Raw genomic sequence first — 121,896 nt, forward strand, 5'->3', positions numbered from 1 at the left:
TTTGAGATATTTTCCTTAATTTCGCGCCATCGTGCCAAAGATATCCCCTGCGTCCTTTGCTGTTTACCTCGGCTTCATGGCTCCTCAGCCTCCTCTTTTGGCTCAGCTCTTTAATATGGAGAGCATTGGCTTCCCCCGGCCCAAACAATGGCTCCTCTGTTCCCCTGGTCTGGTTGCCTGCTGAAAGAGACACCCATTAGAGAAGCGTCTATCTCTCGGGTGAGGCCCAAGGGTCACGCACAAGTACGGCTCTTGTTTATGTCTGCAAAGCCAATCAAAACATGGCGGCCTACAAGGTTAACTCCTACTTGCCTGGCTGGCTCTCCAGCAGACCGAAGAGGAGGCTCTGCTTGAGCTGAAATCACAAAGTGCAACACATTTAACCACAGCTTCTGTTGTGTTCTGTCACTGACTGAATGAAGTAGCTGTGTGAGAGAGAATAAACAGCAAATACGTTCTGACAGGCTCCTCTTCACCTGCTGCGCACCACCACCCACACACTCCGCTACCCAGCAGAGGGGACGTTTTCAAGTGTCTCCTCATTCCAGCAAACACAGGGTGAGCTCACAGGTGATCATTTGGTAATAAATGATCACCTGTGAGCTCACACTCACATTACAAGAACCCTTATCATTTATGTGTGTTCAGAAAAGGAACCTTTAACCAGTCTGAAATGGCATTAATGAGTCTGTGACTTTCTTTAAGTTGCTGGCGGCGATAGAGGATTATAACAGAAGAAGCTGCAGTTGGGGAGCTTGTTTTTTGACACATCTAAGTCTGTAACTTTATATGCATAAGGCGTTCATGTTCATCAAGACACATCCAAATGCATCCCTCCTGGAGGCATGCTCTGGAAGTGCATGTTTTATATGCAAGCTTTGTCTTTTCCTTCCCTTGTGCCTATTTAGTCTCTGTGTTCATTCCCTCTGTGCCAGTTCGTCATATGTCATCCCTAAAACCTTTTCTGGTGAGTTGATCGTTGGACTTTTCTTTCAACCTTTTTGATACATGGACACTTACAGAGGAAAGCTCTGTTCCCCCTTTTTATCTTTTAAAAAAAATAGGGTCTGCAATAGGGTCCACTTCCTTGCGTTTTTTACACATCAATACATTACCTTGATGTTATCGCTCATTCCACCTATACCTTTTAACATTACTATTGGCATTGTAGCTGTAAATCTGTTTTATAGCTGCGTGTTGGTGTGGGTGTAAGGTGTGGGTTCAAAGGATATTGTATCGAAAGTGTAAGGTTGCAGCTTTTCAAGTCTGACAGCTCCAGTGCAAGACTTTTTTCGTGCCCGAGTGTAAATGCTTCAACTTCATGTGAAATGAAAAACTTTGGCCGTCATGGTAGTTTACCGTGCTTCTGGGAAATGTTCTAAATCTGTAAGTAGATGAGTCGACAACCTTTGACACCAAACCAAACTCCTTATAGTCTCAGTCAAGTAACATCACTGCCTCAGTCATAGATGTGTTTGAACATTTTCCATTCTTCTTTCCGCAGTCTCTGCAAACATCTGGTGCTCAGGCAGGCAGTTGTCATGGGAATAAGAAGCTAAGCCAACATCATCACATTTCGCTGTACATGGGGAGAAAAAGGCTGTCGAGGTTCAGCTGGGCAGGGTGCAGCAACCATCCCAGCCTACCCCCCCCCCCCCCCCCCCCCCCCCCCCCCCTCTGTCTGCTATGACTGAATACAGCTGACCTCCTCTGGCAAAGACCCCAACCTTAACCCCCCCCCATCTCCTCCAGGCTGCTCCACTCTGCATGGCCACCATATCACAGCTGGGAAGGAGAGGGTGCAGAAATCAATCTGTTAACACTTAGCTGATAGAAAACAACAACAATTTTCTCACTCCCCGATTCTCACTTCTCATTTAATCTGCTGTGCTCCACCAGCTCTTTTCTTTACTTTCTCTATGAAGGAGAGGTTGGGCAATCACTATAAGCACTGAGTTCTCTTTGTTTACCAAGAGCAACCCAGCAGAGCGAAGTGCTTTGTTGAGCAGCAGTCACTCCCCGGCCTCCTCACAGCTGTGACACACACACACACACACACACACACACACACACACACAAACATGCGCAAAGAACTGAAATCTCTGACTCACACACTAGCAGTATCCTGTGGTCAAGGGGGAGGGATTCAAATCCTAGCGGTGCAGCACATGAACCTGCTGAACTTGTCCTCTCCGTCTCCTGCTGGCTATTGTTCAGCCCCCATCGACTTTTTCTAACCTGATCTCTTTTCAAAATCTTCACTTACCCGTCCATTTGGACCCAATTAAAACATGCACCCTGTTAGCATGAAACACCGAGTGCAGCTGTCTCCCACCATGTGTGAAGATCCATGCACTTGGCATGTAGTGGAAGGAGACACAAGCCCAATTATGATGGGGGGGGGTGTCACTCAAAAGACAGTACATAAACAAACAGGGTCATTGGTGGGAGCTAATTGGCAGGAAAAAAGGCTCATAAAATTGAGCAGACACTGTGATTTCCCGGGGACACACGAGGAGCCCACTGTTGGTGCGGGGTAATGAGAGAAGAGTTTGCCTCCTGCCCAGTTTCCAGACGCACTGTCTTCCCAGGCACGCACAAAGCTCTGAATAAAGCCTCCGAGCTACAGGACCATGTCTAGTTCAGTTGGTGAATATGTCTTTTCTTTTTGTTACCTTACAGGTTGGAATGGCGCCAGAGACGTCAGGCAGGCAAGCACGCCTTGTTAGCACGTCTCACCTTGATAACAGCAGTGCGAGGAGAAGGATGGTGCCGGTTGAAGAAAAACAAACCGGCGCACCGGGGGTGGGGCTCTGGGATGATTGTGAGTGTGAGTGTGTGGAGGCTTTCAGTGCGTGGCGCTACTCCAAACAGCAACAACTGCAAAAACATTGGGTTGAGTGTTAAACTCGGAGCAGTTTTCTGAGCTCATGTTTCACAACAGAGCAAGGCACTCCCTCCATCTCTCCCTTCTTTCTTTACTCTCAGAGTTCATTTCCCTTCCCCCACTTTTATGCTTCTCCTTCACTTTTTCTCTTGCTTATTGGCCCTGTTTTTCTGCCCTCCCTTAGTATCTGTATTTCTATCACACACGCACACACACACACTCACAAAACTTTTCAACCCCCCTCTTCCTCCTTTCCCCTCTTAACATACGTGCTCTCCACTCCTCACCCGCCTCCCCTCCCCCCCTTCCCCTGCTGGCTGTTGTTGCTGACTGACAGTGCTGATTTACTCCAGGTTTGGCAGCCTGCCAGCTCATCTCAAACAATCGCATGAGCTACGGGGCCGCCTGGCCGGCTGAGCCAAGTTTGGATGGCAATAAACAAAGTCGTAGATTGGCTCCTAACCTCTCCTGAAATCTCTGAGATCACAACTTAACTTTAAGAGCATTATTCCGTACGTTTTATCGTTTGTGAGTCCCTGGGAGACCCGTCACAGGGATTAAATATGGCTCCACATTATTTATCCAAATAGCCGACCAAACGTCTTTTTTCTTTCCTAACTTTCCCGTCTATTCCTATCTCCTCTTTAGAGATGAAAGTCCAGACATTGACCGAGCATTTCTGCCGTCTCAGCACCATCCATCCCCAGCCAACTGTCCCTATCACTGCATGCTGATTGGCTCACACAAATGCCCAGAGGACTATGGGTAAACTCTTGAACTCGTACTTCTCAAAAGGAGAGAACCACCTGGGACTGAAGCTCAGAGAACCAAACACACTCCGGTAGTCTGGTTTCTGGCTGCTCATCATTAACCTGTGGTCACCTCTGTCCCAGCATGGGAGGACATGAAAACCCTGTTTAAGACAAACAAAACAACAGATACACACAATCTCACTAATAACTTTGGGGAAATGGGACAGTGGGTATTTTGTGCACTGCTTATTAGTACATCAGAAATGCAGCTGTAATTATATTCCTGTTTTTGAAAACTTTTTGTTTGTGCTGTTTTTGGCACAATGGCTCCATAAAAAAAAAATTAAAAAAACGTAGATTCTGACAGGCGGTCCCAGTAGAGCGGCATCAGGGGAGTGCGGTAAAACAAAAACAAGACAAACCATTCCAATGAACAGATTTACTCATAAATAATTCTCTTCCAAGCAGCTGAATGAATTACAAATGCAGACAGAGATGAGGGTGGGCTGAAGAACAAACAATCGGTATAATGTGCAGTAGTGTGCAACATTTGTCTTTGACAGGTCCAGCTCCACAGTTAGTCTGATTTTAACTGCAGATTGACGATAAAAATAGCTCTGCACTTTTTTATTCTGAATGCTGTTTGTTGAAGAATAGTTCACCTACAAATACTAGTATTGCCTCCGGGGATGACCTTCATTCCATGGTATTTCACTTGGTGCTCCATGCCGAGCTGTGAGGCGCTGCATGCTAACTGTATGCGATGTTGTTGACTTGAGCCTGTGATGATGATGTCCACTCTCGTTTGAGGTAATTGGACTTTCCAGCAGTGACCTTCTTGTTTAGAGGAAATCGTTTTTTTGGTCTGACGCTACTTTCACACAGATTCAGGCAGACAGTAGATAGAAAACCCCATGCCATTTCAGTTAAGCAGGACTGTCATATCACATAGCCGGCTAAAAATACCAGCAAAGGTAATGGTAAACAGCATTGCCCTTCAAAGTTAAAATACGTCAACTTACTCTCATCTACAAGAGAATGTGTTGATTGCTCTCTCAGTTACATCAAACAAGGAGAAAACTCAGGCAACTTGGACAATAAGAATGTCCAAGCACATTTTTCAGTAGCTTGGTGTTGGTGTAGATATTTTCTGAATCAAATAGCTTTTCAGATAGAAATAGCTCATCTCTTTTATTGATTGAGTAGTAAGCTAGCAACCACAACAGTTACATTTTCTTGCACGAAATAGAAAAAGAACATTTTCAGTAGAGCCGACGATTCTGTTGGTCTGATGTAAAACCGCTAAGAATCAGTCATGATGTACCCAGATGAGTGGAGTTAAGCTACAAAGAGTCTGCAACATCGCTGTAATGAAACTCCACTTTAATAAGCTATGTCATTTTACAATTAATCTGTAACAGCACTGGTGTCCCAGTGTGTGACTTGACATTGTGTTTCGGCATTGTGGATGAACAAATAAGACGTTACATCACTCACACACTGAGTTGTGGTCACACACACGGTGATGTTTCGACTTGACTTGCAGTGTCTTTGCCCTTGTTATGCTTATTTTATCAGCTCCATTGCCGGCTCAACAGTGGAAAAACTTCACTCCACCATTACGCCTCAGTGTCATTAAGATTTCAGACTAGGGGTAACAGGGGGCATAAATATCCTGCCTTGAAATAGCAATGTAAAAGGGGTTAGTGTAGTGAAGCTTCATTTAATTTACAGTAACAAGGTGTTGTCTCTCTGCCGTGTACGTCCTGCTTGTTTCAGTGCAGGAACAATGTTAATTTACTCCTCCAGCCCAATATCACACAGCAGCAGTTGCTGTAACATCCACGGATGATGATGTGAAACTCCGTCGACACGCATGTGAAAGTGTCGCCCTGGTGTACTTTTGCGGCATGTACAAAGAGGAACTCTGCACGTAGACACCAGGCAGACAAAACGAGCAGCTCTGCAGACTCGTGAGGGATGGTTTCATGTGACTGTGGCTGTGCGCTGTGTTGTGGTGTAGTGAGATGTGGTAAGAGTCGAGCCCTGCCCACCAGAAATCTGCGACGCCGGAGAGAGACGGTGGTGAGCCTCGTGGTCGCAGTAGACGGGGTTGAGGCTGCTGAAATTCACCACACGGGGCAAAAGGCAGGCAGGGGCCCTCAACTGTAGCCTGACCACTGTAAAAGCCACCAGCTCAGTATGTTATTACATCTCATTGAGCATTATAACGTGGCTGATCATCGGGGTTTTGACATGCATGGAGCTGCCTGCTTGTCACAATTGCAGTGTAGAGATGTCTGCAAACAGTAAGTCTCCTCCTCTCCTGCAAATGTTTATATAGACTGAGGTTGTTTTGCTGATGAGAACGCCTCCTGATACTGTTTTCAACGTTTCCTGGGGAAAACAGCGACAAGCATGATCTGTCTCAAAGAAGATAACGTACATGTAAATAACTCCCCATCTACAGCGTCAGTGATAACAAGACTATTGTTTTGGCACACCCTGACCTATGACAGTTGTCTGCATTGGACAAGATCACAGCCTGTCTGATTAACCCACAGACTTTGGCTCATACTTGACAACAGGGAGAGTTTTCTATCATCATCCCCTGTCGTTATCTTACCTCCTGCATGTCCCCTAATGGGTTTACACTGAGAAATCAACCAGATTAACGGCATTAGGCTTAATAAATCCAGTCATGGGCGTGATAAAGACCAGGCTAGGGAATCTGAGCTGTAGCCAATCCTTCCCTGCTGCGCTCTAACATGGGAGCAGCGCTTTAATCTGGATACCAGCAGGGGAATTTCACGCTGGGAAGAAATTACATCGAGTGCTTCACTTCACTGGTGTAGGCGAAAAACAGATTCAATACTGGTGAATAATAATGTGAGATATTAGAGGCACTGAAATGAAAGGCAAAGACGTCAGGCTAGAAATTCAGTAATCTACCTGCAACTGGTTTCGGAATAAAAGAACACGACCAAATAATACAGTATCAATGCTAAATCATGTGTAGCAACAGCAACTGTGTATGACAATACGTTGACACATTCAGTCTAATTTAGGCTGGTTACATGACTCACATATGTCTCTTAATTTTAGCAAATGATTTAATGGGTATGTAGCTATGGCAACTTCTGGTACAACTATGAAAATATAAAGCAACAGTTAATCACAAGGCCTGACAGTAGTAATGTCTCTAAATGTTAGTAATGTCTTGACATTTAAGCAATGAACTTGGTTATTAAAGATAGTCAGTAGCTTTTCCCTAAAAATTAAAACAGACTCATAAAAAAGTAATCACATCTTATGAGCCTCCATACATGTGTGGTGGTGACTGTGTCTGCAAACACCCTGTCCTCCTCTGCCTTATTTTGATGTTTTGGTTGACTCTGGAAGTTACTGGGTGGAGAGCTGCTGTGTTCCCCCAGCCAATTACACCGAACTGGTGAGTTTAGGAGTGGATGCAATTCACCAATTGGACTTGATTCATTGCGGTAGTAGTGGCTAAGAGGAGAAAATAAAATCATAGTGAGGCTAAATGACGAGCAAATAAAGCTTGCATCAAAACAAGGGTGAACCTTGGGTGGGCTTTCACTGGTGGACGTAGAGTTGGCCTGTTTTAATTGGACAAGCAGTTGCCAAACACTGGCCGTTATATTGTGATAGCTTGTTAAAACGGTACCTTATAGAATAGATAGAAGCAGTAAATGGCCTAAGTCCTGTAGGCTATGAGCCCAGGACGAGGCGCCCAGTTTGAATGTTTTGTTCACAAGCTGCAAAGAACATTGCTCTACCTTTAAGTAGCGTTCATCAGGCTGAAAATTTGGAGCCATAGTAGGTCTCATTCACACTGGTTATGTAATTTAATGATCAATTTTCTATTATCTCAGCAATTTATTTGACAAGTATGTAGCTACAGCAACTTTAAACAACAATGTTGAGCCTCAGCTGGTCTAATTTAGGCTGGTTACCATAGGCACTGACCAATACTACAGTGTCATTGCCAAATTATTTCTTAATATTTTGCATTGGGATTGATAATAAGAATGAATTTATGGCAAGTTTCTGTCCAAAAATGGGAGTGTGGTTCTAAGTTACTCTTATTGTCTCAACATGTTTCGCAATTCATTTGATTAAGTTGATTGAATGCGTTGATTTTTCCACCGATGACAATGTGGAGTGCAGTTATTCTTATTCAAGCTGAATACCTTAATCAGTGATTTCATATTACAGTAATGTACAGTAACATCACTAAATTGTAAAAATTTGGGCAATGATTTTGGTAGGTGTGCAACTAAGTCAACTTTTTGTCCCACTTCATTTAGGCTGGGTTGCCTCTTTCAATGACCTTAGATTACAGTATTAGTGCCGAGTTGTCTCAAATATTTGCAATGAATTAACAAAGTATGAAGCTACTGTTTATCTGACTGTGACAATTGGCAGCCACAGACAGTCTGATTTATTGACAGGTTGCCTTCTTCAACAGTGCCACACTGTACCATTTAGCGGGTCGGTCTGAGACGACTCATTCAAACCCATCGTTCCCTAGAAAAACAGATTTCTTGTAAAGGCCGTTCCACCTCAGTAAATAGAGGGCACCCAGGGATGAATGGCGACTGCTCTCATGGGCCCCCACACAATACTGACTCCTACAATGCCTTTAGCTGGCACACAGATTTCAGTAATTAGACTGTGACTGTTGCTGGCAGGGGGCCAGGGTCAGAGCCACAGGAAGGGGGGGGGGGGGTACACGCATATACACACACACATGCACTCACTCAATCGCACACACGCACTGACTGCCCAAAGCTGCCCTGCCATGTTTGGCCTCATAAGCTACAACCCCTCCTCACTCTGTTCTCTTGTGTCGTGTTTTTATGGGTCTGAGTCAGGGTCCGGGGGTTTGTTGGGTTTGTTTACCGCTGGGTACTTTGGGTTTTTTTTAGAGGGGGGAGGGGTAATTACAATGGTGGGGAAAACAAACAGAGGATGGAGCGATATGAGACTTGGCTTGTGGTCACATGGGAGCTATTTATTCATTACTGGTCCAATGAGAACCTTTGTTTTCTTTGCTGTAGGATGTTTAGATGAGGAGGTGCAGACAACAAATATATGTGGATCGGTAAATCTGCTGATTCATAAGAAGGCAATGGAAAAAGTGGAAGTCTTCTTTTCTCATGATGCACTTAAAGTGAAGTATTGTTTCATTTTTGGATTCTTATCTCAACTTCTAAAAACAGATCAGCATGCACTGTACAGGAGTCTGTGGAGTTTGCTGCACTGCCTCTCCTCTGCATTTTGCTCTTTCTCTCTTTCTTTCAGATTACCCCCATGAACTCAGGCTGAACTGCCTGGCTCTGCAGAGGTTTTATGATCTAAGTATCATGGTCAGTCAACCCAAACCAGCGCTGGTTGGCAGAGTGGCGTCGAGTGGTAAGCAACACAAGACAAACTATCCTGATACGATCTCGAACTCTTGAACCTATCGCAAAGGCACAGCTAGAGAGCAGGCAATCAGTCTCACTTCATCTCTTTAAAACTCCAGGAACCTGTATGTCCATGTTGTTACAGTGATGTTTCAATGCAAACACATCGCTTCTCGTGATGGTTGTTTTTATGAGTTGTAGCGGTGAGAGTCTGGACATCGTCTTACCCGGTCCAGCCTGGTGTATCTCAGAGTTTTCCCCGGGGGGAAGTGCAGCGCGGATGGGGGGGGGGGGGGGAGGGGGAGGGGGAGGGAAGTTGGCAATCCCCCTCTCTCACGCACCCTCTGGATTAGAACATTGGAAATCACAAGTAGAGAGCCGGACAAAAATACCCTCAGTGACTACAACCCCCTCCTCCACCCTGTTTGACCCGGGGTCATCGGCTCGGCAGTGACCCCTGCTAACCCGCAGCTCCGCTCGCAGGGATCGACTTGTGGTGTCAGTGGAGTTGTTTACATATGGAGATGGTGCAGAAGAAAATGAAGAAGGAAAACACAGCAATTAATCAGAAAGGGAAATTAACTTAATAGGGAACACTGCAGGCATTGCAGTGCAATTTCAACTGGACAGTGTGCAGCGATTCATCTTTTGACAAACAACTCATGGCTTTCTTTTACAAATACGTCATACAATAAACAGGCATGGAAGTCAGATTTTGTCAAGCATTAATCACAGGTTTGCTTTCCAACAGTAACCTAATCTGACAATCCATTAAAAATTCAGCTTTTAATTTGTTTTCTGCAATGTCTTGTGTCCCTTGCTTATCAAATATCAATCTAGTAAAAGGGAATTTTCTGTATTTTTCTGAACCCCCTAATGCTTTTCCCTTTCAGATTATTTAACTTGCTTATTTGCAGCACAAGCCAAGTTAGTATTTGATGCACAAGCCCTCATGTAGCTCATGTTTGCCAGTGGCTGTATTAATTCAGTGTAATGCTGCAGCATTAGAATAATGAACGCTTCAGCAGCTGGGCCTCCCTTTTTCTCTGACTCTCTCTTTCTGTTTTTGTCCTCTCAACAGCTTCTCTCACGTGGTTCTCACACCCCAATACCTCACGCTTTCAATCACGCCCATGAGGTTTGCGTATGTCACAATGGCTTGCACCAATTCCCCAGAGTCTCCCTCTAGTCATTCTCATGTTGCTGCATGGAACAAGGAGGGTTTGTGTTTGAATTTAACGTGCTAATTAGCAAAGAGAATGCGCATTACTGTTTATTTTTGTTTATGTTGTACATGTGACCTTGTACAGTAGATGTTTATAATCAAGCATTTACACTTGAATTTGCTCTAATCTGTCTTAACTTTTCATGTGTGGTTCATGAACACACTGGTTTGTTTACATGTGACACATGGTTGGCTTTATCCACAGCAGTAAGCCTGTTTATTAAGAGTGCATGACTGCTTGGCAAAGTGTTGATGCCTGAGGACTGAACTCCTAAGAATTATCAATAAAGGGTTAATAACTTGACCTTTAGGGACTCTGGGTAAATCATGCTTGGAAACCCTCCACTCAGAGAGTGTCACTCATCTGCAGCTCAGATTTGCCCCCCTTCCCTTATTAACTTTCAGTCAACCTCCAGCTAACATCTATCCGACACCCCATCCCCCGAGTCATCCTCTTTATCAGCTGTAGAGCCACAAACACCCTCATACTGGTCGGTCCATAAATCGGCCTCAATCCCTCGATGCCCAAAGGCCTGTGAGGATGTGTCAACCAGAGTTCAGTCGCATACTTAAGCTGTGATGGTTTACTTATCAAAACATGAGGGCGGTGCAGTATTGGTACTTTCCAGTATGTTTGTCACCTGGAAGGATTGACAAAGCTCTGTGATTATGGATCTCCTTTTCAAATCAAAATACCGTACAGAGCTGATCTGTTAGCGCAGCATACAAGTCAGTCATAAAAAGTAGCATCATGAATCTCTAACAATTATTAAGTACATTTGCAACTCCGAGCCAAAGGGAAAGCAATAATTGCTATTTTGACCACCTCTTGAGGCCTTGAATTGGCATTTTGAGTAGAATTGATTTAAATCAAACTAGAAATAAAGACTTCATTCAAAATATTTTTTGGACCACAACATATATGTCAACCTCTAGATTTTTTGATTGATTGATTGAATTTATTTTCGTGTCATGCACACAGTGCCCAACCCTCATGGGCTTATAAGACACCAGAGAATTCAGTTGCAGTGGTTTACATTAACATATCATAGCATTACAAAGTTGCCAGCTCCTGTCACAGTTCAGTCTTAAACAACGTGTTCTGTCTTTTTTTCCCAGGATTTACAAACAAAATCTGCTATAACAAAGGTTCCTTTTGTAAAACACAACTCAAGTTTTTCACAATCGTCTAGCCAAAAGAAATCAACATAAATGGAAAACATTCTTTTAAAAAGAACATCCCTGATGTCAGCACACATCGGCAGTAAAACAAAAAGTGAATCTCGTTTTCAGTTTCTCCTAACTCACACAACAAACAAACTCGGTCTTCCTCTGGAGTGGCATTAAACCTGTCGGTCTCTACAGCTAAAGGCAATGTTCCTGGACGTAGCTGAGCGCAGAGGGATCTTTGTCTTTTGGTCAAATTAAACTTAGCATAGGCTTCTACACTGTAGCAATCCTTTATGAGACGATACATTCTTAGTTATGGTTTGCACCATATATCTACAGACCATTTCTCTTTGTACATTAGAAACATATTATTCTTTATGTCCTGAATATCACAAGTTAACTTATTTAGAAAAATTAAGCCTCTAGATACTGTTTAGAATTGAAGAGCAACAAGATCATTTTTTATCTATTTTATCTCATGATCACCACGGGTAACAACTTACCAATTCAACCAGGAATTTAGACTTTGCAACTGCGGAGTTAGGAGTGTTTTCCTGCCAGCCCCTATAGCGTATCCTCCGCGTGACGTCAGAATGAGCTGATGTGTGGACGCAGCAGGTGATACTAAGGAAAAACAGTGAAACCTGTCTGTATGGGCATAAAAGGAAATAGTTTCATGTTACAAATTGCAGGTGGGCTGGCATGTCACACATTTGGTGCAACATGCACAAGGACTCAAGGGTACCCAAACAAGACTTTCCTGAGCCTGTGAAATTGTGATGACACTGATATCCAGGATGATATACAGTCCGGAAAATGCATGTCGCTTTTGTTAAAATTACTGCAGCTTAGCCTGAAAGCATTGCAAAAACATTAGTAGAAAGTGGAACATACTACGTATCGATTCCAAAATCATTAACTAATGATGAGCATGGGGGGGGGGGGGGGGGGGGGAATCTGCTTCGTGTTTGTTTTCTCTTTGAGTCAATCACTGTCAACTTGAGCGGTGGATTAGGATAAGTGATGCTGTTGGTTTGGATTGCTAAGTATCCTGATTATCTCAAGCTGGCCTGATGCTCTTCTGATTGCACAAATAAAAGATAAGCAGATTAGATTGACTTGTGATGACAGCTCTGTACTTGAATTGACAGGCTTTTGATGGCCATTTCCAACTAAACGCCATCCACTGACCTTTCACCTAAAACCTTTTCTTCTTCATATTTAATCAGAGTTACTGCAAAATGCATTATGTTTGTTTCTCCTCCCCCCCCCCTCTCTGCCTTGCTCTTTCTTTCATTGTTATCCTTTGGTGAGTCCGACCCTGATCAACAGAGTTAAACTAAACAAGCTGATGTCTTCCTGGCTCGCTTTTACTGGATATAGAGGACGCCAGCAGAGGCTCCGGTCTGAGGTAATCGCACCACCGAGGTAATTGCACTCTGTAAAACACTAACTGGATGTTTATGTCCAGGCCCAGAGGGAAGTCATTAATGCCATCTTAATTAAAGGTAATAAAACCCTTTTTTGCCTTATGGGATGGAGTGACCTTGACTTGATCTCTTGCATGCTTTTTGGTTCATTTTAGAGACTTGTGTATTGGCCAAACATGTTAAACACAGGATTAAGTTTCACCCTCACTTTTGAATATTGAGCCTTCACTAAGACAAAAGGAGATTGGTTCTGTCAGCTCTGTGTGTTTCTGAAAGCTAAATAAGCTCATTCTGGCATAATTGTGCAATTTTTGTGTATTTATTTATGTTGGTTAATCTTTTATAAACTACTTTTACACACTCAAAAAGTGTGACACACTCTCTTGTCTTGACATTTTCATTTTAACATCTCTAAACTGCAAAGTGTTGAACAATGAATTATTCATCAACAGGTCCCCCGCTTCACAATTATTGGATAAATAACTCCAGGCAAAATGATTGTGGGAAATGATTAAGCTGGATGGCTATTTCAAATGAGTTGCTTCAGCAACAGAGGCAACAAAAACAGGCTGTCAGGGTTAGACCAACACAGTCATACAGTGACTGTAGCTCCGGTGGCTTGGAAAGAATAACACTGTGCCGGAGAAAGAGAGAGAGAGAGAAAAGGAGCATACACTGATATGAGTAATGGCAAACAGCTGCTCAGCCAGGACACTAAAAATACACACACACAGCACACACATGTGGGACAGGTGTGCATATATGTGTGTATTAGTCTGTAGAAAACTGTGCTGCAAGCTTCATTTCATAGAGGAAAAGATCACATTAAACAGAGGAGGAAATGCACTCATTAGCACCATGAAGTATGCATGAAAGATTGTGTAAAACATCATAAGGCTTCTAAGTGGAAGTTAAATAAGCGAGAACCTGTAATAATGACAAACGTATCAAAGTAGAAGTTCTTATTATAGAGAAAAGAGTTGAATCAGAATTTCACATTAATATTTATAATTCTATATCAGGCAGACATTCTATTAATTTGAACTACTTAGAAAACTTGCAGTTGCCAAACAATCTCCATTCAACCTTACATGTTTTGGAGTCTTTGCTATTGCACCAGATTCTGCATGTTTAGTAGGTGTGGGACCAGATTCTGCTATCTGACATGTTCTGCGTTTGATTTGTAGTCCCAGCAGTGTCATCCACTAGTATTTTAAATGGACTTGATTGAGCTTGAAGAGTCTCCTGTCTTCTCATTTTTAGACTCCTGAAGCACTTTTTATATGGTTCACCCATTCACACCACATTCATACACTTATGGCAGAGGTAAGTGTCCATCAGTATTAACTGATCCAACGCAGCAGGATCTTGCCCAAGGAAACTTTGAAATGTGACTGAAGGAGTTCGAACCCCTGACCTACCTGACTCTACCCATGAGCCACAGCCACCCCTGCATTTTAGCTCGAATTTACCCTACACAGGAAAACAGTCCAATAGAGAGCAAAGGGGGCAGGACGCAATACGCTGTATTGGAATCCAGGAACCCATCAGCTGTCATTTAATGTCTATTAAGCTTCAATGACTCTCTTTGCACAAATATCTGCTTTGAAGTGCAGCTAATAATCTCCTTTTAGATGATGTGTCTCAACAACAAATACATCATTGCTAATCAAGTTACTCATTTGACAATGGTAAACGGTAAATGGACCAGAGCTTGTATAGCGCTTTTCTAGTCTTCTGACTACTCAAAGCACTTTTACACCGCATGTCACACCCACCAATTCACACACTGATGGCAGAGGCTGCTATGTAAAGTGTCCATCAGAATTAGCTAGTCCCATTCATACACATGCATACGCCGCTGACAAAGCAGCGAGAGCAATTAGGGGTTTAGTGTCTTGCCCAAGGACCCGGCGGACATGTTGCTGCAGGAGCTGGGGATCGAACCCCCAACCTTCCGGTTGAGAGACCGATATGTTGCCGCCAACGGCAAAGTGAAGTCTTGGCTGGAACTCCTTTATCCCAAACCACACCGAAAACCCTTAAAAAAGGTAGTCCCAGAGGCATCAACCGATCAACCGATAGCCAATGGGCTCGGAATCTGTTGCAGCCTGGATAAACAGCAGTTGAAAAAACAATTCCGACTTGAGGTCAAGTTGCTCACTTTTTTTTCTCCAATATTTCAGAGAAGTATTAAAAGTGCTCACACGGTACATTCTTTGTTCCACAACAGTTGACTGAGTTTTATAAACTGAGGAAGACCTTGGTGAAAAGCTCCCCAACCAAAAAGTAAGTGAAGCTTGAAGGGACATAATTAAGACAATTGCTTTCTGTACAAGCTTAGATTAAAAGACACATGTTATTCCCTCATCATAAGGAAATTGTATAGCTACAGTATCTTGGGCATTTTTTGTGTGTATAGGTCCGTTTATCTTTTATTTGTTCCCCTACTCAAGAACACTTATGCTCAAATGTTCACGGATGACACGATCTATATTCCCTCCAAAAGTTTTACACTGTTCAACTCCTCTACAGGTGGCATTAATGCTCTATGAAGTATAGCTATTTGCCGCCATACATTGGTGTAAACATAGCAGACCTCTACAAGAACCAGCTCTGCCTGTTTAACAAGGAAGGAAATGCATTCAATAAGTTTGTTTAGCTTCAAGGACACACTACAATCCGTTGTGGTAAGGAACACTGAATGTAAGAAAACAACATTTAGTCTGCAAATCAGTCATAATGAGAGTGTTCATATTAAATGCAGAGGACAAAAGATACAGTATTCCCTTACAAAGTATAATATGGCAGAAAATGGAAATACAAGTACCTGAAAATGTTCTTATCTACAGCACTTGAGTTAATGCACCTATAGATACTCACTGCTGCTATTGTATTCCACAGCAGCACTTTATAGCCCAAAGACAATCACTTATAAACTATTAAAATCTCGCTGTCTGCAGTTTCATCTCTCTTTCTCTCTCTCTCGCTCTCTCTGCGGGAACCCGGTGGAAAGGTCCACAGTTCCAGTAACAGGATCTGGAGAGGTACGGGTCTGGACCCCAGGCAGCAAAAACAATCATCTGGCTCCTATTGGGAGTTAGGAGCCGGCCCTCCGCCAATAATAACAACTCTCTCATCAAGTGAGGAGAGAGCAAGAGCAGCAGAGAGCAGCGAGGGGGAGTAAAAGTGTTTATCTCTGCTGTGTTGTGTAGGTGGATATGGGCTTCTTTTTCTGCCAAGGCTTCACTTGTGGGATAGAATGTCAGAAGGACTCATCTGTGACCCAGTCAGACGGGTGACCTTTTGTTCTGTCATATGCACAAACACACACAGACAAACTGTGGAACAGTAAAAAAAAAAAAAAAAAAGCAACAGGAGGTACCTCTCACGACCCCTGCCACCATCGTCCACCACAAAAACACGCACACAACAGAAGTCATGCAAAAACAACAAGTCTTATCAAGGTCACAACTACTTCCCCTCAGAAACTTTAAGTATGCCCCCTCACTCACCATCATGAAGGCCATCTGTCTGTTTGGAAAATAGATGATAAAGCCAACACATGAAGCAGGCTGTACCAAGCCAGGGCTACACACACTTATTCTGCTCCATGGCTGCAGTGGGCTTAAAAAAGATTCCTCTTTTGTTGTTATCAAATCTAAACTTTTAGAAATTCACAAGTGGAAAAAACAAAAAAATAAACACAGATGTAAGCACGTAAAGAAATTTAGCCATATCCTGTTATAGTCTGCATCTCCTTCCCTAAATATAGTTTGTGTGTATGTGTGTTTGAGTCTTTGTGTGTTGGATTTGGGTCTAACTAAAGGGATTAGGGAGGCCTGTCTTAAATATTGTGTTTCCCCCTGAGGCCTTCTGGTGAGGACAGACCCCTGCTGGAGACTGACGCTCTGTCTGCATGAATCACAGTGTGGGCGTGTGTGTGTGTGTGTGTGTGTGTGTGTGTGTGTGTGTGTGTGTGTGTGTGTGTGTGTGTGTGTGTGTATGTGTGTGTATGATCTTGTGTGTTTATATATATCTGACTTTGTTTGTGCCTGCTTGCATGCTTTGCTGTCCATCTTATCCCGATTCCCCAGATTTTTCCACTCTCTCTCACATCATTATTTTCTGCCTGACAGCCATCCTCTCTGCCCAGAACATCAGCCAATGCTCCTGTTTGAAAAGACTTAGTGAGTGTCTACTACGCTGATGATATCTGGTCTTCAGTTCTGATAGGCTGAGTCACAGTGTTAACTGCTGTAAAACGCCCGACTAATACACCTGTGACCACAAAACAGCCACCCACTGTGGTGCTGATGTGTCTGTAAGGATCCAGTGTTCAGCTACTGTTCACTCTTAAACCAAAATTAAGATTATTTTACCTTAGTAGTTAGAAAAAGAGACAGCCTACTGGTTATTAAAATGACTTAAAAACCTGGAAATTAGTCAAGTGAACATACTGTGTTTTTAAATAGCTGCTGATGGGGTTAAAGTTGGAAAAATTGAATTTCAGCAGCACTTTCACATGTTGTTGAGTCCACTATCATGATGATAAAATTACATTTGTCACTCAATTAGTAGAACAACTAAGTGTACTAATGAAAGTATTGGACTTAAATTACCTGTGAGAAACTTTTGTTTGTGTAGATTTTGGCGTCCTCTTGGACAAAGCGATATATCTTATATCTTTGTTGATTTTGTAATTTTTACATGTAAGTAATATTTTCTGAAAAGGAGGATATGCTTTATCAAAACAGATAAAGAGGCCACACCCACACCAACAAGCTCTTTGATAGCAGGTGCAGTCAACATTTTAAACTCATCAAGGTCACTATAATAGACAGTAAAATATATTAATTTAAAAAAGGGTATTTTAAAGTTGTATAATTGTTCATACTATGTTACGATTTGTCACTGGTTAAATCAAATAAACGTACATGTCTCAATACAACACAGAAATCTAACAAAGAGCTGATTATATGATATGACAGGTCTAGATTACTTCAATGATCTAATCATGGGGGTTTTCTGTGCTGAGACTATCTTTATGGGAACTGCTTGATATCCAAATCTGTGCACAAACAGGAAAACAGTTTTTATTTTATTTTAAACAGGGCACTTTTATTGTCTATGTGTGCATGTGCCCATGTGTAAAAAACAATGTAATGAACTAATATGTTATAGCACAACAGTAACAGGGGACAATTCTGCACTTTCATCAAAATGACATTTCCAATGTACAACTTTGACAAATAATAGATTGTTTTTACAAAGTGTTGTACTTTTACATGAGTAATAGATCTCAATACTTTCTTCAACACTGTCACTCATTGAGCATAAAGACAACTCACCATAATAACTTCTAGAAACACTCTCTCTCCTGTCAACATGATAATTAACAGTAGACTGAATTGCAGTGGATTTTTAAATAAACATGAACCATGGATTTGACTCCACTTTGTGTCGCCTAATGGCACTTAGTAGTCTTGAATCATTGTAAAATACAACCTCTAATGGCTTTCTGCTGAAGAGTGGTTGAGAAATCCCGACAATGCTGGTGTTGACTCTATTATTATAGTGAGAGAAAGGCTGTGATGTTGGCCACTTGTGTGGATGTCAGGGTTTAAAAGTTCAGCTGTCAGATGGATAGCTGTTGAGCAGGGTGGTGCTGTGAAAAAAAACCTCTGTGGCCGAGTAACCTCCTGTTTGTGTGTGTACGTGCCAACATGTGCATGTCCTTTTTGCAGAGGCAAAAAAGTGCAACCCAGTTAACTTCACATCCTCAAGCAGCAGAAACTTAGATAGACTCTTATCTCCTGTTTGCATCTGCAGGGTTTGTGTAAGGGGGCTAAAGTCTGTGGTTAGTCCCGCCTTTCATCACATCGCAGTGTTTTTGCTGCACCGATCCACAGACCTGATGTTGACTTACAAGCTACAGTCTAGATGGCGAAGATAACTCTCTTATCATCACACTTCACTCTGCAGATGTTGTCTAATTAGTACAATTTACCATAATTCATGCTGAGTCATACAGTATTTTAAACTCTCTGCTTTACGACACACTCACTAATTAGTATGATCACCCAAATGTATTGCATTTGTAATTTTAAGGCATCATGAAATACAAGCTTTTGTCTTTTCACAGTAAATCAAGCAAAGTGTTGCAGGTTGTTTTTTTCTCTCCTTCATCCTCTGGACCTGCACAGTCTGCCTGGTCTATTTTCATTTTGCAGCGGTAGAGTGGCAGCCTCGACCCCACCTGACCCCCCCAGCTCAGCTTCTGCTGATGTCAGCGTCGTGCAGCAGATTGGAGCATGTAGTTTTCAAACAAAAGCCCCAATCCCTCCCCCCCCCCCCTCCCCTCCCCTGAGGGGCGCTCATTCACTCTGCTCCCTTAAAGGGGCCGTGCACTGATTCAACTAGTGTTTGCTCTCTTTTTTCTCTCTCAGACAATGCCACTGCTTCCCATCTCCACATCACATGGTTTTTGTCCTGAGCACTAACATCAAATAGTCATGGTGATAGTCACTTCTTGTTGCATGAGCCAGAATGATCTGGAGACAAAATACAACACAAGTGTCTGCAGGATATCCTGCCGTGCCCTTGCATGTCTGAATGAGCTCTCTGTGGAGGAGAAACAGACTGCATTATGAAACCTGCTCATAACTTGTCCTCTTTTCACCGTTGGTTCTCTCTCTCGCGGTTGGTCTCTCGCCCATCTGAGATATAACAATATACTCATGCACATCCATCAGGTTTATGGGCCTTTTCTTGATGCAACAGAGCAAGACTTGAGAAAACATTTGCTTGCATTTTTCTTGGTCAGGAGAGACACTCGTTTTTGTGCGCCTGAACATTTGTGGGTTTTGCCTGCTGCACTGTGGTCAGCCTAATTGTTGGAACAAATAAAACAGACGCACACGTGGTGATTCATAACAGATATCAACATGTCAGATTTTTGCAAAAAGAAAGTTGCATGGGAGAAGACAAGATCAGCCCAATAAACACTCACACAGACCCACACTGAAGTCATAGTGCTGGCATGTCCCCTGCACCTGACCCAACTTTATTGCCCCTGTGTGCCCCCTTTGGATGAGTGTGTGTGTGTGTGTGTGTGTGTGTGTGTGTGTGTGTTTGTGTGTGTGTGTGTGTGTGTGTGTGTGTGTGTGTGTGTGTGTGTGTGTGTGTGTGTGTGTGTGTGTGTGTGTGTGTGTGTGTGTGGAGGTTTTGTGTGAACAGCTGGGATGAAGACTGCAGGCTCCACAGCGCGGTCATCTAATATCTCCTGGCTGGCCCTGAGGTCCACAGTCCTGGGGAAACACCATCCATAAAGAGGCTCTTATCTGGACTTGGGGGCCCCTTTTACATCTTGCTGCTAATAAAACACCACAGAGACTCTTTGGCTGTATTCTAAATCCCAGCCATATTTTAGATAACAACCCTGGATCAAAAGAGTGAATCATGGAGGGGTTTCACATCTTAATCTCTCTGTTATTTGTTCGGTTCAACTCTCATTCATCCAAATTAAATTACATGTGATGAATCAGGTTTTAAACACATCTATGCTTCTCAAGAAACAAGGCCTCGATTCTAGCTTATAACCTTGACAGCATCACGGTTATTTTTTTCAACTGCAGAGTGAAGCACATCAAGCACATTAACCTCCACTAACATGCTGACCTTTGAAAATGCAATCTTACTATGACACAGATCTCTGCCAACCACATGGAAAGTCATTATCAAACACTGGCGCCACTGTCTGTGCAGCCACACAACACTGCTGACCGTCCCATCATGAGATTCCCATTAGGTTTTAATTAGAACTCCGGCTCAGTGCAGATGTATCTTAAAATAAGAGGAAAGCAGCACCACTGACAGAAGTTTAAAGGGACTCATTAAAGCTCATTTTTATACTATTTATATCGAGTCAATGCAATTGCATTCAGCATTCCGTCACTACATGGTACTTTAAAGTGTATCTGGAAGGGTACGCCTCTCCTGCAGTGTTCCCACGCGCACAGGATTAAAAATAACAACTATGCGTGAACACATTGGATTTGATGATCTAGACTCATTTTTGGCATTTCACGCACTGATCCTTTAACCTGATAGTTTCTTTCATTGCTGTGAACAGATAAACTATTTGCCTCTTCCTAGCTTGCTGTTTACGCTTGTCACCATTTGTCCCATCATTTTGGAGGGAACGCTGGAGGGTGCTCTGTAGTGATATTACACCACTTTGCAGTTTAACTTATGCTTAAGTGGTTTAGCTTGTCTTAAAATCGGTTTGTTTTGCTGTCACTGCACTCACTTTGTGTCATTTTTGACAATAAGACAAAAAAACATGTGGGCTTTTTGCCTTTAGTGAGAGGACAGCTGAAGAGAGACAGTACATGTGGGGAGGAGAGAGTGGGGTAGACAAGCATCAAAGGACTGAGGTCTGGAGTCGAACCTGAGGCCGGTGCTTTGAAGACTGTAGCGTCTTTATAGGGCCCATGTCATGAGAGTAAAATATACAGATACTATGAACTGCAGACAGATAAAAGAAGTAAGAAGAATAGCTGATGAGCGCCACATTTAGCAAACTGGACCACATATTTGAAATAATAAGATATACTTTATCAATCCGCAAGGGGAAATTAAATTTTACACTCTGTTGTTGAACATGCTACACACACATGCACCAACAGACATGGAGAGGTGTCAGAGTGACGGGGGCTGCCTATGGCGAGCGCTCCTGGGTTGGGGGTGGTGGGGTGTTCAGTGCTTTGCTCAAGTTGTGAGGAAGTGAACTGACACCTCGCCAGCTACCAAGCCAATATGTCCGCACCGGGACTTGATCCGACCACCCTCTGGTTACCAATCCAAGTCCCTACAGACTGAGCTACTGCTGCCCCAACTATAAGAGTTTCAGATAAAAATGAAAATGAGGGTAAATACTTTATTTATATATATTCTGGTAATACTGCATATCTGCCTGATGTTTTCATACACTGATTTTCATTTAAGTTTTGCCAAATAAACATAATTCTTGCTGTGTAAGTAGTGTGTTTGGACTGTTTCTGCTGCCTCCAAGCGTCCAAAGAAACTCTGTTATTGTGTGTTAAAAAAGAGGGATATCCAGATATGTTCTTACGTCAATGAAGTAAATGCTTTTTTGACTTCTGAGTTCCTCCACTGGAGGGTTTGGACCTGACCTCTGTATCAGTACAGATAAAGTAAGGGGGTAGAGACTTGACCTTGTGGTCTCAGACTTGTTTTTCTAGTCTCCAGGCCACTTCTTTGCCTCATATACAATACATAAGTCTTCATCTGTCTTGTCTGCCTTTCTTCCTCCTGGCATCTTTCCAGTGCCTCCAGCCATGTGAACAGTCACAGAAGATGACTCTGTCATCCAGACAAATCTCGGCAGAGGATGGCCGATTGTGCTGGATCCGAATGAGCTGCTTATAAAAGAGTTGTTTCCTTCTCACATTTCTTACAACTGCACCGTGTCCTATAATATTTTCACCACATAATATGAAGGAAATTTTAATGGATGCTCAGAAAGTTTCTGCTCAAAACTTCCCAAAACAGTTTCTTTTGTTGAACTGATAAAAGGGCAGTTCTGTTATGAAGGGTCTGTGCTCCAGGCACAAACCAGAGAAACATTACCCAACAATGTCCAAAAACACTAATGTTTCGTTGTGGGGCAAAGGAGCATTAAATGTCTTTCAAACCTGGATTGAGAAACTGTCTAACTCTAAACTATAATGGACATTTTGGTAATCTTTGCTTTTGTAATGCAAAAGTGGGTGACTTTATTGTTGTGTTAAGACATAGATGACAGAAAAATCTTGCAGCTGTGATGTTTAATTTCATCATGCTGCTCTTGAACAGCCTGTCACCGTCTGAACACAATTGACATCATAAGTCTCTAATATTGAGAGTCATTACACAAGGGGATATTAAATGGTCGAAGTGCTTACCACAAATTGACTCAGCACACAGAACACATACACTCACAAAAAGACACACACAAATATATACACACATATCTGTAATTAAATCTCCCAGCCCAGTACAGTGAACAGCCATACAGTGTTGTACATGTCCTGTCATGTTTCCTGACCTCAGCAGAGAGGGAGGCAGCTTAAGGCATGAATCCACACTTTGATAAGTTGTGTCTCTATCATGCTGCATCTGCTACAAACGGCTGCTCCAGGCAATAATGAGTGTGAGGGGAGAAATATAATAAAATCCCTCATTTCAACTACCTCTAATGAAAGGTACAAACACACACTTGTCTTGCAGAGTTATGTTTGACTGCAGTACAGCAGTTTGAAATAAGTTTGTGTGTTGGACTTTGTGTTGCCCTCTCCTGCAGCTCTAACACAATGTGCAACATAAAAGCGAGCCACTTCAGAGAGACTGTTGAGCTTTCAACTTCAACAAGCGCCTCCTGAGACCCCCACTCGCTGTCAGAGCGCCGCTCAGAACAAAGAACACCATCCACACGGCAGCCGCTGGAAAAGTCGGCTTGTACAGTATATGTGTGTGTGTGTTTTTTTTGTGTGTGTGTGTGTGTGTGTGTGTGTGTGTGTGTGTGTGTGTGTGTGTGTGTTGGATAGTTGGGAGGGCTTTCTGCATTCATGCATGGAGAGATTTCGTTTCATAAGGTTGCTGTTTATCCTTGTTTGGCTTACTTGACTGACATTGATTTGGGTCGCTGTGTTTGTGAAAGAATGCCATCACAGACAGCATGTCAGTCAAATAAATTGTATCAAACATGAGGCTTTTTTTTCACTTGGAATAGACTAGGTGTCTGTGGGTTTGCAACGATGCATAATTTTACAGAATAAATATAAACAAGCCTACTAATTTGAGTGTCCATCAGACACTTTCAATCTGAACTATTGAGAGCAAACATCATGAAAGACAAAAGAAAAAAATGAGCGAGTTTTGTGTGCAGGATGTGAAGACTAAAGTGCCCTTTTATTTGATTCCACATCAAACATTTTGCTCACTCTTTCATACGTTTACACTATGGACAGTAAGAAGACTAACAATGACTGTGGCAAATCTTGAAAGCAAAAATGCCTCAGATGACTACAAGCACACCTAACTAAACGCTGATCCATATTTGTCCCTTCTTTTATGTTGTCCTTGGCTTGGGCACTAACACGTCTTCAAAGGGAGAAGATGACCTCCCTCCATCTAACACACCCACCTACCCATACACCCAGACACACTCTACACCCCTAGCCAACACACTTTGGTTTTTTAAATCTCCTTGAAGATGGACACATCAAAGACGTGAATTGGCAGGAGTGACCTGGTCTGACCACTATGACTGGGAACTTTAAACAAGCAGCACTGCGAGGTATGACTCTGCAGGTCACCTGTCTTACCACAGCCTCAGGGAGAGAGAGAGAGAGAGAGAGAGAGGGGTGGGGGGGGGAGTAGGAGGGCAGAAAGTGGGGCTTTTTTTTCTACCTCTCAAACACCTGCAGTGCTGCAATTTCCTTCACACTCCTCAGGTTCCTGTTCTCTTGTCTCTTTTCGACATGTAGCCTTCTTCTCACCCCCCCCCCCCCCCCCCCATCCTTCTCCCCTTGCCTCATCTGGGCAGCATTAGGAGGGCGGCTGACACGCACAGCTCTGATTTGCGAGGAGCAATGAGGAGACTTGTTAAGTGTGCCAGTGGAAAATTCTACCCTCAACCTAAAACAGCAAGCCCCGAAGCCAGGCCACAACAATACTGCCACCTGGCTCAGCTGGGTTTGGAATCGAGGGGGGGGGGGGGGGGGGGGGGTCCCACAAGAATGATAAGAAAAGTCATACAGAAAGAGATGAAAACAGGAGTCTATTCCTTCAACACACAGTGCAGTGAGCTGACAGGAGGTGGGTCCTGACTTGTCACTCAGGTTGATGCATTAATCTGTTGACAAGCTCAGCTGCTCCCACAGCTCAAGCCTTCCCAGAGAGCCTCCGTTCAGAGCAAATTGGCCGTCCGCTCCACTCAGGAGCTGCCTGACTCAGATCTATGGGCTTAGCTGTTACCTGAGGCGAGTCAAGGCCAAGAGGCTGCCTCCCTCCTTGCCTGCTTTCCTAAATTATAGCTTGCCTGAATCACAAGCCCTCAGGCCATGTGTGTAGAAATGCAGCAGCCTATTCTTTGCTTTGCACATAAACACGAGGTATCGACACAGAGATTTGGTCCACTTATCTTTAAAACTGAGCGTTCAAGTCCAGTAGCTCCAGTAGCCTGAAACATCTTCCTCCCAGAAAGAGCTGCGCTGTAATTATCCTGTGAAATGGCTGCTATCTCTAAATGCCCTTATTCCTTTAGGAAGAAGCCTGAGGCATTCCCACAAGCTACACACTATACTTACAGTACGACTACAACAATGTGACAGTTAGGCAGTATATAGCCGATAATAATCATATACAGTCGAGTAAGTCACCAGTTGTACAATTTAACTCTAGAGAAGAAAAAAGTATACTTGTCTTGCTTTTATTTTTATAATGCCTTCTAGTTTTATATTTTAATAAACAAAGGCTTTTATTTTGAAGGAACTCAGATAAGAAAAGGCTTCCAGCGACCACTAAAGTAACACGAGTGAGGAAAACACGGCCGAAAGAAAGGTAAACAAGTTCAATGTTTCATGTTTCAGTATCCGCCGAAGCTTAGTTTCTTTAGTATACTGTAATATTTAAGTATGGTTTGTTTTTGACTTAGTTTTGAACTAAAATAACTCCCGCTACTTTGCAGCGTTAAGATAGTTTTACTCCAACTAAAATGTTTTGCTATTTTTCTGTGTTCAGTAATCAGCTCTTAAATTGGTTTTGGGATTTTCAATCATTCTTGAAGTTGTCAGTTTAAGTTTTACAATCTTTCCGTGAGATATGTTTCTTCTCAAACTTGATCGTCACTCTTTTGTTAACATTTGAGCATCAATTGGTGCAAAGACATTACATAGGGCGCAAAAGACACCATTTGTTTGACTTAATTCTGGGGAAAGAACTCTCATGTCAACAAATACATTTATGTAAATTTGATTTCTGCTCTTAATATTTTTATAATTTTACATCCATCACAGATTATAATCTAATGTAGGCTACAACCTTTAGTGCAAAAAAAAAAGAGTCAAGAACAGGTTAGATGAATTAGTCATACACGTAATTGATTGTAACCCAGTAAATGTTTTTATTAGTGTTAGTGCCCCACACCTCTTTTTTTTGAATTCCCATAGTAAACATTAACGGAATTTAACTGGAATCAAATCTAAACATCATTCCAAAGAAGGACAAAATGATCTGTTATGTTGACGTTTGTATATATTAGGTGAATTATTTCAGAATGTAAACCAATGCAAACAGGTCCCTGACTCTAAGATATACATTTGTTTTAAAGCTAGAAATCATCCCCCCCCTCCCCCCCCCCCCAAAAAAATTGGATGTATCATAAAATAAGAAACTGCCGTTAAGATGATGAAGGGAATTAAACTGCATCGTTTATCACACCTCAGCACATCCACCTGTCGCATACACTTTGTTCAGAAACTCTTTGAAAGGCCTCACTGCCGACCTCTTCTTTACAAGGCTCTCAGTGTGATTTGTAAATTTAAGCATGGAGGTTCACTGAAGTGTTTCCATTTTTCTAATTTCATCCTTGTCTTGCGACCACCGTACATTTAATGTCCATGTATTCAGATAATGTGATGAGTTCAGAAGGAGACTGTGGTTAGAGAGAGATGTCACAGACAGAGACTGAATGAGTGTGTGTACAGTCACTACTTCTCGAGTGGTCTTTGATGTCGGTCGAGTAGTGCCCACATGTCCAGCCCTTCTCTGCCAGGAAATTACAACTCCGTCCCCCTGGAGCCCCGCTGACTGCAGGGAGAATCGCTGTCTGTTTGATGTTGTAAAGAGGGATCTCCAAAGCAATTTAGCCTTTCATCTCTTTTCTTGTCTTTTGTCTGTGATTCACCCAGGCTCTGGGAAAGTTAACAACATTTTCACAAGTCAAAAGTCAAATTTAGCTGCTACAGTTTCAGAGACAAAGAGATAAATACAACAATAAAAAGAAGGATATGGAGTATGCTTATCATTGTCACTGTAATCATCATCTGCTGGCATATATACGGTTCCTCAGAGTATAGCCACATGTTCTCACCTTTGCAGCCCAATGTTCTGACATTTGTCTAATTATTTTATCACAATTTCGTAATTTTCCATTTTATTCTCATCAAGTTAATGTTTTTACTATCAGAAGTTTTGATGTTAATCATTTTTAATATTAAAGGTGCGCTACGGAGTTTTGGTAGAGAAATGTGAAAGTTGGAGAAATGAACAGATTCTGTGGTATATGTTTATAACTCCATACACAAACTGTCCTCAGAGGAAAATTTGGTCCCTGTATCACTGTTTGAAGATAAAATGATACACGAGAAGTTATGTTGGTGGGCCCGCAACAGTGAAACCGTAACTCTCCTGGTAGCTTCTTAGCTCCAAACTGTCTCAGAGGCACCCAGTTCTTCCTTTGAATTTAGTCAGAAAATATAGCATAGAATTGTTTCACTTCTCCAACTTTCAAATTCCACTACCAAATCTCCATAGTGCACCTTTAACAATATATCAAAGACTTATGTCATGTGAAAGCGGCTGCTATAGTGACAGTGCGTTTCTCCAGCAGTTTAGCATCTGTTAGAAAGTTTTTTTGGTTTAGTGTACCACAATGTCATTTATTAATATTATCTTTATAGTCTTTTGTCTTTAATCATTCTAATTATTTTGGATGTGAACCCAAGAACAACTTGGCTCCAACTGCTTTTAATGAACAACTTGTTGTTACTGCTAATATCAAACATGTGATGTCGTTCAAGCCCCATAAAAGCTTCTAAGTTGAATTAGTTACTGTTATTGAGATCTATCATGTTCTGTATGTATATGGCTGACACTGTAACTTATGGCTGTAAGTGTTCTGCTGTCAAAATTATTAACTGACCGTGTTGACCTTGAGGTAGCCAATAACTTCAAAATGCAACACTCCCTTTTTTCTCCTTCACCCTTCTGACAAGTGCAGCTCTCTTTCCCTCACGATCCAACATCTGTCTTCTCTCCATTGTGGAGGGGGCTTGGCACAGCTTCGCTCTGGATCGGGTTTAGTTTCAGATTTTATACCCAAACCAAAAAAAGAAACTGGCTTCTCAGGATTCATAAGCCTTCGTTGATGGGTTCATGCAGGCACAAACAGCTGTTTTCTGTTGCCCTCCACTTGCTCTGAGTTTTATTAATGAGCTCTTGGTTCACCCTGACGATGATAAAGTTACAGTCCTGCGTTGGACCGAGCAAGAGCACGAAGACCCAGCTGAGGGGGGGTGTTTGCCTTCACACTGAGTCAGATTAATGTTCAACAGGCTGTTGTTTGGCTGAAGGAAAGATTGCTTTTCACCACATCTCTCTGCCAACTGGTGTTCACTACACAACATTGACCAAAGTCAATGTTGGTGACAAAACCAACATTGACTTTATTAAACTTCTTTTCTGGTTAGGTTTTTCCCCCTCTAATGTGACTGGTTGACATCCTTTTAACCAGCTATGAAAATAAATAACCACAGCAGAACATTTTCAAACTATTTTGAAAAAAGGAGACCTTTCATGACCACAATCTCACCACCACTGTTGGCAATGCTTTATTCTGAGAGGCAGGTTTTTCTTCCAGCAGATTGAAGAGAGAGCCAGCCTGGCTGTGGTTGACCCTGGTCAGCATTACACCTCTTTGACACTGGTTAAATACCCTCTTTGTAATTCTACAACCCATAAACGGAAGATATCATGCTAGTAGCAGTGATGGAGAACTGCCTTTGACTTTGAATGCACCCAAAAGTGCAAAGCATGCTGAACCGTAATGTGCACAGTGACAACAAACAATGTCATTAGTAGGTCAGAGAGAGAGCTGGTGAACGATGATCAGACCGACAATACTTGACACCACGCAGGTAACTCGTCATTACCTCAGCCAAATAACACCAGGTCATCTATAAGTGAGTTGTACTTCTCCTAATTGTATACGATCGGACCGTGCAGTCAGGGGATGTGTTTTGAGTTAGCGTCAACCTGAAACATATGGAGAACTATGATTTCTTGGCAGGCTTATGTGACCTCTTCCTGTGGTTCTTTTGTTCTGCGAGGGGCCGGGAGGTATCATGGGATTGCTTATCACTCTGACACAGGATGCCAGCGGGGGTCACGGAGCAAGAAGGGAAGTGACAGTGTGGCACTTGCTTGTTTTCATAGGGAATGAGGTGATATTGTGACACACGGCCATGCACCTCTACCAAAACAGGAACAGTAATGACGTCCCCAAACATTGTCAACTGCAATAAGTGTAGAAGTCTATTAGTGCTGAATTCGGCTGCTTTTTGTCAAGATACTTTTCATTTTGTAACTGCAGGGGCACAGCCTATAGAAAAAGAGAGGTGAGTTGTGTGGAGATATAGTATCACGCTACCCCATACTGTTTAGGGTGTGTGTGTGTGTTCGGTGAGGGGATGTGGTTATAAGGTCAGGCTCAGACTGGGGGGGTGATAATCTCGCTCTGTCACAGGTGCATTTCCCTTGGGTACTGTGGTTTTAAACAAGAGTCACACAGCTGTGTGTGTTTGTGTTCAGTCTGTAACTAAAGAGACGACAGCTGACGACGTTTCAGAAATAATACTGACCAAACAGATTTTTAAATGATGCGTTGAAATGCAGGTCGGACTTTTGTGTAGAAGTGTTTCAGTTAATGTTACAGGTTTCATGTGGTTTTGATGATTTGCTGAAGTTTGCTGTAACATCAGCTTGCTGGAGTGTTGTGCAAGAGTGAAAATAGCTGTAAATGCAGATTATACTTGACTGAGAAACTGCACTTGTCTGTGTCAGTGTTGATAGAGGCACTTTGATCCATAAGCAACAGTTTGCACCGATAGAAACAAGTTCCCAAAAAGTTCATGAAAAGTCCTGTAACAAACTAAAGTTAAAGTAACAAACTAATGCAAGCAATATTAACCTAACATTTTAATAGTAAATGTATGATTATAGGAAATATTTCCAATATTGTGACTGTTGTGTTTTTGTCTATTAAAGTATTTAATGCTTCAGCTGTTTAAAGCAACACAAGTTTTGACTATTTCAGTCATTTTCTCTAATGGGCCCCGAAACAAGGCCTCCAAATAAATCTGGGAGGTCATGAGATGATTAAAGGCAGGGTTGGTCATTTTCTCCAGATACTCTTTTTAAGATTTTGGTTGAAATTGTCTGTAAGTCCTGACAGACATTAATAATTCATTTGCTCTGAAAAAGGAACAAAGAAAATCCATCATCTGTAGCAGTTGTTAGCATTAAGAAACTTTGACCAATCTCTGCCACGAGGTACCAATCTGATGAACCAATCATGCACGAGCCCACACTCAGAGCATGAGCTGAGGGTGCAGACGGAGCACTGAGGGAATGCTACTTTGAAATTAATGCTAGTTTTCGAAAATTACCAACCCTGCCTTTAATGAAGCAGGAACAAAGTAAAAAATAAATAGCAAATCACCTTTTTTCCTTTTAGGCCTTTGATTTTTTTGTCATCAACACTCCAAGATAGTTAGAGGGAAATTTTCTATTTGGTGGAACTGTAAACAGCTCACATGCTTCTGAAATGAGACCAGGGTTGTTAGCTAGATGTTGCTTTTTATAAGGATTCACAATTCAAAAATAGTTAGTTTTACAGTGCATGATGTTTCTGTTGGCTTCAACACTGACCTCCAGTAAGCACTAAGGGGGCTTGCAGCCGAGAGACAGCACCTCCAACTCTGAGTAAAAAATGTGAATCGCTCACTCTGGGATGGGAGCAATCCAATGCCTCAAACATGGAGTAATGTATCTCAGGGTCTAGTTCAAAAGGGAAGGTGAAAAGGACAGCAAACCAACAGGCAGATTGGTTGCTGGCCCTGGTCGACGGTACTGAAAGCAAAGTAGGGAACTGTTGTGGTGAGGAGGGAGCTAAAGCAGAAGTTGAAACTTTCATATTGCCCCTTAATCTATGTTCCAACTCTTTCCTATGATTACAAAAGTTAACACGGAGATGAAAAATAAGCTTGTCAGTATCAGTCCTAATGGATTTTCTCTGTTTGTTTGCTGGACAAACGACCACAGAGATCTGAAGGGAGCTCAGTGTAAAATCGCTGCTTCTTTCCACCAAATCGGCCACAATGCGGTCGTCCAGATGTCTGACCAGTAGGGATGTAACGATTCACTCAACTCGTGATACGATTCTCACGATTTATTTTACAAAATGAGACTGTAGACAAATTAGGACTGAAAAAGATTCCTTTAGGGGCAGCAAACCCACCTGTCAGTGTGGTTTGACCTTTTCATGACTCAGTGATTGGAGCTTCTCATTGTGGTGTTGATTAAATGCTGCATCATGTTGGTTGTGCTATTTGTGTAGCAATATTTTGCAAACAGTTTTTGTCTCGTCTGTTATCTTCTCACCTCTTTCATTTTCTGTATTGGGGAAGCCAAAATGCTTCAAAACCTCCGATTTGAAAGGCGATGGTGCGTCATCAATTTCAAAATCTTGCTCTGCAGCTGCCAACCGCCTCTGCTCTACAGCTGCTGACACTCACAATATTATTGAGTACCAATGTGAATCTTGACACCTTTGTATCGATTTATCACAATTTTTCTTTACATCCCTACTGACCAGGATGCCTCATGGGCATCGTCTTAGATTCCCCAGGTACATCTTACTGGTAAAAGAGACTCGATACATGCTGGAGGAATTGCATTACTCGTCTAGCTTTTGAACACTTCAGGATATCCCAGAAAAAAATAGAAAAAAAGGCAAGGGACAGGGTAGCCCAGCATAGCTTGCTCAGTCTGCTTACACCACGACCCTACACTATAAAGTGGAAGAAAACGAATTGATAGCTGCATTGTTGAATACATTTTTCAGTACAATATTAAATGAAGTAGAGTAGACGTATATATAGTTCAACTTTTTAAATACCTAAATAGTTCCTCGAAGAAGTAGTTCAAGTTACTTCCTGAACTCATCTAGTGAAACACTGGCATATCAATAATGTGTGCAAGCAGCACCGACATAAAAGATCTTAAAAATATTCCAAAACACTTTGCTATCCATGATGAAGGTTGCTACTGTACATCTTCAGGTTTTAATTCATGCACTAAGTAAGAAGGTTAAAGTCGTAAATGTCAAGCCAGACAAAAAATGCAAATGAACTAAAGTGTCAAAAGTCTATCAGCTCATAAATCATGACTGAACATGTTTGTCTTGTGACTGGTTTCCCTTGAAAGGAGAATGAAGGTTGGAGCTGAAATATCCCCACCCCCGTGATCTCTTAACCCCTGATCCCTGGGTCCTGTTCAGACCTCAGATTCGGGGGTCAGAGGTTTGACCTCACTTGCTTTAGCTCAGCGGGCTAATGGCCTGCCACTGTCACTGCCTGCCACAGTCTGACAGCTCTATGAGGCCTCGTCACACTGGGCAAACTGGAGAGCTGGTGTGCAGAGGGGGTTCATCTGTGTGCTTAAGATCTCTGTGCATTAGAGTGACACAACACTGATTTCTGTTAGGCTTGAAACACATGAACACAGAAGCTGTAGTTAGAGACGTGAACACAGAGGAATTGTGTGTTTATAGTCAGTGGAAACATGTAGAAGCATGTCAACCACAGAATATTAAAACAAGAGTGACTCTGGTAGTTTCACAAATGGCAGTGCAGAAAGAGAAATGTGTGTCTGTGTTAGGAGGTCCTGTGATGCCTAACAATGGGTCCTCTTCATCTGGTCATGTGGTGTGTGTGTGTATGCACGTGTGATTCTGTATGCAACTGTTTGAAAGTCTTCTGTGTGCGTAAGCGTGTGTCCTTGCAGTGCAGCTTGGTCACATGAAAATAGTGCTAATGAGGGACTACTGTTCACAGCTGGCACAAGAAGATAGATTTTTACTAACCCCCCCCCCCCCCCCCCCCCACACACACACACACACACACACACACACACACACACACACACACACTATTAGGGGTGGGCAAAAAAATGTATTTATGTAAAAATCGAGATTCTCATCTTCTGAAATTTTAAATAGATTAATCACTTACAAAAATATATTTTTTTTGGCCAATCAGTCACTCCCTGCTAAGTGCTAAGGCTAACTCTTTAACTCAGTAAATCATCTCAGTGAATCATGAATCATGAATCCTGAATCGTTTTGAATCTATCAAAATCGAATCGAAGATGTCCAGCCCTACACACTACAGCTTACAAGTTATTTAAAAGTTGTAGGGTTTTTACAATCTTCATACTTCTGTGCGAAGAAGTACATCTGTAAGTGAAGTCTAACGGACACCTTGAATTCTCATCTGTCATGTGATCTGATAACAAGTGGATAGCCCTAATGCTAGGTGTGAACGTACCCCAATGCGTCCTGTGGATAGATTGAGATCGGACAGCTCAGGCCACATGTAGAGGTGGTCTGGCAAGTATTTGTCCACATTGGTTAGACTTTAAAAAATTAAGCCTATATGCGGAAGTGCAAAATCCTGCAGTTTGTGTGTCTGCTTGAGACTGGCTGCAGAAGCACAGGAAATCCCATACACACCTAATTTAAAAAAGACGGCTTTTACAACAGAGGTCGCGTTAACTGAATATTCTCTGTCTATGTCGACATTTTTGAAACAATGATGGAAAAATCTGAAGGCTGTCCGTCATTTTGACAGACTAGAATCACCGGGTGTCCAGCACTCCTTTCTAATTCTCACACAGCACTGTCACTAACCACATGTAAAGCACCTGCAGTAGACCTCCCAGTCCAGTGGGTGGCAAGTGTGCATAATTAGTTAGTTATTGTTTTGTTCTGTAGGCTATCTGACCTGATACGCGGACGCGGACTCGACTGCACGTCCCTTTATTTATTTTTCCTGAGTCCGCCTGTTTGTAAACAAAGCACGCTTCATAATAACATGAAGCCATGCATGTGTTGTATTACAACGTTATGTACAAGAAGTAACCGTGCTCAGGCCCGGTTATTCCTGGAGCAGTGTGATTATAGACCAGCCGGGGAATGGGGAGGGGGGGCAATTGTGCTTAAAGGGATACTTCACCCATTTGCATTAAGCTTTGTATCATTAGAAACCTGGTAGTATTTTTGAATGGTCGCGCATCCCGCCCTCATTTTCCCCTGAGATGGGAAATCTTTGTATTTCTAAGTCTGAAAAGGAGCTTCCAGTGACGCAAAATGACGATTTTTGCGTCACTGGAAGCAGGGTGAAACTACAACGCTAGTTCCTCGTATTTTCTACCACTGAAGCTACAGACCAATCACAGATCAGTGGGTGGAAACTCACTCCCAGAATTGAAACTTAACGTCCGCCATATTGCTTGGAAGCTATGCTAACAGGCTCTATGGAGAAAGCTGATAGGTGTCGCCTGTGGACAAGTAGTGCCTCTGTAGTATCTTCAAACATATCATGAATCTTTGCATTGGAAAATGCATTTAAATAAAGACTTATGGCAGTATACTGTTAATCAAATCTGTTTTACCTGTGGCAGCGTTTACAGGCATTAAAAAAAGATACATAAATAGTCAGTCTTTTCATTGATGGTGACTTTTGCTCATTAAGAGGCATCAGCATTAATTTCAGTCTGTTCATAGCCAGCTAAAAAATACTCGCAGGAGCTAAACTAAAGTTAATTGCCTGGCGTCAAATGTTAGCAACTAGCTATTAGCTGGATTATTATTGCTATTATTTGTTTATTTTTTTTTTACGGATTTGAGACCAGTTGAGTTATATAGAGTCAAATGTTATATCATATATCAGTTAACCTACACTACAACCTAAATAATGTTAGATACAAGTAAATGTTGCTCCTTACAATTTAGTTTTGTTAAATGTTAGGCAGATCTATCTACTTCACAAGGGAGACTACTTGAGGATATAGACCGCTAGCAAAGCTCTTCTACGGCAGCTGGGAAAGCACTACTCCTAGCATGCTAATCCACGGGTCCTTTCACTAAAGTCTGACTGCTATTAGCAATAAGAAACAGGTTATCTGTGTTAAAAACCACACTGGCTGTGGATGGGACACTGGTCACTTTTCTGAAGTAAATGTTTACAGTGAACTGCCTAATATGGCATTATGATACTTTGAAGAATTATATTTTTTATGTACATTAACACACATTTAACTGTGTTTTGTCTAATGCTATTTACTTGTGCTCTAATGAAGGCTGCAGAAGCCAAAAATACTTAATACAGGAACAATAAAAAAAAGCAGAAGAAATAAATTGTGGGTTAGTTTACAGTCCGTGCATGCCCAAAGTACCAGAACCAGTCCTTCGCACTATGCTCTCAACTGTTCCATGTTAATCACTGTCCCATTAGGAGGCTATTGGCCATAGGGGGTTATTTAAAAAACCTTAATCCCTTCTCTCTGCAGGGGCCTTTTGCTGGCCTCTGCCTAGTATCCAGGTGATACATTATATGAGGGCAGTTGATGCTGATTGCTGTGTAAGTGTGTATGTGTCTGGCTCACACAGTTTCTCATTGGAAAGTGGCCAGCTGACAGCGTTTGGCAGCGCCTGTTGAGTCTTTGTGTAAAAACTTTCCTCAGCCAGAGAACCCAACATACTGTGTAATTGTTATTGATGTTGACAATTGAACTACAATGGGGTGTTATTGCGGTAGGAATAAGATAGATCTCCATGTTTGAGTCCTTTCAAAAAAACAAAGCATTTAGAGTTTTGTTCTCTCTGTTTGTTCTTCTGGTGCCTAATTAGAGGGAAGGATTAAAGCAGGCAGCATGATTCAAGAGCAGCCGTCTCATCCCCACTTCTTTTGATGGAGGAGATCCGCTGCTTCACTTATTCTTGTTGCAAACAAAATTGCTCCCTGGTCACATGATGGGGGATAATCCTCCACTCATGGTCATGGATGGTTGTTTGAAGCTCACACATTTTGAAGCACTGATCACAAAAAAACACACCAGCTAACAAAACACTTTCCCTCATTTAATTCATCTCATGAACACATTCTCCGCCTGATGCAACTTCAATCTTTTTTTTTCCACAATCTTTTGAGTTAGTTTTATCAAAGTGAATATTTATAAATCCATGGCTTTTAAACCAGAGTGGAGAGGGGAAAATGCAAATATATAACAAAGTCACACAAAAAAAGAGAACTGATTATGCCTTTTGAATATCTCTGTGACCTAATAGTTAAAAACTATCCAGAAGAACAACATCAACTGACCTGTTATGCAGATGACACTCAGCTCTATCTCCCTAAAATCAAACAATAGGTCAGACCTCTACTCATTTAAATACTGCCTCGGGGATATAAGACGCTGGATGGCTCAACAACAACAAGCTCCTCTCTTCCTACTATCCTACCTTCTCTAAGACCTTAGGTCAACAGTTCACTGACCTACTGCCCCATGGTTAGCATCTTTAAATGATATGTGACTGCCTTTCCATTTGACTAGTCAGCCTGTAACCATACCAAATCAAAACTTTTACACCCGTGCAGTGCTTTATAAAGAAAACCTATTCATGCTAGAAATGTGCTTTGTCCTATTTTAGCTTCTCTTCATTGACTTTCAGTATGTGTTGTGGTTGTTTTAAAAATTGCACTGTTAGTTTAAACCCCTGGAAGGCCAGCTTCTCTCCTATACAATCGATTAGAGCCCATTCGATTGTTGGTCATTGGCCTCCTAGAAGTTCCTTGGTACAGTGTCAAACTTTTAAACACTTTTTTAGAGTCAAGGCTCTTGGATTACTGATTCGCCTTGTAGAGTTCAACCCATTTGCGACTCTTTCAAAACTCTCCTCAAAACAAGCTTTTCTATGTCAGTGTCGAGGTCCTCCTTTCCCGAACTGGCTGCTTGTTTGGACTGTTTGAGTTTTATATGGTACTTGTTTGTCTATCTTCCTGTTTTTATTAGTTCGTATGATTCCTCAGGTTCTAAAGTTTTTTTAGTGTCTTTCAGCACTTGGGTGAGCTACTGCTATTTGTATGTGTTTTATAAATACCTTTGATAGATTGATTGGTTCTTCTGTATCTTTTAACGCTATATTTCTGCTGGACTTATGCAACATCAGTTCTTGCAGGGAAACAGATGCAGTTTGTCGATAGTCCTCTGCTCAGTAGGCTACTAAAGGAAAGATAAGAGACTGATCACTCTTGGCAGCACGTCTACTAATGAAAACCATACACACAAGCCCCCCAGCCAGGGGGAAGATGTGCAGTGGAAACAGTCGATGGTCCTGAGGCCACGAGTGATACATTACTGCCTAACCTTGTGGGACTGCTTGGCTGTCAGTGGAATCAGAAGAGAGCAATCAATGCCACATGCTGTAAGAAGCAACTGCATGCAGAGCAGGAATCCATCACATCTCCATTGAAAGACAGCCTTTAAGTTATGTTTCTGTAAAGAAATCTCTTTATGTAAGGGTTACTGCGTGTGAATTTACACATGTGCACCGAAACAGAACTACAAAACAAGCAGAGAAAAAAAAGGAGTGAGCAAGGACAGGCTATCAAAACCATGTGTCTGGGGCAGTGCCATGCACCAGTGGGTGCCAGGAAGGAGAGATGGCAGGGTGATTTTGCAAGCCTGCATATTTTGGCACAGAGTTTTGATCATGGAGAGAAGTGACAAAGAATCTTGGTTGGAAAAGAAGAGATGCATGGGGAGAGGACAGCCTGGCAAGCTTCAGTCATGGGGATATGGAAATAAAGTTTTACATCCCCAGCTGTTTTATAGTGCCATTTATTGGCAAGCAGGTGCAAGGCTACTCAAATCTCCCTTTACTTGTAAAAGTACATCAGAATGAATTGCAGTTATAGTCTGTGTGACAACAAATAAGGAGATGAAGCAGGGCAGAAGCAAGATGAGAAGCAAGGAGCGACCATTAGAGGCTAGTGGCTGGTTTTATAAGAGTTGAAACGGCATGTTAAAAAAAAAGGTCATGCTCAACTAAAAGTTTGTCTCTACTTCTCAGATGTTTGTTTCTAAATGTTCTCCCTCAATTTCATACACAAATGCACGTCCCTGCTCACAAATCAATGAGGCACAGACAGAAAGGTGACTCCTACTCATGCAAAGAGCCGTGATTGTGTGAGCGGATCGGGCGTCCTGCCAAAGGGAGGGTGAGTTAAAAAAAAAAGTTTAGGTGGGGGAAGGGCCCACAGGTGCTGGCTCTAAAGCCTGGGGGAGGAGTGGAAGGAGTAAAAAGAACAGGGAGAGAAGCAAGTGGATGCATAAGGAAAGAGGAGAGGAACCTTTTATTCTGCTATGATATCCAAGCACTGATATAGGATTATCCAGTGCACCATAAATGTTTTCTGTGAGTTATACCAGGAGAAAAGCTGGATGTTATGTATGCACGACAGCAATTGTAGTTGAGACAGTCAGCAGCTTTACGGCAGTTAAAGGCCCTGCCACACCAAGCAGACGGCGCCTCACGTTGCCTTTGTCTTTGCCAAAAAGTTGCAATGGAACACGCCGCAAAGACTACAGCCGACGGCCAACTACCGTGTACATTCTGCGCATGCGTGAGAGGAAATAACTCTCCATGCCAGCAGGCAGCGGTAGCTCGTTGTTATGATACAAGAACAACATTTTCACACCGCTGTCGCTCACCACTTGTAATATAGGTACTACTAAAAGAGAATGATGTTTGATAAAAAGTAAAAAATAGTTATTTTATTTTTATTTTATTTATTTGGGTATTTTTTGCCTTTATTGGAGAGATAGGACAGCGGCTAGAGTTGTAAATCAGGGGGAAAGAGAGTGGGGATTCTAACCCAGGCCGCCCGCTTGGAGGACTTACAGCCTCCATATATGGGGCGCACGATCTCCTTGGTGTAAAAGGGCCTTAACGTGTTTGTAATGTTCTTGTAGATAGAGCGCTGTTCTCTTATGTGTGACGCTGAATAAAGCGAGATATTCTGAGACATCGAGTCCTGTGAGTCTGTGGACATAACACTGGAGTTACTTTTAAAGAATGGAAAATGTATTTATAACACAGTGTGTGTATATTCTTTTTGAATCAACAACTGACTTTCTCCTTTAACTGGTTTCTCTCTCACGTATTCAAATACACACTATTGCACACGCATTAAATGAGCTCCTTTCAAAAAGAAAGAGGAAAAAAAAACATGCTGCTAGATTGTATTTGCTCAGCAGAATTTAATATGAGCAAGCTGGAGGTGCTTTTCTTCTGAGGCCAATTCCCTGGAGACACATCCATCTCTGGGAGATGGTGGGGAGGACAAAGGAGGACTGCCCTCAAGGCTCAGCCCAGGCGTACTTAAACACACACACATATACACACAGAACATGTTCCCGCATGGAGATATCAACAGTTGCAAGCGCACACTCATGCACTTTACTCACACAAGTGTAGTGCTCAGACAGAGACCGCCTTGTCTGACATCAACTACAGACTTTGTCAAACAGAAGAAGGAGGAGGGAGAGGAGAAAAGGGACGCTGAGAGGTATACACATACTATAAAGTAAATGGATGGATAAAGGAGAGGGCATTTAATAGAAAGAGACATGCTGGATGAAGGGACCTTTATGCCAGGGAAGATTACTGTGGTGCTGGTGAGGCAGCGCAGAAGAAGAAAACAGAGAGAAAATGTTGTGGTTAGCATTAATGCCCCCTGACAGCCCCGTGAGAGTGAGGAAACAACATGTTTTTATGTAAAGTTGTGGCTGGCCTGTCAGATGGCTTGTTCTACATTTTTGACCCAGCACTTTATTTACTTGCTATCAATCACCTCAGGTGTCTGTGTGACAGCTGTCAGCTCAGCTAACGTTGCATATTCTTAGAAAGAAGAAGCCACACTGATGACATTTGTTGAGGGGGATTTAATGCAAGGTATAACTTATTGTTAAAGAAGTTGATGTCATCTGTTGCCAGGGTAACACCTAAAAGCAGCTCAGATAAAAAAGTAAACAACCGTAAAAAAAATCCAAATGAATACTCCTTTAAATGTACCTCAGCAGATCAAAACCAACTGCAACCTATTATACAGATGTGATATGTAGTTTAGGGAATTGGGTAATTGTGTTTTGGTTAGTTGTTATAAAAAGTCACATAATCACTGTAGTGCAAGCCCTTTGGAGAATTAGAGCCCTGGAACAGCCTCTAGCCTCGCTTAGTTCATTTCCTGTTCCTGCATGGCCGAGGTAATGAGGGATAATAAGCTGCACGCCACACTACCCTTGATTGTGTGGCCGCACAATCTCACTAATACGGCAATCAAAGGTGAGGTAAAGAGACGGGGGCAAAGACAGAGAACTGTCACAGTAGATCCTCCTCTTATGCAGCAGATGTGACAATCTGTTCCTGCAGAGAAAACTGGGAAGCCTGTGACGAAAACATCAAGAACACTAAATGCAGAATGAGAGCGCTCATCTTCTTGTCTGAAGTGATGGATGGAGTGAACGACTTCACTGGTGCGATGTAGTGTGGCGGTCAGATATAAAAGTGACAGTCCCCCGAGGATTATCAGCAAGACGGCAACTGCTCAGGGTGGAATCTTAAAAAGGATAATATTTTTGACCGAGGGCTTCAAGATACTGTCGGATCATTGACCATAGTCAAATAGTGGCCATTTTCCACATGACAACTTCAAAATCAGGATGAGAAGCTGTTAAAATGTCAAACGTCTGTGTTCCAGGTTGTAAGTCACGTTGATGTAGGGAATATTACAAATTATTATTTCACCACTTTTAAATTTAACCCCAATCATATTTAGGCATACATTTTCCATACATGTAAATTAAACATCATATCAAATACGACAACAGCTAGTGATAGCATTCGATCACTTTCACATTCGATTGAATTGTTTCAGTTAGTAAGGAAGAGGCTGGAAGCTAACTGTATCATGTTGTTTAATGAAACAGAAGGTGTTAAAGGAGCAATATGTAACTCTGACACATAGAGTTTAAAATTGGTTCTCCAGCTTGACTAAAACTGACATAGTTTATAACCTTTCTTTAGCATGATGTCCCTTCACATTTGCAATAATATAATGTTAGCTGTAAAATTAACTAGCTAGCCATTAACCATTTGCTAACTATTTGAGAAGCAATGAAATTATAACAATTGTAAGATAACCTACATATAAATATCTTTTACATTGGAATACGATATGATATTTGAGCTTCTTACCCTCAGAATAAAGTCATAGGATAATGGCTGCCAGGCATATATGAACATTTAGATGTGTTATGATGAGAGATGAGTAGGAGTACAAACTGTTAGTCACCAAATCTGGTGTCCCATAAAGTTACACTCCCTCATTTTCCGAAATTACAACAAGCTGTGACATGTAAAATACCGCTGAGGCTGTTAAGTAAAACACACTCCAACCAGGCGTGATTACACAGAAAGCAGTAAAATGGGAGATGTGAGAGATTCATATTAAAGTCCTGCAGCTTGAACCCAAACTTAAACATGATTGCTACCGCAGCTCCACGCACACACACGCACACACACACACACACACACACACACACACACACACACACACACACACACACACACACACACACACACAACAGCTCTCCTTAAAATCATAAACAGATTCTCAGTTATTCCACAACACTGGTGCAGCCTGGGTCACATTTACCCCAGCCTGGTTGCAGATATCCATGACCAACCTTATTACACACTTACCCAATTACCCTGCTGAGTCTGGGTACACACACTCACACACACATATATATATATACACGGACATGCACACAAGGTTAGCAGGAGGCTAGGGGTCGAGAAGTGCACAGTGAGTGTGAGTTGATATTGACAAAGTTCATTGAGTTGTGTCCAGGCCTGGCCTCTTCCCAGCTGGCTTTGTGCCTCGATACAGGTGCCACACTAGATCACCAACCAAACCTCCACAACCCCCCCCGCCACCCTTCCATCCCATGCGTATCGCTCTCCAGCTAGCATGAGCCTCCTCAACAGGTGCAGTAGGTTAGGCTGCAGGCCCTGACATGCGAGGAAACAGACTGTTATTGTGGGCCTTCCTTCCATCATCTCCTCTTTTTTTTTTCCTCCTCCACCTCTTCTCTTCCTAACAGCCCTGGGGAGCAATGGAGAGGTCCGACTTGAACGTGTAACCCGAGTGCAACTCTTCTGTATTGTGCAAGGATGTTGAAAAGAGGAGGGTAAAATTGGAGGATATGTTGCACACGCAGGGGATTGGACAGCTTGGCAGGGAGTGTGTGTGTAGACGTGTGTGTGTGTGTGTGTGAGTTTAGTGTATTTTGGAAGCAGTGGATACACAATAGGACCGTGAAATGATAGATTCCTTACCCTATGGCAATAACGCAGTCACTTGCAGGATTAGACACAGGGCTTTCACTTGCTGACAGTTTAATGGTACTGTCAGTGTCTACAGAAAGTCACAATATAAAAAGTAATTAAAGTGATTTTTAAATTCTGCATATGCACGTTCACAAGGTTCAAGTTCTCGTGCACGTTTGTTAAAAAACAAAAACTAAACGACTGTCATGCACACTGACTTCTTTCTCTGTTATGTATTTGCAGAGGAAAACTTTGCAGCCTATACTGCATTTCATTATGAGAAATCCAGATGTGCTTTTTGGCTCCTGGTGAATGTCTTCAGCTGTGTATGACACTGTTATTGGCCTCACTGTGCCGAGTGCAGACAGAGAAGCGACGCCTCAGGGCAAGACTTTCTGCTCTCTCTCCTTCACTTCTCTCCCTCTCTCTCGCTCTCTGCCATCTTTCCTTTTTTTTTTTCTGATCCTCCTTTCCTTTGTTTCCTTCGTCAACCAACCTCCACTTACTCACACTTTAGCCTGTCACATCTCTCATCTTTTTCACTTTTTATTGTCCGATCCTTCTTTTCACCTATCTTCCTCTCTCTCTCTCTCTCTCTCTCTCTCTCTCTCTCTCTCTCTCTCTCACTCTCTCTCTCTCTCTCTCCCTGTCTCTCGCTCTCTTTGCTCTGTCTTTCGTGCTCTCTCTTCCACACTTATCACATCATCTGCTCGGAGGGAAGAGGGTGGTCTGACCAGTGACAGGTAGTCAGAGGGCATGTGGGAGTTGGCTCCAGAAAGTCTGCCCCTATACCAACTTTGACACTAGCTCTCTCTCTTATTGCTCTCACACACGCACAAACGCACGCACACGCACACGCACTCTTTGATTTGAGTCATCAGCAGCCTGCATGGTGGACAAGTCATATCTGATGTCAGAAATGAGTCAAAAGGTTCTTGAAGTTACTAAGTTGTTATCCGTTGAGCCACACTCTACATGTGGTGAGTTATTGCGCTGCAAACAAAGGAAACACCTCAAGGACACAACACTGACATTTGCAGTACATTTTTTCTCGGTGCTGCACAGAATAAAAAGAAGCAGGGGTATAGATGCTACGGCAGTTCATAAGTGGACATTTTATTTGTTAAATGAGCCATTTTTGGTTGTTTTTCTCAAGCTCTCAAAGTATGTATGTCCTTAACTGGAGATAACAACGCTGGTTTTCCTGTGATGAGAAGTTCATTTCTTGAGAAAAAAGCAGAAACTAACTCATTTTCACAGGAAAACCGTGTTGTTATCCCGAGATAAATAAGTCAAATTCTGTCAAAAACTGAAATGTACTGGTTATCACTGGAAGAATGTATGGGTGCATGTTCTCTTAGGGCTTTAGGAAAAAGCATCACAAGATCTTTTCTCCTTTTCTCAGCAACTCCTGTGGAATCATGAAGGTGGTTGATGCAAGAGAAAGAAAGTTTGTGAAGCGATTCATTGATTAACACATAGATTCTTCCGATAAACTGTGAGTTAGTTTTTTTTTAATGCACTTTGTTGCTTTCTACCAGGATAGTTGATGATAATTGCAGGATAGTGATGAAAGTTATGATGAAAGTTATGATGAGTTAAGTTATAACACTTTCTTGGTCAAATTAGACTTTATTCTTCCTTGATCTAACTCATGGATCAGTAATTGTTACTCCTTTGAAGTTGAAAGTGACCTTAAAGAAACTCTTTGTGTTGGATAGTTGTGTCACTGTGCCCTCTATTGATGAAATCCTGCAATTGCAGGGTGAATTTATTAGAAAGTTTTTCTTATCTTGTGTTATGTTCTCAGTAATGTGTTTTATTCAGGACGTCTACTGCAGTATCACCTTTAATTCTTAAACTAGTTTGATGATTGCTTATCTCTTGAAGGAAGTGCATAGATCTTACTGATTCTCAACAGGTTGGATACTTTCTGGAAAATGCAATCCACTGATAGCAGGATGCACCAGACTTTACCTGAGCTTGCATTATTAGTCTCCCTCTCATTGACCTCAGACATCCAGATCAGTTATCATGGCTGTTTTTGAGCGGCACACTGAATCAGATCACAGCTGACTAGCTGCTGTCTAGACAAAGAGCAGACCCCTTCCTGGTATTGTTTGTTGGTGGTTACTGGTGGAAGAAAAACAGGAAGAGTCTGTGAGTAAGCCAGAAAAAAACGTCAGCCAGGGAATAATAAAGGCTTCCCGCCTTTAGATTTTTGTCTTCACACGTGAGCTGACAGGCAGATAGGCATAATTATCGACTGTTTTATGTTATGTTAATAAAGAAAAAAGAAGCTTGAACAATGTGAGATCAGTTGTGTCTGTATATTACTCCTGCAATGTCTGTGTTCCACCACACAGTGGCAGCACTATGTAATGAAAAAAGTTAATCTTTCTCTCACTCAAACACAAATGTGTTTATAATGTGAGTGTTATCATTAAAACTGTTTGCTGGAGCTTGAAAGCAAAGAGGGATAAGCAAATGTTGAATTAAAAGAGTCTAAAATCTTTTTTTTTTTTTTTAAAACAGGTCGGGTATTGCAAGACAATGATGTGAATACTTAATAATTACTGTTTGGTGCTGACAAGGAGCTGTTACAATATTTAAAGAAGAAAAGTTACCTTATTTGGGCAACAATTGATTAAGTGAACATCATGGTGCATTGTTAAAGACTCGAAACATATCCTTATGTAAATGTTCTATGAGGTAATACATCAAGTAAGAAGTTGGGACATATACTGCTTTATTCAAAGTTTCTTATCACAAAAAGTATGGAATATTTTAAATCGTTATCATTTGTGTGCTTTCAGATTGATTGGCAACCAAAACCACAATGGATACTGAAAGTTCAGTGGGACATCAGGTCATATTTCAAGGTAACACAACATACTGTAGGCCTATATCAAAACTGGTTTGTTGCCTTTGGACAACAGCTTATTTAACCTTCCTAACATTGCTGTTTACTGTGTTACAAGATGTGAGGTATAATGTTCAAGGTAACAGTAATTTTAGTTGTAAATGTTGGCTACTGTAAGCTAGGGTTACAGGGTTGAATGCTAATTTGGGCTTTCGTCGACCTGCAATGGGCTATCAAACATGTTGGGGGATTGACTCGGTTTTGGAGCCATCTTTAAGTAGTCATTAAAGGAACTGCAGTTTTTGTCACTTCCATGTTGACATCATTTTACAGCCAGTTAGTTTAGATTAGCATAAAACTGGAATCAGGGGCCAACAACAGCTAGCTAGCTTAACTCTGTCCAAAGCAAAAGGAGCCCTCCGCATACTAAAATGTACTTTTGTATCCTGTAGATCATAAAAGGGAAAGATTTTGAGTAAGCTAATTCAAACTAACTGGATTCTGTTCTGAGCTTAACTGTAGATAAGAGCAATAATCAATATACATTAGACACCAGCTAGTGCTTTAAAATGTAGCTAGCATGGGAGAGGCGAAACTGCAGATTCTCAATTGGCCACTTGAGGCTGTCTGCAAAAGTGAGTCGATCCCCATTAGGTCTTCAAACAACATATTTGATAATACATAAGCTACAGTTAGAGAAGAGCCAAAGTTGTAACCTGTTAGCTTACATTTGTTACATCTTAAAATGACTGAATGTGGGTTTATTTTTACAGCAAATAAAAAATATGATTTCCATGGCACCTCTACTCCAAAAGAAATAAGAAGAAAACACAAAAATGCTGTGCATACTCCTTCAATAGTCTATAGTAATCACTCGTCCCACTCTCGCTCTCTGTCAACAGGATGTGACGTTCACAAAAATGTTCATCTCTGGGGGTTGCCTTTATTCATATAAGGTTTATGGATCCACTGAAGCATTTATTCAGCTTAAACAAAGACTCTCCCCCTCATTTGACCTGTATCTACTTTCTTTTGCCCCATGTGACTGCAAGCACACACATGCCAGCTATATGGTGATGATGTCAACTCGTTGCTTCACCTTCATAAAGGTCAGAGAACTCACACATTTTTCACATTCTTGCTCCCGCTGCCTGTCCTTCCCCCCACAAAGACGGGAGTAAATCTGTGTCCCAGACATAACATTAAGACGTGATCATTTTCTCCTCGCAAGGTGGTTGTTTCACCTCAATGTTTGAGTTAGTGGCACTGTAATTATGTCAGAATTTACAGCTGAAACACAGGTTGTGACATTCCTCTGCCAGCTGGAGGTCTGCCTGTAAATCTGGCACCTTTACCGGAGGATCCTCCCCTCAAAGACCACAGAAACCACTAGAACCAGCATGTAAAAACACAGGTGTATGTGTGTGGTGCAGAGTGAGAGAAAGATGTTGTATGAATTAATAAAGAGGGTGATCTGCAGTATTTATAGATACGCCCTCATTAGCTTGATTAATTTTCATCAAATGAACCCTACACTTCATTTAACATAATCAGTTAATATTTGATGAATGGCAGTGTAGAGATCCGATTACTTATTATTTCTTTCTCATTGCTCAAAAAGGTCGTTTGAAATTCTCTGAAGTTCAGAAAACAGGGTCTTAGAACATTTTGCTGTGGATTTGAATCATCGGTAAGCCCATTGTAATGTTACTTGTGGTTTGATATTTCAGATGCAGACATAGTGGGCTTGAATCCATCATGTTCTTTGCAAGACTGGTGTCAAAACTCTTTTAAACTGGGCCTTCTTCTTTGTAATAGTTCATAAGGTATGTCCTTAGTAAACCTAAAGACACCCATGTGAGCACTAACAAGGATTTCAACGGTGAAATGTAGTCACACAATTGTCATAAATGAGGCGCGTTACAGATTTGGATTGACATGAAGGTTTGGGTATATAGTAAAGGAAGCAGTTTAAAGCATCCACCACAGATAAAGTTAAAAGACAACTGCACATGTTCAGGTACTCAGGCTGTACATCTCTGACTACCAAGACCCCTGGGTGCTGACGTACGTAGCTGATTGATAACGATAGGGAAAGAGGATAAGCTTAGATGTTGGTGGCTGACGGTGGAGAGGATTGGACTTTGCACGCAGCCAGTTGTGAGTTTGAATCTTATTGTTACATCATTTTTCTGTTCTTTACTGTGATGCACTGATAGCATTTACAGTCATTATAGCTTCTACTAATCTGAGATGCATCTTTAAAATAGCTGCGTAAATGTGTGGTTATTCTTGTGACAAAAAGAGGATTACCTGGTGGAACTTGGTCTGAACATATTAGACACTTGATTGATGTTGATGGAAACAGTTTGATCAAGTTTTGACTGTCTTTTCAGCAATGGCCATAAATGTCTTTTCAACATCTTTAAAACTGAAAAAATGCTCACTGTGCAGAAATAAGGCTCCAAAAGGTTGAAATACTGTAGTTTAAAGACATCAGGGCATCATGATGACACACAGGTTGCTACCAATATGCAAATTGTTAGCCTAGAGAAGGGTCCCTCTCAGAATAAAAACAACATTCAAAATCTCAATTATAAAATGGTTTTTAAAGCTGCCCTGATGTAAATTACTATGTTGAACAATAAGTAGAGTATCACATCTAATATGAAAGGAGTTTCTTGTTTACAAACCCAAAGAGTACTAGCACCTGACTCTGCAGTTCCCTTTAACCCTGCATACTCTTTTAGCTACTTTGAGGTCATTGTTTTGGTTCTTTATCCCATCACTTTACAATTTATTGAGTCCCACAGTTCTACTTATTGTTGTTTCTAGACAAATGTTGATAATTTAATTTGATTAACATAATAGAGCAGAATAGGTCAGTAGATTAGTTCATCTATGAATAATACTTAGAGGCAGCCACACCCACTTTAAGTACTTCAAGAGCAGGTAGAAAATCTGGGTTACAGCCTCGCCCCTCTTTTCATTTTCTGTAACCATATAGACCCTCTGAGGCCCGCTTGTTCAATAGTCTCAATGATCCCATGTATGAGAGGGAAGATTACACCCGGCAGGTGTTGTGGGAATGGGACACAAGGAGTCTTTTAGCTTCCAATCCACTGAGGAATTCCCCATCATCACATAGATTTGCAGATTAAAACTTCTGAGAAGTCCACTTAACGTTCCGCCAGAGAATGACAGGGGTGAGCAAGTATGCCACTTATAATTGTCAAACAAGCTGGTGGCCATTCGCTCCGCAAGGTCACAGGATCTTACGTTAGAAAGGGATGGAGGGAGTGAGAGGCCCAGAGCCGGGCATAATCTGCAGCCAGAGGATTTGAGCCATGACTGTAAGAAGGGACCTGTGTGAGTCATTGTGATGCTTGGTGCCAATCGAACCCAAAGACCTTATGTGTCATTACAGAGCTTTTGGACAGTGTGGATGGAGTTGGTAACAGAAAGTATGGTACTGTATGCCATCACTGTGTGGTTTGAAGTTATGATATCAATACTGAAAAGCTAACTTATAATTTGTTACTTTACTAATATGTGATCCTAAGACCTCACACACACTTCTTATAGTCATGCAAGCACTTCTCTGAAGGTCTACTTGGAAACACTTTGAGCTAAATGTAAAAGTCAGAATACCAACATTAACTGAATGACCTGGAGAAATGTTGATTTATAATGATCAATTTAGGTGGTTAGCAGCTAGTTTTGCATGCATATAGCAATCAACCAGAGTATTGGACAGTTTTAAACAATGGCCTGACGATGGATTAAAAAAAAAAAGTTACACTTTAGCCAGAGGGGATTTGAGTTTGTAAATGATACCATACAATCTCCATACCTCCAGACTGATTGAAGGAAATGTGAGGGGATCATTGAGAGGTGTGTCAAGCTTTGTCTGAATAGCTCATGTCTTTGTTGGTACACACTATAGGGAGGGGGTGGAGTGGGGACTTTTTATTACTAATCTGTTTTGTTTGTTAAGGCTTAGAGTTATGTAAGGCTGATCTAACAGGTGCCTCTTTGCCTTTTGCTAGGTTGACTGACATTCACTATGAGACAGCATTCCCAATATGGTGAAGCCATCGTTTGGCTTCAAAAACTCACAGAGACTAAGGCCTAATTTTATACAATCTTTAGTCCAACCACCATGTCAGAATATATATACAATTTCTGTCTCCAATAAGCATATCTTATTTGACTGCTTATATGAAGGTATCACACAGTTGTCATATTCTTTTGCTAATTTAAAAAACACAACAAAGGAGCAACATTAAAATCTTTTCAGCTTCATTCTTTGAAGGACTTAAAAGAAGATGTATGTCCAAAGTTACAACCTTAAGTGCCAACAAAATACATTTTGATATATTCAAAAAAGCTACTAGCATCCTTTTGCACCTACCCCATGTTGGGATGGCTGATGGGTTAGACCAAAATATTTCAGGGTGTGTGTGGGGTGTAGAGGTGCCACCCCCTTAGACACGCCCCCAATCAGCTACCTCATTTAGATTCGTCTTGAAGTCATCTACTGGGAATCATTAATGTCTGTGAAAAATGTTGTGCCATTTTATTTAGTAGATGTTTTAATTATTTAACAGGACAAGGAAAAACTTTGACCTGCTATTACAGAATAAGTCTGAGATTAAGTCATTAAACTCTGAGCACCATGGATATGAATACCTCTTCTGAATTTCATGGCTTTCCATCAAATAATTGTAAAGATATATAAGTCAGTAACAAATTCTGGCAAACCAACCATTCGATTGCCATTTTCCTTGAGTCTTATTAAGTTGATCAAAACCCAAGGATTTCATTCTCTTAAGGGCTTCTCCAAGATTTGCAACATCAAACAATAATTCAGAAAACATTTACTTAACTAAACACAAAAGTGCCCTCAAGAAAATCGTTAATTCACAGTCTTAAAATCTGGATTGGTGCTCCTAACTCTTATCTCTGCTTAAACTCATTGAACCCAAAATGTTCAAGCAGGACTACATTGGTATGGGCAGAAACAAGAAGTGATGGGGGTTATCATTGTGTTGGTATTCTGCCACTGGAATGACTCAGGGGGTCTGCAAGACACAGAGAAGAAGACTGCAGGAGACCTGATGGTGTCAAAACACATTATTATAGTCCCCAGCAACTGGACCACCCTCACAGAGAGAGAGAGGAGAAAACACAGACGCAGAGGAGAAAGAGACAATGATAGAGGAAAAGACAGGCCATGGTGAAGTGATGTGTACTGTTTTTTTTAACTTTTTCTTTTGGACTCCTCTGATTGTTTCCGAGCAGACTAGGAGTGTGAGGTGAGAATCAAAAGCATTGGCGAGTCCCTCAGGATGGCATGAAAGGAAAAGAGAGATATTCTTCTCTCTTGATTATTACCTCAATATGTACTGTATGTTAAATAAGTCATCATCCCTTTTAATGCTTTTCTCTTGTTTTAAAATCTTTTTTATGTAACCCTTTCTTTTTTTTCTTTTGACTTCTTTAAAAAAAACAAAAAAAAACAGATGATCTCATCTGCTCCAACCTTTAAACAAGCCATTCATCAGTCTGTGCCTATAGCTTCTGCACTAAATGCATTCCGCTCTTTAGTTAATGTGTTAAAGGGCTTTGAAACTCTTTCAACTGTCAGTATGCATCGGCATAATACCCCCCCCCACACACACACACCCTTTACCCCCACCCACTGGCCTGGATCTGCAAAGTATGGCTCAGTCCGGCACCATGCGCCCACAGATAAGCTAAGCTAGGGCGATAACCAGCTCTGTACACTGATCCTCAGGGTAAAAACCTCGGCGCACATCTTAGGGGGTTGTAATCAGGTGGTGTCACACGCCGTCCTCTCAACACGCACTCGACACAACCATATCACACTCTACATTGTACTTCTGCTGCCAGTTAGGTCACCTCCAAACCATCAATCACACCAGTCTACATTCCAAAAAACACCTCCTCAGTACAAGCATGACGCCCCCACAGCAGTCAGGTGTAAATCAGCTGCCCGAGCAGAGGAGAGACGAGAAGCAACAAGTTTAAATGACAGAGAGAGGTCATCCAATCTCTGGTTCAAAAACCAGGATTAAAATCATAGCCAGAAGCTTCAGTGTATGAGACAGGGAAGCGTACAACCCATGTTGCTGTATTTTGCCAGGGATGTATGACTCAGAACATCATTAATACACACACACACACACACACACACACACACACACACACACTACTGTTACTCAGGTCATGTAAAACACCCTTCCCTGACCCACCTTTTCCCCTGTCTGCTCTGTCAGGAGACTCACACTCAGGCACATGTAGTAGTGTAGTGGACTGGCTTCTGTTTTAATGAACTTGGCACTCAACAAATTGAAAAACTTGGCATACATGATGAATAGGACACTGCGGGGTTCAATGCCATACTTGATATAAATTCAGTTTCCCAAATCCCAAAGTTCATGCAGCATCGACACAGGTCATATGTTGATGTTTGTACCGAATCTAATGAGGGTTTATTGATGGCCCGAGCTCAAATGGTGCCCTGGTCTTGGCATGGATTACTCAAAATGCCTCTACATTGCACCACAGAAAATGTATATGATGTTCATATGATACTCAAACGATAAAGTTATACTGCGAGACATTACATAATAGCACAAAAAACATGTTCAGACTGACCCTTTGATTTATAACCTGACTAAAGTCCACAAATGAGCAAGCACTTTGCAACACTGTCAAGGAGATCTTCCTTTTAACAGGCAGACAGGACTGGAGCATAACCAGACTCATTATTGTGAGAAATTCTGTTTATTTGATGGATTGCCCCTTGACATGAACCATCTCGTTTTCGAACGACCATCTGCCTAAAGCGTATGATTAAAATGAGCAGTACCACCTGTAGTTATTATAAAATTTGTTTGACAGATAATTGTAATTGTAGGAGTGGGATTAAAGCAGGTGCATGGTTGTATCTACAAGAACCTGCAAGGGAGCTCAAATGTAAGACACATAACATTACAGGGCCCATAGTTAAACAAACTCCTCCAAGGCCATCTGTCCATCCTGGAAAACTCTGTCAGCATATTTGGTACCTGCCCATAAAATTGTTTTGCCTTTTGAAAAAAAGAAGTGGCCATGACAACACTGAAATAGTTGTACCTCTTAATGCCAAGTCTGCCAAATTGTGACATTCTTCATTTGAATTTGTCTTTTTTCATAGCATGTAACATTGGTCAGAGAAAATAAACCAATAAGACAAACAGCATTCATATTTCATGATTGTCTGGTCTACACTTTGTGTGAAGAGTTCACGATAGTGTATAGTAACTCAGTGCTAGTGATCTGTAGTGCCACAAACGGGATAAAAATTATAAAAAATCTGTCATGTTGTGTTTGAAACCCATGGAAATCCACTGCCTCTTTAAAGATAAACAAACTTGTGATCCCTAGGAGAGTTTAAACATCAAATCAGTATGGACAGAAAGGGGAGAAGGTGCTTTGATGACATTTCAGTTGGACAGAAACAAACATCTGGATTTTGATCTCAGGATGAGGGGCCTCTAAAAGTTGTCAGTTGGCCCTGTCCGAAGCCCAATCGCCCAGGCAAATAGGTCAGTGCTGCTTGGCCACAATCTCTGTCAGTGAATGGAAACCGAGGCTCTCCAAGGTCCTTTAGTGTGATCTGTCGTCAACCAGCAGTGGGTGTCCGGCCAGCGGTCAGTGGGTCGGGCCCCTTTTACAAGAGCTTTAAGGAGGAGACGAAGCGGAGGGAGCGCGGAGGGAGAGCCTGAGGACAAGAGGCGCGTTGTGTTGCAAGGGCTGATTATGCATGCTGTGGGGTTGGTTTCCTGGATGTTGTGTTTGTGTTGGAGCGGGCGGCTCCAGGCAGATGTTGCAAATGAAGGAGGTGCTGTTGTGTGTTGACATTGTGAGGAAAATCATCCCGGATGACATCTGATTGGGTTTTCAAAAGGAAATGTTTCCAATGACAGTGAAAAATATTGGACCCTCAACACAGTTTTGATACATAATATCTATTATTGTATCATTTACTTTCCAGCTACTCATATTATTTTCTCAGAGCTGGCTGGCAGCGCGTTAAGTGTTACCATCACTCTTAAGGCAACATGATTTATCGCTATGGGAAAAAAAAAATGTTTTATTTCTATTGCACAATGGTGCAATGGGAAAAATGGCAATAGTACTGTTTTAAATGTTATTTTGTTTGTCCTTAGTGTCTGTGGTAGAGACACAAACAGCCTCCAGCTGTGCCTGCAAACCCCCCACACACACACGCACACGCACACAAACCATCCATCTGCCAAGGTAACCAAACAAACACTGCCTCGACAAACATCAGACGACCTCTACCACTCCAAAAGCCACCTGCATACACACAATCTGACACATACAAACAAATGTAAGCACACACTCATCCACACACAAAAAGGTGAAGCTGTGGACTGAAATATGGTCCCTGATATGTTTGATCACATGGCTTTAGAGCTGTATTGTTGACAGAGAGAGAACAGTTGAGGTGCCGATGACAAGAGCAATACTATAAATAGGGAGAAGGAAGATATACTTTATTAATCCTGCGAGGGGAAATTACATTTTTACACTCTATTGTTGAACATGCTACACATACATGGACATGCACTAATGGAGAGATGTCAGAGTGAGGGGGCTGCCCACAGCGAGCGGGCAGGTGCAGTGCCTTGCTCAAGTGTACATCGGCAGTGCTCAGGAAGTGAACTGGCACCTCTTCAGCTAACAGACCAATTAAATACACTCTATGGCATAACATCTATTTGTCTTGAAGGAAGACAGTTTGAATTTTTGAAGTTGGGTTGTATGAGGTACGTGTCAGTGGTAAGTGTATTACCTATGGAGATGCTATGGAGAAACCAGTAGGAGTATAGCACTAAAGCTAGGCTAAACATCACTGCAGACAGTCCGTTTGTAACACGTTATTGAGTTAATTATCAGAAAAGTTGACCGGAAATGACCATGAAAGTGTACATTACATTTAAAAATGTTCACCCCTTTACTTTGCCACCAGTATGCCTCTTTGTCTGAGCACTACTTCAGCACACCACACCACACCTGATCCTCCACCTGAACATCGGCATTCAGTACGGCAGGGAAGTCGGGACACTGGTATCCTCTTATTCAGGTCAGTCCTGAAGTACTGTACTAACCAAGTCCAACTTGTAGTTCTCTGGGTTTATGGATATAAGCTCACAGTTTTATACCCGCATCATTCTCCAGTTTCCACAGAAGTTCCCCCCTCTCTTTGGACCTGTTGACTCTCCTTCTACAGAGGTTTTTCCTCTGTGAACTCTGGTTCATTAAAGGACCCTTTTCCACAGTAAACAGCATTTCACAATCGCTGTAAAGAAAATTGCTCATTGAGTCATTTTTCAGTTTTGTTGTTTCTTGTTTTCTCTGTGAAACAGCTGCTCAATGCACTGCAGACTGAAGACTATAGGTGCTCAAACAAAGTGGCTTGCTGATGGTAAAGTAAAGAGTGAAGGTTTAGGTTGTTTTTTCTGAAAATTAGCTAAATTACGTGGTACAAATAGCCCCGTCTGCAGCAGTGTTTTAGGCCTGTAGTCTAGCTTTGAGCACCAGGTCTGGTTTCTCAATAAAAGGGGCCAAGCTGACCAGCATCTTCTGTGGGTAATAGGCCAACACTTACTACTACTTACTATAATCATTGTGCCTCATACAACCCCACTGCAAAAAAGTTGAACTATCCCTTTAATGAGGTGTTTGGGCTTGGTTCATTCATTCATTCATATACATTAGTGTAACAACCTAAATTGGTGTATAGAAATGTTTTAGAATCAAAATGTATAGTAATAGTAAAAAAGCAAGGGATGCAAAATGAACTAATTATGCTTTTCTCTCAGTAAAGCAGTGGTAGCATCAAATTTAGACATTCTAAGAATGTGCTCTATCAGGTTTTAAACTGAACGATAGCTTAAAAAACATAATTGAAATCAAAGTGTATTGTTCAAAGGCATTCTAGTTGCCTAAAACTTGCCCTACAAAGTTTCGTTTCATTCTTTTATACAATGAAAATAATATCTATCTATCTAAAACTAGGGTTAAAGGCTGAGTGCTTATACAGGAAATTTGGTAGTTTTAAATGTTGGCCACAAAAGGACTTATTTCACCATAGCCTACCAAATGCTGTAATCCGGTTTAAAACTGGAAGAAGACTGTTTAGAGAACAATTGCACTGATTTACAACAAACGAAACAGAAATCACAACTTGCTCAGAAGGCATTCAAAGTTGCATCATTGCGCAACACAGAGACGAGTTTCCGAGCGGGGATAAATCAGTTCAAATCCTCCCTCCTTTCGCTCCTTGTGACTGGTCCCTGCCTCTGTCAGTCAGGGGGAGGGGTGCACCGCTAATTTCTATATGCCTGCTTGTCAATTTAAGAGTCAGATTGCGTTCTCGTGCGTGGCTGTCAGCAGCAGCGAGCCTCAGTGGACGTCCAGCGTACAGCTCCGGGATTTCTACTGAACCACATGAGACGCTTGAGACGTGCCTGGCTACCTGCTCACATTCAACCCTTTTTTGCCTTTGGATATTGCTGCCACTTAAAACGCAGTTCGCACACTTCAGTCTCGTGCGTATTTTTTCTACTTCTGAAGTGAGCTGCTGTGTAATGAACTGCACGCCTGAGGGGAGACTTTTCCAAAAACTTTAAAAGAAGACTTCTGGAACTTTTGGAGTAACATCATTTGCAGTGTTGGCTACAACGCGGATAGTTCATGTTATATTTATTTATTTGACAAAAGCGGACTTTTAATCTGTAAAAAATTTACAGACATGTCCAGAAACATGTTCAGCAAGTGCTCCGTTGTGTTATTGAATGTCCTGTTTCTGGTACGGGCACTCTCGGCGCACGAGTGCACGCCGTGTAACCTCCGGGCATGTCCCGTCAAAGCCCCGCACGCCTGCGAGAGTGGCCGGACCTTGGCTAGGGATCCTTGCGGGTGCTGTGACCAGTGTACTCGTCTGGAGTGGGAGACCTGCGGCGGACAGGACTGGGCGCACGGCTACTGCGCTCTGGGGCTGACCTGCGCGTCTGTCAACAAGACTGGAGCAGCTACAATCCCTGAAATTGGAGTGTGTAAAGGTGGGTACTTTTAGCACCACTTAGATATAAAATGCGCTGTTATTGAGTTGTTTAACAGTCTAATAAAAGAACTGCAGAGGTGTCAGGTCTTTTCACCCCCTCCACTTTCTTGAAGTGGCCGGAGGGTACAGCTATTGAAACGTCAGTTAAGTTCTGAGTGAAGAAGTGACTGTGTCAGTGTTTACCTTGTCTCTGGCTGCCTGCTGCAGCAACCCCAGGTCTGAGGGGCTCTTGACTGCCAGGAGGGGAGTCATGTTCAGATGCTCTTTCTTTTCCTCAAAGCTTCATTCACTCTGAGCTCGGAGGCATGACAATGCGTTTGGCAGCAGTGATGTGGCACCAGAGTACTCTTCAGATTTTAGATGGCTCTGTGCTGTTTGGCTTTACAATCTTAAACGCACATTTATCCGAAAGAGACATGGGAGGAGATGACAAAAAAAAATGACAATTTGAATCTGTATGCGGGCAAAGTTGTGTGGTGACAACAATGGTGATTGTGTTTTGAACTTGGACCACGCTTTAATATAATAAATATGCTTTCCTTACTTGTCAGTGTTGTTTACACCCTGTGCTTCGAGTGTGTAACTCATATGTAATAGTTTGACAGCACGATTGCAAAAGTCCCCTGCAGATTTTCAGTTTTGAATTTGCTGCACAGTGCTGCACTGTTCTGTTTCTGCCAAAGCAGCGCTGGGCTGTTGTGCCAGCATTTTGCTCATTTTACGCACAGTTTGAGCAACTTTTAGAACTTCAAAGAAATGTTAAGGGTGTCAGGTTCCTCACAGTGAATGAAGTAAGAAGCAACGGTGTCCCCTGAGGAACAAATAACCGCCTTGAGGACCTCCCAGCCTTTCCACCTGCACTGTCTCCAGGCTGTTTCTGGATGATTGAAAGGGACTGACATGACTGTAGCAAAGCGTAAGCAGCTCTCAGTGGGTGTCTGGATCCCCTGACCCTGCTCTGTCCTTCTGTGGGGTGGTCCAAGTCAGGGCTGCATGAGGGTTTTCCAGGGGTCTCAGGCCTCCAGGCCATCCCAGGAGACGCTTCTGCTACTACTGATTGTGCCTCAGGTACGAGTTTAACTGGCGTCTGGAGGACATCTCTGCAAATTAACAGCTTTGGAACAAGCAGGAGACCTAATGGCTCCTCTGATTGAGTCGTGCCTCCACTTCTGTGGCTCCAGAGACCTCAGAGTACGCCGCTGACCCCTAAATCAGACACTCATACACACACAAAGCTCAATATCCCAAAGGGTCTAGGTGGGGGTAAATCAACACCTCCCAGTGTGTTTTCAGGGGCCACAGTAGTCAGGCTGCTGGAGGCTGATCCCAGATTTCCCTCCCCAAGCTGCAAGGGTCTTAAAGTGATTAGACTTGCAATCAGGAGTAGGGGGTAAATGTTTCCGCTTTCTGATCCCCCTGCTTCTCTCTTCATAGTTTGGTTTTTCTGGGTGGTCATAATTTGTTAATGTGGAGAGAGAAGCAACAACCTTAGGTGACATATTGCATTTTATATGAGAGGTAATGTGTCATTACCCAGTACAGTCTGTTGGTGTTGAAAGGATTGAAAAACCTGGAATGGCTGTCATTACACCAACTTTTGACCTGGAAATGTTAAGATTAAGATTAAGATTTACTTTATTGATCCCTGCAAGGGGAAATTTCAGTTTTTACACTCTGTAAGTCATGAACACACACATGCACAAACAGGATCCTGTGGACATGCACTTATGGAGAGATGTCAGAGTGACGGAGCTGCCCACAGCGGGCGCTCCTGAGCTGCTGGTGGGGAGGGGGTTTGGTGCCTTGCTCAGGGGCACCTCGGCAGTGCTCAGGAGGTGATCTGGCACCTCTCCAGCTACCAGACCAACTTCCATACTTGGTCTGCACCGGGACCCTCCGTTTCCCAACATAAGTCCCTACAGACTGAGCTACTGCCGCCGTATGTATATTACATAACATACTAGTACATCCATTGAACAGGGTAATTGTTTAAATCCAGGCTTTGTTGCTATGACATCTCACTGTAGAGCTGTAATGACCAAGCTAATTGTATGAACCCAAGCACTGGTTCTAGCTTTTTAAACACAGCATCTGTTGTTGGAGTTGTTCTGATAACAAGACCATTGTATCATTATTGGCCTCCAGTACAGTTAAAAATAATGTAGTATTATAGATACCTGTGAATTTACCAATAAATGCAGGTACTGGATACCATAATTGATTGTTCCTCCAAAGACATGACTGGTTTCTGAAAGAAGCTCATGTGACAATTACAAACAATAACAGTCCAGTACTAGAGAAAAGTGTAATGGTAGTCCATTCTAGCAAGCACTGATTTGCCACCAATAATGAGGGCCGGGCACCAAGGATTATCCTTATTATTCATTTTGACATGTTTGTTGAAATAGTGCTCCCTACAATATTTAAAGAAATTCCGCCCCCCAACCAAGTTATGACTAGATAAATTAAATTTGGTAGGCAGATCCGGCACCCTGAGACTTAAAAAACAATAGTCCCAGTCTAATCCCAACAGGAAGTCTCCTGATAAACTCCTGCTCGGGTGTTCATTCAGTCCATCTCATGTTTGGTTACTACAAGAGTCCTTTAAGTTTTTTTTAAAACTGGTATTGGAGGGGTATTCAGTATGTGCCAATGCTCAAGTCAAAGTATTGGGATCAGTACTTGGAATCTGGAAAGATGGTATCAGTGTATCACTTCCTGGGATATTAGATTGAGTTATTCTAATGGAGGAATTCAGCTGTAAGACATTAAAGCTTGCTAAAATATATCTATAAAAGAGAATCAAACGTAACAGCCTCATGTTGCATTTTTAAGTCTACCTTTTGTCTTTTAAGTATACAGGCACCTGCTCTAGGGAAAAGTCATCTGTGTCCTTCAACTTTGTCATATTTGCTCAGTGATCTGTCAGTCACATGAAATCATTTCGTCCTCGCAGCTTAATGACTTGTCTTGTTGTTTCCATTGTTTTCCTGCGTCCGTCCTCCCACTTCAACTTTCCCCAAGCTCTTGAGGCACTTAACATACCACGTAACAGAATGTCAGTCATACAGGGACGTAATGTCCACTGCACTCTTTCACATGCCTTCTACTTCTCCCTTCCTCTGGTATTATCTAATGTTTCAAAGACTTCCTTTTTAGCTCGCTATCAGCCAGAGGGCCTCTAGAGGTCAGCTTTCCCATCCTGGCTCTGGATGCCAAGACAAGCAGTCTCAGTAGCTGAGAGAGGAATCCCCTGGGATGAATCCATAGACTTTGGCTAGAGTCATGCCAGGGAAGATAATAGATAGTATGACTGGACCAGACCAGGGTCATGCTAAAAGGGCTCTGGGTTAAAGCAGAGCAGCTTGTAGGGAAACAAGCTGACTGGGGTCAAGCAAAAATAAACTAACAAGAACATATTTAGTGTTGACCCTTTTGTTAATAGTTTTGACTTCTAACCCTTTTCCTTAATGCCAGATTTAGCGCCCCCACACAGACAGGCACCCCTGCCACCACCACCTCAAATGAAAACACCCTCCCAAGCGCAGGAAAGCCACGGGTCGGAAAAAAATGTGAAGTTGAGGATCATTTTTAGGTGAAAGGAAATCACAGGGAAAATGTCGGTCTGCTTTATTGAAAAGGCGTCTTGTACTTTGCCAGCCTCGCTGGCCGTCTGGGAGAGCTATTAACAGCACGGGCTGGCTCAGGTTAAAGGCAGTATTACGGGACCTTCACCTCTTCCATTGGCTGGTGTTCATTGTAGTGTTTCTAACAGTCATCCATCACTAAAGAGTCGGCCTGCCTACTATATCCCGACAGTAGGCAGGGAAATGTACTGTGAAATATTAAACATTTTCACCTTTCTGTTTGATAATTATCTTGGTGTGTAGCTTATGGAGATGAAAAATAGAGTATTATGATGAGCTCCAATCACTCTTCCAAATTGTTGATTGACACCACAGATCTACATAATTAGGAAGAGGTTACTCTGTGTGTCGCATCCTGTTTACTCTGTCGCCACTCTAAGCAAATTGGACGACTGTGAAGACGGCTAATTTGGGGGTATATGCATGTGTTTATTCATACTTGCAAGTGAAAGGAACACTATGGGCCATGTGTATGTTGGGGCCCTTTAATTCCAGGGTTCTGCTGCTTATTCAACACACATGGCACTAACTGGACACATTCCTTCCCATCGTGAGGTTTCATCCAAGTTGAAATAGGCCCAAAGGTGCCATCTGAGGGGGTATAGGCCTTGATGGGTGAAGAAGGAACAATATGTGGGTATGATGCAAATGGCCTTGGTACAGAAGAGGCGTTCCAGCAGCCAGCAGAGATTGAAGCCCTGGGAGGGCCCCATGCTGTGGAACAAAAGCAAACAAATGGGCTCAATGGCTGAAGTAGCGTGGCAGGATAAGGAGGGAGGAGGGATGGCAGCCCAGAAATATACTGGACACTTCAGTAATGTGGGTGCCAGGGCGATGTGTTGCAACACACTAGGCTGGCTAACCTCAATACACTTTTGGGAAACAAATCTAGGTTACTGGCACATTTGGGCTCGTGATTACACTCACGCTGTATCTGTAACCCCAACCAATGTCTTTTTATTCCCAGTACAAATGGTTCAAATTGGTGACACATTAAAAGTTCACTTTCTTATCCCGTCCTAATTTTTCACCATAGTGCTCCCAGATCATCCAGAGGCCGGCCTGGAGGACGCACGCTGCCCCCTGATGACGGGCTGCAACCGAGCTGGAGGTCCGTGTGTGTGCGATGCCCGTCACTCCTGCTTAGGCTCTTTCACTTATCCAGACCAAGACACCTGCATGAAGGCCAGCAAATCAGGTAAGCCATCGCTTTCTATTACACACTTCACTTATGTTGAAACACAGATGCATACTCAGAATCCGACTCAAAGGGAATAATGCTGTCCATTGAGAGAAGCTAATCCATAACAGATGTGGCACTGAGGTGACTAATGCTACGTACATATCATAGTGATGACACACATGCTGAGGCCTTTGTCAAGTTGGTCCCAGCTCACCCTTGAGTGGTGCCATTGTCTGTGACTCATTGATGACTGTGGTTTGTGTGTGTGTGTGTGTGTGTGTGTCCATGGCTGGATTTCAGAGGGTCGCAGGCATGAGCATCGGGACAGGCACAGAGAGAAGTATGTGGGACCATCCAACCCAGCCTGCATGTTTTCTGGGTGTAACCTGACCGCCGAGGGCTGTGTGTGTGAGTCTCAGAGCTGCCACCACCACTTTGCCTACATCAACCGAAGCCAGTGCCAGGAAGCTGCAGGTAACCTTCATATGACCTGCAAATGGAACAGACAATCCACACGGCAGCCGACTGTGGCTTTAGTCAGTTCTAGTCATTTAGTGTTAAGATACAGGCTTTATAAAGCTACTTTTGATAACGATCTATGGAGAATTTAAGTGTGCCAGAGCTTAAGTTATCAACGTTCTCTTGTGCAAATCAACTCTCTCATAATTAGTACAAATGTTCCCGGTAAAAACTGACTGCTAGGGAGGTACGTGTAGCAGATATTGATTTTGAAACAGCCAACAAATCTAGTTGTTTAAGCAAATAGATTGGCAGTTCATAATTGTGTCTGAGTTGTTAAAATAATTATTTAGGTGGAGTTACTTATCATTAAACAGTCATATACCACCTGTGAAAGCCTAACAGGCATAGCTAAGTACATGACACTTTGATAACATTCAGTGAGTGGGGATAGCAAAGGAGCAGGGCTTTGAGGAGGAGAGGAAGAAACAGACGGAAAGAAAACAAGAATATGTTAAAGAAAGAAGGTGTGAGTCAGACTGACGGAAAGCAAAAAAGAAAAGTCTCCATCACAAGAGATTGAGTTGCTAGGAGACTGGTGATTGAAATATGGAGTGTTGGAGATCCTCAGGCAAAGGACAAAATCCTTAAAGAGTGTAAGATGAATGCTTCCCCTGTGTGGGGGGATAAAAAAATAGAATCCCTTGAAGTATGTGAGCCCATTCAAGAATGCGTGTTTACTTCCACTCTTAGCAGCCCCGCTGATTGACACATCTTAGTGAAAACTGCAACTGGCACAGCGAAGTTTTGGTTCCTCACTTGAATTGTGAGGTGTCTCTTGGATAGACAAGCGCTAAGTGGTGGCTGCCTCGTGAGTGACATTTTCCAAACAGGACAGGAGTGAACTCAATGAACTTTGTGTATGCTTGGCAAACGTCATCTAACTGGACAAGCTTTTCAAAGCCATACAATTAGAAAAACCTTACGGAAAAACCAGTGAACTGATTAAATCAGAAGCATGTGACTGTGACTGCATGCATCTCAATACACATTTGCAGTTGCCTTTGATATTCAAAGTTCTCCCTGTCTTTGCAATATGTTTACGGCTATTTAGATGTACAACACCACATTGCTGGGAACATGCCATGCATGTTTGAGATTATTTCTCGCTGAAAATGACACAGATGTTGTGATAGAAGATAAATCCGTATGAAAGCTTGTCTCAAGTCCTCAGTAAATCTCAGAGAAATTGTGTTTACTGTTCATGGTAGAAAAAGGAGGTAGTTATACGCACATCACGTAGGTGCAGGGCAGTGCAAAATTTGATCAAGTGTGCGTGCCGATCTTCTTCTTCACTGGTCATCAAACATGTTTTTTTCAAGGCTCCATTGTTGAAGTCACTAGTGCCACAATGAAAGATCCACTGTTAGTCTTTTCTCTGTTTTGTAACTTCCTCACCTCAAAGCCCGAGCCCAACAGATGACAGTTTAAACTAACACAAGACAAAACTGTAAACAACATTTTTCAGCAGCTTATGAGTTCTCACTGCAACACACACACCCACCCCTCTGATGGCCCCTCATTAAGTAAGAACCCAGGATGTGTGTGTGTGTGTGTGTGTGTGTGTGTGTGTGTGTGTGTGTGTGTGTGTGTGTGTGTGTGTGTGTGTGTGTGTGTGTGTGTGTGTGTGTGTGTGTGTGTGTGTGTGTGTGTGTGTGTGTGTGTGTGTGTGTGTGTGTGTGTGTGTGTGTATGTGTGTGTGTTTGTAAGAATGCATGTGACTGTGGAAAGATGCACACATGCTTATGTTTACATGTGTTTATGCACCGAATCCCGTGTGTGTGATAAACTTATCTATACTGTATATATATGGGAATCTGAGTGTGCATGTCTGCATCCGTGTTTTGTGCGTGCGTCTGTGTGTGATAATTATCTTGTTTGTGTAGATGTCTCGGCGGAGAATTTCCTTTGTCTGTCACCAGCAAGAGCTTCCTCTGCAAGCAGACTGGGACTCTGTGGTTAGGATCTTATAGTGACGGCTTCCATCAACCCCTTGTTGTCTTTAGATACAAACAGTTATTAAGATGTGTGTTAGCATGCCCTGCTAGTGTGTGACGGCAAATGTATCCTGTAAACCTGCATCCAAAGGAATGAAAGCTTTATGATCACACTTGTCTTCACATGCATTAAAGCAGACACTTTGTGAAAACCTTTCAAGACATCACTCAGAAAATAGATCCTCTTCTTGCGACCTGTGAGCTCACACATGGTAATGGTTTGCCCTCTCACTTTCTCTCTGACTCACTCAGTGGCAGTGTTGGTTTGTCCCTCTGCTGTGATTCACTGATGTCTTAAAAAAAACTCAACATATTTTTTGCTGTGTCACAGTTGGTGTTAATGTTGCCTCATGTTGTTTCAGTGGGATATTATTAATTACTGGTCAACGAGACACTGCAAAGGTTCAAGCAAGAGGCAAATTATGTTCCAGACACATTCCCGTTATGCAGGAAAAGAGGATGTGATAAGTGTAGGAGAGGGAGGGGGGAAGCCAGACACAGGAAGATAGGAAATCACAACTTAGACCAATCATTTTGTTGAGGTATTTGTGTCAAGTACAGTTCTGTGGTTGTGGTAGTTTGGTGTTGGGTTATTTTACACCATAGGATGGTTAAATACTTAATTCACGATAAGGCCCCCTAACTGCTATTTCGGAGGAATTCCCCTGCTGTAGCTCACTGACAGGAACAGGCAACAGCACTCTGGATTTTGAAAGTGTTTAGGTGATTCATACACATGGCATCACTTAATACTAACATCGGCTCAGTAAATGTGAAACTTTGAAAATGAAGTATGTCAAGTTTCCTTCTTACTCTTGGACCGTTATTTGGGATAATGTGAAAAATAGTAGCTTGCAGTGCCTTGTAACTTAATAGGTAAATTGGGTGCTGCACTTAAAAATCAGTGTTGCCCTTGTTATAAATAATTAAGTTCAGTTGTAAAGAGGACTACCTTATTTGTGGGTGCCAGTGTACCGTTTTGTTTCTTCAAAGAGATGTTCTGAAACATTCTTTTCTTTCCCAATACCAATTCTTATACCAGGTGCCCCTCTGATACCAGATACCAGTGTGATCAAAAAGTATAGCATATAATATTGGTAGGAAAAAAAATCATTATTGACATGTAGTAGCTTGTTTTGTTACTTGTCACAGGATCATTTACCTGACACCTGTTGATTTTTTGGGTTAGATGATTATGGTTTCAGATCAGTACATTGACTGGCAAACTCGTTGATATGGCATTTAAGGCAATATTTGTACTGGTACCAGTATCAGTATTGAATAAACTCTAATTCCTGCTGACTATTTGGATAGAACATGGTGAAAATTGTCCCTCAAAGGTATGTGGAAGTTCACATTATGGGGAGCAGTGCCCACTATGAGGCCATGGGACAAACTGACCTTGCTTCCACAAATCTACCCACCTATGCCACCCCTGTCGTGCTACAATCTGCGCCTGTGAAAGGACTGTTAGTTCTGCTCGGCTGCAGCCTCTTTGTTGCAGAGCTATTACTGGCTGAGCCAGACTGCTGCTCGCTGGCGGGGGCGTGAGACGTCTCAGTGGCTCTATTGCCCTGATGTACCCTGCAAGCTGCTCGTTTCCCAGTGTGGGCGTATTTTATACAAGAGTGGGTTGTGATTTGAAAGAGGAAACAGAACTCTTGTGTGGTGATTGAGACAAAGAACTTCCCTTTCAGGCATGCTGGGATTGCTTCTCAACCTCAGACCGCTACTCCTGGTCAGCCGCTGACCAAACCGGACAGCAGGGAAAGCCTAGACACACACAAACACACACACACACGCACACACAAACCTCTGCTCTTCACCTACAGTAGCCATGACTATTATCAAATCAAAGACAGCCTGAATGCAGATTAAGTTGAATCCTCTTGTTAACAGTCTAACTTTGCCTACCATCTATTACCTTCTCGTTGAAAGGGAACAAATCCATATGGCCAAAAAACCACATGTTACTAAACTGCCTCTTCCACAGTATCGCCATCAGTTATGTAGACCTAATGTCTTCCACAGACTTGTTTCTACATGTATTACATAAGGGCAGTGTTTGATTTATAGTGTCCTCTGAGTGACAGTGCATGCAACAAAAGTTCTATTTTTTTCTTCCACTGCTGTATGCACATTGCACAGTACCCCAGAGCCGACATGTTACCGCTTTTATTTGCATTTTGTGCCAGATGTAACAACAGCCCATGTGTGGTTTGATCTCTGGCTGAGGGACGGGCCCTTAAGCCAGATAGAAGTCCCTTATGCACTCTGTCAAAGGCCTTATCTTATTGGCCATCTGACAGCAAGAAAAGGGTGTGTTTCAGTGGAATGCTTAGATGCTTTGTACACTTGCTATGTACACACTCAAACATGAAAACTCTTTGTACAAATGTGCACCTTTATGTGGTCACTCTCATTACCTAACCCAAACATGCTCATTCACAGCTGCAGCGGCGTTACTCAGGACACTGAAATCACGTTTTTCATCTCCAAATATTTAGCCAAAGAGCAAGGCCTGCAGGCAGCCGATGCAGGCCTGCCGACTGCATGCCTACGCCCAACTACCTCAAGCTTCTGACCATAGTGTGAATTTCTCAATGAGTGACCCTGTCTGTGCCTTTTGGCCTGGACCCCCTCCCAGACCTGCTCCACAGTCCTCACACATATACTTGCACATGCTGAAACACTTGGCCAACAATGCTGACTTTCTCAGCTGTAACTGCTGGTGGGCAATGGGCCAGGCCCCCACAGCTTTACGTGAGACACGGCACTGATGCGTCCCTTTGCGGAGCAACTTTATAAAACCTGAGGACGGACCAGAAACCCGCAGAGGGCAGCTGGACTGAGACAGCTTTGTTCTCATCTGACTTGCTTCCAAAGTCAGTCGGTGAACAGAACTCACATTGTGTGCTTTTTCCATGAGTAAACTCGGGCTGTCAACACAGCCTCCTCTGCCTCGCCGAGCTGCTCTGGTTCGGGAAAGACTGTGCTTCTTGTGCGCAGGACTAGAGAGAAGAAAAAAAACTCATTTCGATAGGAGGTGTTTTTCTTTCTTCAATGAGCTGCTGAGGTGCCAGAAAAATGCTTTGTTTACAAAAGAGGCCATTCTGTGGTAATGAAGCAATTTCCGTATCCCACCTCTTTCAATCCAGCGTCAGGTGTGTGTGTGTTTGGTGTGTCTGTGACTTTACACCGTCGCAGGTTGTACATTAAGGTCAAAGGTTTTTATATTCTTTGCTATCTTATAGTTCCACAGGAGCACATGTTTTCTAATCTGCAAAGAACATTTATCAAGCATACCAAATCAGGCCTTTTGTGCAGGCTGGAATATGGCCACCATTGTGATGTGAAGATTGGTTCAGTGGTTGCTGACTCACTAATTATAGCCATTTATGCTCAGAGATAGGACACAAACAGGATAAAATCTATTTGTTGCTGACTTTTTCCATATACTCGGTGTGCCTATTGTGCTTATAAATGCGTCGGCTGGAAAATTATATTAATTGGAGTTGCAAGGGTTGGACCATTTCTGCAAATGGATGCAATTCAAATCATTTGAATGACAATGGTATGTCTGCCAGCTGCTTTCCCAGCCCACTCAAACCCTTGCCATTATCACTATTGAAAGAGTAATCAGCCTTCTCTGGGAAACATACAATACACAGAAAAAAGGGTTTTTCAGTGCAGAACGTTGTGCAAGGTCGTCCCAGGGTATTTTCTATGGCTTTAAACAGTGTTAGGTTTTCATATGCAAAACGAGTCTTCAAATGAGCAGCAGCAGACTGCGTCAGACTTTAATGGAAGTTACACATACGCCAATCAGAGCGTCCAACTGAAACTGCAGCAAAGTAATGAGGCCAAAAACCGTTAAAAGGGTTGTAGCCTCCCTTAATTCAGGGGTTTTCCCCTCATTTTCTATGACACCATTCAGCTACAAAGTTTATCAATGAGAGCCTTGTGCAGTTCTCACTGTTCCCAGGTTGCTAGAGTAAACAGTACAGTACAGATACTTCCCACTCCTGCACTATTTATCTGGAGCCAGAAAAATCCTCAATTTCATCTGTCAGAAATCTTGTCCCCACCCACCAAAATACAACAGTCACAGTCTTACAGCCCCTGTCCTCCATGTTTATTCTATGTCAGGTAGACATCACACAGCTACTTGAATGCAATGCCAGCAGAGCATCAGATCAGAGAGTGCGTCTTAAAGGGCTGGAATGGTAAAGATTACACGGTTCAGTTCAGAAGTGTGGCTCTGGAGTCCAGGACGGTCAGAGCAGAACCACTATCAGGGTATCAGACGTGTTGATGAGGATCTGTACCCCATTTCAGTTTCAACACCTTGTGGCAAAGCCCAGAGGGATCTACTTACATGTCTTCAAATATCAGGGATGAGGCATATCCTCTGAGCAACTGGAGCCAGCACTGGTCTGGGAAGACCATCAACAAAAGTCAGTTTCTGGATATGCTACTAAAACCTCAACCAATGTTACGCAACCTCAGTCTGTATCCGTCCCTCTCCTCAAAAACCATATGTATGCAAGGATTGTCAAGAATCCCGGACCTTTAAATCACAGTCCATTTAATTTCACTCTCTTATGAGGAGGAAGTCGTTTGTTTGCACATTTTGGCTTTTAATGTCAATGATGATTTAAACTACATGTACAATTACCAGTTTTGCCTCTTTCTCATCCCTAATCTCCATGCTGGTTATTACTGCCTTTCCACTCTTCCTCTCTGCTCTCAAAGAGTCACAGAGTGTGTATTGTATGTGCTTTCAGTAGGGGATGTTGAAAATGACTTTGTGATTGACAATTATAGGACAGGACTTGAGCCTGCCCACCCCAATCCCAATGTTCTGCCTGCACTGTATAGATTACAGTGACTCTGAGAACCAAAATAAACACATCTCTTTGGTTTGGTAATCCAATCTATGAAAGGTAGCTACTGTTCTCATACAATGTCTGTACAGAGGGGCGCTCCACTTTCCTTTTCCTGAACGCGCTCCAAAATACACCCCTGAGCCCCTTACCCAGATTTCCAGCACCTCCGCACCTCTTCCCAATCTAACGAAGGGTATCAGAGCTATTATGTTGGCTCCCGCGAATGAAAAGACAAATACATCCTGGTATGCAAAGTGAGGGGGAGACTCTGAACTGAGAAGAAAGCTCTGCAGCTCTGTGAATGTTTGGCTGGCGTTTGGAGTGTGAGTTTCTCGAGCCAGGTTGGGTGGGATCAGAGACTTAAAGAATATGCAGAGAGGCTTGTTGTGTCTACAGTGCTAGTTGCGTTCCTCTTACAGGACGCGGTGAGCTGTCATGGACTGAAGTAGGGATCTGATGACTGTGCATGGAGTTTGTGTTGGGTAACTGTGTGAACTCAGCTTTGAGAGTGTAACACGAGTAGTGCTGCTCTTAAGTGGCTCAACTGACACGACAGGGATGCTGCCCTCTGACACATACACACACTTGGCTCTTACATACTGCCAGTTCACGGTGGCTTATGTACGCCCCTGTTGCACCTTATCTGCAATGTGTAATGTATTGAGGCAAAATAGTAGGGCGACGTTGTTCTGCCCCTGATCAGTCCTCAGAGGTAGAAACAGAGACGGAATGGGAGAAGATAGTGTCAAAGTGTAACGATGGAGCCAGGAGGGCAGATCATGCCCTTTGTGTGTGTGCATGTCTGAGTGTGTGTGTATGTGAAGCTCACACTGTATGTACACAAACGCCATGCCTCTAGGGCTTCTGCAACACTATAATGCTAGACACTAATATTATGCCATTTCAGATGTAATGTGTAACTACAAAGGCGTAATGACGGCGGAGCTTTATTATGGCACTGTTGCAAAATTGCAATCGGAAAAGGCTACTGACACAAACACAACAACAAAGTGCATAAAAAAATCCCTCCTGTCTTTAGCAGAACAGTAAGGACACTATCAGAGCCGAGAGCATTTAATGTGATTTTGCAGTATTATACTCAAAAGAAGACTAAAATTAAGAAATGCCACATGTTTTCATATACTTCTTTATGCTACACCCTCCTGTATTAAAAAGTGACATTGGTACATGTCTGTATGTTTCAGAGGAGCTGAGGTGTGCCGGAGTGACATGTCCCACCCTTCAGGTGCCCTCCTGCCCAAATGGTTCTGTTCTGACCAAGAGTTACACGCCCCCTACTGGTTGCTGCCCCTCCATACCACCCCAGTGCACTTGTGACCCGCATGCCTGCCACAAGCCCCAGTGCCCGAGCGGACAGCGCACTGTGCCAATCAGCCAGGCCAGCGGTCAGCCAGGGGACTGCTGTGATGTCTTTGAGTGCCAGAAAGGTGATTTCTTTGAGCCCGCACTGCACGATCCGTTTCGATTTCCCCCCTGCTGGGGGTAGCAATGGCACAGTTTGTGTGAGATTCTTCGCCTCTAAGGAAGCAATTATTTTCCTCAGAATGAGGCTTTCTTCCCTGCTGACCAAATGTCCACACATGAAAAGAAAAGTTGCTGATTGGATAATTACTGTTGGGCTGTTTATCGGGCTAAGCTGATGCCTCCCAGGGTTAAGACCGTGGTTCAAAGACATTTTTTTCAGGGGTGTTTCCACAAATAATTATATTGCCTGAAGAGATATGAATTGTTATTGGTCCTTAAAGTTGATTGCTTGATTACGGTTTTCTCACTTGCTGTGAAAGAGACAGATGAAAAACAGGGTAAAAGTGAGAAACAGAGCAGATGTCCATTATATATAAATACATATAAAAAGACATCAGCGCTCTCCGACATGGCCCAAAGGCAGCCAGGAGAGTCAGGAAGGCAGCAAGGGGACCTGTGGTATTGGTCTGTTTGCTCTGCGCTCCCATCAAATATTTGCTGTTTTACCAACAGAACAAATTCCCATTCTGGCCCCTCCACATGCATAAATGTGTGCCCTGTCCTGGAATTAATGGACTTAACGAGCCCAGTGACCAGAAAAGTGCTTAGGCTACGAATTTGCTCAACAGAAGTGCAGTGTCAAAGGGTTCCTGTCTGGTCACACGTCCGAAGGGAAAAGGTTCAACAGTTCATTGATGGGAATGCTTTTTATGTGCTCCTGTCTGCCAGTGGGGAGGGTAATCAAGTCCGGCAGGCCGGCGGGGGCTGAATGGCAGCCATGGGGGCCATGGGATCAGTGTTTTGATAACAAGTGTCTGCTGCTCTTTGGGCCCAGGGCTTGATGCCTTTTGTGCTGCCCCTACCGTCCGTTAGGCCTTGCATGACTGCGCACCGTGTCAGAAAGCTGTACAGAGACATGGACAAGGACACTCACACCCTCATCACCTCCCCCCTCCAGCAGAGGCCCCTCGTTTCCTCCACCGTCCTGCAGAGGCCCCTAAAGCTTTGGCTACAAATACTGTATCCTATACATATACAGTTGAAGTAACTTCCAAATAGCATAGATATTCCATAATGGAACACCCTTGCATGGCCCCCCATTGTCTTTTTGTGTCTGTGTCAGGCTTGGCCTGATTAACTTGTTTCCATTGCCCTCTTGGCTGATGGCTCACATTAAGTCAGGGTCAGTGTGTGCAATGACAATGAATCCCACCTGTGTGTTTTGGCCTCCATTAACTATAGCTTTTTCCACTCTTGGTTGTATCTGAGTTGAGGCCAAACCTGGCAGCATTGACCAAACCAAATGTCATCTGATACAACAGATTAACTTGGTTCTGTTTAGCTGTAGCCAGCTCTTTATCAACACTTTAGCTGAAGCAAATTTTACAAACATCCAATCCGTTGACTGTGAATGCAGTGCACATTTTCTTTTGAGATTTTTTTTAAAATTTTTTTAATTTGGTTCTCAGGGAGCTCAGTTTAAGGATTTTGTAAACACACAATAATCATGGCCTTGGAGGCGGATCAGTGGTTGTTTTGTTGAAGTAAAGTCAAGCTCATATGATTTGTTTGCTATTTGTTATTCCAGATTGATCAAAAGTATCATTGAAATTATGATTTGAATCAATCATCAGCACTCTTCTATGAGACAAATCATGCTTTTCTTCGTGGGTTTTTACTTTATTAGCCTTTAAACCACAAGAAGCGGCAGTAAGACAGCCCATTATGGATGATTTAGACGGGCTTAAACTCCTTGTTATATGGCCCATCCATCTCCACATCCAGTCCTCGATTCAATTTGGAGAAGACTGAACATCACAAACATGACTGGAATTTAGACTCTGTACTGGAAGTTGTTTCAGGGATTACCATTAACAAACACTGCGGAAATCACATGTGAGCATCCCCTCATGTGACTTCCTATTGCTTCTGTGAGCATTAAAAAAACGTTGCCGGGCCTTTTGATTTCGGCCAGCTAAAGTGCTTATTGCATTTTCTCTGCTTGGTTTTGCTGCACGCAAAGCAGAACGGCAGGAATAATGTGTGAGGGAGAGGTAGTGTCAAAAAAGAATAGAGGAGAAAGATGGCACGGGAGAGAATAAAAAAATCAACAAATCCCCATCTACTTTCAACTCAGTTGGCCCACCTGCTTTGTATTAGAGTGCAGAGTTGATTTTCGGGCATGGGGTCAGCTGTGCAGACACTTTGAGTCTGCACTCAAAGGTATGGCGTACAGATGCAGCTGAACCACTGCTCTCATTTATTGAAACCACTGGTCCAACATCTGCTTACATGCAATACACCTACCTGTTTAAATGGTTTGGCTACTCGCTACTCTGAGCTTTGGAGACGTTCTTGCATAACCACATTGCCTCACTTCCATCATGTTGGGATGTGATGAATGATAGGTTACAGTGTGGTTGGTTGAGATCTTACAATGTTGAGTCACCCAAACCACCGTGGTTCATGTGAACGTCTAATCGAGCTTTACATCTGTGCATCATGCGTCATTTTAGTGTTGCATCAAATACAACATTCTGCTTTACCAATTGATCAATCACATCTGTTTTATTTTGGTTTTCTCTTTTGTAATCACACACACACACACACACACACACACATTCACTCAAAATACAGAGTGCAATTAGTTGGTCAAGTTTTTCCCGTACATATTCTGGCTTAACTGGGCCTGTTGTCCAAACAAAAAAAAGACCAGACCACGGGTTTCCAACAGTGTTGTAACTAAGCTCATTTAGTTTCACAACAAAGGTAACCAGAGCTAAAAGAGGTTCTAAGTGCTTGGATGTTTTGGGAAGTCAGACCAGGGCATTGATTCACTCCACCTGCAGCCAGCACTGAGGCCAGGTTCTGCCAAAGCTTCAGAAACACTACTTTTTTTCTTTTACTGAGCAGTGCAAGAGTCCAATACCTTTTCAAGACTTTTCAAGATCTCTGTGAAATTCCTCGTCATGGACTTGGCTCCATTGTTGAATGTTGAATGCCATTCAGCCTCATAGGCCATCAGCGTAAATCCTTCATCTTTTGGTTTAGATCAACATTTCCATCAATAGATGAAAATGAATGAAAGTTTATGAATCTGAAATGGATTGAATACATCTGCGAAGGACTGACATTGATCGAGCTTGACATTTAAGATCAAAACTGCATTCAGTCATGAGGAGAAAATCCCCTGTTAGACTTTGCCAAATGTGATGGACATCTAACAGGTCCCACGAGAGTGTGTTAAGCATTATTGTCCCCACATGGTGTTTGGTTCGAGGATTAACACAACCGTCTGATTCATCTTCTTGTTTTTCCCCATAGTCTCCCCCAAGTGTGTCCACAATGGGAAGGAGTTTTCCGAGGGAGAGGTGTACCGCATGGACCCCTGCTGGCTGTGTCAGTGCCGTGGAGGAATCTCTTTCTGCTCCAAGGCAGAGTGCGCCGAGCTGGACTGTGAAAACTTCTACATTCCTGAGGGAGAGTGTTGCCCTGTCTGCATAGGTACACAGGGCATCCTTACTATTTTGTTAAAATGACAACATAAATGTTAATTCTTGCAAAATATTACAATATTCAAAATCAGGATTTAGAACTACACTTTTTTTAAGGGTTGAGCGCGAGTGGTGATGTGGCATTGGGTGAGAGGGCCTGTGTGGCCAGCTGGCAGATTAGAAAGTGAATGCAGGAGAGGTAGAGTTGGTATCAAAATCCACCTTGCTTGACACTTACCTTCAGTGACCCTCATTTAATTGCTTCCTCATAAAACCAGCTTCCACTGTTGTTAACATACCTGGCATACAAGAAGCACACTATAGAGCCAGCCATGGATTCCACTGGGGAGACTCAAGAACATAAAAACTCTCTTTTTAAGTGTTCAGCTTGGCTTTGTTATATCTGGCTGCGGCTAAATGGGGGGGGGGGGACCCACTTTCAAAAAAAAAACACATGTGCTCAAAGCCAGGTAGGGATCTCTGATATGTGCTCTTGGGATAGTTAAAAAAAAGGGGTTGCAGCACATATGGCAACCACATCGGAGTCCGCCAAAAGTCAGTATATGGAGACGGTAGCCAGTGTTGGCCTCTGCCTCCTTGGCTTGAGTTGATTGGGCGCAAGAGAAGGAGTGAGGACTGCAGAGGGATCATGTTAGGTTAATGCTGGAAGTACACCTGGAATATGCAGTCATTTAGAAGGTATGGAATGCTTTCATCCTCTTCTTATGGAAAGCTGCTATTACTTACTGCATGGCTCACTGAAGGGAACATTTCCTTTAACACTCTTAATCTGGTTTAAGAGATGCATTTAAGGTTACCTGGTTTGGATTATAATATTTCTTTATTACCTTTAGATCAAATCAGTCTTCTAATGAGAAAAGAATTGCTTGTAATGCTTACCAGACTCTGTGGTTTCTCCCGCTTCAACATAGGGCTCTAGTGTCTTTCAGCTAATTGTTTTGGTTTTACAGTCCATTACTTTTGTTCTTTCTCACCAATGCTCTCAACAGCAGCAGCAGGCTTAAGTGAAAGGGCTTTGATCAACCTACTAAAGCCAAACCACTCAGCCCCAGACATCAGACACACAACAAAAGAGCCAAATATGTTTTGATCATGACTAGCTTGAGACCAAAAACAGACCTAAAAGGAAAGTGAATATTGGACTGAGACATGACAAGCAGCAAGAAAACTAAATTCCAAATGATGTTTATGTTGCTCCATGTTTGCTGCAAATGTACAAGTTAATAATAGACCAATGCTCTTTCTTTATCTTGTCCCAAAGGCCAAAAAGTAACAGACTAAATAATTGAACGTAACCTGTTAGTCATCATGTTTGGATTTCCTTTTTTAAGTGAAAACTTGACTGCATTGTTCATTTGAGATCATTTGAGCCTGATAAGAGATTGACTAAAGTGCAATGTTGTGGTGGCCTTGAAAACCAAACACTTGAAACCAATGGGAAACAAACGGAGGTATCATGTTGCATTTTGAGAAACGTAGTCCTTAGGGTATTTGGAGCTTGACCAGTATTGGGAAGGGAGCTTGTTCTCAGGTTTTTTTTCATAACTTTCAACCACTTTTTTTTTTTTCTCTCCAGCTTCACGGAAGTGAGTTGCCAAAATCTTGGACAGACCTTATCAATTGCAGAATACAGAGTGAAAGATGCATTCAGGTTAATCACAGCCAGACGATTGATACCTCAGCAGCACCCTCAGCTTTGATCAGATAGGGAAAATAGGACACCTTCTCCAAAAACTACAACACCCTTAACCCACTGACACACATATGATAAGCCACACCAACCACTTCAACACAGAGAATGAACAAAACACTGAAACCAACTTCTTACATGCCCCTTATACCACAAAAAAATGTCTTAAAATAGTTTATTGTAAATGAAAAGGGCTTTCTGAGTTACCTCAGTCCCTAGACACCACCCCATACTCTAGATTAACTTTTAAAACGTCCCAAACTTTATGGTTCCACTTCGGGCTAATAGCTACAGATCCTATTGTTTAAAAGGGTTTCAAACACTTTATTGGTATCAAACACTGACCTAGCCTTTGACCTCCGGGGGGATGACTGAAACTCACATGGATGAGCTTTCAGCCAAAATGTAAGTGGACACTGTTGGGACTGGCAAGTTTAATGTCATAACCGCCGCTGTGTTTTCAATGACCACATCTCTCTCAGGACGAAACAATGATACCCTCAAACCCATCGGTCTCATATCTACGTAAATCCCTATACTGTGGATATTGTCACACAGCCAGGGGCCTCTCCTCTTTGTAAATGTAGGTGGGTCATCTACATTCAACATCATTCTCTCCATAGATCTCGGTGACGAGCCAGTTTCCATATCTTGTTATCTCCCTCATGGAGTATCCTGCTTCAGCTCCGCTCTCACTCTGTCTCTTGTTAATTCGATTACAGTAGAGGATGTTGTATAAGACACACAGCTCGGTTGCTTGGGTTTAAATTCCACCCATGGTAGCCAATACAAACTATATATGTGACTTATACATGTGCTTCCAATCAGATCAAACAGATCTCCTCCATCTCACCTAATTCTTCAACACGTCTCTTTCTTTCCTCACAGATGTTGAGTTACTGTCGATGGACAGCACTAAAGCTAGTTGCTGGGTGAATAACAAGCTGCGAGCCCATGAGGAGCAGTGGAAGGAGGACGACTGCACCTTCTGCCAGTGTGTGGATGGAGACCCCCACTGTACGGCAATGGCCTGCAAACAGAGCTGCCAAAACCCGGTCAAGATCCCAGGAGAGTGCTGTCCCTTCTGTGAAGGTATGTGGAGTTTGTCACTGAATTAAAAAGACATCTAAAATATACATTTCTACATTATGAGGTACACTACACCCGAATACCACATGTAGGAGGCTCCTGTGGCCCCGCAGCCTCGCTTACAGAGGCCATGTCGGCATGGGCTCATTAAAGAGGAGGCCACGGAGCATTCTTCAAGCGGCAGGGTTCTTTGTGTTTCTTTATTACTGCTGCCCTCCAAAATGAGACCCACCTGTGCGTGTGAAGCCGTACTTTTTACACAAGACGCTGCATAATTGAAGTGGATCTCTTTCTCTTTTTTTTTGTGAGCGTAATTAGTTACAGCTCGTTGGGCTGCTCCTCCCACTGAACGTGGCAAGAGATGTTTGACGGGAATAATAACTGTGTTTTTCCCCAAAAAGTGTTAATGTGGTTAACAATAAAGCTGGCCCTGATTCAAGAGGGTCTGGACAGTGTCGGCATCTCACTTGAGTCCAGGGGACACTAGTATTTTCAGTAATGGAGCTAAAAGCATGCTCCACACATTCAACCTATTAATGGAGACAGTTCCCCATAATAAGATGGAGAGGCCTGCTCCCCCTTACAGTGCGACCCGCCCTGGTGTAATTGCTCTATATTTATCTGTAATCACTGTTTACTCCAAAATAAGAACAGTGTAAATAGGTGGCTATTACACTGGGCACAAAAAAAAGCGTGGAGGTATTACACCTTAGGGGTCTTTCAACCCATATATGAAAAAATGGCGACAAATTCACAAGAGAGCTCCTTGTTTTTGTTTGTTGTGTACGCTGAATACTGATGCCAATTGTTTTCCTTTTTTTTTTTTTCAGAGCCTTCCTATGAAACAGTTAGCCCCATGCTATGTCCTCCCCTGGAAAACTGCTCCCTGTCAGGCACCGATTGCCCTTATGGTTTCCATCAAGACAAGAATGGATGTCTGCTCTGCCAGTGTCTCAATAGTAAGGCCACCTTCCTCACTTTATGCTGAACCTGAAGTGTTAAAGTTTCATGGACCCGCTGGCGTAACTGTGAATTGAATGCTTTTCTTTCTGATATGCTGCTTCTCACAGTTAAGCATTAAGACTTAGGGCACGCAGGGCACACAGTGTTAACAGTGTTAACCAATCCGTTAGGATGATGTCCAAAATATTTGGCAACGACTTGACTATAACAGCAAAAGAAAAGACATGAACCTATTCACAGCAGCTTTTTCTGTGTCAGAGTTTGAGAGGTTCTCTGTCACAAGAACGTTCCTGTCTAAGACCCACAGCAACTCTTTGCCCTTTACCTTTGATTAATTGTTGTGCCTCCCGTCAATTGACCTCTTCCTCTACTCCCTCAGATGACTCCTGCCCTGACCTTGGAAAATACTGTTCCCTGCGATGTCCGATGGGATATGAGAGGGACGATTTTGGCTGTGAGGTTTGTGAGTGCAGCATCCCCATGCCCAAGTGCCGACCTTTGACCTGCACTAAGACCTGCCCCTACGGATATGTGTAAGTTAACCTCGAAGAATCTTGTTTTTCTCCTCCCTCAAGTCTACACGCGCTCATTTGTCAACTGTGTTTAAAGGCATTTGAGGTTGTGAGTGCAAATCGTGTACATGTAAGGAAACCACACATTTTGCTTTTACATACACCTACGATTAATAAGTCTAAGCAAATAATGATCATTCCTGATAATCTGGATGAGAACGTTGCTTTGTCGATAGAGATCTTGGTGATGTTTCATTCTGTATTTTTTTGAATGAAATAACTAATTAAAACAAAAATACTGAGAAAAATGAACACTTGGCTGTAAATCAGCATGAGAATAACTATCATGACAGGCTCCGGGGTTGACACAAATGTATTTGACGAGATTATTGAAATTCCTAATTTGACCCATGTCCTATCTGTTAACATAGTGGACGCAGGGTTTCTGATATATTACAGTCAGTCAGCAGAAGGCTTCACTCCCAGGTGGTTGTTACTGAGACCATCTTAATATTCAGTCTATGGTTTGGTCTTGCTCAGGAGAAATCAGAAAAGGTTATTGCAACAGAAGGTTCAGCACCTGAAATCAAAGGGCCATCCTTGGTGGTCAGTCCCATGTCTGTAAACATCTTAAGTGTGCATGTTTGTGTGTGGGTAATTTACTGTGAAGTCCTCAGTATCCTCTCACTTCCACCACAAATCTTCTCCTCTCAATCCCATTTAACCCAATCATACATCTGGAAGTGCTCTCTACCGGGACGCCTGCTCCCCAGGCACAACTCTCATTTCATAAATCATCATTCCCTCTCATAACAACGATAGAAAACACATCGGGACAAAAGCGGCCTTCATGAAACGTTTACAGTTGGGGATCTTCTGGTATCTTAACCATGCCCTGTGCAGCCACAGCTCAAGATGGGCCTGATATGCCTGCACAGAAGAGTAGAGGATAGAGGATGATAGGGACCCTGTGGAAAAAAAGAGAGGAACAGGAAGTCCTGTCTTTATCCCTCATAAGCAGCTGTTAAGGTCTAGCCTCAGATGTTCCAAATCCTCTGAGAGCTTGCCAGTTTTACAATGCAGATCTGTCTTCTCACATCAGACCACTGCATGCAGCCACCACAAAAAAAACAAAGGCACAAAGGATCTCTGTGTTTATACTGGTTGCATTGATGACATCCTGTGTGTTACTGTAATGTGCATATCCAAAACTGAAAGACAGGCTCAAAAGCAGGGTGAATGTGAACCTAAACTACATGCATAACGTTGTGTTGAACACTTCTCTATTGTGTTAACAGTCCAGATGAAGGTTAGGCTCGGGGTATTTCTTACTATAAAAGTCAGGTTTTCCATCCTTCAGAGCTTGAAATCATCATTTTGACCTCACAGATTATGAATGGCATCCCTCTGGCCATCACAGTTGCAGCGCACTGGAAATTGTGCAGAGCCAGCAGTCCCAGGGCTCAGCCCCCAGTGCCTCCCCAAGCCCCTCTATCCCCCTGGAGTCCAAAGCGCTGCTTGGCATTCCACACACCACCTTTAAACAAAGCCTTGCTCTAAGGTCACAGCACACTCTGTCTCTGTATTTGTACAGTGAGCCACTGGCCAAGCCCTTGCTATGCTGTTTCACCCGCTGTTATTGCTGCTTCAGCATAGATAGGGTGCTCTGTTTGCTGAGACTTGACATACTCTGTCCTCTTTATGGGACACAGCACCCATCCGTGGGTTTGAAGTTGTTTTTTTTTTTTTTTAAATTTCTGCTACCATGGCAGATGAAGATTAATAAGAGTAATTACACAAACCTAATGAGGCAACTGCATTATAAAACAGGTATCATCATTTACTGTCTGGGAGAGATGGAGAGAGAGGCTAGAACAAGATAAAGGTCATTCTTTCTCTTTTTCTTTTTTCTCTCTTTCTTTCTGGGTTTGGCGATTTCTCAACCTGCAGCTCATCCATGTTTTATTAGGGAGATAAGTGCATCCAACCGGGCTGTGTCCAGACTTTGCAGCTTCAGCTATTTATACTGTTCGTCTAGCTTTGTATGTCAAAATACCAATTTATAGATGCTTTGTTCTGGAAACTGGATTCAAGCTTTATTCCAGCTCATTTTAGCTGAATTGCCAATTATTTTAGAAATCAGTCTACCTGTGCATCAGCTGCCGTTCTCCCCTCCCTGACTCTCATTTTCTAAACTCTAAAATCAACATGCCTCCATAGCGCCTCTCTTGTTGCTACACTTTGGTGCTCTTATATGTCCTCTTAAGGATTTGGAGCAATAAGGATGGCAACAGGGTGAATTGGAAGCATCTGAATTGGCTTTAGCGTGTGCTTTCCAGAGTCTTTGCGTTGGTATGATGTGCAAACCGTGGGGCTCTCGCGTGTTGGCCTTTTATTTGGCCCTTCTTGAAAGGAAGCTTGTATAGAGAGAAAGAAAGCAGGTCCAGATGTTGATTATACTACACTTGAACATATGGGTTTCAAAACACCAGCTTGCTCCATGGACCTCTGCTCATCTTAAAGTTATCCTTGTAACTTGAATTCATTGTACAAATGATTGACTTAACCACTGATATGTCACACATTTGTCAACTGCTTTTTTACAAGCCTCCTGTTCAGCATTTGTTCCCATATTGGTTGTCTCTTACCATATGTGTCAATACTTTGAGGGAAGACACTGCTAGATAGGAGGGATGAAGTTAAACTGTCTCAGCCCATGGCTAATTCAATCGCCGGCTGGTTAACCACTGAACTATTGCTCACAGACTTCTCTGCAGTAAATAGCAAACAATCCTGACTACAATGCAATGGCTGCAAAAATAGAACAGTCAGTGACAAACACTGTACATGTTTACAAGCCAGTCATGGTGAGCGCAGACACCAGTATGCTAATTAGTGCTAAAACATAAAGAATACAAGACTACAATAACTTTAGACTCTCTCCTTAATCCCATCTTGAATCAAACGTTCAAAGATGACAACCCTACTTTTATTTAGCACAGGCATCTGCTGCATGCTTTGTCTCCTTCTCTTTGGTGCTCTGTGCTTTATATGTTGGTGCTTATCATGTTTGTGTTGTTTGCCCTTCAGGAGGAACAAGCACGGCTGTGAAATGTGTCGCTGTGTCAAGTGCCCTCCCTTCACCTGTGACAAGCACTGCAGTGACGGCTATCAACAGAACAAGAAAGGCTGCTCCATCTGCATGTGTAAAGGTAACGGAGCTCAACTCTGAAATGAAAATGATACCAGTATGTCTGACTAAATAATACTTTTGTTTACCATATTTGTATGGATGCAATTGTCCTTTGACCTCAAAAAATTGTATGTACCAGGTTTGCAAATAGCACAAACTAGGAATGTGACATCTTATTTAAGCCCTCATGATTGATCAGCCACTATAAATACTGTTGTAAGTGACAATCTGGACGGTTATTGTCGAATTTAGAGTTAAGACAACGGATTAACATGTTACGAACGACATCTTAGAACAGCTAGCGTTAGAATTTATGAGTTGTTTTATATTTTCTTGTTGTGTGGTGTTATTCAGGGCTCAGCCTTATTTAGATTCCCTCAGCCTCTACAAATAAAGCAAGTGTGCAGATGCCATATTTATTCTCCACAACATTCTATGTGATATGTTGACTTTGTCTGCCAGCTGAATTATAAATATATCAGACTCAAATACACTTCTGGTTTTCCTGTACAGTCACACACAGACCAGTACCTACTGCAAATACACTCTTATTTACCTGACCTGAACACTTCTATCAGTCAGTTTGTTGACTTGAAGGAACATTTAGGGATCAGAAAGTTTTTTTTGGGAAGGACTTTGTGCATGGTTTTTAAAGATTTTAATGACAGAGAGAGACATCCAAACATCTGCATGAACTTGGTACTGTTTTACTGTGTCCGCCCTTTTATCTGATCCAAGTAGCTCTGTATTTTTAACAGCCATGCTGAGTTTAACACATGCTGGGACCCAGTTACTGGTAACTTTCTCCCTTTATAAGCTCTCGGTGTCCCACAGCTGCAAAATGTAGGTTTTCTATTTCGTGGGGAAATGTATTCAGCTTTGTTTGCTGCTGGATTAAAATGGTCTATTAGAACGTAATTATGCATAAAGAAGGACCAGATATTCACGATGGTTAAATGTTCCAGTATATGAAAAAATAACCACTAAGCTCTGACTTAAGCCTCTAATGAAATTGGACACAAGACGATAACACTGTCCCGTTTAACTGTAAATCATAAATGCACTTAATGAAATTTCCACAGTGAATTTACAACCTTGTCTGCGGAGACTCTGTCGATTTTTTTCACAGCAGTTCCACAAGCCCTTAACCACCTCAGTAATGTCTGTGCCTTTTTATGTTCGCGTCTCTAGAAAGTGGCCACGACCCGGACACCACCGCCCTGGCACCAATGCCCGATTATTGTCTCACCTCCAATGGGCACCGATACGAGGAAGGTGACGGCTGGCACGACGGCTGCCGCGACTGTTACTGCCACTCTGGACGGGAGATGTGTGTGCTCATATCCTGCCCTGTGCCCAGCTGCTCTAATCCAGTCGTGAGGCCTGAGCAGTGTTGCCCTACGTGTGAGGGTATGTGTCTGCATTTTAAACATGACTCTATTTCAATCTGGTTTTACAGGATAGTTTCTGGTTACTAGTCTGTTTAATTTGTTCTTTTGCCCCTCAATTCCATTGGTTATAATGACTTTGTTCTACTTAGCAAGTTAATTGTTCACATCTGGGAATGCAGGACAATATGCATAAAAACAAATCACACAGTTGGATGGCTTTCAGTGAACCCTCTGCATGAGCTTAAAATTATTCATAGTGATAGTAAAGGGGAGTGATGAAATCCTGGTTTACTGTCTGTTGGAAACATCCATCACTGATTACTGACCAACTTCCTAGTTCAAGCTTTGACCTACAAAACAAAACTTTCTCTTTCATGACTTCATTGCAGCGATGTTTCCAGGTCTCGGCATTTACATCTGTTGAGCCCAAAGTACATGAGAATATTTACAGTAACTCATAAACATAATGAACACATCTACAAAAGGACGCCTGAAGAATCAATCACCCAGAATAAATATATGAAATATTCTTCTCACTATAAAAAGACATACACTCCCAATAATGCAAGAACAGTTTGGATCTTTCTTATCAATTGAAACGAATTTGAAGTTGCACTAACTCAATGGTCACCACTCCACATGTAGTTTTATACATTATGCCAGCTTTAATAGAAGTCAAATAACTCACTTTGACTTGTTTTAAAGTAGTACAATTCAAAGGTGACTCAGTTGGTAGAGTGGTCGCCTCTCAACCGGAAGGTCGAGGGTTCGATCCCCAGCTGGGCAACATGTCCGATGTGTCCTTGGGCAAGACACTTAACCCTGAACCCTGTATGAATGGGATTAGTTACTTCTGATGGATGATACTACATAGCGATCACTACCATCAGTGTGTGAAAAGGTGTGACATGCAGTGTAAAAGCGCTTTGAGTAGTCGGAAGGCTAGAAAAGCGCTATATAAGCTCAAGTCCATTTACCATTTACAAGCTAGCTAACACACACACACTCACACATCTGGCGACACACATCATACAGTCCCCTCACAGCTCATTCATCTGAGTGCTCGGGGTCATTAGCTAGCCTTTTAGACTCTTTGTCCACTTGAACTCCCAAACACACAGTCCGTGTCTGTTTCTCTAAAACAGACACGGCACATTGATCCACACACATGGAGGCACGGCGGAGTGACTCATTTGGCTGTTCAAATATTTAGGAGTGAAAGAATGTCTACAACTTTCAGAAGCTACACACTTTTTTTGCAGTCAGGGGACAACAAGATAACACTTTGCAGATGTCTGCTACTCTGCTGGACTGAAAGATGTTTTGAACTAAACCAGTGTAAAAACACAACTTGGAAACCACCCTACTCTGCCCAAGGGGTTCTTTTGTAATGGACGGCGGTCTCCCATGCATCTTTTTTCTAGTAACCTTTCACTCTGTTTTCTCTCTTTGGATCGTTTTTTACAGTGCACTGTTATTGTTTTGGCCGAAATGATGAGAATTTAATAGCCAAGCACAAAAGAATAATCATTTCCTTTATTTCTCATCATTTTCCTTTAGAAGAATCAGGCAGTGGTCAGCCAGAGGGGATGGACATGGTGGTGTGCAGAGCCCCTGGGGGAGAGTTTTATGTGGAAGGGGAGACCTGGAACCTGGACGAGTGCACACGCTGCACCTGCAGGAAGGGACGTGTCCTGTGCGACACTGAAGTGTGCCCCCCAGCCCTCTGCCAGACGCCAATCAGGAACAAAGACACCTGCTGCCATGTATGCCCAGGTAATAAGAAACAAAAGTGACCAGGGTACAGGAAAACAGGGGTCGTTTCAGAAAAACCACAGGGGGTGTAAGAAGTTGGGGTAGTGGGCAGAGAAGAATAAAGCTGTTTTGAATGTATTATCAGCATGTGGTTTTGGAAGGTCTTGAATGTTGCACTCTGTCAGGCAGTTTTATGTCTGGCACACAGAGTCATAAAGAAACCAGCTAAGACCGGTTGGGTTTACATAGTGATCCTCTAGGAAGGCAGCAGCACATGTGGACTGCTTTCATCCGAGCGACCTGCACCAAATAGCCTCCCTCATCTAACTCGCTTATAGCTGGAAGGACAAAAAAGCAACACATTTTCATATTTTCATTCCTCCGGTTATGGGAAGAAACCCCCGACACACAAATATCATTCTGAACACCAAACCGCACACGTTTTATTTACAACCATACCCTGACACCCAAGCATGTGTCTTTACGCTCATGATCAACATATCAAAAGCACTACCAAGAATGAGGCCCACAAATCAGCAAAGCATGACTGCGCCTGAGAGCGACTCCTTAAGAATGCTGACCCGCCTTATCGCTGCATCTCCCCTCACAAAAGCAGATTGTCAGAGGCCAGCCTTTGATATATGTATGGGCCTGGTCACCAGGGAATGTGGGAATAATACACATCACACTGACAGGCCCTATGATGTATGTGTGCTGCTGCTTAGCGCAGTGTCTACATGCTAACTAAGTCTTTGGTTATGACAAGGCCACAGCTCTTAGGCCTGCAGAGGTCTGATGAGACACAGAGATAAGCCTTTAGAACTAACATCTGCAAAATGGACTCACTTGTGTTTGTGTTTAACATACAGTAAAGAACTTTATCTTTATGGTTGCCCTAAAGGCCTCATAACTCCTGTAGATTGAGATGTTTTACAGCAGGGGTTAATGTACTAGTTGTGTAGAAGCAGGAAACTCAGACAAAATGAGGCTGAGCCTTTGAGTTTTTCTTCAAGATAAACTTAGAATCTACCTTTACAATGCCAAGTCTTATTGCTGGAGAAACAAGTCTGCACCGTGACCTGACACGCAGCTTTGAACCTTTTAGGGTTTTTTTTTTCATTAGTAACCCTTTTTTTATGCCTGTGTGCAACCCCCAGAGGAGAAGCTGACCCCCCTGCTGCCGGTGAACAACAGTCAGCAGGAGTACTGCATCACCAGCGACGGAGACGTGCTGCTGGCTGGAGACTCCTGGAAGGCCAACGCCTGCACAAGCTGCACCTGCAACAACGGCACCATTCAGTGTTTCTCTCAGCGCTGTCCTGCTGCCAACTGCAGGGTGCCCGTCTTACGCAAGGGCCAGTGCTGCCCACACTGTCTCGGTGAGTATTTTGGTGCCTTTCAATAAAAAGAAAGCTGCTTTTATATATTTTTGTGCCAAAGATAAGCTTTTGAGTGTCACGGTAGCGCTAAAAATATAGTCAGCTGTGAATTTTTAACATTCTTTATGTGGCTATATTGCAAACACTCACACAAACTGGTGAGTGGAGCTGTAAGTGGCACCACTAAAACGAGGCACAGCCTGATGTTCGGAAAGTTATAATTCATACCGCGACATGTCAAGAAGAGGGCAGGACGAGTGAATGCCGGTTTCCAGGCTGAAAGCGTGTGATTTGTGTTTGTGCATTAGCTGTAGCCACTCTGGCGCTACATGGGCACACGTTTCGAAAAAAAAACATTCCATGCGACATACACACAGTCGTCTGTCAGAGCAAAAACATTCCTCGAGCATCCGCACATTCACACGTGTTTCCTGTCCCCGGCTGAATCGGCCCCGCAACACTCTCTCTGTGGCGGCACAGGAAGGCAAAGCTCAATGTCAGCTTTTCCTATAGAGGAAAACCTCCGCATAGGCTCCCATTGTTCAGCCTGTTATGTAGACGTTCCACCGGGCCTTTGTTTGTGTTATTGGCCCAGCGGGAAACAGAGCTTTTTTTTTTCTTCTGTATTGCCTTTAAAAAAGCGGCACACTGGGAAAGTTTAGAGAACAGGTCTCATAAACACAGTTTGTCAATCAAGACACAAGAGAGTTTTATACACAAGCTCACAGTTGGAAATGTTTATATCTTGAATGTTCTGGATGACATCAGTGATATTGGATCTCTTATTTTCTGTTTGAAAACAGAAATAACAACCACGCTGCCGGTAATGGTGTCCACCAACGCTCCCAAGACGACGGTCACCGTTACAGCGGAGAGTGCAGCGTGGCTCACCACGGTCACGGTACCGCCAATCATCGCTGAAACAGGTACATGCTCATTAAATAACAACACACACACAGCCATTTCTCCTCAATCCCTTCAACACACTGTAGGAGTAACATTATCTGAGCTGTTGGCTTCATTGTGCTACCTTACCCTTCTGCCAATCTCTGTAAATGTTTATGCTAATTTTAGATGTTTGGAAGGCCTTGATGAATGAGTGAAAACTGAACTAAACAATAATGATAAATGGACACTGGCTAGACATGATCGCTCTTCATTGATTTATTTTTCAGTGTTAACACTAAGCCCAAATCACAACCTAAAGCCCAGAAATACTGTTTCCAATTTGGATTTGGTTGGATTAGTGATCAGTTTTTCCTGTGGAATTGATATCTGTTATTGATGTTTTCCATGCACCACAGATGAGCCAGCTTTGGGCGAGAATTACCCCAGCCAAACAGAGATGGCCCTTATCTACCAATCAGCAGCCTGGATCCTGGCAGGTCTCCTCCTGGCCATCATCATCTTCCTCGTCGTGGCATTGCTTATCAACAAGAAAAAGAAGTGGGTGCAGATGTCCTGCTACAGTGCACCAAAGAAGGTGAGACATTATCTGTAAATCACATAAAATAGGTCACTAAAGCTGTCACGACTTTAGGCTTTATGTAGTTTCCGATTGCCCTTTGGAGTGTAAAAGGTCACGTCCAACATAAAATCTACCATTAAACAGTTTTTTTGTGTCAGAAAATGAGAGCAAGGCAACATAAACTTAGTGAGCTTTCATCACCTACAAGCTGTCAGGGCCTGAGTTATGATGTCTTTTAATAACAACAAGGGATCATATTCTTTTCTTCTTCTCTCTACTCAGACGGTGATCCTAAAGAAGCATGTGAACAAGAACGCAGTCGTCTACATGGAGCCCTCCAAGGAGAACAAGTTTCAGAACGTGAAGAATGACTGTGGCATCATCCACTTCTCTCCAGAAATGAGCTCCTCCTGTGTGGACAAGATGACCATCCCCAGAGCCAAGCTGAGTATGGGGAAAGACTGGACGCCGCGCTAATAAGACACAAAGCTCAAACCCCTGCAGATCAGAGCTGCCTGGCCCCTCCCACTCTCTCTCACTGCTTTAGTCACTGAAAACACCTTGGATGCCACCTTGCTCCCACCCTTTCTCTCTGTGTGACAGTTAAACTGAGGATGTTCTCCAAGAGACAAAGAAACTGATCTCTGGTTTCCTATATTTTGTGTCTGTTACCGTCTGTTTCTGGGATCTTTCGGGTGGAGTGAGACGCTGGAAGGTGGACTTAAGGGTGGACTTTTTTTTTTTGTGGACACAGCCACTCTGGGCTCTGCTTGAAAAAACAGAGTAGGAGGCAGCCACAGAGGCTCCTCTGTCAGAATCAGACTGTGACTGAGAACTTTGTAAAATTATTGCTCATTACTGCCTCCTTTGAAACTGGAACTCTGAGGCAATAAGAGGAGCATAAAAAGCTTTAGGAGGGGGGGGGGTTATGGGGCTGCAGTTTAAAGGGGGTTTAGAGGATGCTGCCCCCTCTTAGCTCAACTGTGCTTCTTGGATGTAATCATCTCCATCAGCAGGAAGCCCAAGAGAACTGATAATACTCACGGATCAAAATTGGGTTCAGAAGCCAAATCATAACAAGGCTTTATATAGACCCCAGGATCCAAAACTCCTGCTTTAGAATGTGTGCTTTCCATCTTCCTTTTCGTGTATTTCTACAGTGTTTGTACTTGTTGTAGTGTTGTTCTTGGCCCTCACTTGTTTTTTTATTATAGGCTTTCTCCAACGGGCCGGATTGAAATATTTTGAAGATGTTACATTCCTCTCGATATAAGTTCAGGAAGGACAAGCTTCCCGAATAATAGCCTACCTTCAGATGACCCGAGTCATTCCATTCAGAAAACTCCAGACAACAAACCGCAATCCTAAGAAAGGAAACGTGAATCTGCTCTCCAGCCCCAGCTACAACACAGTAGCCAATGACCACAGAAGGAATCAGCCAATCAGTCGTGCTTCATCGTCGTAGAAATGACAGGAATTAAGTTCACAAGGAGTGATATTCATCCTTAAAGGAATGTCCTTTTATTGAATGCAGCGAAAGAAAATGGTGCCAGACACTTCATCTGGACTTAAGAGGAATGTCTTTGATACCATGCCTCATTTCACACCTTCATTCCCATCTGTGTGTGTGTGTGTGTGTGTGTGTGGAGCATCTGTTCACACTGAATGTAAGAAGCCAGAAATGATTCATTCTAAAGCCTTAATTCTGAAGCCTTAATGCATTGATATCTTGTCATAAAATAATCGTGTCATCAAGGCATCTAAACAGAGAAACATATTCACTCATTATTAGGAGGGACAGATTGTGTAACAGGAGAGTGTAATGGGAGTTGGATGGTAACTGAACAAACAAATGGTCCACATTACAACAGCAGAGCATGTAAAAGAGATGTAGCACTTTTCTTTTGGAGCCAGTCTAGAAAGCACTCTGCAGGATTCTTGGACGGATAAAGTCCCTAATCAGGGATTTGATTGGCATATTAAGCACAGAGATGTTAAACCACTCATGTGAACACAGCGTTTGCAGCGAGAGGCTCCACAACGATTCTGATCGCCGCATGGCAAGGACAGAATCTGAGAAGTGTTATGAAACAAAATGTGGGTTTGATCGAAACAACAAAAAAAAAAAAAAAAAAGTTTAGGATCCCAGTTCTCAATCCATTGCCAACTTCTCGATACAAAGACAATTCTGATGCCAAAATTGGTTAGAGACCAATTAATATTGAAGTGTTTTAGATACTCGGTAGATCTGTGTCTGTTTGAACTATGACCATGTGCTTTAAAATGAAGAGGCGACTGTAAAAGCTTACGCAATTCTTTGTTCTTTGTGTAAAAAAAAACGTAGTTTAAAGTAGTAGGACAAAAGAGTACCTTATTTATTTTTTCACATAGCTTTATTTATTAATACTATAGTTTGAGTTGTTTTTTTTTGTTTTTTTGAAAATGAACTTTTGGTAGCCAAAGCTGCTGTACATTGTAGACTATTTACCGTTTCTATCTGCTATATTCTTTACAACCTTATTTATTTCACCGTTGCAAAACCTTGTAAATATGTTTCCTAGATGATGAAATGTAACATTTACACTTCTTTTTGAGAATAAATGTGTGAATCAAAGCAGTCGGCTCTGATGATGCTTAAAAGTGTGGAGAAACAGTTCAGTGTAGTGCAGTGATGTCATCTAAGATGGTATCTGTTAGTGGTTTTTACTTCACTGGCACATTTGCAGGCTCATGCACATCTGGTTCTCGAGTTTGCCTCCAAATGGGAATTTGTTTTCTCTTAGTTGCTTTAAATCGGATCGTTCTCCTCTGCTTACCACGGTTTTGTCTTATCTCAGTAGCACTTTCAGATGTGTTTAGTGGGGGCATTTTGTTTCTAAGGAGGGGGGGGGGGGGTCCTCTGAGATTTAAGTACGAGCAAAGAGCAAGTAGAGACCCCTCATCTATCCAGCGGGGCTAATAAAACACAGAAACACACAAAGACATGCAGGCCGGATCTGGAAACCTGGATAATCCCTCGCTTCATACTGGGCAGTTGTTTTGACTTGTTCGTCGAAGCTCGCTCATAAACTTCAAGGTGAGGAAGCTTCTCCGGAAGGATCAATAAAGCAAACATTAGGGTGAGTTTCCCAGGCCTTGAAACATCAAATACAGCAGCACAAAGCCTTTGATCTCAACTGTGCAATAACTGGATTAATACGTATGATTTACAATGAGAATAATCAGCAGGCAGAACTCAATATTCAGAGAGTAAAAATACAGTTCTGCTTGTTATTCTCACATATACACTTAAAAAAAAAGACAGAATCACAGCTCCATGTGGGAAAAAACGTAATTTATTTCTACCATTCATATTTTTGCTGAGTAGAAATATAAAATAGTTGAATTTATGACACATAATCTTCACTAAAAAGCCATTTCACGTTAAATTCTTCCATTGTATTAAGGCAATCAAGTCCCGTGAATATTTTGTCCCACTTTGTTTGAGAAAGACACAACACTGGAAAGTTTGGGGAAAGTTTTAGAGTTTAGTGCCGACTCTTCATATTCAAAAAGGTATGAATCTGTCAATGTTCAAGTACATTCCTGTGGTCCAAGGATGAAAAATAAGTCTCGAGAAATCTCCTGAGTTTAGAAGCAAAAACGGCACATCTCCCAGGCAGGTAGGTTGGAACCCCCACTTGGTTTTCATATAAGGATCTTGTAATAGTCGTCCTTGTAGCTGTACAAGACCACCACAGCCATCCTGCAAGGGGACAACATCTGTCACTTAGAAAGGTTCAAAAGAACAATAAAAAAAGACAAAGAAAAAACTGTATGGAAACTTCCAAAAGGGGACATCTGAAAAGCAGAACAATGAAAACTCAGCTGGGAGGGTTTCCATATCTGAGATTTCTTTAGCTGAAGAGGCTGGTAGTGCTGTAAAGCTTCCATGTTGTGGCTGAGAAAGATCCACAACTCAAGAGTAGTAGTGAAAACAAACTCAATAAAATTACTCTAATACATAATATTACCCACCAGATTCCCTCCAAAATTTAACCATAAAGTACTGTAGCTGTAAAGACAGCAATGAAGGTCAGCCAGAATAAAATATCTTATCAATTAGTGGATTCATTGTCTATACCTTTTGTAGAAGTGGGGGGGCTTTACCAGTTGCTAATATATACAATATCTGTTAAAAGCTGAAAAAACAACCCTACTTCTAAATTGATTTAAAGTCCCAGGGGACATTTTACCAATAAGGTTGAGGTGTTAATCCCTAGTTTCAGGTCTTCATCAATATAGCATGTTTTTTTTTGTTTGTTATACACAGTATTTGTCCCATTTAGAGTTCAACTGAGCTAAAGCTATGTTTGTCTTAGGATGTGGTTGTGTGTTATATGGTCACTTCTGGCTAAAATGAATAAATGAATGGTGATGTCCAAAATGAAAAGATCCATAAACCAATGGGTGCCTTCATAGTAGCTTCCTTTAATGCTGTATCTATATAGCACTAAATCACAATAAAATGTATTTCTTACCACTTCACATCAAATTGTTTTGAAGCGTAATCGCTTTTTTTTTAATCACCTAAAAGTTTCTTTAACGCCACAATGAGGTTCAATTATTTTTATTTATTTATTTTGGTTGAACGTCTCAAAAATCGAGTGCTATCATGAAGTCACATAATCCCCGGGGCTGTTTTATCAAACACTATAATCAGGTCGAAGTTTAAACTAGATTAACATAGTAGCCTACTAGCTAAACATTTGTGAGGATATTAGCATGTTTGTTTATGAAGATAAAATAATAATAAACAAACATGCTAACATGCTCACAATGCTAATGCTATGTTGATGTTTAGCTAGTACTATGTTAATCTAGTTGAAACTTTGGCCTGGTTAGAGTGTCAGATTAAAAGAAGTTCCAACTAGATTAACATAGTACTAGCTAAACATTAACATAGCATTAGCATTGTGTCAGTGTGAGCATATTAGCATGTTGAAGTGAGCACTTAGCTTAAAGCATTATAGCAGCATCATAGAGCTGCTAAGCATGGCTGCTGGTTTAAATTGCTCAGAGAAACAGGTTATAAACAAAGTTTTTCTCTTACAAATGCCTAATGTAGTTCCAACTAAAAGGAACGCTCAAAGACCGCAGACTGTGTTTAGTTTATAGTCTTCCAGCAGCCAGGTGACTTCATGAGCTCTTTAACTCATCTGGCTTCTGTTGCCTGTCCTCCACACTCAGAGAAAACAACTAAACAAACACAATAAAACACACACTGAATATGTCCATTGTTGCCTCAGTGATGCTCATGTATCAACAGAGACTCCCCGCCCCACCCCTCTCTAAATGGCAAATCAAACACACAGCAGAAACAGGAAATTAAAACCAACTGCTCTGGCGAGGCAGACGGGAAGCCAGAAAGAGAAGCTTTGATTTCGTTTCGTGACCATCTCATTCATGAAAGAGAAAATCCGTTGAATCCCTCACAGGGTGTTTCTCTGTGGGCTTTCACAAGCGTCACAACGCTAGAAGCTAAAACACTGAGGAATTAGCCTGAGCTTTGAACATTCTTCTGGGGAATATTAACTGGTCCTTTCACAACCACAGTGATGGATAAAGCTCCCACCCCCTTTGCTTCAATCGCAGTTTCAATCAAGTTGGGTGTTAAGAGACAGACATCGGAGGACCAAACAAGGCTAATCCTCCTCCAGATTTCACCTCAGGAAATGGGATCAGCTGAGGATTTGATGCTCTGTAAGGCAGTAGTTATCTATCTAACAGCTCCCTTTGAAGGACTGACTGTCACCGTTACAACTGGGCTGCGTGGGCTCGGTCGGAGCCTTGGTGTGGCAGCTGCCCTTAAAAGGAAGTCCATCTTTTAAGCCATTTCAAAATCACATTTAATGCCTTCCACCGTTTGCATCAGTTTTCATTAAAAAAATTAATTTGGGGCACCGGATGGCCTGGCTGTTATGTTGCGCTCCCTACTTTAAAACAGGAGGGAAAAAAGAAGAAAATTCAGAAGTTTATAAAAACATGCGAGCTAACAGAGACATCTTGGGGGTCTAACACAGGGGGGGGGGGTCCTGCAGAGATTTCTACAGGTGTTTGTTTGGAAAGTGTCACTACAGTATCAGTTCCTCCTGTTTCTTTACTTTTGGGAAAGAAAAACTGAAACGCAAAAAAAATGTGACACTCAAGGCACGGCTATGCATGGGAAAATGGGGATTGTAAAACAATATTTACCCATGAAATGTAGTGGAGTCAAAGAGTAATTACAGCAGCGTAGTAAAGGATTACGTGTAAACATACAAAAGGCACAAAAACGCACCTTTTTGCCATTTTTAAATTGTGGATCTCATCGCAGATGGACTTCAGGTAGCGCTGCTTGGGGAGACGAGACAGCAGGGTCTTCACGCTGCTGTTAAACTGCTCTTCACTGTCAAACTGGAAAAACAAAGAGCAAGGGTTACAGAAACAGGAGGAGGGACAAATTGATGCATGCAGGATAGAAAAGTAGCTCATTGACATGAAACAAAGCCCGGTAGAAGTCATGATTACCATCAAGAAATGTCAGACCGTCCAACATAACACCTCACAATGTTAATGTGAGAATATTACAGAAGACAGTATTTCTAAAAGGTATAAATGTATTTTGTAACTGCAGCCTTGGAGTTTATTTTTGCATGTCGATTGTGGCAGAGCAGAATGTACACATCGTTTATCTACGACTTCGACTTCTCGGGCTCCTTGTGTGACTCTGGCTAATTTGCCATATTTCAAACAGGCCTTTGCTGCATGCCTGGCTGTTCTTTGACACATGTTTTCTTTGTTTTCTCCGACACATGTGCTATGAGGGGCTGACTGTATAGGTGGCCCATTCAGTACTGGAAAAGAGGCCTTTGCTTATATAAGTGTGGTGTTAAGGTCCTTTTTGCAGCCTTATGTTACTTAGCATAATATAATTAAGGTGTTTTTTTAAACTTCTGCTCTTTGGAAGCGAGCTTTAAATGTGTGCAGCTTTGCTCAGGAGTCGGGAATGTGAGTATTAACACCTTATAATATGCGTTTTGTTAACTGTACAACGTGTCTGTTCCATATGCGAGCCTTGTTAAGGGAGTGGAAGTTAGACTCAGGCGAGGGTGTTCCCTCACTGCACTCCTCATCAGACCGTAAGGAAGCAGACGGGATCCCCTCTTCCTGTCTAGCAACTTGACCTCCAGAGCCTGTTCTTTCCACTTCCCTCTTCCCTCCCAGTCTTTATATAGAGGTGACCGTTAATTCACTCTAAATATGAAGCGGGTATTAAACCAACCTCGAGGGACAGGAAGTTGACCAGAGTTTCCTTCTGCAGGTCCACCTGTGGGACACAAACAAGTCGGGTTTATACAAAAAAACACAATGGTGCCAAAATGACAAACACACAGAACACGACGGAATAGAGAAATTCCTCCAAACAAAGCTTTCATAAACCAGTTGAAATGACTATGGTTAGTTGGTTACAGCTGATGCCCAATAGGATTTACAATTCTTGGAACTCAGGATAATATCTGCTTGTGGTACCGGGAAGTAGAGCCTTCAATTATCATGCCCCTCTCCTTTGGAATCATCTAGCAGTTTGGGTCTGGGAGGCAGACACCCTCTTTACCTTTAAGAGGAGGCTGAAAACAACCTTTTTGATAAAGCTTATACTTGGGGCTGGCTAATGCTTGGACAAGGCCCTACTTATGTTGCTATAGGCTGCCATTAATACATGTGTCTATTATATATCTTCCCTAGAAGATTTTTGAGCTCGCCTGCCCCAGACCAACAGCTATAACTATAAATATCATGTCTTACTTTAAATCAATATAATAGTTGTTCACCTAGTCCCTTTGCTGGTTACAAATATCATCAGTCATACTTATATACTTCTACTGTCTCTCGCTCTCTATCACACTTTGTAAGCCCAACACAGCCACGATAGACGGTTTGTTCACCAGCTCCTGGTGGAATTTCTCAAAGATTTTTGTTTCCCTTGTCTCCCTAAATGTTGAAAACCTTTCCTTTTTGTAAGTGTACTGTGAGTACTTTCACTTTTTTTTATAGATAATCTCCTTACATTATTAATATACTCACACTCCTGCAATGTGATGTTTTACAGGAAGAATGAGCGACATTTTACACATAAATATAGTAGACATCTAGTATATCCTCTGAGTCATCACTGTCTACAATGAGTGAGACACACGAGTCCCGCTGTCTGTGTCATTCTGTCAATTTACATGCAGTGTGAAACTACGGGCTAACTAAAGCGTGCTAACATTAGCCTGCTAACACAACGATGCAGACCACAGGTTTGCAGCTCGAGCAAAGGACAACTTTGTTGGTTGGAGGTGTGTCACTTGGGGAGAGGTGGAGGCTTCAGAATAGTGAAGATGTCGAAAAACAGCAGTTTGTTTTGGTTTCATGCTGGTGCTCCAGGGCGACATCTACTGGATCAAAAAGTTGCACATTCTTCCTTTAGTGCTGTTTTTTTTTTCTTTCTGTCTTTTATGTGTGATGTGATTTGATTGTGATGTGAGGATTCCTGAGCTTGTAATGCAAGACACATTTTCATGCAAACGGACAATAAAGTGTTATCTTATCTTACTTATAATAATATTTTCAGATTGCTCTCCACATGCCTCAAAGCACTCTATGCACTTACTGTGAGAAGTAGCTAATATCATGTTTAAATTGGAAAATGAGTACTGTTGTGTTTCAGTCTAACTGCAGGACAAGCAGGCAGCTGACAGGCACAAAGTAGGACTCACAGGCCTGTACAACTGCTTACCAGACTCAAGGTGATTATGCCTGTTGTGTTTCAATAACCTGCATTTACTCGTGCTCTGCTGATGCAGTCCAGACCACAACAACAATGACAAATGTATTTAGAACATGCAGCGACTTGGTAAACAAGGCACGCAGGGTTGATTTACTTTGAGAATATGTGGCCATAAATCTACAACACCACCACAAATAAACTCAATATGGCAGCCATTTACGTCCCATGTAATGACACGCCCGCTGCCTTCTGTTTAGTGTTCATTGTTCTGTAGCGACGAGAACCGATTCACAGCCACGCTAACCTCCAGCAGGGGATTTGAGCACAACGTAAATGGCTATAAAAAGGCCTGCTCCGTAGAGATGTTTGCTGTTTTAGCTATCAAAAGTCCTTTCCTCACTCTGTCATTTTACACATGAATTCAAAAGATAAGGTGGGAGATCTGAAAAAAAAAAAAAAGAAAAAAAAAAAAGAGAGGGGGAAGCTGGGAATGGGAGGGATAAACAAACAAACGACTTACTGCCAGGACCTCAATGTCATTGCTCTTGTTCTGCAAATTGCTACCAAGATACTGTAATCTGGTTTGGATCTGAAAAAGAGAGAGTTAAAGAGAAACGAATTAAGCAAGAAAGAAAAGAAAGAGATGGAAAAGGGTGGAGGAAAAATTGGTTATTCCCATGACAAAAATGAACAAGGAAAAGAACAAGTTGACATGGAATCATTTATTAAGCAGATATTCCCTACACTTTATCACCACACTTACAGTAAATGTAAAAGGCAGATACGCGAGACACAAATCAAAAAAAAAAAAACCCTGTTTCTGTTGTCAACATGAGTCATGAGTTTATCTGCAAAATCATCCATTCAAACCTGTTGGCAATATTTATACTTTTCTGATCACACCACATGCAGCATTTTACAAACACTGTTTACCCAGCATCACAGTCCTCCCTGTATGGCTGCCAAGGACAAGCACGTCCTCTCTTTGTATCCACAATGAAGAACTGCGTACTTTGCAATCAACACCTGCGCTGTTTTACTAGTCATATTCATAAAACTAAATCAAAATGTCTACTGCTCTGCCAAATGGTGTTTTCTGTGCACATGTGGGGCTGAAAAGAAATGTTTTAATGAGCCGGTCCAGATGCAAACTCCAGTTTTAGTCTCAATGGAAAACATTTGTAACTAATTTCAATAACCACAACAGAATATCTGAAAGAAACAAATCACTCCTCTCAGTATTACCAAAGAGCCAATCTGAAGAGGCTGCTAATGTTTGTTTTCATTTGTTCTGTTCTATCTGTGTGTGTGTGTGTGTGTGTGTGTGTGTGTGTGTGTGTGTGTGTGTGTGTGTGTGTGTGTGTGTGTGTGTGTGTGTGTGTGTCACACACCTGAATCTCGTAGCGTCGTCTGGCACTGGCGGAAACTTTTTCCGGGCTGATGACGTTAACATTCATGTTCGTGCTGCTGCTCCCGTGCTGTTCTGAGGAACCTTGCAGCAGAAACAAAAAAGGTCTAACTGCACTTAATTACTTAAATTAAAAGTCTCGATAATCACATGATCTCACATTTATACTCTCCAATGAGGCGACTGTGAAAAAACAGCTTGTTTAAACTTTCATTTACTTCAATTGAAACTGTCTGGTTGCTCTCAGTGTGCATGCCAGAAACGGTGTGAAATGTAACACTTCCACTTGTGTAGCGCTGCGTCACTGAGTTAATAACTGAGTTAAATACCAGAAGTGAAAAGGTAACACTGGATTCAGTCATACACTGCTGATCAAACATAGATACCAATCATCTGTCTCATAACTCTGCTTGTTTATTGCATGCAGAACTATGGTGGACTCAAAAGACGACTGTATAAAAACAGAGGTGCGTCTGTTTCATGCTGCACTGAGAATTTAAAAGGTTACAAATATGAAGTTGAAGCTGTTTAATCAGACCAGACTGGAGACAGTACCTGTGGTGCTGAGCAGCGATCCTTTGGGGTTCTGAAGAGACATGCCTTCAGACATTTCTCTGAAAGGGCCAGAAGAGCAACATTATGTAAGAACAAGCCTCTGACATCAGCCACATATCAAAGCAGAACATTCAACCCAAACGTCTTTACCTGATGTTTCTGTCCTCAAAGAATTTGGTCCGACATTTCTGAACGATTTGGTCCACCAAGTCCGACTCGGGAATTCTTTTCTCGGACTGTCTGTCCTTCTCAAAGGATTTGACCTGGAGACAGATAATGAGTTAAACATGTGCGGCTCTATACAACCGTTCCCTGATCTCTCTGTTTTTACAAAGAGCATCATGATCAGAAATGCTAATCACAGAAAAAATGTCTTCTTACAGTATGTAAAAAGAATGTAGTGATGCCTAATTTAGAGCATTTGTTTAAAGGTTTATTATTCGGCTTTTATGCATTGATTTGATAGGACAGGGGATAGAGCGTGAAATCAGGAGAGAGAGTTGGGATTGACACAATCAATCATTATTGATTTGTGAGAAAGAGGCCACCGGTCTGACTTGAACCCTGGTAATAAAACAGCCTCTGTCCACAGGGCGGGACCAAATCGCTAGGCTATCCGGCAGCACTAATTTGTAGCATTTTTCACTGTACTTCAGATGTGATTGCATTTCAAGAGGCTGAGCCCCTTCGTTAGATTGTAAGCGACAAAATTCTACAGATGAATGATGAGGCAGCAGAAAAAAAAAGAATTTTGTGCTTGAACGAAGATGACAATTTCTGATGCTTTATTAAAAAAAATTAACTGTATAAAAGAAGATGTAACATAATAAAAATATATGACACAATATGTTCAATTTTTGCTTGAATGAAGACCACCGCCTGCTTATGTTTGAAGCTCTGCATGTGCTACAGGCAGTGCTGAAAATCAGAGTGCTCGAAATCAAACAAACTACGGGATGAAAACTGCTAAAAATAAACTCAAAGCATTGTTTTTTGGATTACCGGTAATATGTTCTGTAATGAGTAGTCTTCCTCTTTATGTACATCGGAAAACAAATACTGCGATGTGTATGTATATATGTATATATAATATGTAATGATACATATTTACGACTGACAAAACAGTGGAAATAAAATCCACCGGCAGATATTTCAGTCAGGCGCTGTTCAAGACGTTTCTTTACCTTCATGTAGTTTCCCTCCTTGTCAGAGACCAGAACCATGAAGCTGATGCCGCCAAGCCTGCACTGTTCCAACAGTGTCTCCTGAGACTGCACACACAAAAATGACACAAGGCTGAAGACACACATACACAATCTGAGTGGAATTTAAGAGTGCATACAAATAGCATCGTCTGTATCTTAAAATAGAAAGAATAGAAAGCTGAGATTTTACAGCTGCACACATGGACCATTCACTGTTTGATTTCCGGTTGTACTGGCTTGTTGATGGTCTGTCGCTAAAGCCCTTTTCATTGTGCAATTGAGCAACAGTGAAGTAACCAAGCTCTGCCATCATTACGCCTTAAGACATTCATATTGATTTTGCAGCGGCATCATTTAGGTGTCCTTATCTGTGTTATCTGTTCAAATTGCGTTCGCATGTTGGGGAAGCACCAGAGAGCACAGCCACAGCAGGACTTCCACATAAACACACACACTAAAGACGTGCACACACACACAGCACTGTTCTTCCCCACTGGCTCCACCGATCCAGTCTCACCCCTGTAGCGCTTCTGTTACTTCTACCTAAGTCAGCATAGAGGGGAGGGATCACTTTGTCCCCCTTGTCCCTGCCACGATATACATTTAGACCTTGAATCTGCAGTCTGAATAGAGCTCACGGTGCCAACCAGAAGGCTCGCATGGGTTCAGCTTAGAAGGAAGTGTTGAATGGAATTATGGAAATTGCAGCGCTGAAAGACTGCAGCCATCACAAATGTTTTGAGTGTTTTTCTTCCATGAAACACTAAAAGAATCATGAGTCACGTTTGATGACATCACAGGATTTTTTTCTTTTTTGACTTCATGCTGTGGCTGCCCATTTTTGCACTGAGTTTGATGTGGTTGCTGAAAGAGAAGGGAAAGGGCATGGTTGAGATATCGCTTGGCCGAAGCACAAAGGTTGGAAAACTTAACAAAGTGAGGTCAACTTTAACCTCAAACATTCCTCTACAGCAGCAGTAGGGTTTTTTCTTAGAACGAGAGGAGCGTGCACGGACCCAAAACTCACAAACCATTTGCCTTCAGGTGATGCATCCAACGCTGACAGCGTGTATGTTTGTGTTTGTTTGGGTAAGCTGAGTTTATTCTAATAAAATCCAACCAGATACTTCTCTGGCTGCTACAGCTAGACGAGCTAACGATGCTACAGGAAAAACCCCTTCATGAACAAGTGTGAGTGCGTGTCTTTGCCCCATCATCACACAAGCACTAAGACTTCCTCTTTTCTTGCAACTTTCTCAACGACAGAACAAATCACGTCAAAGGTAAGCCGTTCCCTTGAGGCTGATGGGCGCTGACGGCACGAGAGAAAAAAGGTTTTGCCATATTTGGCTTAGAAAAGCTAAAGCAGTGCAAGTGTCTCCAGATTCTGCAAGTTAAGAAGCCAGTATGTGAGAGGTTTTTTTTTTTAAAAAGTGAAAGGCGAGCGAGGGGGAGAGAGAGATGGGTGAGGAGGTTTGAACAAGGTGTTCTCAGCATCTCGCCACCAGTCAAGGCGTCACCTGCATACATAAACAAAAACCACACACAAATACCGCCGGCAATTTGGACGTAGCGCAGCTTTTTCCAGCCAAAACCCAACCTTTGCTAATTGCTTCTAAGAACTCCGGGGGGAAATGAAGGTGGCCAATCGCTTATGTCCTGTGCCAGTAGTACAAAAGACAATGAAGACCATTAAAGCAAACATTTATACACTGCAGAAGTGAAATGTTCAAACAATGGGTTATCAAGAGCTAAAGGGGAAAAAACAGGAGGAGTATTTAAATGTGGGCACTTCAATGTGCCAGTGAGGGCGTTTACACCAACACACAAACACACGAGCGCTGAGATCAGTTCGTCACATAAACATGAAGAATGTGACAGAGGCATGGCATCAGGAGTTCTGGACAGGGAGATAATGACTTCTCATGAAAGGGGGACTGACATCAGCTTGAATCACTGCTCCAATCACAGTTCAAGTTTCCATCACCAAAACTTATCAAACCACTTCACTGGAAGCTCATTCAACAGGGGACAGAGTCAATTACTTGCAAGACAGGACTCCGTGGCATGTTGTCCCAAAACAAGCCTGTTTCAAATGAAACCACAGAGTGCAGCGCATTCTCTGGGATGTTTACTATTTCTGATGCTGTCTCGATAAGTCTGCTGCTTAGACAGATTAGAGCTTTTTTTTCTACAAGAACGGAAGTTTAGTGTTGCCCTCTGTAGGTGGTACGACGCAACTACAGGAGAAGAACGACAGAGGGGGGGTTAAGGAAATCACCTATTCAGGAATGTAAAATGTAAGTCAAACAACAAAATAAAGGGCTTTTTTATGTTACATAATTATGAATGTATGAAAACAAACTACTCTTTTTGTATTGTACTGCTCCACATGCGTCCCTTCTGCTGGTTTCTTCCTTTCGCAGGTCCAGAAGCCACAGCGAGGGATCGCTTCCTTCAGCTGAGATTAATCATCTGCTAATCATTTATTTAAATGTCATTTTGAAAAGCATTCTAGATTCCATGGCATACTGTATGTGCTTTTCATGATGAATTTCACATTTGTAGACAAAAAAAAGCAGCATACTGTAGTATACGTTCATAGTCTGATATTTAGTTCAAACACTTTTAGTTCAAAAGTGTTCTTTTTCCAATGACAGCTTAAACTGAAATGCTGACATTGAATGCAACCGACTTAAAAGATTGGACCGCTCCAAGCGCTGCTGTGTTATGTTTGAAGTCCACACGAAATGTTTATCGTTGCCAAGGAAACACCGGATGTTACATCAAAGACCGCTGCCTAAGGAAGCGGGAGCTGCTACTGAAAGCTGCCGTACTGTTGCTGTGATAAAAAACTTCATGTGAATTATACTTGGATACATCGTCAGTAAACATATTTTACAAAGATTTTACATCCTGTGCGTTTAATGTCAGCAGGCCGCTCACCTGTGAGACATCGTAGTTGATGTCTGCAGGGACGCCGGCGCTCCACAACTTCTGGACCACGTTGATGGCTCTGGACATCGAAGAATGCCCCACGGGCACCACCAGCGCATCACAGGAGCTCACTGATGGCTATAAAAAAAAAAAAAAAAAAAGAACAAGCAGTTTAGTTGAAAACCTGTCAAAAGCACAAAGAGGCAGTGAGCTGTTAAAAAAAAAGAACTGCTTTGTAAGAAATTAGTTCTTTATTACTCTTCTCGGCCCTCACACTGCATGCTGATTTCTTGGCACATCGTTTCATATTCTCAATATGAAATACAGAAAAAGATACCCCTCCAAAAATAACCCAGCAGCGTCAAGCACAACACTCATAATAGTTATTAACATGTTTCTAAAAGTGGCTGTGTGGCAGCCGACTCCCGCATAAGGCATCATTAAATATGCAGCTCTGTCTGCTGCTCCTTCATCACAATAATTAGAAATTTCAGAACCCAGTGTGTGTGTGTGTGTGTGTGTGTGTCTCTCACTGGCTCCTCCATGTTGGCGATAGCAGCACACACTTTGTCCAGGGCCACGCTGGCTCCCACCGCAGAGGGCACAGGCACTGTGGAAGCTGGCCCTCGAAACTCCAGGATCTAACAGCACAGAGAGCGAAACACATAAAAACAGCAGGTGGAGTGAATCATTGTGTCGAATTAATGAAATGCAGATTGAGGAACTGCAGTATGTGTCAGATGGAAGGGGAAAAAATGGTTCGCATTCAAATGTGGAATGAAAGCTTTTTGGCCACATTTCTAAAAGCAGATTTTTTTTTTTTTTTTTCGTCACGAAAATGAGCGCCAGTAAAACTCACCAGGTGATCGTAGCGTCCTCCAGCGGCCACTATATCAGGTACGATTCGCTTTCGTTTTCTGATGAAAGCCACAAATTGGAAGATGACCCCGGAGTGATGCTGTACCTTGTAAACTAAGCCTAAGTTGACCACCACCTGGAGAAAAAGAAAAAGATTGGGGTAAGAAATGGGGGAAAGCTTCTAATTTTTAAGGATCCATTCAAAAGAATCCAAATCACCTGCAGTTTCACTCCCAGTCTCCGCAGCAGCATGGTGAGCTCCTCTAGGTCCTTGAGGCCCTGCTTTGCCAGCTGGGTGACAGCGGTCTTCTGTTTGGTGAGTGATGTCAGCAGTGGCGCCAAGCCCTGCAGGTCCCCCTTCTGTTCTATGTACTTGTACAGTGTCTGCAACTGGACGGAGGAGAGATCTCAGTGTTTACACGCGAGAGAGAAACGAGCTGCTGCAGTAATGATTCTTTTTTTTTTTTTACAGAGGGCTCATGCACCCGGGTTGGACACTTACGCTGTTGGTTGACAGTGAGAAGTTGCAGAACTTTGCCTCCACCTCTCGTTTGGTCAGCTTTTCACTCTGGAGCAAAAAAGAAGAGAAAGTCATATAAAGGCTGCTATATTTGGGAAGTATTTTCTGCTTTATATGTTTATGCCAGGATATTAGAAAAAGACACGCAATGTGGATAACATCTGTGGCGCACGTGTGACCTTCACTGACCATGGCGTCACACAGTATGTTGGAGGCCTGGCTCAGTTTATCCTCTGGGACTCCACTGTGGAGCAGGATGGCCTTCAACAAGCTGGTGTGATTCAGGTAAATGTTATAGTTCCTTTCCTGGGGGCCACAAAAACACACGCAATCACACCTTTAACCCCTTTCAACAGCAATTACAGACAAAAGCAAGAGCACTACTGTACAATGAGCCTCTCAGTGAAAAATGACAGAGGTGTTCAGCTGCCCTCTCATTCTGTCTGACTCACATTTTCTTAAAAGCTTTCACACACACAAAGAAAAGCTGGGAGAGGACCAGGAACATTATCATTAAAAAGGATGAACAAGAGGACAGCGAGTTCATGTAACATGCACAAAAGCAGCGACTGGAGACTGACGCAGCACTGGGATATGTGGACAGGAAATGTACTGTTCTTGGAGGCAGGGAAGGAAGTGGACCAAGCTGCACAAAACAGATTTATTATATAAATAATAAATCCAGTGTAAATCTGTCAGGCTTACGCATACTTTGGTATGTTAGGAATGCAAGAGGAACGGGCGAAAAAAAAGGGAAAAAACAAAAACAGGACAGGTTGGGATGATGGCATCCGCAGGAAAAAGAACAATCATGCATCAACAAACGACTCTGTAGGAATGTGGGCAAAAATGTCATATCACTCCATCATAGAAAAACACAGGCAGTTTGTGAGTGTAACCTGGAGTGCGGGGAATTCCTGGACTATTTCAGAGATGGTGTAAATGGTCTCGGCGTCAGGTAGGAGGCTGTTAGTGACGGGTGTGATGATGTCAAAGGCACACTCCAGAAGCTCCCGCGGGTGCGCTCGATCTAGCTTCCTGGGCCGGAATACACGTTCAATGCTATACCTGGGGGAAGATCAAGAGAAAAACAGAGACGGTTTGACAACAGAAAGCAGAGGTGGTTATTCTCAACATGCATGGTCTGTTTTCAGTCAACTCATATCAACCAGGCCTACTAATGATGTAGCTGAAGCTGTTGGGCTTAGAGATTCAAATATGTAATGTGAAAAATTCAATGATCCTGTCAAATAATATCACAAACCCTTCCTGATTGTTACCATAAAAATGAGAGATCCTTGATGTACAAAGGTTAAAGGTTACAAAGGATGTAACAGAATTTAGGGCATCACCATCAGTAGAATCAATTTATGAACTTTACCTCTTCAGATTGGTTATATTGTTGCGAGCGATGAATCTTGCAAACGCCATCTGAAGTAAAAAGACAGTCGGGTTAAAGTAGGTGCATTGGCATAATGACAGTGAAGTCAGAGCATACCAGGCTATAATCAATCACACAGTGGAAACAACCATTTAGTCCTCGGGGTTTCCTGAGGTAGCAGGATCTGAAGGCGGCTGCTGATTGCACCTTCACACGATGTGTGTGTTTGCATGTGCTGATGCAAATAGTTGTGTAATTAGAGTTGGTGTGCGAGTGCAGACATGCACACCTGTGTGTGTGTGTGTGTGTGTGTGTGTGTGTGTGTGTGTGTGTGTGTGTGTGTGTGTGTGTGTGTGTTATGTGTGCACGTGTGTCAGGCTCACGCGAAGGTCATAGGGCAAAGTAACCAGCATTCCGCTGTGGTCCATGAAGCACGCCGGCTCGCTGCTGTCATACAGCTTTCTGTTCCTGGGGAGGAGCAGCGGTGTCTGGAGACGCACCGCACCTGAAAACAAACATAACACGTTACTGCTACATCTGCATAAGATAACATAACCCTCACCATTAAAAAAATGTGTGTGAGCAGATACACACTGAGCATAAACAAATAAGAGCAGCTGGACATCATCAGCAAAAGTGCACAAAAATAGACCCACCACCTGCACAGAAAAAAACAGTGTGCTCATTGTTTAGCTGCCACTCACTGAAGCAGATGTTGGGGTCCCTTAAAAACAGAGCCTACAGCAGGTCAGGAGTCCAAGCAGTTGGAAGAGGAGGGTCAACAAAGGCTCACGCTGACACGCACCAGACAAGCATATTGTACTCACCGTGCTTCTTGAAGATCCTGGTGATTGTTTCATGCACATACTGCTGCAATTTGGCACCGTTGAAGCTGAAGCTGCCCTGCAGGGAGAGCAAACAAGCAGCCTCTGTTAGGGATCAGGAGACATAGATTAAGCACTTACAGGCCTCCTGCTGGACCCTTACACAGACCAGATGAGAGAAGCTGCACAGAGGGGTCAGTACAGGCATTCATATGTCTGCAGTGACATCTTAAGGTGGAGTGGGGAACAACTTTTTGACCACAGCTTTACGCTTACATTACACCAATCATTTCAAACCTTTATTTAAGTTTCGAAAATCATTGAGGTTTCCCTAATTTACAATGATGTCGAGATACAAATCAAAACAAACAAAAAGGGTACAAATAAAACAATATCGTCCGCGTAAAGAAACAACATTGTTAATATAGATTGTAAATAATATAGGGCCCAATCACCCAAAATACTTTAAATCCTTGTATATTTATTGTTTTATTTTTTGTGAAAATATGGCTAACATATTTATTAAATATGGCCATTAATGTTTCACTTAGGCTAAAAAAAGTCAGATCTGTACCAACAACCAAGATGTGATCATTCTCAATAAATTTGAATACTTTACTTACAACATATGTTAACACTTGTTCCCGTCCTGTGTAGACAGCAAAAAACACTGGTACAACAAGTTCAGCTTAATCAGTATCCATACCTTGTGTAGGTCAATGTCGTAGGTGTAGTCCATGACAGGAGAGGGGTTCTGAGCAAACAACTGCCCCACCATGGTGCGGTACGCTTTGCCATTGATATTGGCCATCGTGTGGTGCAGCACCTCGTGCAGCTCCGAATCCTCCAGCTGAGGTGGAGGTAGCAGTTCACTCTTCAGCAGCTCCTGGGCAGTGGGCCGCAGTGCAGGGTCGTGGTTCAACAGCCACTGGATCACTTTTCTCTGACAGAAACAAAGAACACAGAGATTTGTCTATTGTTGAAACACTGAGGGGGAAAAAAAAAAAGAAATCCTCTGCAGCAGTGTACCAACCTGTGTTCCTTGCTCATACGCAGTATAGTTCTCCGGGAAGATGGTCGGCTCCTGCAACGGGAAAAGAGACATCTTAGTACCACAAAGAATTACAGTGCCCAAGTAACACTGCTAAACTGGAACGCACCACACGAAGCTGGCTCAGGACAGAAATACGCTCTGCCCCCGTTGTCATGGGGTGGTAGGACATCTCAAACAGGATGATCCCCAGGCTGAACAGGTCAACTTTCTGAGGAGGGAAAGAAAGGATGAATACCACACACTTTAAAACTCAGCGGTAAGACCCTTAAATTACACTCATAATTTGAACTCTTACTTGGTTGTAGGTAGCTTTGGTGTTTCCTTGAACCTCCGGACTTACATAGAGGGCAGTGCCAACCATGCCTGTCATGTTACCTGTGGATTGGTGAAGCAAATGCCACACAAAGCGTGAGGAAAGAAAGAATATCAGACAACACAAAAATCATGTGAATGTTGTCCAACCCTCTGTACCTGCAGGGTCTGGTTTGGGCATCACTGCTGAGCCGCTCTCCTCCACCTCAAATTTACCTGCAGCCTGAGAGACAGAAACGGTTTGTTCACACGTTCATAGCATCTACACACCATGCATGAATTATACAAGTGGTAAATGACTGTTGTTTTCCCAGAAATAAGACACAGCTGCAGTGATTCAAAGTTTGAAATTAAGACCTCTGGAAAAACTCCACAGGTTGAAGCTGTTAACTGCACATTAGGGCAATGCGTACCACATTAGCAGGGTGGTCTGTAGCTAGGCCAAAGTCTCCGATCTTCACATGGTCCTGTGAGTCAAGGAAAATGTTGACAGGCTTCAGGTCCCTGTGGATCATTCCCTGAATGAGACAAATATAGATGAAGACATCTGCTTGTGAAACCATTGCTTAACTTGGTACGAGAACAAATGTTAATAATGAAAGTCTAGTTTGACCCGTGTCATTATGGGACGGTTTTGAGGCTGGTTTACTTGAAAATAGGGGTAAGTAGGGTAGAAATTGAAACAATTAAAACACACAAATAAAAAACCTGCTCGTGGATGTAAGCAATGCCGTCCAGTATCTCCCTGAAAAGTCTCCACAAACGATTTTGATCCTGGTGCAGACCTTGATCAATGGTGTCTCTTAACGTGCTTTTTTCACAGTATTCCATCTGTCAGGAAGAGAACGCAGGCATTACGAGGTGAGGCTGGGGCCCTCTAGTGGTTAAAAGTGAGCATTACAGGGAGGCTTACTTGTATGTACAGGTGATGTGCGATGAGCAGAGATCCATCCGACTCTGTGGTGTCTGTTTCAGTTGTCTGTCTTTTGCTCGGCTCAACCTGTGAGAGGACACACCACGTTCATGACCTTGACAGAACAAACAACAACAGGGGAATAAAATATGATGAATAAATACACAAACCTCTGACAAATCATCTGTGCTTTCATCGCCATTGTCAAAGATGATGTCACTTCCTGAATCACTGTCTGATGGCCTAGAAGCAAGAAGAAAGTATGAGTTTGTGGAGGAGAAAGTCTTAATGGACAAACTACCACGTAAAAATATTAAACACATACAAAAATGAGGCCCCAAACACATCTTCCTCATCATCATCATCATCCTCTTCATCGCTAGACTGGTGTCTGCTACATTTGGCGCTGGAGGACCTCTCTATGGAGGTGGACCATTCCACCGAGCTGGACAGGGCAGGAGGCGGGGCAATGTCCTCCACGTCATCAGGCAGGCCGAGCTCGTTGATGTGCCGCGCACACTCTTTATGCCGAGGAGATTTGTGGGCGGGGCTCCACTGCACAGAGCTGTCAGTGGTGTTGCTCAAGTCTCCCCCGGACTGCGCCTCGTGCGTCTCGTGCCGCTCGATCCACGCATTGTAGTAGCGGACGATATTCTCATGGTTTAGGCGCGAGAGCAGCGTCACCTCGCCTTTGATCCGCCTGAACTGTTTGCTGGCAGGGTTGACCTGGATGCGCTTCACAGCATAGTAACATCCGTCGAGTTTATTCTGGACCTGGGGGAGAGTTCAAATGAAAGAGCAAAGTAAGACATGAAGAAATAACCGCTCCCGCTTTCCTGCTAGCCTGAGGTCAAATCCTACCTTAATCACAGCACCGAAAGCTCCTTTTCCAAGATGCTGGAGCTCCTCAAACTCATCGAAGTAGCGAGAAAACTGCCTCTGCACCCCGGCGATGAAGGGAGCGTTGAGGATGTGACTCTGTGGGATGACTGAAGACGCAAAGTCTTCAGCCAGATCTGCAATGACAGAAAACATGGTAAGATATTTGGCTGTCCAGTTGTGAAATCAGAAATAAAATAAATACTTGTGGAATAAGTGCTGGAAGAAAGTAATGATGCTTCACCTTCTTAACAGTAAACTTTCACATCTGGTTGACACTTTTTTCCCCCCATTGTTTGGCCGAAATAAGAAATTTGAAAATGATTTCTATATTTCCCCATTCTCATAAATCTTTTAGATTTAAAGATTTTTTTTAAAAATCAAAGACTGCCTCACTTAAACTGAACAGTTGACTTGCTGTTCAGGTTTATTCAACCATGATGTTGTACTTGCCTTTAAAAAGATGTTACGAATATACTCCCCCCTCATTTAAACACATTACACAAGGATTTGTCTGTCACCTTCTGGGCTGTTATCCTGGTACTGCGGCAGGTTTTTAGGTGACGGGGGCTTGAGGAAGGAGTGTTCCAACAGCTGCTGTGTTGTCCAGCGTTCAGCGTCAATCAGACACACACACCTGTACAAAGACACGTGAGAAAGAGAGAGGACAGTTTGATAGTGCAGTGAACTCATGGGATGAGATGGAAAAATCTAGTCCTTTATGCTAATCCAGCATTGAATGGTGCTCTACAGACAACACTAGAACAAATCACATTATAGTGTATTGAACATTTTAGAGTTTTGGATGGTATGGCAAAAAAAAGACAGTTGATGATGTCACCTGGGATTTTTACTGTTTCTGATGTGTTGCAGATCAAAAATAAATGTCTACTTTGACAAATAAGTTACATGTTACATTTTAAATTGCAGCCCTACTTTGATGAACCTAACATGTGTCCAACAATGATGGTATGACTGATAGAAATAAAGACATAAATCTTCACAGCGTGGTGAAACTTGTGATAAGAATTTGCGGGAAGAAATTAAAGCAGACGTGTAAAATGCTGCTGTGTCATTTGAAACATATTCAGCACTGGGGCGCCAGTAGTGTAGTGTTTAGTAGACGCTCCCCATGTACAGAGGCTATAGTCCTCCAAGCGGGCGGCCCAGGCTCGAATCCAACCCGTGGTTGCTTTCCCACATGTCGTTCCCTACTCTGTCTCTCCCTGATTTCGGACTCTATCCACTGTCCTATCTCTACAATAAAGAAAGCCCAAACATAAAAATCTAAAAGAAACATATTCAGCACTGTTATAATAAAAAAAACGTAATGGTATCCTTCAATGGCAGCAGGTAAGGTGTACGTCCAAACATACTTGTGGAGGAAGTCCTGGAAGTCTGCAGGCAGGCTGGTGGGCACCGTCACTGGATACTCCTTCACCTCCTTACCCTGACTCAGAGCCAGCAGCATCAGCCCCAAGTTCCACACGTCCCCTTTCTTTCCCGTTTTGGTCGGCATAGCTGTGTCCTCTGAGAATCGCACGTGTGCCTGCTCGAAAATGTCTTCTTTGCACATGTCAGCGAACCTCTTTGATAGACTGTAATCCGTCAATCGAACGTTTCCCTCGGAGTCCAGCAGCACGCTGGAGGCGCCCAGCTGTTTGTGAACCACAGAGTTAGAGTGGAGGTAGTCGAGGGCGGCCAGAAGCTGGGCCGTGTACTGGACCAGTTTATCCAGAGGAACAGGACTCTGAGCGATCAGGCTCTGGTTCAGGTTGGTGCCAGCCATGTGCTCCACCAACATGTTTACCACCAGGCAGTCCTCCTTCTCTGTGGAGCTCAGAGCCATGTAGTGAACCAGGTTTGGGTGATCCAGCCGCAGGAGCGAGTTGAACTCGTTTTCTGCTGCATGAATCTGAACAGAAACAGATGTGCAGGTGGACAATAAAAACAGACATGAATAATTTCACAGCTAGATCGATAATTGGAATAACTGCTTCCTTCACTACTTGCCTGCTTCTTGCAGTTGTCAATCCTTCCTTTCTCCTGGCTGGTGTAGAACTTGCCCATCTTCCTGTTCCAGCGCAGCGACCACTCGTAGATCACGGCAAAGTCTCCAGAGTTCGCCTCAAATCCGTTATAAACGCTTCGGCGGAGCCTCTGGCTTTCACCTGTCACATTCAGGAACGCAGACACTCACGTTGAAACAGATAAGTCTGGCGGATGAATCGACTCTTGCACTGGACTGGAGGCGGCATGTTCACTTGCTCTCACCTAAAAGCTTCCCTCTGTGCACGACAAGTTCTCCAAAAGTGCTGCTGTTGAAGTGAAGAAGCTCCTGCGCGCGCTGGTTCTCTTCATTGACCGTATCACGCCTAAAAAAAAAATTAAAAAAAAAAAAATTACAGCTCTAAGAGTCTCTCAATGGGTATTTAATAAAAGAAGCATTAAGTGGTTGGTTGGCTGTGTACTTGTGGCGTGAGTTGGAGGTAGTCCGACGCCGATTAGCAACCATTTTCCTGGCTTCAGTCAATTCAGGAGGAACTCCACTCGGGCTGGGCGGGCTCTTCCCTAACAAGTTAGCAGAGACTGGCTGCTCCATACTCTCAAGGCGCTCCTGTCAATGTAATGCAATAGAAACGGTAAATGACAGACATGAACTGTGCTTTTCTTTGGAGATCAGTAGGATTTGTGCAATAAAGACACCTGTTTGGCTATCTCCTTCCTTCGCTTTTCCTCTCGTTTCTCCTCCTCTCTTCTTTGGATTTCAGCTATGATCTCTTTTTCCTACAAATTAATTTAAAAAAAAAAATCTTTGGTCATCCACAACTCTCATAATAAAACACATGCAGCAGGAATGCCTAGTTGTCTCACATCCTTACCATCTCCTCCTCCTGCCTGCGCCTCTGGTCCATCCTCTGCTGCTCCTCCTGGTCTCGTTTCTCCTGCTGCCTCCGCTGGTTCTTCAGCATCTCCTCATGGAAGGAGCTCGGCGGAGGCTTGTTGTGTTCACTCAAGAAGCCCTGGATGTGGTCGGCCAGCTCATAAATCATCACCTAGAGAGACAGGTAAGAATGCTTAATCAAGTCAGTTTATGTGAGTGTGAGTGTGAGTGTGTGTGTGTGTGTGTGTGTGTGTGTGTGTGTGTGTGTGTGTGTGTGTGTGTGTGTGTGTGTGTGTGTGTGTGTGTGTCCATGTGTCTGTTCTCACCTCTCCACATCGTACTGCTGCAAGTTTGGTGAGTTCAGTCTGCAGGTTCTGGAGGGCTTCGTTTGACAAGCCTTTGGCATTTTTCAGCTCCAGCTCTGGAGGCCTGTTGACACAGCATAAAGGACATCTTTGTAATGGCTGTGCCTAGATTACAATCAGGAGCATGTGACTGTTGTCCTGGAATTTTAGAAGCCACAGTTTGCCAAGTGGGTATGCGAATAGGAAGCATCTTTTTTAAAAACTCCATGTGGTCACGAATGGTTTTCAGGCTACAAGCAGACTTGGGTACTAACTAGTGAAAAAAATCCCAGTATTGGTTTCGTTGTGAAGGTGTTTTTTGGCCTTGTCTTATTCTGCTTTTGTGTATAGAACATGCAAGTTTGAGCAAAATTGTGTTTTTTCTTATTATTATGTCTTTAGGTCAGACATAGGGTCAAAAAATGTAATAAACTATCAAAAGTCACAACAACATTTTAGATTGAAATCTGACCAAATAAGAACGGTGAACAAGATCATGATTTTGACCAGATAGTAAGCTTTTGGTAATTTTCTTTTTTTTTTTGATTGACTTTAATGTGTGTTATCATGGCCTTGCTGGTTTTTATATTAAATTAGTTTTGAAGAATTTGATTACTTTGGACAGCTTTCCTCTTAAATTAAAACAAGACAACTTCCCTTGCAGGGCACAAAATTAGACTTAAAGGCCGTTTCACATCCTGTTGTGTTTAATCATGATGGTGTAACTTTTGTGAGACCTGGGTTTAATTGAATTAAAATAAAGACGCCTTTTTCAAGTGTATAATTTCAATGTTTTGGAGCTGTTCTTTTTATTTTATTATTAACTGTAAGCGAATGCAGGGGGGAAATAAACATGTGAGGAGATTCTTTGCATCAAATCAACTCTCATTCAAAAGAGTTTCATTCAGTTTCTTTTTGCAGCTTTTTTTGTTTACAGAATTTTTGAAAGCAGGGTTAGGTATGTCCATATACATCTGAAATAATGCATATTATCTTGTGAATTAGCAGAAGAAAAAAAACTTTGGCAGTAATGGCCCTAACATCAGTACTTACACATCTGGATATGTGGGAGAGCATTTGACCTGCAGGTCGACGGTCACGTAGCATTCCTCCCCGGTGTTCAGCCCACTGGGTCGCAAGCAGAGGTACACCTCTGGAGGTCTTTTAACCTGCGGAGGTGATGATTGGTCACTTTGAATGATTACAGGTAGCCTTAAGGACAGTATCGAGTTCACAGTTCTGCTAACATGTTCTGCTAACATACCCTCCATGGATCGTTGTTCCGCAGATCCAGGAAATCATCTCCGAAGATTGACGCGAGGGCTTCTAGTTCGTTTTCCTGCTGGACAGTGTGGTCATCTGTCCCATCTGTTGGAGTGTGCTGATCGCTCATTCTTCTGCCTCGGCTACATGGCAGTACTTCACTGCTGTCACACTCACAGCCGTCAAACAGAAGCAGGAAGCGGATCCGCTCGGCACGCCGCTCCGCCGGCAGCTTCTCCTCCTCTCTCACTTTGTAAAACACAAAAGTTTGTGACGCATAACTACCTTACCGTTGCATTTAGAGAGTAAAACTCAACTTATAAATGGAGCCGACCATAACAACGCTGTTACTGGCGCATGGCTGCTGCATGCGTGTCGCAAATGAAACGTCATCACGTTGCTATTTCAAAAATGACCTATAGAGGGCAGAAATGATCATTTACTGATACTGGGACGATCTGTGACAATCATGCTACTGAGAGTCAGCCAGTGGTGGAAGACTTCAGTCAATATAGCACAGAATGAAATAAGTTTACACGAGAGGAAGTCAATGTGAATGTTCTCCTATTTCGTATAAAACGCTTTTATTCGATTATTTCAGACTTATTTCTGATGCGTAAAAGTGCAACTTTTGAACAACTTTTTTAGTAATGTAGCATGTAGGCCTACATATAAAAACTGTAATAGCTGCAAGGCGTTTGTTTTAAAGAGGAATAGCCTACTACTGAAACACTAGGCCTACATTATGACTCTGTGACAGATTCTTTTGAACTCTGCGCCTCCAAAGGTCCAGTTCCCCTTTAATATGCAATATGCAATATGTAAGATATTACCTTACTATATCATCAGACATGAAGGAAACATGCTATGTTGAAGTGCTGGCTTCTCTGTCAACAATGCAATATCCTCCTTCTAAGTTTGGATTCCAGTCCAGAATGGTCTGGATTTGTTTTGATCACAGAAGCTAGGCGGTTTTAAGGCACCCCCACACGGCCGTTTTGGACACCCCTCGGTTTGCTAGGCAAACAGCAAACCAACAGGTGTTGCAGCAATGAAAGCAGGAAAGTGATCTAGTTCAGATATATCTGATTATATACCAGACTTAAAAAGCCTCAGCATTTTTTCTGAAAAGCCCTACAAGCAGAAACATGGAAAAACTAGGATAATTACTGGACAGGCTATTGAAAAATGGAGAGAGGTTAGAACACAGAAAGGTTTCAAGACTGATCCAGAGCTGGATAAACACTGAAGCTTCTGTGTCAGCGACATGGTAACCAGCGTATGCATCGACTCTAGGGGAGGAGGGGGGCGGGGGGAGACACTCTCTCCTGTGTTTTGAATTTGGACTGCAGCACCAATTATAAAACGCTACATGTCAGAGTTACAATTTGTTGCTATAAAAACTGTACATGTAGAGCTTTATATTATAGAAGTGAACAATGGCTTTCCTTGTTGCCTTGTAAAAAAAAAAAAAAATCCTGATCAAGAGTCACATCTCCTTTATGATCAATCAAACCAATATCCATTCACTCAATGATCGTCCTCTTTGGTATTCCAACAAGTGTGAGATGCTTCAGCTGCATCCAGCTCTTATCTGTGGAGATTAAGAGGAAACATGGCTATAAGTAGGGGGCTTTAGAGTCAGGTTGGACAGCCTGCACTAAAAGAATGCACCCTGTAACGATGATATAAGCCCACATACACTGCTGGATTCATCCAAGGCATTATAGATAGAAATGCTTGAATGAATGATTTTCTCTGCAAACCAACCACATGTGATTTTTTTTTTCTTTAGGAATGAAGTTGCATAGACACAAATCTTACAGATGTATCATTCCTGCAAGCTGGATCCAATAATGACCTCTTAAGGTACAATATACAGTACATGAAGGTAAACGTATATGGGATAGTGGGTGGCACAAATATAGAGCTCCTCTGTGCAAACTCACGGCTCGAGAACCTCTATGGCTGTACATTTATGACTCTGCTGCTCAGCATAACCCTACAAGGAGACAGCTGGGCCAATCAGCTGACAGCACTGAAACAGACAGGCCACTCAGACAGGCAGATGAGACGCAGAGTCCGGCTGGCATTACCATCAGCTGTTCTGCGTATTGAGGAGGCTCAGCTAACATACCAGCAGCATGGTTCTCACACATATGCAATGTTTTCATTTCCTTAACAAGACACCACTGGCACTGGCCTGACTGGTCATCAAAGAGGGCCTTCTGGGTTGTTAACCTATAAGAGATATCACATGGGTGACACTGTACTTTTTGAGCACCTTCTGCATAAAAGTAGCACAAATCACAGTACTTAAAGTCTAATTGAATGATACTCGTACTATTTTTTGACTTAGAAATTATTTCAAAGATATCAATGAAACTATATTGCAACATAAATGCATGGGCATGACTTAACATTTCACAACACGTTTCATTAACTAAATTGAATAAACTTTCAAACTAGAAATTCAGAGTATTTCTTGTATTCCTTACAGAGTTAAAATTCTATTGTCAGTTTTCTTTAGAGTTAAAAAAAATAATGAAGAGAACGGAGACAGTTGCAACTTCACTCTACATTCACTATCAAAATAATATATCTATTACACAAATTCACACTTCTCTACTGGCATTCAATCCGCACTCTGTCATTTGAGTGACTTCCATCCATGTAAGTGAAACACACTTTCAAGTGGCTTACTGAGTTTTTTTGCTTGCAGCTTCTTATTTGGACTTGTGTGAACCCCCAGCCCCGCCCCTGGTCCCTGGACCCCGTGAGGGTCTTATTTAAAGGGCTCCTCTCCCCCTCAGGCTTCGTCCCAGTGGAAGCATCCGCCTACCAGTGCACCTTGGTGAGTACACTTCACTGTTGGCTTCTCTGAACCACTGAATCTATGCTGTTTGTGTGATTACTTAAATGGAGTCCATTAGTGTAGCTGATGATGCAGGGATGAATGAATGATGAAACTCCAGCTAGCTAAAGGTTCTCACAAACTGTTAGCTGAAATTACTAATAGAGCTAGAACTAGAGTTGCTGCTTATCCTATTTTCATTGACATGGGCCGTTGCTGGAATAAGCATTATTGACTTCTATGTTTTTCTATGATAAAGACACTTCCTGGTATGGACAATTTGTGGAAAAGCCAGCACCACACGTAAATTTCTCAAACATTTTTTATAGTAGTTTTCTTTGGAGTGCTTCAAAAAGCAGGTCAGGAAGTGTTCAAATGTATACTCCAATGAATGAAGTCCAGAGGCAGCTGTGGCATGGAGCCACCTAGTAAAAACTAAGTCTCACAGTGTGGCAACAGATGGGGTTGGCCTGACTCTCCTACAAGTACCTGAAATAGCAGGACATGCATGTATCACTTGTTTAAACTTGTTAAGCACAGTAAGGGTGCTGAGCCTGAAATAGATACCAGGTCTCTGTTGTGTTATGCCCCTTTTTGGTGCTAACTCAGCAGCTCTGAGAAGCCCTGTGAACAATCATGCTTGTGGAGATATGCTATCTGTAGTGGTACAGCAAGGTTAGCATCGAAATAGCATCCAAAGGCATGTCTAATTAGCTCTCTATAGATAGCGGCAATGGAAGTGGGTTGTGTTTGAGTTAGAATGTGATAATTCCTGTAATGCAGTCCTGAGATACTGTTGGCAGGTCTTCAAAGACCTTTAGATCACAGCTTATACAAATATTAATCATATGACTGTCCTCTTGATTGTGTCTGTAACTTTTTCCAGATATAGCAGGTCTAATCACATCATCACATTATCCTTCACATCAGTGATAAAGTTTCTGGGATTTTATTATAATAGGCCTTCCTGCTATGTATTAGTCAGTTTAGACAGCTGCTCCTTTAACTCCTGACTAAACCTTCTCTGTACTTGTGTTTCTGCCCTCACTCCTCAAACTTTTAGACCATCCCCCAGTAAAGCAGAATCATGTGTGACGACGAAGAGACCACCGCCCTTGTGTGCGACAACGGCTCTGGCTTGGTCAAGGCTGGATTTGCTGGAGATGACGCTCCCCGTGCTGTCTTTCCTTCTATCGTTGGAAGGCCCCGCCACCAGGTACGCTTAAATGTGCCCCCTTTTAATCAACCCACAGATTTAAGCCCAGCATCTTCCTTTATCATATGTTCCTCTCATGCTTCTTTTCTCAGGGTGTGATGGTGGGTATGGGTCAGAAGGACAGCTACGTAGGCGATGAGGCCCAGAGCAAGAGGGGTATCCTGACCCTGAAGTACCCCATCGAGCATGGCATCATCACCAACTGGGATGATATGGAGAAGGTGTGTGTTGACAGTGGGCCTAATTTTCAACATTCACGGCAGTTGACGTTCCACATCCTTGAGAATTCACAGCATGGCACCATCATTGTGTAAACGCTGCTTGTGTTTGGTTTGGCCCTTTGCATACCTGAGCCAAGAGTTGTTTTCTCAGTCCAAACTAAAGCTGTTCTTTCTCCTCTGTCAGATCTGGCACCACACCTTTTACAATGAGCTGCGTGTGGCCCCCGAAGAGCACCCCACCCTGCTCACTGAGGCCCCCCTGAACCCCAAAGCCAACAGGGAGAAGATGACCCAGGTACTTCACAGCTACATTTCAAAGATTTCTGTTCTTGTTTCTTTTCTTTTTTTTTACACGTTCGTTGTTGGGACGTTTGTTGTTAGAAAGTTTGTCTCACTTTTTCTTCCAGATTATGTTTGAGACCTTCAACGTTCCCGCCATGTATGTGGCCATCCAGGCTGTCCTGTCCCTGTACGCCTCCGGTCGTACCACCGGTCAGTACCCTGCAACTTTCTACCCAATTTAGTCAGTTCTTAATTATGCAGTCCTTTAAATAAGAGGAAATTCCACTGCAAGGGAGAAAGTGTTGAGCATTTACTCTCTGAGGGTGTCTGGTATCTGGGTATATTCCTGTCTCGTTGTCACAGGAAGGTGTAAATCTCTCTCTGGAGGACTGTGTGTGTCGAGTAATGTCAGCAGCATTGTGTAGTTTATGATGTGAGACATACTGACAATCGTTGCCTTGACAGCAATGCATGGCTGATTTACTATGGTGTGTTTTTTGCTTCCTGAAGGTATTGTGCTGGACTCTGGTGATGGTGTGACCCATAACGTCCCCATCTATGAGGGTTATGCTCTGCCACACGCCATCATGCGTCTGGATCTGGCTGGTCGTGACCTGACCGACTACCTGATGAAGATCCTTACAGAGCGCGGATACTCCTTTGTCACAACAGGTAGGTCTAATCCCTTGTGGTTTATATGTTCAATGTTTAAATAAAAAGTTTTCTAAATAAGTGGATTTTTGTGCTCGGCAGCTGAGCGTGAGATCGTGCGTGACATCAAGGAGAAGCTGTGCTACGTGGCTCTTGACTTTGAGAATGAGATGGCCACTGCTGCCTCCTCCTCCTCCCTGGAGAAGAGCTATGAGCTGCCCGACGGACAGGTCATCACCATTGGTAACGAGCGTTTCCGTTGCCCAGAGACCCTCTTCCAGCCTTCCTTCATTGGTGAGTTATAGTTGATTAAATACATCTTTTGATAGATCTAAGAAATATTCAAGACAAAACTAAAGGTTTTTGCTTGTTGCTTAATAGGTATGGAGTCTGCTGGTATTCATGAGACTGCCTACAACAGCATCATGAAGTGTGACATTGACATCCGTAAGGACTTGTACGCCAACAATGTGCTGTCTGGTGGTACCACCATGTACCCTGGTATTGCTGACCGTATGCAGAAGGAGATCACAGCTCTGGCCCCCAGCACAATGAAGATCAAGGTGAGAGAATTGGAAATGTTAAGAGTCTGCTAGGACAGTGAATTAGCATTCAGTAATAACTTCAATATTTATTTGTTTTCTAGATCATCGCTCCCCCTGAGAGGAAGTACTCCGTCTGGATTGGTGGCTCCATCCTGGCCTCCCTGTCCACCTTCCAGCAGATGTGGATCAGCAAGCAGGAGTATGATGAGGCTGGCCCCTCCATTGTCCACAGGAAATGTTTCTAAACACATAACCAACCTCTTTTTGTCCACAAATTTGTACGTTGTTGTCTTCTGTATATATATGTGTATGTTCTGTTTTAATAAAGATAAGCCCTTATGAGATTATCCTCTGTATTGTTTTTGTGATTTACAGAAAATTAGCAATATTAGTAGGAAGTATAGGGGCTGTAAAATGAGAATAAAACTAAGTTACCTGATCAAATAGTCCTTTTAGATGAATACTTCCAGGAAAAAGAGAGCGAGAGAGAAAAAAGATACTTTTTCTTGCCCAGATTACTCGGTTCACAACGTGCAATCAATAGTCCTTATACTCATAAAGAGCAATCACATCAACGTGTTAGCATGTAGGCTACCTCCAGCTGTCATTAACAATGCAATTCTTTGTGCATCCAATAAACAATGACCACTTGCATCAAATGGAGGAATGTATATTTGGGCAATGTCAGATAATTTGTAACTTTATACACTTCAACATATTTACATGTTTCAAAGATTGAAAACTTTCAAATTAAAAGGGCCTTATCTTACTTTCTATCCTTGTGAAGTCTTGACACATGCTACCATTCTTTTAAAATTCAAATACGCAAAATAATGAACAAAATGTGTGTACATACTGTGAAATGTGTGCATGACAGATACAGCATATAGGTGACCAAATAGCCTACATACCTTTATGTTGCCACCTTTGTAATCCATCATTTGTTGAATCATGCATGTAAGTTGTCTCCACCTAGTGGTTGAAGAGAGAAAATGAAGATCCAATTTTATTTGAGAAACTGAAGAAGTGCTGCCATTGAGTTAGCATATTTCTGCCTCTGGGCTTGTAGTCTTCCTTGTAAAGTAGAAAATATACAGTGATAAGCCTTAAACGGTGGGCAGGCTTCATAAGGTCTTGTCACTTTGCAGATGAGATCAGCCTATGCACCTCCTTTTTAAAGGCCAAAACAGGGGACACTTATAGTGGCAGTCACCTGTTTGTTTTCTGTGTAACTCATTGTCAATAAACAGTCTTGCTTTGATTTATTGTTTCACAGCATTTCAGTTAAACACCATTGCAACATGGGTCAAAGATTCTGTGAACATTGACCCTTGCCATTTTTTTTATCTTTCAGGCCCAAACAGCCCATCATCCTGGTTAAGAGTGAGCTTATTAAACAAGCTGAATTCTGTTTTGCAAGCCATTGTCAAATGTTTGCAGATGCCATGAAGAAAGGCATACAAATGCAAGAGAATAATATAGAGGCTAGGCATTTTTGAAGTGCTTGCACTGCAGCTATGTCAGAGTTTAGAGTTAAAGGGTTTTGAACTCAGTCATAGCCCAGCAGAATTGACCTGTGAAGTGGAGCACAGAGGAATGATTTCAATGAGACCAGACCTAGCCCTGCACTGTGTGGAGTGGAGACCACCTTCCCCTTTGTTTATGCACAATAAGAGTACTGGAAGGTATACAATCATAGATATCATGTATCAAATGGGTCCAATATTTTCCACTGTCATTGAAAAGATTTCCTCTTCATACTCCAATCAGATATCATCTGGGATGAAGGATGACTGAGGCAAATCATTTCCTTGAAAAATGCCATCAGGTACACCTACACAGACAAAACATTTTCTGTTAAAAGACCGTAAAGACTGAATATGAAGCTTTAAGCACATAGTTGCTTAAAGCTTCATAATTAAGGAATGCACATGGTTTAAAAAAGAGATTAAAATTCAAACCCTTTTTTCTTATTTACGTCAGACCCTGTCTCGATTATTTGCACAAAAGTAAGCTATAGCCTATTATTAGGACATTTTAGGCCTATCCTGACGTGTTTTCTTATTCCTAACATTAAACTTTTCTGCAAAAACATAGACAGGCCTAATATGTGTACTATAGTTGAACAATAGACTTTCATAGCGTTTCCGTCATATTTCTACCGTAGAAATAAAACAAATATGTTTTTTTCGCTGGTCTGAAGTACCAGTAGGCCTATAAAAGTATATAACTCTTGTAGTGTATCTTCCGACCGCCTGCTTCCCTTCATCCGCGGGTTATCGTAAACGGCGCACTACATTACGTGAGGGCATTGCTATCTAGCTCTTTAATCTAATAATTAGAATTAAAAAAAACATTCATTGCAATTATTCTTATGATAGCTAATTTTATAGCGAAAAAACAAACAAACAAAACTTCTTGTGGGGTTTGATCATTCTCTCTGGCCAGGCATAATCTTTGGACAAAAACACCAACAATGATGACTAAAAAAATTAAAAAATAAATAATCAGATTCCCTCGTGTATAACAAAACGTGTGCATGTGCGCATGCGCGAATTTAGAGTTGTTTGTTATAGCGACGTGATCTGTGTTCGTGCGTGCGTGCGTACGCGCGTGCGTGCTCACGGTTGGGTGATGGAATGTTTACAAATCATTTTCAAAGGTTTAAATTCCTTTGATGTTAACATGCCACATGACGTCACAGAAATAGAAATTACCTTTCAGATTGACTGGTGAATTGAAAAGCAGTCAGAAGCAGCAGTGAGGATCTACACAGCAGCAAGCAACAGAAAGTTTGATATCCAAGAATCCTTGTGAAGAATTTGTGCAAAATCAACCAATCTAGTATCAAGATGGAAAACACTGTCCTGATCACATCGGAATCTCTTCAGCCCCTGGTTGACAAGTATTTTGAGAAAATTACAGCAGCACAATGGAGCATGTTAGCTGCAGGGACTTGGGATTCATCCACAGAAGCTACACTGGCTGACATGTTAATTGAAATTGTACAGACACTGTCTGCCGATGTCCTGCGGC

The 121,896-nt window shown here is 42.5% G+C and overlaps 3 protein-coding genes and 1 long non-coding RNA gene across 6 annotated transcripts; 3 read left to right on the plus strand and 1 right to left on the minus strand.

Annotated features, from left to right (window-relative positions):
• Window positions 1-8,524: 8,524 nt before the first annotated feature.
• On the plus strand, window positions 8,525-10,893 carry LOC132993460 (uncharacterized). Its single transcript, XR_009676474.1, has 3 exons — window positions 8,525-8,836; window positions 8,968-9,078; window positions 9,273-10,893. It is a non-coding gene; the product is annotated as an uncharacterized LOC132993460 (long non-coding RNA).
• Window positions 10,894-55,576: 44,683 nt separating this feature from the next.
• On the plus strand, window positions 55,577-89,574 carry crim1 (cysteine rich transmembrane BMP regulator 1 (chordin-like)). Of its 3 annotated transcripts, none has more exons than XM_061063614.1 (15): window positions 55,577-56,283; window positions 60,969-61,130; window positions 61,416-61,589; window positions 69,726-69,968; window positions 73,330-73,509; window positions 76,099-76,302; window positions 77,130-77,258; window positions 77,642-77,795; window positions 80,865-80,986; window positions 82,159-82,377; window positions 83,919-84,134; window positions 85,271-85,492; window positions 86,296-86,418; window positions 86,797-86,975; window positions 87,243-89,574. In XM_061063614.1, exons 1-15 carry the CDS (start codon window positions 55,974-55,976, stop codon window positions 87,435-87,437), a joined length of 2,832 nt encoding a protein of 943 aa, XP_060919597.1. In that variant the 5' UTR covers window positions 55,577-55,973; the 3' UTR covers window positions 87,438-89,574. The 3 variants fall into 3 exon arrangements, with proteins under 3 accessions (XP_060919597.1, XP_060919598.1, XP_060919599.1); XM_061063615.1 differs by having other exon boundaries at window positions 83,922-84,134; XM_061063616.1 differs by lacking the exon at window positions 69,726-69,968.
• Window positions 89,575-90,273: 699 nt separating this feature from the next.
• On the minus strand, window positions 90,274-113,415 carry eif2ak4 (eukaryotic translation initiation factor 2 alpha kinase 4). Its single transcript, XM_061063617.1, has 39 exons — window positions 113,093-113,415; window positions 112,882-112,997; window positions 111,811-111,913; window positions 111,483-111,656; window positions 111,307-111,387; window positions 111,072-111,217; window positions 110,875-110,975; window positions 110,614-110,771; window positions 109,977-110,515; window positions 109,122-109,237; window positions 108,583-108,737; window positions 108,047-108,495; window positions 107,892-107,964; window positions 107,722-107,808; window positions 107,517-107,639; window positions 107,222-107,326; window positions 106,968-107,031; window positions 106,792-106,871; window positions 106,603-106,704; window positions 106,476-106,526; window positions 106,149-106,385; window positions 105,446-105,521; window positions 105,002-105,123; window positions 104,619-104,668; window positions 104,137-104,305; window positions 103,427-103,543; window positions 103,220-103,285; window positions 102,937-103,107; window positions 102,719-102,853; window positions 102,393-102,500; window positions 101,869-101,997; window positions 98,902-98,988; window positions 97,868-97,980; window positions 97,718-97,776; window positions 97,146-97,246; window positions 96,275-96,343; window positions 94,264-94,308; window positions 93,280-93,395; window positions 90,274-90,705 (listed from the first exon to the last, which is right to left on the minus strand). The coding sequence occupies exons 1-39, from the start codon at window positions 113,219-113,221 to the stop codon at window positions 90,648-90,650; spliced, it is 4,980 nt and encodes a 1,659-aa protein (XP_060919600.1). The 5' UTR covers window positions 113,222-113,415; the 3' UTR covers window positions 90,274-90,647.
• A 2,388-nt stretch (window positions 113,416-115,803) lies between these two features.
• On the plus strand, window positions 115,804-119,207 carry LOC132992920 (actin, alpha cardiac muscle-like). The gene is made up of 9 exons (XM_061062506.1): window positions 115,804-115,945; window positions 117,009-117,161; window positions 117,254-117,382; window positions 117,567-117,677; window positions 117,790-117,874; window positions 118,175-118,336; window positions 118,418-118,609; window positions 118,697-118,878; window positions 118,962-119,207. Exons 2-9 carry the CDS (start codon window positions 117,033-117,035, stop codon window positions 119,103-119,105), a joined length of 1,134 nt encoding a protein of 377 aa, XP_060918489.1. The 5' UTR covers window positions 115,804-115,945; window positions 117,009-117,032; the 3' UTR covers window positions 119,106-119,207.
• The last annotated feature ends 2,689 nt before the right edge of the window (window positions 119,208-121,896 follow it).

This window comes from Labrus mixtus, chromosome 18 (genome assembly GCF_963584025.1).
Source record: "Labrus mixtus chromosome 18, fLabMix1.1, whole genome shotgun sequence".
NCBI classification, from domain to species: domain Eukaryota; kingdom Metazoa; phylum Chordata; class Actinopteri; order Labriformes; family Labridae; genus Labrus; species Labrus mixtus.

Bases quoted from the DNA above. Each gene is read 5' to 3' on its own strand.
- LOC132992920 (XM_061062506.1), top strand. From the start codon at position 117,033: ATGTGTGACGACGAAGAGACCACCGCCCTTGTGTGCGACAACGGCTCT. The intron at 117,162-117,253 runs GTACGCTTAAAT...TTCTTTTCTCAG, and splicing joins TTGGAAGGCCCCGCCACCAG to GGTGTGATGGTGGGTATGGG. The intron at 118,879-118,961 runs GTGAGAGAATTG...TTTGTTTTCTAG, and splicing joins CCAGCACAATGAAGATCAAG to ATCATCGCTCCCCCTGAGAG.
- eif2ak4 (XM_061063617.1), bottom strand. From the start codon at position 113,221: ATGAGCGATCAGCACACTCCAACAGATGGGACAGATGACCACACTGTC. The intron at 107,809-107,891 runs GTTTGTGTATTT...GTCCTCTCACAG, and splicing joins GCACAGATGATTTGTCAGAG to GTTGAGCCGAGCAAAAGACA. The intron at 102,501-102,718 runs GTGAGTTTTACT...CTGTGCTGTTAG, and splicing joins GAGGACGCTACGATCACCTG to ATCCTGGAGTTTCGAGGGCC.
- crim1 (XM_061063614.1), top strand. From the start codon at position 55,974: ATGTCCAGAAACATGTTCAGCAAGTGCTCCGTTGTGTTATTGAATGTC. The intron at 69,969-73,329 runs GTGATTTCTTTG...TTTTCCCCATAG, and splicing joins TGTCTTTGAGTGCCAGAAAG to TCTCCCCCAAGTGTGTCCAC. The intron at 86,976-87,242 runs GTGAGACATTAT...CTCTCTACTCAG, and splicing joins GCTACAGTGCACCAAAGAAG to ACGGTGATCCTAAAGAAGCA.